Source organism: Somniosus microcephalus, unplaced genomic scaffold, assembly GCF_052327205.1.
Source record: "Somniosus microcephalus isolate GS21.2 unplaced genomic scaffold, FLI_Smic_1.0 unresolved_chr7, whole genome shotgun sequence".
NCBI lineage: Eukaryota > Metazoa > Chordata > Chondrichthyes > Squaliformes > Somniosidae > Somniosus > Somniosus microcephalus.
Window position 1 is genome coordinate 37,394,950 of NW_028225185.1, and position 142,141 is coordinate 37,537,090.

Below are 142,141 nucleotides of genomic sequence, written 5' to 3' on the forward strand. Positions count from 1 at the left end.
CATCGCGTGGAGCGCCTCATGGGTAGCCGGGTGATTGGGCCCATTGCATGTGGAGATGCCAACCCTGTTCTGGGCAGCAATGGTAAGGACATCACCTTTTGCACCTCTCTCGTCCCACTTGCGCATCAGATCTACATCCTTTGCCACTGTCCGACTAATGCACTGAATGCCACCACTCATGCATCCCGCACTGACGCCCTCTCCTCACTCTAAAGCTACTCTTGTGCCTTCCTGCTTTCAGATGGTCAAGAGGAGGTCCCTCAACTTGCCAGTGACAGACCCTCCGAGGAGGAGCAGGAGGAGGAGCAAGAGGAAGGCGGCCCATCAGGGGAACCCTCAGCCGCGGCCACCCAGGCCAATGTAGGGGACACGTCTTCCCTGGAGGGCAGCGTGGCGGAAGTGTCGAAGGGGAGGGGTGCTCCTGGGACCTGCGTGCTGCAGAAAGGCGGGAGTGGGGTGGAAGCTCGGCGGCCTTCTCCCCAGAGGGGGGATGCGTCGGAGGGGAGTCCAATTGCTGGGCCCAGCGGCCTCCAGCAACGCAGGAAGGGTCGGCCAGCTCGGCGGCCTTCTCCCCAGAGGGAGAGTCCGGCCTCCAGTCAGAAGATGCTCTTCGCCGAGGAGATGGAACGCCTCGAAGACTTGTCCGCGGACTCGGAGCGCCAGCACACGGAGCTCATGGCGGCAGTGGCACGGTTGCCTGAGTCCATTGATTCCCTCTCTCGGAGTGTGGCCGAGTTCGGGCCCTTAGAGGCCACCAGTCGGGCGGAATACCGGGCAGATCTGTCAGCGACTGGCCAGGTGATCAGTGGTGCCGTCCAGTCACTGGCTGCTCTGCTGCGGTCAGTGAACAGGTCAACACGGGCACTCACTGCTGCCACACTCGCTGTGTCAGCCAGGCATCGCCAGGGCATCCGGCGCACTGCAGCAGCACAGCGGTCTGTCCCTCGGCAGATTGGTGCGCATGCTGCAGTGCTGGCCCGGGCGCGTGCCAGTGTCTCAGGCGACCAGCGAGCGCCTGCCATCCGCCAGCTTGCCGCCATTCCTCCAGCCGCCACTGCCACTCCCCCAGTGGAGCTGCCAGGAGCTGCTGCAGCGACTGATGCTGGCCAGCCACAGCTGCAGCATTCAACAGCCGCCCGCTCGACGGCCAGACCTCGACTAGGCCGACCCCCAAGGGCATCTGCCGTCACGACATGTGCCCCTCAGGAGCCTGCCCCCAGCCTTGCAGCAGCCAATGGCCTTACTTTGAGGCGGAGCAGCAGGGCGGGCAGGGGCCACCCAAAGATGGCCAAGGCATCGCCCTAGCGGGCCAAATAGTCGAATGTGTGGCCATTTGTGTTTGTTTCTTGAGGCCGAGAATTGGATGTTTGTTTTTTGAAGGCCGATGATGTGATGTTTGTTTTTGACGAAGGCCGAGAATGACGGCCATTTTAGTTGCCCTATTTTGTTAATCCTCTCCAGGTTGTGGGAGCGAGTAATGTGTTTGAGTGTTTTTTGGGGGTTTCGTCTGTTTTTGGTTTTCATGTGGGAAGGGCCCAGAGTTTGTACAATAAAGCATTTTATTTATTCACATTGTCCATGTTTGATCTTTGAAGTGTTTGTTGCCTTAACCGGCTGAGGGCTTGCGGAGCGGCTGCAATCATGTTCTATCATTGGCACAAGCCATTCCCTGACAGGGGGCCTAGAAGTGACGTTCAATAAGCCGCCGACGGGCGGCCCTTGGACCTTGTGCGTCCCTCCTGGGCTGGTACTCCTCGTCCTCGTCGTCCTCATGCTCCTCCTGCTCCTCCTCCTGAGGTGGTGGTCCAACGTGAGGTGGCAGTGCCTGAGTCCTGCGGATAGCCAGGTTGTGCAGCATGCAGCAAACGACGACGAATTGGGAGACTCGATCCTGCGAATACTGGAGGGCTCCCCCGGAGCAATCGAGACAGCGGAACCGTTGCTTGAGCACGCCGATTGTTTGTTCTATGAGGTTCCTCGTCGCTTGATGGCTCTCGTTGTATGCCTCTTCAGCAGGGGTCGTGGGCGCGCGGAGCGGGGTCATGAGCCAGGTACACAAAGGATAGCCTTTGTCCCCAATAAGCCATCCTCTTGGGGGAGGCTGTGCCTGGAACATGTCAGCCACAGTTGTCTGTCGCAGGATAAAGGCATCGTGGCTGCTGCCTGGAAAGCGGGCATTGACAGCTAGGATGCGCTGCCTGTGGTCACACACCAGCTGTACATTGAGGGAATGGTAGCCCTTCCGGTTGCGGTAATCCTCGGCATGCTCAAGAGGTGCCCGCAAAGCCACATGCGTGCAGTCAATGGCGCCCTGCACCATGGGGAAGCCCGCTATTCTTGCAAACCCCACTGCACGCTGCTGCTGCTTGTCCAGGGTCATGGGGAAGGAGATGAATTGATGTCTCCTTCTGAAAAGGGCTTCGGTCACCTGGCGGATGCAGCAATGCACGGCGAACTGGGAGATGTTAGCGATGTCCCCAGTAGCGGATTGGAAGGAGCCGGAGGCATAGAAGTTGAGAGCCACCGTCACCTTCACTGCCACCGACAGAGACGTCCTGCGCATCAGCTGTGGCTGCAGATCTCTCTGAAGCAGCCGGCAGATGTCTGCAACCACCTCCCTTCGGAATCGCAGCCTCCTAACACACATCGCGGCAGACATGGTCAGATAGGAGGACTGCTGGCAGTATACCCTGCGTGGGTAAGGCCTCAGTTGGCGACGCCTGTTGCCCCCTCTGCGTCTAGCCAGGGCTGCCACTCTCTCACGGCGTCTGTAAGCCCTTCTGGCATAAGGCTGAAATTCAGCGTTGCCACCCAATGCAGCCCCCATTATATGCTGGCAAACACTGAGCTCTGAATGAAGGCAAAGATAATTGGTAAGCTCTGGCCTGAGCCAAAAATACCTGTCCAAGTGTTGGTCCAAACCAGTAAACTCTCCTCCTTGGTCTCTGTCCAAAAAACCGTTGCACAAGAGTGAATGCTGCAAAATGGCTGGCCTTTATACTGCTGGGTAAGTGCCCTTTAATTAGCGCTCCCCGCGGCCCGGCTGGCCTGTGTACCGTTCCACTTCACAGTCGCTCGGGCCGCCCGGCGCACAATGGGCCGGCGCGAATGAAGTTCCGGTTTGGGGCGCACAAAGGGCGTTGCACTATTAAATGACGTCATGATCTGCGCGCGCAGCAGGGCGCGCGCTAAGACTTTGCGCCGGCGCTACATGTGTCCTGAAGTTGGGGAGAGGTGCAGATCGCGCTGCGCCCGGGCGATAAGCGCCTAGCGCTCGAGATCTACTCCTCCTAAGGCGTTAACGGCTGGCGCGCCCAACTGAATTTCTAGGCCAAAGTGTGCAGACAGTGTGGAAAAGTAGGACACATAGCACGAGTTTGCAGGTCGGGAAAGAAAACCAGCAATAAGAAACCGACCAAAGGAAAGTACAAGAAGGTACATAAGATAATGGAGAATAGTTCAGATGAACAAAAGAGTGATAACGACTCCGAAAGCAGGGAACTGAGTTGTCTGAAACTACATAATGTGATCACAACAGAGGATCACCGAACCATTTGGGTCACTCTCAAGATAGCAGGAGTCCAGGTAAAGATGGAATTGGATACAGGATCAGCCCTAACAGTCATAAACCGACGGGACTACGAGCGGCTATTCTCACACATACCCTTGAGAGACACAAAAATTATTTTGAAGACGTACACGGGGCAAAAAGTCTACCCCAAAGGAAAAATAAGGGTGACCGTTATATATAACGGCAAGGAAACACCAAAACAAGACCTGTATGTATTGCAAGATGGAGGACCATCATTACTGGGATGTGAATGGATCCGGAAAATACAACTGGATTGGCATTCCATACAGGCACTGACTGTGGCTGACAAAAAGGATGACGACATCACACCTGGGCGACTGTCAAAGATCCTAACTGACGCGAAAGAAGTGTTCCAGCAAGGACTCGGAACACTAAAAGGCATGACAGCGACGATTAAAATTGAAGAAAACGCAAGTCCAAAATTTTTTAAGGCCAGACCGGTACCTTATGCGATCCGCCCAGCCGTCGAAGCAGAGCTGGAGAGTCTGGAACGTTCAGGTGTACTGTCCAAGGTAGACTGGAGCGAGTGGGCTACACCCATCGTCCCTGTGATGAAAAAGTCGTTGAGCAGCACACCTGGGGAACCAAGGAAGGTTCGCATCTGTGGGGACTTTAAGGTAACAGTGAACCCGATCCTTCACACCGTACAATATCTACTTCCGCGGATTGAAGATATTTTCGCCTCGCTATCTGGAGGGAAACGCTTCACTAAGATTGATCTGGCCCAGGCATATCTGCAAATGGAGGTAGAAGAAGCATCAAAAAAATACCTCACAATCAACACCCATAAAGGTCTCTACCAATACAACCGGCTGGTATTCGGGGTAGCATCAGCTCCGGCTATTTGGCAGAGGGCAATGGAACAAGTCCTGCAAGGGATCCCAGGGACCCAGTGTTATTTGGAAGATATCCTGGTCACAGGCGAAAATGACAGTGATCACCTTGCCAACCTGGAGCAGGTGGTCACTAGATTGCAGGAATATGGGCTCCGAGCTAACCGCCCCAAATGCGAGTTTTTTAGAAAACAGATCTCGTATTGTGGCCACGTTATCGATAAAGAGGGGTTACATAAGTCCCCAGAGAAGATTGAGGCAGTAGTCAAGGCTCCAGCACCGGAAAATGTGTCACAACTGAGGTCGTTCCTCGGGCTGGTAAACTACTACCATAAGTTCTTGCCAAATTTGTCTACAATACTGCACCCACTGAACACCCTACTGCAAACTGGGGTGCCATGGAAGTGGAGTGACGAATGTAGACGAGCTTTCCAGAAGAGCAAAACACTAATCACATCGAAAGAGGTATTGGCCCATTACAACCCGGCATTACCAATTCGGTTGGCATGTGATGCGTCACCCTACGGCATTGGAGCGGTGCTGTCGCACAAATTCTCGGACGGCTCAGAGAGGCCAGTAGCCTTTGCGTCACGATCACTAACCTCAGCCGAGCGTAACTATACCCAGATTGACAGGGAGGCCCTCAGCCTAGTGTGGGGAGTGAAAAAGTTCAATCACTATCTGCACGGGCAGAAATTCACCTTGCTGACTGATCACCAGCCTCTTGTCTCCATTTTTAATCCAAAGAAGGGCATTCCGGTGATGACTGCGCAACGACTACAAAGATGGTCACTTTTTCTAGGGGCGCACCACTATGAGATTAAATATAAGGGCACGAAACAGCATGGAAATGCTGATGGGCTATCACGCCTGCCACTGCCTACTGCGGAGGAAGCACCAGCAGTGGATCCTGTCGAAATATTCCATTCGACTATAGTTGAATACCTACCGGTAACTAACGCTTGTATCGAAAAGGAATCCCGAAATGACCCGACACTGTCTCGGGTATATGATTTGACAGTAAAGGGATAGCCAGCACATGGCGACTCACTGTTGCCAGCATTCTCGACAAGGAGAGAACAGCTGTCAGTGTGCCGGGGGACCTTGATGTGTGGATCCCGAGTGGTAATTCCACCCAAGTTAAGGGATAGAGTGCTCAATGAGCTTCATGAGGGTCATCTGGGAGGGGTAAAAATGAAAAGCCTAGCCAGGGCTTATGTGTGGTGGCCGGGAATCGATAAATAAATCGAGGACCTGACCAAGAGCTGCTCAGGATGCCAGAAAGTCCAAAATGCACCACCACAGGCCCCTCTACACCCATGGGAGTGGCCCCCATCTCCATGGCAACGGGTGCATATTGATTTTGCTGGTCCATTCATGGACTCAATGTTTTTAATAGCTGTGGATGCGCACTCGAAATGACCTGAGGTCATCAAAATGTCCTCCACCACCACGGAGAAAACTATTGCAGTCCTACGGACCGTTTTTGCCAGGAATGGCTTGCCAGAACAGATTTGCTCCGACAACGGACCACAGTTTGAGTCCGAAGAGTTCCGGAGGTTCTTGAAAAAGAATGGGGTAAGGCATTACGCATCCGCCCCGTATCATCCAGCCACAAACGGATTGGCTGAGAGGTTCGTACAAACCTTTAAGAAGGCAATAAAGGCTATGTACAATGACAACATTCCGCTGCAGCACAAGGTGGACAATTTCCTGTTCGCCTACCGGAATGCGACACATGCAGTCACCAACCAGGCCCCAGCCATGATGTTCTTTAACCGAAGGTTAAGATCTCGCCTGGATTTGCTCAGACCAAACGTACGAAGAGATGTTGAGAGTAAGCAATTCCAGCACATCCATGAGAAGCCAACAAGGAGCTTCAATGTAGGGCAACCAGTCTTGGCCCACGACTACCGAACAGAAAAATGGCAGCCAGGAACCATATGCACACGGCAGGGCCCCCTAATGTACACAGTGGACGTTGGGGAGAGCATCGTGAGACGCCATGCTGACCAGATCCTAGAGTCACAGAAACAAGTCAACCCCATGTCTCGCCCATACGTACCTGGTGAGGAACCCGACGTACAGGTAGCATCTACCCCAGAAACAGTAGCATCGGAAGCTGATGAACCAACCGACGACAGGGGGCCAGAATCGCCTCCGCACCAAGAGCAAGACACTCGGGAAAGGCACTATCCAGAAAGGATCAGGAAGCCTCCCCAAAGACTTAATTTATAAATAGACTATTTTCAGCTAATGTTGCATGTTAAAAGTGTTAATTGTAATTAGTTTGATATTTAATTGTTAAATGAGTGCTATGGTACTGTTAATCTAAAAGGGGAGGAATTGTAATGTATGTACCTTTAAGGGGGGGAACTACTTTTTACAGCTCATGTATACTGTAGTACCGGCAGCGACGTTGAGTAGTAACCTGTACAGATCAGTTGCAGTCTGAGCCACGTTGAGTAAACACCTGTTGTACCGTTCTCCGCAGTCTGTGTCTGATTATACACGGACGTAAGAGTACTGAGTCAAACTGAACAGGAAGAGAGAAAGACTCCCATTTCTCCAACGCCTTTCACCAGCCTCAGGATGTCCCAAAGCACTTCACAGCCAATGAGGTACTTTTGAAGTGTAGTCACGGTTTTAATGTGGGAAATGTGGCGCTCCCTCAGTACTGACCCTCCCACAGTGTGGCGCTCCCTCTGTACCGCCCATCCGACAGTGCGGCGCTCCCTCGCTCCTGACCCTCCGACAGTGTGGCGCTCCCTCAGTACTGCCCCTCCGACAGTGCAGCACTGCCTCAGTACCGCCCCTCTGACACTGCGGCACTCCCTCAGTACTGCCCCCTCCGACAGTGCGGCGCTCCCTCTGTACCGCCCCTCCGACAGTGCGGCGCTCCCTCAGTACTGCCCCTCCGACAGTGCGGCACTCCCTCAGTACTGCCCCCTCCGACAGTGCGGCACTCCATCAGTACTGACCCTCCGACAGTGCGGCGCTCCCTCAGTACTGCCCCCTCCGACAGTGCGGCACTCCATCAGTACTGACCCTCCGACAGTGCGGCGCTCCCTCATTAATGCCCACCTGACAGTCCGGTGCTCCCTCGGTACTGACCCTCCGACAGTGCGGCGCTCCCTCAGCACTGCCCCTCCGACAGTGCGGCGCTCCCTCAGTACCGCCCCTCTGACAGCGCGACGCTCCCTCAGTACTGTCCCTCTGACAGTGCGGCGCTCCCTCAGTACCGCCCCTCCGACAGTGAGGCGCTCCCTCAGTACCGCCCCTCCGACACTGCGGCGCTCCCTCAGTACCGTCCCTCCGACAGTGCGGCGCTCCCTCAGTACTGTCCCTCCGACAGTGCGGCGCTCCCTCAGTACTGCCCCTCCGACAGTGCGGCGCTCCCTCAGTACTGACCCTCCGACAGTGCGGCGCTCCCTCAGTACTGCCCCTCCGACAGTGCGGCGCTCCCTCAGTACTGCCCCTCCGACAGTGCGGCGCTCCCTCAGTACTGCCCCTCCGACAGTGTGGCGCTCCCTCTGTACTGACCCTCCGACAGTGCGGCGCTCTCTCAGTACCGCCCCTCCGACAGTGCGGCGCTAACTCAGTACTGTCCCTCCGACAGTGCGGCACTCACTCAGTACTGCCCCTCCGACAGTGCGGCACTCCCTCAGTACTGCCCCTCCGACAGTGCGGCGCTCCCTCAGTACTGCCCCTCCGACAGTGCGGCGCTCCCTCAGTACTGCCCCTCCGACAGTGCGGCGCTCCCTCAGTACTGCCCCTCCGACAGTGTGGCGCTCCCTCTGTACCGCCCATCCGACAGTGCGGCGCTCCCTCAGTACTGACCCTCCGACAGTGCAGCGCTCCCTCAGTACTGCCCCTCTGACAGTGCGGAGCTCCCTCAGTACCACCCCTCCGACAGTGCGGCGCTCCCTCAGTACTGTCCCTCCGACAGTGCGGCGCTCCCTCAGTACCACCCCTCCAACAGTGTGGCGCTCCCTCATTACTGCCCCTCTGACAGTGTGGCGCTCCCTCATTACTGCCCCTCTGACAGTGCGGCGCTCCATCAGTACCGCCCCCTCCGACAGTGCGGCACACCCTCAGTACTGCCCCTCCAACAGTACGGCGCTCCCTCAGTACTGCCCCTCCCACAGTGCGACGCTCCCTCAGTACCGCCCCTCCGACAGTGTGGCGCTCCCTCAGTACTGCCCCTCTGACAGTGCGGCGCTCCCTCAGTACTACCCCTCCGACAGTGCAGCGCTCCCTCTGTACGGCCCCTCCAACAGTGCGGCGCTCCCTCAGTACTGCCCCTCCGACAGTGCGGCGCTCCCTCAGTACTGCCCCTCCGACAGTACGGCGCTCCCTCAGTACTGCCCCTCCGACAGTGCAGCGCTCCCTCAGTACCGACCCTCCGACAGTGCGGCGCTCCCTCACTACTGCCCCTCCGACAGTGCGGCGCTCCCTCAGTACTGCCCCTCCGACAGTGCGGCTCTCCCTCAGTACCGACAGTGCGGCGCTCCCTCAGTACAGCCCCTCCGACAGTGCGGCGCTCCCTCAGTACCGCCCGTCCGACAGTGCGGCGCTCCCTCAGTACCGCCCCTCCGACAGTGCGGCGCTCCCTCAGTACTGCCCCTCCGACAGTGCGGCGCTCCCTCAGTACCGCCCCTCCGACAGTGCGGTTCTCCCTCAGTACCACCCCTCCGACAGTGCGGTGCTCCCTCAGTACCGCCCCTCCGACAGTGCGGCGCTCCCTCAGTACCGCCCCTCCGACAGTGCGGCACTCCCTCAGTACTGCCCCCCCGACAGTGCGGCGCTTCCTCAGTACCGCCCCTCCGACAGTGTGGCGCTCCCTCAGTACCGCCCCTCCGACAGTGCGCGCTCCCTCAGTACCGCCCCTCCGACAGTGCGCGCTCCCTCAGTACCGCCCCTCCGACAGTGCGGCGCGCCCTCAGTACTGCCCCTCCGACAGTGCGGTGCTCCCTCAGTACTACCCCTCCGACAGTGCAGCGCTCCCTCTGTACAGCCGCTCCGACAGTGCGGCGCTCCCTCAGTACTGCCCCTCCGACAGTGCGGCGCTCCCTCAGTACTGCCCCTCCGACAGTACGGTGCTCCCTCAGTACTGCCCCTCCGACAGTGCAGCGCTCCCTCAGTACCGCCCCTCCGACAGTGCGGCGCTCCCTCACTACTGCCCCTCCGACAGTGCGGCGCTCCCTCAGTACTGCCCCTCCGACAGTGCGGCGCTCCCTCAGTACCGACAGTGCGGCGCTCCCTCAGTACAGCCCCTCCGACAGTGCGGCGCTCCCTCAGTACCGCCCCTCCGACAGTGCGGCGCTCCCTCAGTACTGCCCCTCCGACAGTGCGGCGCTCCCTCAGTACCGCCCCTCCGACAGTGCGGTTCTCCCTCAGTACCACCCCTCCGACAGTGCGGTGCTCCCTCAGTACCGCCCCTCCGACAGTGCGGCGCTCCCTCAGTACCGCCCCTCCGACAGTGCGGCGCTCCCTCAGTACTGCCCCTCCGACAGTGCGGCGCTTCCTCAGTACCGCCCCTCCGACAGTGTGGCGCTCCCTCAGTACCGCCCCTCCGACAGTGCGCGCTCCCTCAGTACCGCTCCTCCGACAGTGCGCGCTCCCTCAGTACCGCCCCTCCGACAGTGCGGCGCTCCCTCAGTACTGCCCCTCCGACAGTGCGGCGCTTCCTCAGTACTGCCCCTCCGACAGTGCGGCGCTCCCTCAGTACCGCCCCTCCGACAGTGCGCGCTCCCTCAGTACTGCCCCTCCGAGAGTGCGGCGCTCCCTCAGTACCGCCCCTCCGACAGTGCGCGCTCCCTCAGTACTGCCCCTCCGACAGTGCGGCGCTCCCTCAGTACTGCCCCTCCGAAAGTACGGCGCTCCCTCAGTACCACCCCTCCGACAGTGCGGCGCTCCCTCACTACTGCCCCTCCGACACTGCGGCGCTCCCTCAGTACTGCCCCTCCGACAGTGCGGCGCTCCCTCAGTACCGACAGTGCGGCGCTCCCTCAGTACAGCCCCTCCGACAGTGCGGCGCTCCCTCAGTACCGCCCGTCCGACAGTGCAGCGCTCCCTCAGTACCGCCCCTCCGACAGTGCGACGCTCCCTCAGTACTGCCCCTCCGACAGTGCGGCGCTCCCTCAGTACCGCCCCTCCGACAGTGCGGTTCTCCCTCAGTACCACCCCTCCGGCAGTGCGGTGCTCCCTCAGTACCGCCCCTCCGACAGTGCGGCGCTCCCTCAGTACCGCCCCTCCGACAGTGCGGCGCTCCCTCAGTACTGCCCCTCCGACAGTGCGGCGCTCCCTCAGTACCGCCCCTCCGACAGTGCGCGCTCCCTCAGTACCGCCCCTCCGACAGTGCGGCGCTCCCTCAGTACCGCCCCTCTGACAGCGCGACCCTCCCTCAGTACTGTCCCTCTGACAGTGCGGCGCTCCCTCAGTACCGCCCCTCCGACAGTGAGGCGCTCCCTCAGTACCGCCCCTCCGACAGTGCGGCGCTCCCTCAGTACTGTCCCTCCGACAGTGCGGCGCTCCCTCAGTACTGTCCCTCCGACAGTGCGGCGCTCCCTCAGTACTGCCCCTCCGACAGTGCGGCGCTCCCTAAGTACTGACCCTCCGACAGTGCGGCGCTCCCTCAGTACTGCCCCTCCGACAGTGCGGCGCTCCCTCAGTACTGCCCCTCCGACAGTGCGGCGCTCCCTCAGTACTGCCCCTCCGACAGTGTGGCGCTCCCTCTGTACTGACCCTCCGACAGTGCGGCGCTCCCTCAGTACCGCCCCTCTGACAGTGCGGCGCTAACTCAGTACTGTCCCTGCGACAGTGCGGCGCTCCCTCAGTATCGACAGTGCGGCGCTCCCTCAGTACAGCCCCTCCGACAGTGCGGCGCTCCCTCAGTACCGCCCCTCCGACAGTGCGGCGCTCCCTCAGTACTGCCCCTCCGACAGTGCGGCGCTCCCTCAGTACCGCCCCTCCGACAGTGCGGCGCTCCCTCAGTACCGACAGTGCGGCGCTCCGTCAGTACAGCCCCTCCGACAGTGCGGCGCTCCCTCAGTACCGCCCCTCCGACAGTGCGGCGCTCCCTCAGTACTGCCCCTCCGACAGTGCAGCGCTCCCTCAGTACCGCCCCTCCGACAGTGCGGTTCTCCCTCAGTACTACCCCTCCGACAGTGCGGTGCTCCCTCAGTACCGCCCCTCCGACAGTGCGGCGCTCCCTCAGTACCGCCCCTCCGACAGTGCGGCGCTCCCTCAGTACTGCCCCTCCGACAGTGCGGCGCTTCCTCAGTACCGCCCCTCCGACAGTGTGGCGCTCCCTCAGTACAGCCCCTCCGACAGTGCGCGCTCCCTCAGTACCGCCCCTCCGACAGTGCGCGCTCCCTCAGTACCGCCCCTCCGACAGTGCGGCGCTCCCTCAGTACTGCCCCTCCGACAGTGCGGCGCTTCCTCAGTACTGCCCCTCCGACAGTGCGGCGCTCCCTCAGTACCGCCCCTCCGACAGTGCGCGCTCCCTCAGTACTGCCCCTCCGACAGTGCGGCGCTCCCTCAGTACCGCCCCTCCGACAGTGCGCGCTCCCTCAGTACTGCCCCTCCGACAGTGCGGCGCTCCCTCAGTACTGCCCCTCCGACAGTACGGCGCTCCCTCAGTACCGCCCCTCCGACAGTGCGGCGCTCCCTCACTACTGCCCCTCCGACAGTGCGGCGCTCCCTCAGTACTGCCCCTCCGACAGTGCGGCGCTCCCTCAGTACCGACAGTGCGGCGCTCCCTCAGTACAGCCCCTCCGACAGTGCGGCGCTCCCTCAGTACCGCCCGTCCGACAGTGCGGCGCTCCCTCAGTACCCGCCCCTCCGACAGTGCGGCGCTCCCTCAGTACTGCCCCTCCGACAGTGCGGCGCTCCCTCAGTACCGTCCCTCCGACAGTGCGGTTCTCCCTCAGTACCGCCCCTCCGACAGTGCGGCGCTCCCTCAGTGCCGCCCCTCCGACAGTGCGGCGCTCCCTCAGTACCGCCCCTCCGAAAGTGCGGCGCTCCCTCAGTACCGCCCCTCCGACAGTGCGCGCTCCCTCAGTACCCGCCCCTCCGACAGTGCGGCGCTCCCCTCAGTACCGTCCCACCGACAGTGCGGCGCTCCCTCAGTACCGCCCCTCCGACAGTGCGCGCTCCCTCAGTACCGCCCCTCCGACAGTGCGGAGCTCCCTCAGTACCGCCCCTCCGACAGTGCGCGCTCCCTCAATACCGCCCCTCTGACAGTGCGCGCTCCCTCAGTACCGCCCCCTCCGACAGTGCGGAGCTCCCTCAGTACCGGCCCTCCGACAGTGCGCGCTCCCTCAGTACCGCCCCTCCGACAGTGCGGCGCTCCCTCAGTACCGACAGTGCGGCGCTCCCTCAGTACTGCCCCTCCGACAGTGCGGCGCTCCCTCAGTACCGCCCCTCCGACAGTGTGGCGCTCCCTCAGTACTGCCCCTCCGACAGTGCGGCGCTCCCTCAGTACCGCCCCTCCGACAGTGCGGTTCTCCCTCAGTACCACCCCTCCGGCAGTGCGGTGCTCCCTCAGTACCGCCCCTCCGACAGTGCGGCGCTCCCTCAGTACCGCCCCTCCGACAGTGCGGCGCTCCCTCAGTACTGCCCCTCCGACAGTGCGGCGCTCCCTCAGTACCGCCCCTCCGACAGTGCGCGCTCCCTCAGTACCCGCCCCTCCGACAGTGCGGCGCTCCCTCAGTACCGCCCCTCTGACAGCGCGACCCTCCCTCAGTACTGTCCCTCTGACAGTGCGGCGCTCCCTCAGTACCGCCCCTCCGACAGTGAGGCGCTCCCTCAGTACCGCCCCTCCGACAGTGCGGCGCTCCCTCAGTACTGTCCCTCCGACAGTGCGGCGCTCCCTCAGTACTGTCCCTCCGACAGTGCGGCGCTCCCTCAGTACTGCCCCTCCGACAGTGCGGCGCTCCCTAAGTACTGACCCTCCGACAGTGCGGCGCTCCCTCAGTACTGCCCCTCCGACAGTGCGGCGCTCCCTCAGTACTGCCCCTCCGACAGTGCGGCGCTCCCTCAGTACCGCCCCTCTGACAGTGCGGCGCTAACTCAGTACTGTCCCTGCGACAGTGCGGCGCTCCCTCAGTACCGACAGTGCGGCGCTCCCTCAGTACAGCCCCTCCGACAGTGCGGCGCTCCCTCAGTACCGCCCCTCCGACAGTGCGGCGCTCCCTCAGTACTGCCCCTCCGACAGTGCGGCGCTCCCTCAGTACCGCCCCTCCGACAGTGCGGCGCTCCCTCAGTACCGACAGTGCGGCGCTCCGTCAGTACAGCCCCTCCGACAGTGCGGCGCTCCCTCAGTACCGCCCCTCCGACAGTGCGGCGCTCCCTCAGTACTGCCCCTCCGACAGTGCAGCGCTCCCTCAGTACCGCCCCTCCGACAGTGCGGTTCTCCCTCAGTACTACCCCTCCGACAGTGCGGTGCTCCCTCAGTACCGCCCCTCCGACAGTGCGGCGCTCCCTCAGTACCGCCCCTCCGACAGTGCGGCGCTTCCTCAGTACCGCCCCTCCGACAGTGTGGCGCTCCCTCAGTACAGCCCCTCCGACAGTGCGCGCTCCCTCAGTACCGCCCCTCCGACAGTGCGCGCTCCCTCAGTACCGCCCCTCCGACAGTCCGGCGCTCCCTCAGTACTGCCCCTCCGACAGTGCGGCGCTTCCTCAGTACTGCCCCTCCGACAGTGCGGCGCTCCCTCAGTACCGCCCCTCCGACAGTGCGCGCTCCCTCAGTACTGCCCCTCCGACAGTGCGGCGCTCCCTCAGTACCGCCCCTCCGACAGTGCGCGCTCCCTCAGTACTGCCCCTCCGACAGTGCGGCGCTCCCTCAGTACTGCCCCTCCGACAGTACGGCGCTCCCTCAGTACCGCCCCTCCGACAGTGCGGCGCTCCCTCACTACTGCCCCTCCGACAGTGCGGCGCTCCCTCAGTACTGCCCCTCCGACAGTGCGGCGCTCCCTCAGTACCGACAGTGCGGCGCTCCCTCAGTACAGCCCCTCCGACAGTGCGGCGCTCCCTCAGTACCGCCCGTCCGACAGTGCGGCGCTCCCTCAGTACCGCCCCTCCGACAGTGCGGCGCTCCCTCAGTACTGCCCCTCCGACAGTGCGGCGCTCCCTCAGTACCGTCCCTCCGACAGTGCGGTTCTCCCTCAGTACCGCCCCTCCGACAGTGCGGCGCTCCCTCAGTGCCGCCCCTCCGACAGTGCGGCGCTCCCTCAGTACCGCCCCTCCGAAAGTGCGGCGCTCCCTCAATACCGCCCCTCCGACAGTGCGCGCTCCCTCAGTACCGCCCCTCCGACAGTGCGGCGCTCCCTCAGTACCGCCCCTCCGACAGTGCGGCGCTCCCTCAGTACCGCCCCTCCGACAGTGCGCGCTCCCTCAGTACCGACAGTGCGGCGCTCCCTCAGTACTGCCCCTCCGACAGTGCGGCACTCCATCAGTACTGGCACCGTGGAGAGTTTCGGGGCTGGATTATGGGGCTCGAGTCTCTGGAGCGGGGACTTTAGGGCAAAAGTTATAATAGGACGAGGGAAGAGACAAATGCACCTTTAGAAACGGTTTGTTGCTTTGAAACATAAACAGGAAACAGGTTAACATTTGCAAAACCTCCCCCACGCTTGGTGCGTGTATTTGCACTGGTTTCCTGCTGTTCCCCTCTGACTCACTCTCTCCGTGCCATCGTCGTTGTCGAGAATTCTCCATCGCGGATCGCAACGATGTCGAATGACAAACCAGATGTGACCCCTCTGTCCTCACTGGCGGGGGACACCGCGACCAGGTTCATTGACTACTCCAAGGCAAGACTCGGCCGAACCCTGCTCCTCGAGATGGTAGGACACTGGGCGGGCAGTGGGGGAATCTCTCATAGAATTATAGAACAACACCGTGCAGAGGGAGGCCATTCGGCCCACCGTGCCTGTGAACGAGCCCTCCAATTAGTTCCACGCCCCCCTGCTTTCTCCCGATAAATAGAGAGATAGATAGAGGTAGAGAGATAGATAGAGATAGAGAGACAGAGAGAGATAGGGAGAGAGAGATAGAGAGATAGAGATAGATAGAGAGATAGATAGAGAGATAGATAGAGAGATAGAGAGAGAGATAGATAGAGAGAGAGAGATGGATAGATAGATAGAGGGATAGAGAGAGAAACAGATAGGTAGGTAGATAGATAGATAGATAGATAGATCGATCAACAAGAGCAGGTCAGAGGCTGGGTATTCTGCGGCGAGTGTCTCACCTCCCGACTCCCCAAAGCCTTTCCACCATCTACAAGGCACAAGTCAGGAGTGTGATGGAACGCTCTCCACTTGCCTGGATGAGTTGCAGCTCCGACAACACTCGAGAAGCTCGACACCATCCAAGACAAAGCAGCCCGCTTGATCGTCACCCTGTCCACCACCTTAAACATTCACTCCCTCCACCACCGGCGTACCGTGGCTGCAGTGTGGACCATCTACAAGATGCACTGCAGCAACTCGCCAAGGCTTCTTCGGCAGCACCTCCCAAACCCGCCACCTCTACCACCTAGAAGGACAAGGGCAGCAGGCGCACGGGAACACCACCACCTCCAAGTTCCCCTCCAAGTCACACACACCATCCTGACCTGGAAATATATCGGCCGTTCCTTCATCGTCGCTGGGTCAAAATCCTGGAACTCCCTCCCTAACAGCGCTGTGGGAGCACCTTCACCACACGGACTGCAGCGGTTCAAGAAGGCGGCTCACCACCACCTTCTCAAGGGGCGATTAGGGATGGGCAATAAATGCTGGGCCTTGCCAGCGACGCCCACATCTCGAGAATGAATCAAAAAATAATAACCCTTGGATTTATATAACGGCTTAACGCTTGAAGACAACCCACCCCATTTGACAGCTTTAGATAAGTACTAGGTGCCCTGTTTTTTGTGGTGTATATCAATGATTTAGACTGCAATGTAGGGGGCATGATTAAGAAGTTTGCAGATGATACTAAAATTGGCCGTGTGGTTGATACTGAAGAAGGAAGCTGTAGACCGCAGGAAGATATCAATGGACTGGTCAGGTGGGTAGAACAGTGGCAAATGGAATTCAATCCGGAGAAGTGTGAGGTAACGCATTTGGGGAGGGCTAACAAGGAAAGAGAATACATAATAAATGGTAGGACACTGAGTAGTGTAGAGGACCAGGGGGACCTTGGAGTGCATGTTCACAGATCCCTGATGGTAGCAGGCCAGGTAGATAAGGTGGTTAAGAACGCAGACGGAATACTTGCCTTTATTAGCCGTGGCACAGAATACAAGAGCAGGGAGGTTATGCTTCAACTGTATAAAACACTAGTTAGGCCGCAGCTAGAGCACGGCGTGCAGTTCTGGTCACCACATTACAGGAAGGATGTGATCGCTCTGGAGAGGGTGCGGAGGAGATTTACGAGGATGTTGCCTGGGCTGGGGAATTTTAGCGATGAGGAAGGATTGGAGAGGCTGGGGTTGTTTTCTTTGGAACAGAGGAGGCTATGGGGAGATTTAATTGAGGTGTATAAAATGATGAGGGGGCCCTGGATAGAGTGGATCCTTCCTGTGATGTGGTGACCAGACTGCACGCCGTGCTCTAGCTGCGGCCTAACTAGTGTTTTATACAGTTGAAGCATAACCTCCCTGCTCTTGTATTCTATGCCACGGCTAATAAAGGCCAGTATTCCGTATGCCTTCTTAACCACCTTATCTACCTGTCCTGCTACCTTCAGGGATCTGTGGACATGCACTCCAAGGTCCCTTTGTTCCTCTCCACTACTCAGTGTCCGACCATTTATTATGTATTCCCTTTCCTTGTTAGCCCTCCCCAAATATGTTACCTCACACTTCTCCGGATTGAATTCCATTTGCCACTGTTCTGCCCACCTGACCAGTCCACTGATATCTTCCTGCAGTCTGCAGCTTTCTTCCTCACTACCAACCTTAGCTGTCAAATGGGGTGGGTTGTCTTCAAGCGTTAAGCCGTTATATAAATCCAAGGGTTATTATTTTTTGATTCATTCTCGAGATGTGGGCGTCGCTGGCAAGGCCCAGCATTTATTGCCCATCCCGAATCGCCCCTTGAGAAGGTGGTGGTGAGCCGCCTTCTTGAACCGCTGCAGTCCGTGTGGTGAAGGTGCTCCCACAGCGCTGTTAGGGAGGGAGTTCCTGGATTTTGACCCAGCGACGAAGAAGGAACGGCCGATATATTTCCAAGTCGGGATGGTGTGTGTGACGTACATAGAAACATAGAAACATAGAAGATAGGAGCAGGAGTAGGCCATTCGGCCCCTCGAGCCTGCTCCGCCATTCAACGAGATCATGGCTGATCATCCAAACCCTAGCACCCGGTCCCTACACCGACAGCCATCCCACCCAAGCCCTATCCCCGTAACCCCACGTATTTAATCCCCCTAACACTAAGGGTCAATTTATCATGGCCAATCAACCTAACCCGCACATCTTTGGACTGTGGGAGGAAACCGGAGCACCCGGAGAAAACCCACGCAAACACGGGGAGAATGTGCAAACTCCACACAGACAGTCACCCGAGGCCGGATTCGAACCCGGGTCCCTGGCACTGTGAGGCAACAGTGCTAACCACTATGCCACCGTGCTGCCCACTGGAGGGGAACTTGGAGATGGTGGTGTTCCCGTGCGCCTGCTGCCCTTGTCCTTCTAGGCGGAAGAGGTGGCGGGTTTGGGAGGTGCTGCCGAAGAAGCCTTGGCGAGTTGCTGCAGTGCATCTTGTAGATGGTCCACACTGCAGCCACGGTGCGCCGGTGGTGGAGGGAGGGAATGTTTAAGGTGGTGGGATGGGGTGCCGATCAAGCGGGCTGCTTTGTCCTGGATGGTGTCGAGCTTCTCGAGTGTTGTCGGAGCTGCAACTCATCCAGGCAAGTGGAGAGTGTTCCATCTCACTCCTGACTTGTGCCTTGTAGATGGTGGAAAGGCTTTGGGGATACCAGGGCTGAAAGAGATCTCGCAGGGTCCTTGAATTGTTGGACTGCCCCTCCCATCCCCTTCACTCTCCCCTTCATTCCACAATCTGCAGCCTTTCAAAACCCAAGCAAGGTTCCACCTAACACCTACACCTTGACTTTCCATGTAGGTCAAATCCACTTCTCCCACCCTTTCTGGTGTCCAGCACTGTTGGCCTCGATCTTTCAACCTTCAATTTCAGCTCTTTCAAAACTGCCCCGTGTCCTAACTCGCACCGAGTCCCGTTCACCCTCTCCCCTGTGCTCGCTGACCTACATTGACTCCCGCTTCACCAACACCTCAATTTTAAAAACTCTCATCCTCGAGTTCCAATCCCTCCGTGGCCTCCTCGCCCCCCCCTCCCTATCTCTGTAACATCCTCCAGCCCCTACAACCCCTCCGAGATCAAGGTGCGCAAAATTATGAGGGGCGTAGATAGAAAGGAACTTTTCCCCTTACTGGAGGGGTCAATAACCAGGGAGGCATAGTTTCAAGGTAAGGGGCAGGAGGTTTAGAGGGGATTTGAGGAAAAACTTTTTCACCCAGAGGGTGGTTGGAATCTGGAACTCACTGCCTGAAAGGGTCGTAGAGGCAGGAACCCTCACAACATTCAAGAAGCATTTAGATGAGCACTTGAGATGCCATAGCATACAAGGCTACGGACCAAGTGCTGGAAAATGGGATTAGAATAGACAGGGCTTGATGGCCGGCGCGGACACGATGGGCCAAAGGGCCTCTTTCTGTGCTGTATAACTCAATGACTCTATCTCCGCGCTCCTCCAATTCTGGACTCTCGCGCATCCCCCGATTTCCATCACTCCGCCATTGGCGACCGCGCCAGGGCCCCCGAGCTCTGGAATTCCCTCCCTAAACCTCTCCGCCCCTCTCTCCCCCTTTAAGATGTTCCTTAAAACCGACCTCTTTGACCAAGCTTTTACACAGGATTACATCGGATATACGGCACAGAAAGAGGCCATTCGGCCCAAACTGTCCATGCCGATGTCCATGCTCCACTCGAGCCTCCTTCCGTCTTTCCTCCTCTAACTCTATCAGCGTAACCCTCTATTCCTTTCCCCCCCATGTGTTTATCCAGCCTCCCCTTAAAGGCATCGATACTATTCGCCTCGACCACTCCCTGTGGTAGCGAGTTCCACATTCTCACCACTCTCTGGGGAAAGAAGCTTTTTCTGAATTCCCTATTGGATTTCTTGGTGACTATCTTATATTGATGGCCTCTAGTTATGCTCTTCCCCACAAGTGGAAACACTCTCTCTGTATCCGCTCTATCAAAACCTTTCATCATTTTAAAGACCTCTATTAGGTCACCCATCAGTCTTCTGTTTTCAAGAGAAAAGAGACCCAGCCTGTTCATCCTTTCCTGATATGTATACCCTCGCATTTCTGGTATCATCCTTGTAAATCTCCTCTGCACCCTCTCCAGTGCCTCTATATCCTTTTTATAATATGGCGACCAGAACTGTCCGCAGTGCTCCAAGTGTGGTCTAACCAAGGTTCAATACAGGTTTAGCATAACTTCCCGACTTTTCAATTCTATCCCTCTAGAAATAATCCCTAGTGCTTGGTTTGCTTTTTTTATGGCCTTGCTAACCTGTGTCGCAACTTTTTAGTGATTTGTGTATTTGTACTCCGAGATCCCTTTGTTCCTCTACCCCACCCAGACTCGCACCCTCCAAGTGATAAGTGACCTCCCCATTCTTCACACCGAAATGTAACACCTCACATTTATCTGTGTTGAACTTCATTTGCCAATTATATGCCCGCAGCAGGCGGTTAAGAAGGCAAATGGTATGTTGGCCTTCATAGCGAGAGGATTCGAGTACAGGAACAAGGATGTCTTGCTGCAGTTGTACAGGGCTTTGGTGAGACCACACCTTGAGTATTGTGTGCAGTTTTGGTCGCCTTATCTGAGGAAGGATGTTCTTGCCATGGAGGGAGTGCAACGAAGATTCACCAGACTGATACCTGGGATGGCAGGAATGATGTATGAGGAGAGATTGGGTCGATTGGGCTTATACTCGGTGGAGTTTAGAAGAATAAGAGGGGATCTCATTGAAACTTATAGAATTCTAACAGGACTGGACAGACTAGATGCAGGAAGGATGTTCCCGATGGTCGGGGGAGTCCAGAACCAGGGGTCACAGTCTAAGGATAAGGGGTAAGCCATTTAGGACTGAGATGAGGAGGAATTTCTTCACCCAGAGAGTGGTGAACCTGTGGAATTCTCTACCACACAAGGCAGTTGAGGCCAATTCATTAAATATATTCAAGAAGGAGTTGGATATATTTCTTAAGGCTAAAGGGATCAAGGGATATGGGGAGAAAGCAGGGACAGGGTACTGAATTTGGATGATCAGCCATGATCTGATTAAATGGCGGAGCAGGCTCGAGGGGCCGAATGGCCTCCTCCTGCTCCTATCTTCTATGTTTGTATTTGGCAAGTTTATTAATGTCCTCCTGTAATTTGTTGCAGTACTCCTCAGCTTTTGATCACCTGTCCCTGATATCTCCTTATGTGGCTCGGGGTCAAATTTTGTTTGATAATCGCTCCTGTGAAGCACCTTGGGACGTTTTACAACGTTAAAGGCGCCAGATAAATGCAGGTTGTTGTTGTTGTCACCCGTGCTTGTAAATAAACACCAAGTGTTGTCTCCATAAAGCTAGGCTGACACTCCAGCGCAGTGCTGAGGGAACGCCGCACTGTCGGAGGGGCAGTACTGAGGGAGCGCCGCACTGTCGGAGGGGCAGTACTGAGGGAGCGCCGCACTGTCGGAGGGGCAGTACTGAGGGAGCGCGCGCTGTCGGAGGGGCAGTACTGAGGGAGCGCCGCACTGTCAGAGGGGCGGTACTGAGGGAACGTGACACTATCGGAGGGGCGGTACTGAGGGAGCGCCGCACTGTCGGAGGGGCGGTACTGAGAGAGCGCCGCACTGTCGGAGGGGCGGTACTGAGGGAGTGCCGCACTGTCGGAGGGGCAGTACTGAGGGGGCGCCGCACTGTCGGAGGGGCGGTGCTGAGGGAACGCCGCACTGTCGGAGGGGCGGTACTGAGGGAGCGCCGCACTGTCGGAGGTGCGGTATTGAGGGAGCGCCGCACTGTCGGAGGGGCGGTACTGAGGGAGCGCGGCACTGTCGGAGGGGCAGTACTGAGGGAGCACCGCACTGTCGGAGGGGCAGTACTGAGGGAGCGCCGCACTGTCGGAGGGGCGGTACTGAGGGAGCGCCGCACTGTCGGAGGTGCGGTACTGAGGGAACGCCGCACTGTCGGAGGGGCAGTACTGAGGGAGCGCCGCACTGTCGGAGGGGCGGTACTGAGGGAGCGCCGCACTGTCGGAGGGGCGGTACTGAGGGAGCGCCGCACTGTCGGAGGGGCGGTACTGAGGGAGCGCCGCACTGTCGGAGGGGTGGTACTGAGGGAGCGCCGCACTGTCGGAGGGGCGGTACTGAGGGATCGCCGCACTGTCGCAGGGGTGGTACTGTGGGAGCGCCGCACTGTCGGAGGGGTGGTACTGAGGGATCGCCGCACTGTCGGAGGGGCGGTACTGAGGGAGCGTCGCACTGTCGGAGAGGCGGTACTGAGGGAGCGCCGCACTGTCGGAGGGGCAGTACTGAGTGAGCGTCGCACTGTCGGAGGGGCGGTACTGAGGGAGCGCCGCACTGTCGGAGGGGCAGTACTGAGTGAGCGCCGCACTGTCGGAGGGGCGGTACTGAGGGAGCGCCGCACTGTCGGAGGGGCAGTACTGAGGGAGCGCCGCACTGTCGGAGGGGCAGTACTGAGGGAGCGCCGCACTGTCGGGTGGGCGGTACTGAGGGAGCGCCGCACTGTCGGAGGGGCGGTACTGAGCGAGCGCCGCACTGTCGGAGGGGCGGTACTGAGGGAGCGCCGCAATGTCGGAGGGGCGGTACTGAGGGAGCGCCGCAGTGTCGGAGGGGCGGTACTGAGGGAGCGCCGCAATGTCGGAGGGGCGGTACTGAGGGAGCGCCGCAATGTCGGAGGGGCGGTACTGAGGGAGCGCCGCACTGTCGGAGGGGCGGTGCTGAGGGAGCGCTGCACTGTCGGAGGGGCGGTACTGAGGGAGCGCCGCACTGTCGGAGGGGCGGTACTGAGGGAGCGCCACACTGTTGGAGGGGCGGTACTGAGGGAGCGCCGCACTGTCGGAGGGGCGGTACTGAGGGAGCGCCGCACTGTCGGAGGGGCGGTACTGAGGGAGCGCCGCACTGTCGGAGGGGCGGTACTGAGGGAGTGCCACACTGTCGGAGAGGCGGTACTGAGGGAGCGCCGCACTGTCGGAGGGGCAGTACAGAGGGAGCACCGCACTGTCGGAGGGGCGGTACTGAGGAAGCGCCGCACTGTCGGAGGGGCAGTACTGAGGGAGCGCCGCACTGTCGGAGGGGTGGTACTGAGGGAGCGCCGCACTGTCGGAGAGGCGGTACTGAGGGAGCACCGCACTGTCGGAGGGGCGGTACTGAGGGAGCGCCGCACTGTCGAAGGGGCGGTACTGAGGGAGCGCCGCACTGTCGGAGGGGCGGTACTGAGGGAGCGCCGCACTGTCGGAGGGGCGGTACTGAGGGAGCGCCGCACTGTCGGAGGGGCGGTACTGAGGGAGTGCCACACTGTCGGAGAGGCGGTACTGAGGGAGCGCCGCACTGTCGGAGGGGCAGTACTGAGGGAGCGTCGCACTGTCGGAGGGGCGGTACTGAGGAAGCGCCGCACTGTCGGAGGGGCGGTACTGAGGGAGCGCCGCACTGTCGGAGTGGCGGTACTAAAGGAGCGCCGCACTGTCGGAGGGGCAGTACTGACGGAGCGCCGCTCTGTCGGAGGGGCAGTACTGAGGGAGCGCCGCACTGTCGGAGGGGCAGTACTGAGGGAGCGCCGCACTGTCGGAGGGGCAGTACTGAGGGAGCGCCGCACTGTCGGAGGGGCGGTACTGAGGGAGCGCCGCACTGTCGGAGGGGCAGTACTGATGGAGTGCTGCACTGTCGGAGTGGCGGTACTAAAGGAGCGCCGCACTGTCGGAGGGGCAGTACTGACGGAGCGCCGCTCTGTCGGAGGGGCAGTACTGAGGGAGCGCCGCACTGTCGGAGGGGCAGTACTGAGGCAGCGCCGCACTGTCAGAGGGGCGGTACTGAGGGAGCGCCGCACTGTCGGAGCGGCGGTACTGAGGGAGCGCCGCACAGTCGGAGGGGCGGTACTGAGGGAGGGCCGCACTGTCGGAGGGACGGTACTGAGGGAGCGCCGCAATGTCGGAGGGGCAGTACTGAGGGAGTGTCGCACTGTCGGAGGGGCGGTACTGAGGGAGCGCCGCACTGTCGGAGGGGTGGTACTGAGGGAGCGCCGCACTGTCGGAGGGGCGGTACTGAGGGAGCGCCGCACTGTCGGAGGGGCGGTACTGAGGGAGCGCCGCACTGTCGGAGGGGGCTACTGAGGGAGTGCAGCACTGTCGGAGGGGCAGTACTGAGGGAGCGCCGCACTGTCGGAGGGGCAGTACTGAGGGAGCGCCGCACTGTCGGAGGGGCAGTACTGAGGGAGTGTCGCACTGTCGGAGGGGCAGTACTGAGGGAGCGCCGCACTGTCGGAGGGGTGGTACTGAGGGAGCGCCGCACTGTCGGTGGGGCGGTACTGAGGGAGCGCCGCACTGTCGGAGGGGCGGTACTGAGGGAGCGCCGCACTGTCGGAGGGGCAGTACTGAGGGAGCGCCGCACTGTCGGAGGTGCCGCCTTTCGGATGAGACGTTAAACCCGAGGCCCTCGTCTGCCCTCTCAGGTGGATGTAAAAGATCCCACGGCCACTATCGGAAGAAGAGCAGGGGGGAGTTCTCCCCGGTGTCCTGGGGCCAATATTTATCCCTCAACCAACATCACTAAAAAACAGATGATCTGGTCATTTATCACATTGTCTGTTTGTGGGAGCTTGCTGTGCACAAATTGGCTGCCGCATTTCCCACATTACAACAGTGACCACACTTCAAAAAAAGTCCTTCATTGGCTGTGAAGAGCTTTGGGACGTCCTGAGTTGGGGAAAGGCGCTGGAGAGATGGGAGTCCGTCTTTCCTTTCTCTGATTGGACTCTGTCTTGTTCCCTCTTCCTCCTCCATTGGCAGGTCCTCAGCCTCGTCGCTACCATCTGCTTGCTGTCCTCGAATTACGGCGGCTACGCGGCCTGCCCGCTGATCGAGATGGTGTTCGCGGGGATCTTCTACTGGGTCTACATGAACGGCTACGAGCGGACAATCACCTCTCTCAACTGGACCTGGACCGTGAGTCAAACCCACGGGACGGGGGGGGGGGGTGGCAGGGGCTCATAAGAACATTAGAACATACGAAACAGGAGCAGGAGTCGGCCATTCGGCCCCTCGAGCCTGCTCCGCCATTCAATAAGATCATTGGCTGATCATCGACCTCAACTCCACTTTCCCGCCCGATCTCCATATCCCTTGATTCCCTTAATATTCAAATCTCTCGATCTCAGCCTTGAATAGACTCAACGACTGAGCCTCCACAGCCCTCTGGGGCAGAGAATTCCAAAGATTCACCGCCCTCTGAGTGAAGAAATTCCTCCTCATCTCAGTCCTAAATGGCCGAGCCCTTATCCTGAGACTGTGACCCCTGGTTCTAGATGTTGTGTTTTGAGTTTTGCTTCAATGAAGTTTGTCCCAATGCCCGGGTGTTACCTGAAGTGGGTGCTGGGGGGCTCGGTTTTACTTTGTCTTTCACTTTCAGTTTCGGGCTCTGCCATGCAGACAATGTGCTGTAATGTCCACCCACTTACTCAGTAAATAGTAAAAGGTTCATTCCGTCTCCTCTATTCATTACTGTTCGGTCAAGATGCAATACTGGTGACGAGACGGCTGTTGAACCCTCTAGAAGGACGGAGATAGACATGCGAACCTACAGCCGTGATATTGGAAATTGCGACGAGCGGGCCACTCAGCTAGCAACATCAACGGCATTTTGATAGTTGGCTAGCTGTGACGTAGACGGCGGACAGAGTATTGTGCGGGCCAGGCAACTACCGTGAGTGTAGCTACCGTAACTCTGGCCGGAGGAGAAAAAGAATTTTTTTTAAAAGAAAAAAGTCCGTGGATCTTAAAGGGACAGTGCACATTAAAACTATGACGACCTTGGGACGTATTGAAGAGTTCTCTGGGGATAAGGACAGTTCATGGGAGGAATACGCAGAAAGACTGGGGTGTTTCTTATGCAATACTAGACTCCCCAGCCAGGGGGGAAACAGCCTCTCAGCATCTACCCTGTCAATCCCCCTCAGAATCTTATATGTTTCAATGAGATCACCTCTCATTCTTCTAAACTCTAGAGAATATCGGCCCAATCTACTCAATCTCTCCTCATAGGGCAATCCCCCCATCCCAGGGATCAGTCTGGTGAACCTTCGCTGCACTCCCTCTATGGCAAGTATATCCTTCCTTAGGTAAGGAGACCAGAACTGTGCACAATACTCCAGGTGTGGTCTCACCAAGGCCCTGTACAATTGTAGCAAGACTTCCTCACTCTTATACTCCAACCCCCTTTGCAATAAAGGCCAACAGGTCATTTGCCTTCCTTATTGCTTGCTCGACCTGTATGCTCGCTTTCTGTGTTTCTTGTACGAGGACACCCAAATCTCTCTGAACACCAACATTTGAAAGTTTCTCACCATTTAAAAAATATTCTGTTTTTCTATTCTTCCTACCAAAGTGAATAACCTCACATTTCCCTACATTATACTCCATCTGCCACCTTACTGCCCACTCACTTAGTCTATCTATATCCCTTTGCAGACTTTGTGTTCTCCTCACAGCTTACTGTCCCACCTAGCTTTGTATCATCAGCAGACTTGAATACATTACACTCAGTCCCTTCATCTAGGTCATTAATATAGATGGTAAATAGCTGAGGCCCCAACACTGATCCTTGGTGCACCCCACTAGTTACTGTGGTAAACCACTGTTTGTATTCCACTGTGTACATGCCTGGACATGCCTCGGCTGACTCCTCCCACAAGTCCTAGTATAAAGGTGACTGCTCCCCAGCCCCTTTGTATTCTGGACCGGTCGACCACTCGAGGCAGACCTTCATTCTTTTGTTAATAAAAGCCTTTAGTTACTCTCTTAACTCTCAGTCTTTTATGAGTAATTGATAGCGCATCAGTTACAGCCTGCCAACCTGAAAAAGACCCGTTTATCCAGCACGGTGGCATAGTGGTTAGCACTGTTGCCTCACAGCGCCAGGGACCCGGGTTCGAATCCGGCCTCGGGCGACTGTCTGTGTGGAGTTTGCACATTCTCCCCGTGTTTGCGTGGGTTTCCTCCGGGTGCTCCGGTTTCCTCCCACACTCCAAAGATGTGCGGGTTAGGTTGATTGGCTATGATAAATTGACCCTTAGTGTTAGGGGGATTAAATACGTGGGGTTACGGGGATAGGGTGGGATATGTGTTGGTGTAGGTGTTACGGGGATCGGGTGGGATATGTGTCGGTGCAGGTTCGATGGGCTGAAATGGCCTCTATCTGCACTGTGGGGTTTCTGTGTTTCTGTGTGTGACTCTCTGTTTTCTGTCTGTTAACTAATCCTCTATCCATGCTATTATATTACCCCCAACCCCTAATCTTGTGTAATAATCTTTTATGCAACACCTTATCGATTGCCTTTTGGAAATCCAAATATACTACATCCACTGGTTCCCCTTTATCTACCCTGCTAGGTACATCCTCAAAAAACTCTAATAAATTTGTCAAACACGATTTCCCTTTCATAAAACCCTGTTGACTCAGCCTAATCATGTTATGATTTTCTAAGTGACTTGATACCACTTCCTTAACAATGGATTCCAGCATTTTCCCAATGAACTGTACGCAGTGCGGTCTAGCCAAGGTTCGATACAGGTTTAGCATAACTTCCCTACTTTTCAACTCTATCCCTCTAGAAATAATCCCTAGTGCTTGGTTTGCTTTTTTTTATGGCCTTGCTAACCTGTGTCGCAACTTTTAGTGATTTGTGTATTTGTACTCGGAGATCCCTTTGTTCCTCTACCCCACCTAGACTCACACCCTTCTTCTTCTTCTTAGGCAGTCCCTTGGAACCGAGGATGACTTGCTTCCACACTAACAATGAGTTCTCAGGTGACTGATGAGTCCAATGCGGGACCTACAGTCTCTGTCACAGGTGGGGCAGACGGTGGTTGAAGGGGCGGGTGGGTGTGGGGTGCTTGGGTTGACGTGCGCTCCTTGCGCTGACTGCGCTTGGCTTCCGCTTGCTCCCGGCGAAGAGACTCGAGGTGTTCGGCGCCTTCCCGGATGCTTCTCCTCCACTTTGTGCGGTCTTGGGCCAGGGATTCCCAGGTGTCGGTGGTGGGGGATGTTGCATTTTTTCAAGGAGGCTTTGAGGGTGTCCTTGAAGCGTTTCCTTTGCCCACCTGGGGCTCCCTTGCCGTGCCGGAGCTCCGAGTAGAGCGTTTGTTTTGGGAGTCTCGTATTGGGCATGCGGACAATGTGACCCGTCCATCGGAGCTGATCGAGCGCGGTCAACGCTTCGATGCTGGGGATGTTGGCCTGAGCGAGAACACTGACGTTGGTGCGCCTATCCTGCCAATGGATTTGCAGGATCTTGCGGAGGCAGCGTTGGTGGTACCTCTCCAGTGCTTTGAGGCGCCTGCTGTACATGGTCCATGTCTCTGAGGCATACAGCAGGGCGGGTATCACTGCTGCTCTGTAGACCCACAGACTCGCACCCTCCCAGTGATATGTGACCTCCCCATTCCTTGTACCAAAATGTAACACCTCACATTTATCTGTGTTGAACTTCATTTGCCAATTGGCCTTCGTAGCGAGAGGGTTTGAGTACAGGAACAAGGATGTCTTGATGCAGTTGTACAGGGCCTTGGTGAGACCACATCTTGAGTATTGTGTGCAGTTTTGGTCACCTTATCTGAGGAAGGATGTTCTTGCCATGGAGGGAGTGCAGCGAAGATTCACCAGGCTGATACCTGGGATGGCAGGAACGACATATGAGGAGTGATTGGGTCGATTGGGCTTGTACTCGCTGGAGTTTAGAAGAATGAGAGGGGATATCATTGAAACTTATAAAATTCTGACAGGATTGGACAGGAAGGATATTCCCGATGGTCGGGGAGTCCAGAACCAGGGCTCACAGTCTAAGGATAAGGGGTAAGCCATTTTGGACAGAAATGAGGAGGAATTTCTTCACCCAGAGAGTGGTGAACCTGTGGAATTCTCTACCACAGAAGGCAGCAGAGGCCAATTCATTAAAAATATTCAAGAAGGAGTAGGATATATTTCTTAAGGCTAAAGGGATCAAGCGGTATGGGGAGAAAGCAGGGACAGGGTACTGAATTTGGATGATCAGCCATGATCTCATTAAATGGCGGAGCAGGCTCGAGGGGCCGAATGGCCTCCTCCTGCTCCTATCTTCTATGTTTCCATGATTCTATATTATATGCCCATTCTGTAAGTTTTTAATGTCCTCCTGAGGATTGGTTAACGGACTGAAGGGATGCCACCTCTGGCCGGGGCCTGTCCCTGCAGTTTACGTCACATGACCTCCATAAGCCAACCCCCGCCCCCCCCACCCTCCTGCCATTGCCCCATCCTCGCGGCCAATCGGAAAGCAGACAGCCCGATTCTCGACGTGTCAGTCAAACATCCTTCGCCCGCTCGCCCCGCCCCGCCGCGAACCCGTCTCTAATATGTGTGTGACGCGTAAACGAAAGAGTTCGACGGGAAATTTCAAAAGAAACACCATTCTGTCTCAAACTGCCCCCCACCAAATGGACTTTCTTCCCGCGGGGGCTATAGGACACCAATGAGGATCCAGTTTGGGAAAGAGTCAATGCAGCTCCTCCAGCCCAAATAAACCGGTCCTGCAAATTATAAGAGTTCCCATTGGTTGGCGAGATTTGTGGGCAATGAGAAAACACTGTCCTGATACAGTAGGTGTCCCTACTCTGAGGTTGAGGGTGAAATACGTGACTAGGACAGTGTAGAGGGAGCGCTACTCTGTATCTAACCCGTGCTGTACCTGCCCTGGGAGTGTTTCATGCAGACAGTGTAGAGGGAGCTTTACTCTGTATCTAACCCGTGCTGTACCTGCCCTGGGAGTGTTAGATGGGACAGTGAAGATGGAGCTTTACTCTGTATCTAACCCGTGCTGTACCTGCCCTGGGAGTGTTTGATGGGGACAGTGTAGAGGGAGCTTTACTCTGTATCTAACCCGTGCTGTACCTGCCCTGGGAGTGTTTGATGGGAGAGTGTAGAGGAAGCTTTACTCTGTATCTAACCCGTGCTGTACCTGCCCTGGGAGTGTTTGATGGGACAGTGTAGAGGAAGCTTTACTCTGTATCTAACCCGTGCTGTACCTGCCCTGGGAGTGTTTGATGGGGACAGTGTAGAGGGAGCTTTACTCTGTATCTAACCCGTGCTCTACCTGCCCTGGGAGTGTTTGATGGGACAGTGCAGAGGGAGCTTTACTCTGTATCTAACCCATGCTGTACCTGCCCTGGGAGTGTTTGATGGGACAGTGTAGAGGGAGCTTTACTCTGTATCTAACCCGTGCTGTACCTGCCCTGGGAGTGTTTGATGGGACAGTGTAGAGGGAGCTTTACTCTGTATCTAATGCCGTGCTGTACCTGCCCTGGGGGTGTTTGCTGGGGACAGTGTAGAGGGAGCTTTACTCTGTATCTAACCCCGTGCTCTACCTGCCCTGGGAGTGTTTGATGGGACAGTGTAGAGGGAGCTTTACTCTGTATCTAACCCGTGCTGTACCTCCCCTGGGAGTGTTTGATGGGACAGTGTAGAGGGGGCTTTACTCTGTATCTAACCCGTACTGTACCTGCCCTGGGAGTGTTTGATGGGACAGTGTAGAGGGAGCTTTACTCTGTATCTAACCCGTGCTGTACCTGCCCTGGGAGTGTTTGATGGGACAGTGTAGAGGGAGCTTTACTCTGTATCTAATGCCGTGCTGTACCTGCCCTGGGAGTGTTTGATGGGGACAGTGCAGAGGGAGCTTTACTCTGTATCTAACCCGTGCTGTACCTGCCCTGGGAGTGTTTGATGGGGACAGTGCAGAGGGAGCTTTACTCTGTATCTAACCCGTGCTGTACCTGCCCTGGGAGTGTTTGATGGGGACAGTGTAGAGGGAGCTTTACTCTGTATCTAACCCGTACTGCACCTGCCCTGGGAGTGTTTGATGGGGACAGTGTAGAGGGAGCTTTACTCTGTATCTAACCCATGCTGTACCTGCCCTGGGAGTGTTTGATGGGACAGTGTAGAGGGAGCTTTACTCTGTATCTAACCCGTGCTGTACCTGCCCTGGGAGTGTTTGATGTTAAGTCTGTGTGTTATATTGATAATTACTACACAGACCACAAGAGTAAAACTTAACAGGTCTTTACTGGTTGAAGGTCAGGGCGGAACTGCCCAATAAATCATTACACAGCACTTATATACCGGTGTGGTCACCGCTGGTATTACAGTATACAGCAGCCAAGATAAAGTAGTGCAACCCTTAAAATAGTTCTCTTAAAGGTGGAACGGTTACATACACTACAATCCTCCCTTTTTAGCTTAAACATATATATTCCCCATTAAACATAATATCATAACATATATACACGACTTCATGTAAAAACAGTTCACAGATTCAGTCTCTGAGGCTGCGCCTCCTGACTCAGTCCGGATAACGCCTCGGTGGTGTAGTAGTTTCTTGTTGCTGGGGTGACTCATCTAATAGTCCTTCACTGGACTTAACAGCTTGAACTTTCGTTACTGCAGAACCAGCATTGCTGACTTCTAAAGGCTCGAGTACCTTGGGAAGTTTTTCTACTTCCAGCCTGATTTGGCTCAGTTCGGAGGGACCACGTGCGTGACAGCTCAAAGTAGCAGAATGCTTCTCTTCCACTGTAATGTTCGGTAGTTCTTTGACTACCTTTGACGGAGGCTCTTTAATAGCCAGCCTCGCCTCAGATTTTGATTTCCCTGCGATAAACTGCAGCAAGCCGGTCATCTTACAAGTTGTTTGTTTCAGAGTGAGACGATGAATAGTGCCACGATGCTCAATGTCCACATCTTCAGAAGCATGAAGAATTTCACCATTTAGTATCCATTTTGGAGGCTTCACGTCCGCAACTGAAAGCTCACACTCAAGAATGGCGTCGCTTGGCTCTGTCACTTCCACATCACATATGGGTTTAATGATGGCAATTGATTGCTCTTCTACATATAACTTTGCTGTGCTTTGGTCATCTATGGCATCGCACATGTGGTTGCCTTCATCTTCAAAAGCGACATTATTAATAACGAGCTTCCTGTACACATCTTCACTCACAATCTCATATTTATTACTGGGATGAATCTCTTTGGCCTAGAAATTGAGTTTTGGCGCAGCCAGGGCTTTAGCGCCGGAAGTTAGTGCCGGAGCTAAGTCGCGCTGGTCGGGCCCAAAATTCAATAGTTCTGCGCCCAAACGGCTGCCGGCGCTGCTGAGAGCTGTTTGCGCCTGAAAACTGGCGCAACGCGCTGAATTTCGGCGCTATTCCGGCGCTGCGGCGCCCGCTGCGGTGCGGCAGGTTCGGGAAGTGCAGGCCTCCTCCTTCCCTTAAGGAGGAGCTGCCTGCACCCGGCCGCGGCCCGCGAAAATCTTTTTAAAAATGAGCCCGGCACCTCGGACAAGTGCCGGGCTTGCTTCTGTTCCGGGGGGGGGGGGGGGAAGTCCGGGGAGGGAGCTGCGGCCAGGCGGCCGGCGGGAAAGCGGCCGGCCGCCGCGGGGCCTTTAATGCACCGGCGCAAAGTCATGTAAGACTCTGTTGCCAGAGTCTTAGTTGCGGCTGCCACGGGCGAGGCGGCCGCAACTGAATTTCGGCGCTGGGACCCGTCGGCATGGCAACCGGGACGCTGCGCACACCGATGACGATGTATTAATCTGCATTTTAACTGTAACACTTAATGAACTTACATTATCATTATCATTATCATGATCAAGGTTTTTTAACCTTGCTTGGTGTGTTCACATGAAATATGTCAATACACTAGAACTTGAAGAAAGAATAAGATAACGTTACTTCCTTCTATAACAATAGTCCTTAAATTTGCTCAATGAGTCTCTCAGGAGGCTTCACGTGTCTTGAGGATTTTCTGATTGATTGTCCTTGAATCTGAGTTGTTGCCTCAGATGATTGGTTCTCAGCTGTGTGATCAGGTTGTTCAACAGTATCAGTCTCTTGACCTGCTGTGGCTGGTCCCATGAGAAGATCTCGACGATTTCTTCTCAGAACAGCACCCTCATCTGTCTGAATGGTGTATGATCTTGGTTGAACTTCACTCAGGACAGTTCCCTTCTGAGTCCATGTGTTTGTTTTGTCTTTGAACCTTACTTGGTCACCAGTGTGGAGTTCAGGTAGGTTTTGTGTTCCTCTGTCATAGTAGTACTTTTGCTTTTCTTTCTGTTGCTCTTTGAACTTCCTCACTTTCTCCCCTTCTTTTGTTTTCAGGAGGTTCTCCGGGATGGGTAGGTTTGACCTTAGCCGACGTCCCATCAGGAGTTGGGCTGGTGACATACCACACTCGAGCGGCGTTGTGCGGTATACAAGCATGCTTTGGTAGAAGTCAGTTCCACTGTCTTTTGCCTTGTACATCAGTCTTTTCACTGTCTGGACCGATTTTTCCACTAGACCATTGGACTGTGGAAAGTGAGGACTTGACGTTGTGTGGACAAAGTCCCACTCTTTGGCAAAGTGTCGGAAACTTGCATTGTAAAACTGGGGTCCGTTGTCTGTGAAGACCTCGCTTGCCACGCCATGTCTGGAGAATATGGCTTTCATACATGTTATCACAGCATCTGCAGTGGTGGTGTACAGTCTACAAACCTTTGGATACAGGGAGTAATAGTATGTGACTACAAGATAGTCCTTCCCTTGACATACGAATAGGTCAGCGCCTACCTTCTGGTAAGGTCTGTCTGGCGCTGGGTGTGGCTTTAGTGGTTCTACAGGATTGCTTGCTCGATATTTCAGGCATATTGTGCAGTTTGACACCTCATTTGTCACATCTTGGTTCATTCGTGGCCAGTACATCACCTCTCGTGCTCTTTTCTTACACTTTTCGATTCCCAGATGTCCTCCATGGATCTTTTTTAACATCTTTTTTCTCAGACTCTTTGGGATAACTATTTTACTTCCTTTGTAGATGATGTCTTCGACCACTGATAGTTCCGACCTGCAGTTCCAGTACTCTGCCATGTCAGGTGAGCAGTCTTGCTTCATGTTGGGCCATCCATCCAAGATGCTTTTTCTCAGTCGTCTCATTGTTTCATCTTTGTTTGTCTCAGTCTTTATGAGCTCCATTTTTGCATCTGCTATGGGCAGTGCACTTGTGATCATGTCCACGTAGGCGTTCACTTTTTCATCCATTGTGGTGTTTGCGGGCTCACTTGGGTCAACAGCTCTGGACAACGTGTCTGCTGTATACATCAGCTTGCCCGGTGTGTACGCAACATTCAGTGTATAGCGTTGCAGCCTGATTATCATTCTTTGTATTCTAAGCGGACAGCTATTTAGTGGCTTTTGGAACAATGCAATCAAGGGCTATGGTCAGTCTCTACACTGATTGCTTGTCCTGCCACAAACTGGTGAAATCTTTCACAGGCGTATGTGATGCTGAGCAGCTCCTTTTCTATTTGAGCATATCGTGTCTCCGCGTCTGTCATTGAGCGCGATGCATATGCAATAGGTTGCCAGTAGTCATACTGTTGCAGAAGAATGGCACCGAGCCCACTCTGTGATGCGTCTGATGATATCTTGATGGGTCTCGCTGGGTCATAAAACCTCAGAACTGGTTCCTCTGTGAGCAGTTTCTTTAGATTGCTCCATGACTTCTCATGCTCATGATTCCATTCCCATTCTATGTTCTTTTCAGTTAGTCTTCTCAGTGGCGCCATCTTTTCTGAGAGGTTGGATATGAATTTACCCATGTAGTTGATCATTCCATTAAACCTCTGCACGTCCTTTTTGCATTGTGGCCTTGGCATATTCTCAATGGCGGACACCTTTCTGGGATCTGGTCTGATGCCCTCACTGCTAAGGATATCTCCCACGAATGTCAGTTCTGTCACCCCGAGCTGGCATTTCTCTCTATTCAGCTTCAGGTTTGTTTTCCTTGTTGCTTCCAGCACTTTTTTCAGTCTCTCGTCATGCTCAGTTCTCGTGGTTCCCCATACTATGATGTCATCCATTGATGTATCAACTCCCTCCAGGTGCTCATAGATCATATGGATTGTTTTGTGATACACTTCAGGAGCTGAGGCAATGCCAAATGGTAACCTTAGGAATCTGTATCTGCCAAATGGACTGTTGAACGTGCACAGTCTTGAACTTGCTTCGTCCAGCTTCATCTGCCAAAATCCTGATGATGCATCTAACTTGCTGAAATATTTTGCATTTGCAAACTGTGCCATGATTTCCTCACGTGTAGGAAGCTTGAAGTGCTCTCTCTTTATTGCTCTGTTTAGATCTCTTGGATCCAGGCAAATTCTGAGCTTTCCATTCTTTTTGTCCACTATGACGAGGGAACTCACCCACTCAGTTGGCTCATCTATCTTCTGAATCACGTTCAGGCTTTCCATCCTGTCCAACTCTGCCTTCAGTTGCTTTTGAAGAGCAAACGGAACTTTTCTGCATGGATGTATGACCGGTGTCATACTTTTATCTACTCTGATCGTGTGTTCTCCTGGAATGCAGCCTAGACCCTTAAATAGGTCTTTGTACTCTTTCATGAGTTCATCATAGACTGTCTCTCCTTTGCTTTCCACAACGAGGACTCTCTTTACCAGGTTCAGTCTCTCACAGGCTTTTAAACCTAGTATGGCTTGCACCTCCTTTGGCACCACGATTAATGCTAGCGTGTACTCTCTGTCCTTGTGTGTCACTTTGACAATGCATCTTCCTTTCACTGGTATATCAGTACCTGAGTATCCTGTCACTTTCACTTTTATTCCATGTATCTTTGGTCTGGGTCTAATTTTCTTAAAATCAGTCTCTGATATCACGTTAACTTGTGCTCCAGTATCCAATTTAAATGGAATGTGTATGTCATTCACTTTTAGTGTCAACATCCAGTCTCTTTCTTCTTTTTTGTTTTCAGACACAACATTTACATAGAACTCCTCTATCTCGCTTTCATCTACTGTATGGACCTTGCTTTGTTGCGCTTGGTTCTTACAGCAACGGGCATAATGGTTGTTTTTGTTGCAACTATTGCATTTTTTACCATATGCTGGACACTTTCTTGGTGTATGCTGTGTACCGCATTGACTACATGTCTTTCGATTGTCCCTTTCATTTTCGTTCGCTGACCACGCCTCTTTTTTCACATTGGCGCTCTTTTTGTTAAACGGTTTATGTGCGTTCATTCTCACTGCATCCACGTTGCAGCTATTGTCACTGAACAGCTCCTTTGCCTGCAACTTCACAGTCTCTGTAGCCTTACACAGTGCTATGGCTTTTCCCAGGTCTAGATCTTGCTCTCTCAGCAGTCTTTCCCTTAGACCATTATCTGGAACACCACACACCAGTCTGTCTTTTATCAGCGAGTCTGTCAGTCCCCCAAATTCACACGATTTGCTTCTGTTTCTCAGTTCAGTCACATACTGATCAATAGTCTCACCCGTTTTCTGAACACATGTGAAAAATCTGTGCCTCTCAAACGTCACATTACGTTTAGGTATGCAGTAGGCCTCAAACTGTTCCATTATTTTATCTAGCTTCATTTTGTCTCCATCAACAGCGAATGTGAAATTATTATACACCTCCAGCGCGTCATCACCCACGACATGTAAGAACACTGACGATTTCTTATTATCACTTTTCTCGTCAGCTCCGATTGCTGATAAATACAACCCCACACGTTGTTTGAACCTTCTCCAATTTTCAGCCGCATTACCTGTCAACTGAAGCGTCGCTGGTGGGAGTAAACCTCACATTTTTCACTTCGTTAGCTATTCTCTAATGGTAAGTAACGATGTTCTCTTTTGGCTTGCTAATCTGTGGAGAGCTGATTTAACTTCAGATATTTTCTCTTCATTTCTTTCAGCCACTTCTGACACCATGTATTGATTTCTTTGTGGGTTCAATGACGAGACATTAATGAAAGAGAATGAGTTTTAACCTAAAGTCTGTTCAACTCTTTTATACAGCTTTTACAGGAGACACAATGCTGCGAAGCATCTAGAACGAAACTGAAACTAAACTAACAAAGAAATCAATACATGCAATTAAGGCATCATAATCGAACAGGCAAATACTATCTCTATTTGCTGATATCATTACACTTTACTCTGTATCTAACCCGTGCTCTACCTGCCCTGGGAGTGTTTGATGGGACAGTGTAGAGGGAGCTTTACTCTGTATCTAACCCGTGCTGTGCCTGCCCTGGGAGTGTTTGATGGGGACAGTGTAGAGAGAGCTTTACTCTGTATCTAACCCATGCTGTGCCTGCCCTGGGAGAGTTTGATGGGGACAGTGTAGAGGGAGCTTTACTCTGTATCTAATACGTGTTGTACCTGCCCTGGGAGTGTTTGATGGGACAGTGTAGAGGGAGCTTTACTCTGTATCTAACCCATGCTGTGCCTGCCCTGGGAGAGTTTGATGGGGACAGTGTAGAGGGAGCTTTACTCTGTATCTAATACGTGTTGTACCTGCCCTGGGAGTGTTTGACGGGACAGTGCTGAGGGAGCTGTACTCTGTCTCTAACCCGTGCTGTACCTGCCCTGAGAGTGTTTGATGGGGACAGTGTAGAGGGAGCTTTACTCTGTATCTAACCCGTGCTGTACCTGCCCTGAGAGTGTTTGATGGGGACAGTGTAGAGAGAGCTTTACCCTGTATCTAACCTGTACTGTACCTGCCCTGGGAGTGTTTGATGGGACAGTGTAGAGGGAGCTTTACTCTGTATCAAACCCGTGCTGTACCTGCCCTGGGAGTGTTTGATGGGATAATGTAGAGGGAGCTTTACTCTGTATCTAACCCGTGCTGTACCTGCCCTGGGAGTGTTTGATGGGACAGTGTAGAGGGAGATTTACTCTGTATCTAACCCGTGCTGTACCTGCCCTGGGGGTGTTTGATGGGGACAGTGTAGAGGGAGCTTTACTCTGTATCTAACCCGTGCTGTACCTGCCCTGGGAGTGTTTGATGGGACAGTGTAGAGGGAGCTTTACTCTGTATCTAACCCTGTGCTGTACCTGCCCTGGGAGTGTTTGATGGGGACAGTGTAGAGGGAGCTTTACTCTGTCTCTAAACTGTGCTGTACCTGCCCTGGGAGTGATTGATGGGACAGTGTAGAGGGAGATTTACTCTGTATCTAACCCGTGCTGTACCAGTCCTGGGATTGTTTGATGGGACAGTGTAGAGGGAGCTTTACTCTGTATCTAACCCGTGCTGTACCTGCCCTGGGAGTGTTTGATGGGACAGTGTAGAGGGAGCTTTACTCTGTATCTAACCCGTGCTGTACCTGCCCTGGAAGTGTTTGATGGGGACAGTGTAGAGGGAGCTTTACTCTATATCTAACCCGTGCTGTACCTGTCCTGGGAGTGTTTGACAGGACAGTGTAGAGGGAGCTTTACTCTGTATCTAACCCCGTGCTGTACCTGCCCTGGGAGTGTTTGATGGGGACAGTGTAGAGGGAGCTTTACTCTGTATCTCACCTGTGCTGTACCTGCCTGTGATGAAATAACTGTGTCCTGATATTTGTTCTTGTACTTGTAATGTCTGGAATTTTCCACCGGGGGGAAACCACTAATGCTCCTCCCTGGCCCCGCCCCTCTTCTGGTATGTTCTACCAAGTGCTCAGTCGATGATGAACTCTGTTAACTCTGCCATGATTCTTACTTAATAAAAGGCTTCAGTCTTAAGCTTTAACTTCACGGATTCGGGCAGTTATTTGGCACATCAATTTTATTAAGTAACAACTTTTGGAAGATGGATCGATTTTTGAAACCAGAGCGTCTGGATATCGATCCCCATTCGGCAGATGCGTCGAAGAAATTTACGCATTGGCTCCGATGTTTTGAACACTTCATCGCATCATCGACCGATCCGACGGTTAACAAGTTGGGTCTTCTAACCAACTTGGTAAGTCATCAAACTTACTCTATAATTGAAGATATTACTACATATGAAGAGGCCCTCACAGCTCTTAAAGCCCAGTACCTTAAGTCGGTTAACCAAGTATACGCCAGGTATCTCCTGTCTACTCGCAGGCAATTACCCGAGGAATCTCTGGACGATTTCCTGCAGGACCTTAAGGCTTTGGCTAAGGGTTGCAACTACAAGGCTGTCTCTGCCATAGTGTATCAGGAAGAAGCCATCCGCGATTCTTTCATATCTGGCCTTCCGATCTAATTATATTAGACAGAGACTCCTCGAGAACGACTCGTTAGTTTTAAAAACGGTCGTCGCTGCTGCTCGATCGTTAGATGTAGCCCAGAAGAATTCAGAAGTGTATGCATCAGCCCATGCATCTCTCTCAGCCTCGTGTGTTCCGAGTATGGAGGCATCCATAACACCAATGGAGCCCCCACTTAACCCTATTGTTGCGGCTGTGCCCCATGGGTCTAAGTGTTATTTTTGTGGCCAATCTAAACACCCCAGGCAAAGATGCCCAGCCAGAGAGGCTACCTGTTTTAAATGTAAGAAACGGGGACATTTTAGTAAAGTGTGTAAGGGTAATCCTGTACCCGATGTCTTCTCTGCTGCCGTCTATTGTTTTACTCTAGCCTCGGCTACGGTTGACCAGACCATACCGTGTTCCTTGTCAAAATCGATGATGGACATTAAGATTAATGGTCATCCTACTGGGTGTTTGATAGACTGTGGCAGTACTGAAAGTTTTATACACCCCAACCTTGTTAACTCCTGTTCATTGAAGGTGTATCCTACTCGAAGTGAAATTGTGATGGCGTCCAAATCCCTTACTTCGGAGGTAACTGGATATTGTAAAGTCACATTGACCGTTAAGGATACGGAGTATAAGGACTTTAAACTCCTCATATTACCTCAGTTGTGTGTGAACTTAATATTAGGCTTGGACTTCCAGTGTCAGCATGAGAGCGTTACCCTTAAGTATGGTGGATCTCAGCCTCCGCTCACAGTCTGCGGCCTTTCTACTTTAAACGTAAGTCCGCCTTCTTTGTTTGCGAACCTTGCTCCTAATTGTAGACCTATAGCGACTAAGAGTCGACGGTATAGTTCAGAAGATAAAACATTTCTAAAAGAGGAAGTGGAAAGGCTTCAGCGGGAGGGAATCATCGAACACAGTGGTAGCCCGTGGCGTGCCCAGGTGGTGGTGGTTAAAACTAATGAGAATAAAAGACTTGTGGTCGATTATAGCCAGACTATAAACTTGTATACCCAATTAGACGCCTATCCTTTGCCACGTATTTCTGAGATGGTGAACCAGATAGCTCAGTACCGCGTGTTCTCCACCATTGATTTAAAGTCTGCGTACCATCAACTCCCCATTAAAATAGAAGACCGACCTTATACGGCCTTCGAAGCTAATGGGCGCCTGTACCAATTCCTTCGGGTGCCCTTTGGAGTGACGAATGGGGTATCCGTCTTCCAACGGGAGATGGATCGTATGGTGGATGAATACGCGTTGGAAGCAACATTCCCGTACCTGGACAATGTTACCATCTGTGGGCGTGACCAACGGGAGCATGATCAAAATCTCGCGAAGTTCCTAGAGACTGCAAAGAGGTTAAACCTGACCTACAACGAAAACAAGTGTACCTTCAATACTACACGTTTGTGTATTCTTGGTTGCGTTGTGGAGAATGGGGTAATCGGGCCAGACCCTGAAAAATTACGCCCACTTAAGGAATTACCTTTACCTCACACTGTAAAAGCTTTAAGAAGGTGTCTGGGATTCTTCTCGTACTATGCCCAGTGGGTGGCTAGCTACTCAGATAAAGTCCGACTTCTTATTAAGTCGACGTCTTTTCCGCTATCGGCAGAAGCTCGGGAGGCTTTCCTTAATATCAAACGGGACATTGAGAAGGCAGTGGTATGTGCCGTGGATGAGAAGATCCCATTTCAAGTGGAAAGTGATGCATCTGATTTTGCGTTGGCAGCAACTCTTAACCAAGCTGGTAGACCAGTAGCTTTCTTCTCTCGTACATTGCAAGGACCAGAAGTTCGACATTCTTCAGTGGAAAAGGAGGCACAGGCAATTATTGAAGCAGTCAGGTATTGGAGACATTATCTCGCTGGCCAACGTTTTACGCTCATTACTGACCAGCGATCTGTGGCCTTTATGTTCAACACTAAGCAGAGAGGCAAGATCAAAAATGATAAGATTTTAAGATGGCGAATAGAACTGTCAACATATGACTATGATATTCAGTACAGGCCTGGAGTATTTAATGAGCCATCGGATGCTTTGTCACGAGGAGTATGTGCTAGTCTAGGTACAGATAAGCTTCAAAGTCTCCATGACGCACTCTGCCACCCTGGGGTTACCAGAATGAACCACTTCATTAAGTCCCACAATCTACCCTACTCTATTGAGGAGGTCCGGACAATGACCAGAACCTGTCATGTTTGTGCCGAATGCAAACCCCGCTTCTATAAGTCGTCCGAGCCAGCTCATCTTATTAAAGCAACTCGACCATTTGAGCGTTTGAGTCTCGATTTTAAAGGTCCCCTTCCATCGAGCGACCGTAATGTCTATTTTCTTAATATTATAGACGAGTACTCTCGGTTCCCTTTTGTTATCCCCTGTCCGGATGTGACTAGTGCTGTTGTAATTAAATGCCTCTGCCAACTGTTTTCCTTGTTCGGCATGCCTAACTATATACATAGTGATAGGGGTTCTTCCTTTATGAGCGAAGAATTACGACAGTTTTTGCTATCGAAGGGGATTGCAACGAGTAGAACTACCAGCTATAACCCTCGTGGTAATGGGCAGGTCGAGAAAGAAAACGCGACAGTGTGGAAGGCTATCGTACTGTCTCTGAAGTCACGAGGCCTGCCGACCTCTCGCGGGCAGGATGTCCTGCCAGACGTGCTGCATTCCATAAGGTCTCTTTTGTGTACAGCGACGAATGCCACCCCTCATGAAAGGATGTTTAGTTTTCCAAGAAAAGCTACTAATGGAGTATCGTTACCCACATGGTTGACGACCACGGGCCCTGTGTTGTTGCGCAGACATGTGAGAGGCCACAAGACTGATCCACTGGTGGAGGAAGTACAACTCCTCCATGCTAATCCCCAGTATGCGTATATTCAATATCCGGATGGGCGAGAGGATACGGTCTCTATTAAAGATCTTGCACCTGCTGGAGCTCGAAAAGAGTTCGACTCTGAGAGTAGAGTTTTCAATCGTGGTATTGGACCTTCAGAGACACAAACCCTCAGTGTGGAAAACACTGATGATTCTGGGAATTCGAATGAACCGGAGTTAGTACTCTGGGAGGAGCCTCAACAAGAGTTACGTCGTTCCCAGAGGATTATCAGACCTCCTGACAGACTGAATCTATAGCAGGGGGTGAATGTGATGAAATAACTGTGTTCTGATATTTGTACTTGTACTTGTAATGTCTGGAATGTTCCACCGGGGGGAACCACTAATGCTTCTCCCTGGCCCCGCCCCTCTTCTGGTATGTTCTACCAAGGGCTCGGTCGATGATGAACTCTGTTAACTCTGCAATGATTCTTACTTAATAAAAGGCTTCAGTCTTAAGCTTTAACTTCACGGATTCGGGCAGTTATTTGGCATATCACTGCCCTGGGAGTGTTTGATGGGGACAGTGTAGAGGGAGCTTTACTCTGTATCTAACCCGTGCTGTACCTGCCCTGGGAGTGTTTGATGGGGACAGTGTAGAGGGAGCTTTACTCTGTATCTAACCCGTGCTGTCCCTGCCCTGGGAGTGTTTGATGGGACAGTGTAGAGGGAGCTTTACTCTGTATCTAACCCGTGCTGTACCTGCCCTGGGAGTGTTTGATGGGACAGTGCAGAGGGAGCTTTACTCTGTATCTAACCCGTGCTGTACCTGCCCTGGGAGTGTTTGATGGGGACAGTGTAGAGGGAGCTTTACTCTGTATCTAACCCGTGCTGTACCTGCCCTGGGAGTGTTTGATGGGGACAGTGTAGAGGGAGCTTTACTCTGTATCTAACCCGTGCTGTACCTGCCCTGGGAGTGTTTGATGGGACAGTGTAGAGGGAGCTTTACTCTGTATCTAACCCGTGCTGTACCTGCCCTGGGAGTGTTTGATGGGACAATGTAGAGGGAGCTTTACTCTGTATCTAACCCGTGCTGTACCTGCCCTGGGAGTGTTTGCTGGGACAGTGTAGAGGGAGCTTTACTCTGTATCTAACCCGTGCTGTACCTGCCCTGGGAGTGTTTGATGGGGCAGTGTAGAGGGAGCTTTACTCTGTATCTAACCCGTGCTGTGCCTGCCCTGGGAGTGTTTGATGGGAGAGTGTAGAGGGAGCTTTACTCTGTATCTAACCCGTGCTGTACCTGCCCTGGGAGAGTTTGATGGGGACAGTGTAGAGGGTGCTTTACTCTGTATCTAACCTGTGCTGTACCTGCACTGGGAGTGTTTGATGGGGACAGTGTAGAGGGAGCTTTACTCTGTATCTAACCCGTGCTGTACCTGCCCTGGGAGTGTTTGATGGGACCATGTAGAGGGAGCTTTACTCTGTATCTAACCCGTGCTGTACCTGCCCTGGGAGTGCTTGATGGGACAGTGCAGAGGGAGATTTACTCTGTATCTAACCCGTGCTGTACCTGCCCTGGGAATGTTTGATGGGACAGTGTAGAGGGAGCTTTACTCTGTATCTAACCCATGCTGTACCTGCCCTGGGAGAGTTTGATGGGACAGTGCAGAGGGAGCTTTACTCTGTATCTAACTCGTGCTGTACCTGCCCTGGGAGTGTTTGATGGGGACAGTGTAGAGGGAGCTTTACTCTGTATCTAACCCGTGCTGTGCCTGCCCTGGGAGTGTTTGATGGGAGAGTGTAGAGGGAGCTTTACTCTGTATCTAACCCGTGCTGTACCTGCCCTGGGAGTGTTTGATGGGGACAGAGTAGCGGGAGCTTTACTCTGTATCTAACCCGTGCTGTACGTGCCCTGGGAGTGTTTGATGGGACAGTGTAAAGGGAGCTTTACTCTGTATCTAACCCGTGCTGTACCTGCCCCGGGAGTGTTTGATGGGACAGTGTAGAGGGAGCTTTACTCTGTATCTAACCCATGCTGTACCTGCCCTGGGAGTGTTTGATGGGACAGTGTAGAGGGAGCTTTACTCTGTATCTAACCCGTGCTGTACCTGCCCCGGGAGTGTTTGATGGGACAGTGTAGAGGGAGCTTTACTCTGTATCTAACCCGTGCTGTACCTGCCCTGGAGTGTTTGATTGGACAGTGTAGAGGGAGCTTTACTCTCTATCTAACCCGTGCTGTACCTGCCCTGGAAGTGTTTGATGGGGACAGTGTAGAGGGAGCTTTACTCTATATCTAACCCCGTGCTGTACCTGCCCTGGGAGTGTTTGATGGGGACAGTGTAGAGGGAGCTTTACTCTGTATTTAACCCATGCTGCACCTGCCGTGGGAGTGTTTGATGGGGACAGTGTAGAGGGAGCTTTACTCTGTATCTAACCCGTGCTGTACCTGCCCTGGGAGTGTTTGATGGGGCAGTGTAGAGGGAGCTTTACTCTGTATCTAACCCGTCCTGTACCTGCCCTGGGAGTGTTTGATGGGACAGTGTAGAGGGAGCTTTACTCTGTATCTAACCCCGTGCTGGTGCTGCCCTGGGAGTGTTTGATGGGGACAGTGTAGAGGGAGCTTTACTCTGTATCTAACCCGTGCTGTACCTGCCCTGGGAGTGTTTGATGGGACAGTGTAGAGGGGGCTTTACTCTGTATCTAACCTGTGCTGTACCTGCCCTGGGAGTGTTTGATGGGACAGTGTAGAGGGAGCTTTACTCTGTATCTAACCCCGTGCTGGAGCTGCCCTGGGAGTGTTTGATGGGGACAGTGTAGAGGGAGCTTTACTCTGTATCTAACCCGTGCTGTACCTGCCCTGAGAGTGTTTGATTGGACAGTGTAGAGGGAGCTTTACTCTGTATCTAACCCCGTACAGTACCAGCCCTGGGAGCGATTGATGGGGACAGTGTAGAGGGAGCTTTACTCTGTATCTAACCCGTGCTGTACCTGCCCTGGGAGTGTTTGATGGGACAGTGTAGAGGGAGCTTTACTCTGTATCTAACCTGTGCTGTACCGGCCCTGGGAGTGTTTGATGGGGACAGTGTAGAGGGAGCTTTACTCTGTATCTAACCCCTGCTGTACCTGCCCTGGGAGTGTTTGATGGGGACAGTGTAGAGGGAGCTTTACTCTGTATCTAACCTGTGCTGTACCTGCCCTGGGAGTGTTTGATGGGGACAGTGTAGAGGGAGCTTTACTCTGTATCTAACCTGTGCTGTACCTGCCCTGGGAGTGTTTGATGGGACAGTGTAGAGGGAGCTTTACTCTGTATCTAACCCGTGCTGTACCTGCCCTGGGAGTGTTTGATGGGACAGTGTTATGAAACAATCTGCCTTAATTTAAGTTATCCTCTCCCCGCAGGATCTCTTCCGCTGTGTGAGTGCGACTGTGATGCTTCTGATTATCTCACTGATGTCCATGACACGTAGGTATCCTGGGAATGTCGCTGGAGGGGTGAGTACACGTTTTTTCACTCGGTCCTTCGCTGCACGAGATCCTGTCTGGAAGCACTGCTTCACACTAAGGGTGGAGGAAATCTGGACCACTCTCCCCCAAAAAGCCGTCGATTGGGGCTTCCAAAACGGAGATTGATAATATTTTTGTTGGGTGAGGGTTTTATGGGTTACTGAACCAAGGCGGGTGGATGGAGTTAAGATACAGATCAGCCGTGATCTGATTGAATGGTGGAGCAGGCTCGAGAGGCTGAATGGCCTCCTCCTGTTCCTAATGTAAGAGACTCGAGGGGGCTGAACGGCCTCCTCCTGTTCCTAATGTAACAGGCTCGAGGGGGCTGAACGGCCTCCTCCTGTTCCTAATTGTAACAGGCTCGAGGGGACTGCATGGCCTCCTCCTGTTCCTAATGTAACAGGCTCGAGAGGCTGAATGGCCTCCTCCTGTTCCTAATGTAACAGGCTCGAGAGGCTGAATGGCCTCCTCCTGTTCCTTATGTAACAGGCTCGAGGGGGCTGAATGGCCTCCTCCTGCTCCTAATGTAAGAGGCTCGAGGGGGCGGAACGGCCTCCTCCTGTTCCTAATGTAACAGGCTCGAGGGGGCTGAATGGCCTCCTCCTGTTCCTAATGTAACAGGCTCGAGTGGCTGAATGGCCTCCTCCTGTTCCTAATGTAACAGGATCGAGGGGGCTGAACGGCCTCCTCCTGTTCCTAATTTAACAGGCTCGAGGGGGCTGAACGGCCTCCTCCTGTTCCTAATGTAACAGGCTCGAGGGGCTGAACGGCCTCCTCCTGTTCCTAATGTAACAGGCTCGAGGGGGCTGAACGGCCTCCTCCTGTTCCTAATGTAACAGGCTCGAGGGGCTGAATGGCCTCCTCCTGTTCCTAATGTAACAGGCTCGAGGGGGCTGAATGGCCTCCTCCTGTTCCTAATGTAACAGGCTCGAGGGGGCTGAACGGCCTCCTCCTGTTCCTAATGTAACAGGCTCGAGGGGCTGAACGGCCTCCTCCTGTTCCTAATGTAACAGGCTCGAGTGGCTGAATGGCCTCCTCCTGTTCCTAATGTAACAGGATCGAGGGGGCTGAATGGCCTCCTCCTGTTCCTAATGTAACAGGCCCGAGGGGCTGAATGGCCTCCTCCTGTTCCTATGTTGCAAGGGACCTCAGGAGGAGCCTGGGACTAGTTAGGCTTTGGGTACAGGATGGGGGGCGGGAGTGGAAGAGATAGAATCAGCATAAAACAGCACAGGAGGAGGCCATTCGGAGGTGCCCTATTTCGGGATGGGATGTTTAACCCGAGGCCCCCATCTGTCCACTCAGGCGTTTCCTACATTACAACAGTGACCACACTTCAAAAAAAAGTCCTTCATTGGCTGTGAAGCGCTTTGGGACGTCCTGAGGTGGGGAAAGGCGACGGAGAAATGCAGAAATAATCGAAGGCTTCGGGCCTTCTCTCTCGCTCCTTCTCCCTTTCCCCTTTTCTCTCTTCTTTCTCTTGCTTTCTCGTCCTCTCCTTCCCTTTTTCTCTCTCTCTTTTACTTTCTGTCTGTCTCACCCGCTTCGTCTTGTTCGTTGCAGGTCTTCGGGTTGGCAGCGAGTGCCGCTTTCATCTACAACATCTACCTGCTTAAGTCCGTGTGGCAACCCACGGTTCCATTGCCAGGTGGGTGCGCGTCGACGGCCCAATGGGATTCCTTTACGGTCGCGAGGCCCCGCCTTCAGTAATGGGCGTCAGGCTCTCCGCTCTCGGAGGGGCAGTACTGAGGAAGCTCCGCACTGTCGGAGGGGCGGTACTGAGGGAGCGCCGCACTGTCGGAGGGGCGGTACTGAGGGAGCGCCGCACTGTCGGAGGGGCAGTACTGAGGGAGCGCCGCACTGTCGGAGGGGCGGTACTGAGGGAGCGCCGCACTGTCGGAGGGGCGGTACTGAGGGAGCTCCGCACTGTCGGAGGGGCGGTACTGAGGGAGCGCCCCACTGTCGGAGGGGCGGTACTAAGGGAGCGCCGCACTGTCGGAGGGGCAGTACTGAGGGAGCACCGCACTGTCGGAGGGGCAGTACTGAGGGAGCGCCGCACTGTCAGAGGGGCAGTACTGAGGGAGCACCGCACTGTCGGAGGGGCAGTACTGAGGGAGCACCGCACTGTCGGAGGGGCAGTACTGAGGGAGCGCCGCACTGTCAGGGGGCGGTACTGAGGGAGCGCCGCACTGTCAGAGGGGCAGTACTGAGGGAGCACCGCACTGTCGGAGGGGCAGTACTGAGGGAGCGCCGCACTGTCAGAGGGGCGGTCCTGAGGGAGCGCCGCACTGTCGGAGGGGCGGTCCTGAGGGAGAGCTGCACTGTCGGAGGGCCGGTACTGAGAGAGCGCCCCACTGAGGGAGCGTCACACTGTCGGAGGGGCAGTACTGAGGGAGCGCCGCACTGTCGGAGGGGCGGTACTGAGGGAGCACCGCACTGTCGGAGGGGCGGTACTGAGGGAGCGCCGCACTGTCAGAGGGGCGGTACTGAGGGAGCGCCGCACGGTCGGAGGGGCGGTACTGAGGGAGCGCTGCGCTGTCGGAGGGGCTGTACTGAGGGAGCGCCGCACTGTCGGAGGGGCGGTACTGAGGGAGCGCCGCAATGTCGGAGGGGCGGTACTGAGGGAGCACCGCACTGTTGGAGGGGCGGTACTGAGGGAGCGCCGCACTGTCGGAGGGTGCTGTCTTTCGGGATGAGACGTTAAACCCGAGGCCCCCGTTGCCCTCCTATGTATTATGGGGACCCCTCATTCTCTCAACTCAGGATCCTCCGGCAGTTGGGAGACAGAAAACCCCCCTATCCTCCCCGCAAGTTGATCGTCTGGGAGAGTTGACACAGAAGAACTGAGGCTTAGGGACGGAGTGAGTGCAGAGTTAACGAGTGACTTGTTTTTTCTCTTCCTCCCTAGATGACCCTCCTGCCTACACCCCCTAAAGTCAGATGAGCGAGACCAGGAACCTTGGGGAACACAGGAGCAGGAGGAGGCCATTCAGCCCCTCGAGCCTGCTCCGCCATTCAATTAGATCGTGGCTGATCCGTAACCCTTAATGCCATCGCCCAACTAAAATCTATCAATCTCAGTATTGAAAGCTCCAATTGACCCCCAGCCTCGACAGCTCTTTCGGGGGGAGAGTCCCTGATTTCCACCAGCCTTTGTGTGGAGAAGTGCTTCCTGACATCACCCCTGAACGGCCTGGCTCTAATTTGAAGGTTCTGCCCCCTTGTTCTGGACTCCCCCCACCAGAGGAAATAGTTTCTCTTTCGATCGACCCGATCGAATCCTTTAATCATCTTAGACTATTCCAACACACTCCTGGCTGGCCTCCCACATTCTACCCTACGTAAACTTGAGGTCATCCAAAACTCGGCTGCCCCGTGTCCTAACTCGCACCAAGTCCCGTTCGCCCATCTCCCCCTGTGCTCGCTGACCTGCACTGGCTCCCGGTTAAGCAACGCCTCGATTTTAATATTCTCATCCTTGTTTTCAAATCCCTCCATGGTCCTCGCCCCCCCTACAACCCTCCCTATCTCTGTAACCTCCTCCAGCCCCCACAACCCTCCCTATCTCTGTAACCTCCTCCAGCCCCTACAACCCTCCCTATCTCTGTAACCTCCTCCAGCCCCTACAACCCTCCCTATCTCTGTAACCTCCTCCAGCCCCCTACAACCCTCCCTATCTCTGTAACCTCCTCCAGCCCCCTACAACCCTCCCTATCTCTGTAACCTCCTCCAGCCCCTACAACCCTCCCTATCTCTGTAACCTCCTCCAGCCTCTACAACCCTCCCTATCTCTGTAACCTCCTCCAGCCCCCTACAACCCTCCCTATCTCTGTAACCTCCTCCAGCCCCTACAACCCTCCCTATCTCTGTAACCTCCTCCAGCCCCGACAACCCTCCCTATCTCTGTAACCTCCTCCAGCCCCTACAACCCTCCCTATCTCTGTAACCACCTCCAGCCCCTACAACCCTCCCTATCTCTGTAACCTCCTCCGGCCCCTACAATCCTCCCTATCTCTGTAACCTCCTCCAGCCCCCACAACCCTCCCTATCTCTGTAACCTCCTCCAGCCCCTACAACCCTCCCTATCTCTGTAACCACCTCCAGCCCCTACACCCCTCCCTATCTCTGTAACCTCCTCCAGCCCCCACAACCCTCCCTATCTCTGTAACCTCCTCCAGCCCCTACACCCCTCCCTATCTCTGTAACCTCCTCCAGCCCCCTACAACCCTCCCTATCTCTGTAACCACCTCCAGCCCCTACAACCCTCCCTATCTCTGTAACATCCTCCAGCCCCTACAACCCTCCCTATCTCTGTAACCTCCTCCAGTCCCTACAACCCTCCCTATCTCTGTAACCTCCTCCGGCCCCTACAACCCTCCCTATCTCTGTAACCTCCTCCAGCCCCCACAACCCTCCCTATCTCTGTAACCTCCTCCAGCCCCCTACAACCCTCCCTATCTCTGTAACCTCCTCCAGCCCCAAATCCCCCCGAGATATCTGCGCTCCTCTAATTCTATCCTCTTGAGCATCCCTGATTATAATCGCTCCACCATTGACGGCCGTGCCTTCTGTTGCCTGGGTCCCTAAGCTCTGGAATTCCCTCCCTAAACCTCTCCGCCTCTCTCTCTCCTCCTTTAAGATGCTCCTTAAAACCTACTTGCATTGGGGGCAGTTCAGAGAAGGTTCACGAGGTTGATTCCGGAGATGAAGGGGTTGTCTTATGAGGAAAGGTTGAGCAGGTTGGGCCTATACTCATTGGAGTTTAGAAGAATGAGAGGAGATCTTATTGAAACATATAAGATTCTGAGGGGGCTCGACAGGGTAGATGCAGAGAGGATGTTTCCCCTCATGGGTGAATCTAGAACGAGGGGGCATAGTTTCAGAATAAGGGGGCGCCCTTTTAAATCGGAAATGAGGAGGAATTTCTTCTCTCAGAGGGTCGAGAATCTTTGGAATTCTCTTCCCCAAAGAGCCGTGGAGGCTGGGTCACTGAAGGTGGAGATAGACAGATTGTTGAACGCTAAGGGAGTCGAGGGTTATGGGGAGCGGGCAGGGAAGTGGAGTTGAGGCCAGGATCAGATCAGCGGAGCAGGCTCGAGGGCCTGAATGGCCGACTCCTGCTCCTATGTCTTATGGTCTTATGTAGCTCTTTCACCCAAGCTTTTGGTCACCTGCCCTAATTTATCCTTATGTGGCTCGGTGTCAAATTTTTTGATTATGATGGAGCTGTACAAAACGCTAGTTAGGCCACAGCTGGAATACTGTGTGCAGTTCTGGTCACCACACTATAGGAAGGATGTGATTGCATTGGAGAGGGTGCAGAGGAGATTCCCCAGGATGTTACCTGGGCTGGAGCGCTTCAGCTATGAAGAGAGACTGGACAGGCTGGGGTTGTTTTCCTTGGAGCAGAGAAGGCTGAGGGGGGACCTGATTGAGGTGTACAAAATTATGAGGGGCATAGATAGGGTAGATAGAAAAGAACTTTTCCCCCTTAGTAGAGGAGTCAATAACCAGGGGGCATAGTTTCAAGGTAAGGGGTAGGAGGTTTAGAGGGGATTTGAGGAAGAACTTTTTCACCCAGAGGGTGGTTGGAATCTGGAACTCACTGCCTGAAAGGGTGGTAGAGGCAGGAACCCTCACAACATTCAAGAAGCATTTAGATGGGCACTTGAAACGCCACAGCATACAAGGCTACGGACCAAGTGCTGGGAAATGGGATTAGAATAGACTGGGCTTGATGGCCGGCGCGGACACGACGGGCCGAAGGGCCTCTTTCTGTGTGCGGTATAACTCTATGACTATTTTTGTCTTCTAACACTCCTGTGCAGCGCCTTGGGGCGTTTTACTACGTTAAAGGCGCTATATAAATACAAGTTGTTGTTAAATACCTCGATCAGATCGCCCCCTTAATCTTCTAGACTCGAGGGAACACAAGCCCCAGTCTTTGCGACCTGTCCTCGGGATTTAACCCTTTTAGCCCCGGGTATCGTTCTGGTGAATTTGCTCGCCAATCAGAACCTGTCCCTCGCCACCGCGGCAAGCGAGTGTTGCCAAATCCGGTTGGACGTGTTCCTGGCGAGCTTAAATAAGCCAATTCCAAAATCCGGGCCTAGCGCGCCTTGAAGCCTGGGACTCGCCTACTCATCCGACGGCGAGAACTGACTCTGCGTTGCCAGTTGCCCCCGTTCCCGTGGTCCGGTCATCCTCCTCTCAGCTCCTGCTGCGGCAGGCTGGGAATCCTCGCATCGTACAAGGAGGCCATTCGGCCCATCCTGTCTGGGCCGGCTGGGAATCATTTCGAACCGTTTCCTCGACCGGCCCTGCTGCAAAACGTTGAAGGTGGCCGGGGCGGGTTCGAGAAGGTGGTTAGAAAAGCTCACGGGATCCTGGGCTTCATGAATAGAGGCATAGAGAACAAAAGCAAGGAAGTTATGATGAACCTTTATAAAACACTGGTTTGGCCTCAACTGGAGTATTGTGTCCAATTCTGGGCCCCGCACTTTAGGAAGGATGTGAAGGCCTTAGAGAGGGTGCAGAAAAGATTGACCAGAATGGTTCCAGGGATGAGGGACTTCAGTGATGTGGAGAGACTGGAGAAGCTGGGATTGTTCTCCTTAGAGCAGAGAAGGTTAAGGGGAGATTGACCAGAATGGTACCAGGGATGAGGGACTTCAGTGATGTGGAGAGACTGGAGAAGCTGGGGTTGTTCTCCTTAGAGCAGAGAAGGTTAAGAGATTGACCAGAATGGTACCAGGGATGAGGGACTTCAGTGTTGTGGAGAGACTGGAGAAGCTGGGGTTGTTCTCCTTAGAGCAGAGAAGGTTAAGGGGAGATTGACCAGAATGGTACCAGGGATGAAGGACTTCAGTGATGTGGAGAGACTGGAGAAGCTGGGATTGTTCTCCTTGGAGCAGAGAAGGTTAAGGGGAGATTGACCAGAATGGTACCAGGGATGAAGGACTTCAGTGATGTGGAGAGACTGGAGAAGCTGGGGTTGTTCTCCTTGGAGCAGAGAAGGTTAAGGGGAGATTGACCAGAATGGTACCAGGGATGAGGGACTTCAGTGATGTGGAGAGACTGGAGAAGCTGGGGTTGTTCTCCTTAGAGCAGAGAAGGTTAAGGGGAGATTGACCAGAATGGTACCAGGGATGAAGGACTTCAGTGATGTGGAGAGACTGGAGAAGCTGGGATTGTTCTCCTTGGAGCAGAGAAGGTTAAGGGGAGATTGACCAGAATGGTACCAGGGATGAGGGACTTCAGTGATGTGGAGAGACTGGAGAAGCTGGGGTTGTTCTCCTTAGAGCAGAGAAGGTTAAGGGGAGATTGACCAGAATGGTACCAGGGATGAGGGACTTCAGTGATGTGGAGAGACTGGAGAACATGGATTTGGCCTGAATTACCCTTTCCCGACAAGGAGCCAAATATGTGGATTGGACCCAGGAGTCCGTGCCTGGGCTAGCTGGACCACCTCCACACATTACCGAGAAGGTCCAGCCCAGAAACAGGCCATTCGGCCCCTCTGCTCCGTGCCGGTGTTCCTGCTCCACACCAGCCTCCTCCCGCCCCCTCTTCATCTCACCCCATCACCATATCCTTCTATTCCTTTCTCCCTCGTGTGTTTATCCAGCTTCCCCCTTAAATACATCGACGCTATTCGCCTCGACCACTCCCTGTGGGAGCGAGTTCCACATTCTCACCACTCTCTGGGGAAAGAAGTTTCTCCTGAATTCCCGATTGGATTTATTAGTGACTCTCTTACATAGAAACATAGAAGATAGGAGCAGGACTAGGCCATTCGGCCCCTCCAGTCTGCTCCGCCATTCAATGCGATCATGGCTGATCATCCAAATTCAGTGCCCTGTCCCTGCTTTCTCCCCATATCCCTTGATCCCTTTAGCCTTAAGAAATATATCCAACTCCTTCTTGAATATATTTAATGAATTGGCCTCAACTGCCTTCTGTGGTAGAGAATTCCACAGGTTCACCACTCTCTGGGTGAAGAAATTCCTTCTCATCTCTGTCCTAAATGGCTTACCCCTTATCCTTAGACTGTGACCCCTGGTTCTGGACTCCCCCGACCATCGGGAACATCCTTCCTGCATCTAGTCTGTCCAGTCCTGTCAGAATTTTATAGGTTTCAATGAGATCCCCTCTCATTCTTCTAAACTCCAGCAAGTATAAGCCCAATCGACCCAATCTCTCCTCATACGTCATTCCTACCATCCCAGGTATCAGCCTGGTGAATCTTCGCTGCACTCCCTCCATGGCAAGAACGTCCTTCCTCAGATAAGGCGACCAAAACTGCACACAATACTCAAGGTGTGGTCTCACCAAGGCCCTGTACAACTGCAGCAAGACATCCTTGTTCCTGTACTCGAACCCTCTCGCTACAAAATCCAACATACCATTTGCCTTCCTAATCGATTGATTGTGATGGACTAAGCAAGATATATATATTTTTTAATTACTGTCATGAATAAAGCTTTCTCTGTAAACTCTGGCTGCTGTCTCACTCCATCCCGCTCTCACGTGCACACAACAATGGTACGTCCCTCGCAGGGGACTGCAACCGTAGTAGGGAGTGACGCGAAAAATAATCCATCCCGGACTCGGGACATCTTCAAACTCACGAAAATATCAGTTCAGTCCTTCTCTCATTGAAAGGACACTCACGAAAGTGCCCCATTTTGCACACCCCCCCCCGCCCACCGCCGCCCCGCTGGGCACTGGGCGCCTGCGGGCTGTTCGACCACACGAGGCGTCGCTTTCCCAAAGGGATTGGCGGGGGTGAGTGGCGGGGTGTGCTGGGGGGGTGGCTGCAGTTCCAACGTCGCATCCTCTGGATTGTTCGTCCAGTCGCGTGACCGCCACACCACCCGTACGACGTCTTATTTAGACAAGCGGGCGCCCACCACCCCCCCCCCCCCCCCGGGGGCTGAGGGCTCCCCAACGCGGGAGAAATTCCTCTCTCTCTCTCTCTTGGCGTTTGTCCGGCAGGGAATGGGGAGTGGGGTGGAGGGGTTAGTTTGGAGTCGGGGTGGGGGGGTGGTGGGATAGAGTCGCGTGGCGGAGCGCACGCTACCATGGATTTCGGAGGGTGGCAACCATTTTGTCCTCTTGCGACGGAGGACGGCCGCCATTTTGTCCACCAGAAAAAAATTGGGGAAATGTGAGAGAGTTACGTTTGGAAGGGGGCCCGGGAGATTAAGGCCTGGCTTAGAGTCAAAGCAAGTTTGGGGGGGGGGGGTTGGTGGGGGGGAAGCAGGTGAACCCCACCAAGCCGTTGGGTGGCGGGGGGTAGGGGGGTAAGGTGAGCGGGGCCTCGCATCGCCAGCTTGTCTGCCGTATTTGCCTGCTGATGTGGATATTTACCCGTTCGGCCTGGTGGCTTATTTCACCCATGATCCGCACCCGTAAAGTGCACAAAATGGCCGCCATCTCCATCCGAAGGGGCACAAAAAGGCCGCACATGCCAAGTGAACAAAATGGCTGCCCATTCCAGGTGAACAAAATGGCCGTCCATTCCAAGTGAACAAAATGGCCGCCCATTCCAAGTGAACAAAATGGCCACCCATTCCAAGTGAACAAAATGGCCGCCCATTCCAAGTGAACAAAATGGCCACCCATTCCAAGTGAACAAAATGGCCACCCATTCCAAGTGAACAAAATGGCCACCCATTCCCAGTGAACAAAATGGCCACCCATTCCAAGTGAACTAAATGGCCGCCCCCACCCCATCCGAACTACGACCTTTAAGACGCGGGCCCGCACGAATTAAGACACCCGGCAGTTTTTGTCCTTTCGGCCTTTCCCCCGGCCTGCCTCGCCTGGACCCAGTGCCGGGCCCTCAGAGTCCGGAGGGCAGGAGTCGGGTGCGCCCGGTGTCCGGAGGTAACAGGGCAGCGGGATCGGCTCCCCCATGAAGAATCCCTCCTCATCTGACTCGGAGGACGAGGAGCAGGTCGAGCACCGCCCGTCCATGTGGTGCGTCCCCTCGCGGCGTCGCCGGGACCCCCCGCGCCCCTCCGCCGTGCAAGCTGCTGGTGGGCGCCGGCGTCTCCCGCGCCGCGCACCCGGCGGGGGATGGCGCTCCTCGGCCGACGACGACCCTTGCTCTTCGGCAGCGGCTGAAGGAAGCCGCTCGCCGAGCGACGACCCCAGCACCGGCTCCCTCGCTGGAAGGCGGCACGACCGCTGGCGCTCGATTCCAGGCACCTTCTCCGCGCCCTCGCCACGTATGGTCCCGGTCAGCTCGGGCATCGAGAGACGGCGAATCCTCACTCCCGTTCTGCAATCTTCGAGAAGACCTAATGTGAGCGAGAGAGAGAGAAAGAGGGAGAGAGAGAGAGAGAGAGAGAGAAGCAGACAGAGCGAGAGAAAGAGAGAGAGAGAGAGAGAGAAGCAGACAGAGAGAGAGAGAGAGAGAGAGGGAGAGAGACAGAGAGAGAGAGAGAGACAGAGACAGAGAGAGACAGAGAGAGAGAGACAGAGAGAGAGACAGAGAGAGAGACAGAGAGAGAGGGAGACAGAGAGAGAGAGAGAGAGAGAGACAGAGAGGGAGACAGAGAGAGAGAGAGACAGAGTGAGAGACAAAGAGAGAGAGACAGAGAGAGAGGGAGACAGAGAGAGAGAGAGAGAGACAGAGAGAGAGAGAGAGAGAGAGAGATAGAAAGAGAGACAGAGAGAGAGAGAGAGAGACAGAGAGAGAGAGAGAGAGACAGAGAGAGAGGGAGACAGAGAGAGAGAGAGACAGAGTGAGAGACAGAGAGAGAGACAGAGAGAGAGAGACAGAGAGAGAGGGAGACAGAGAGAGAGAGAGACAGAGCGAGAGACAGAGAGAGAGAGACAGAGAGAGAGAGACAGAGAGAGAGAGAGACAGAGCGAGAGACAGAGAGACAGAAGAAAGAGGCAGAGAGAGAGGCAGAGAGAGAGACAGAGAGAGACACAGAGAGAGAGAGACAGAGAGAGAGACAGAGAGAGAGAGACAGAGAGAGAGACAGAGAGAGAGAGGCAGAGAGAGAGAGAAAGAGACAGAGAGAGAGAGAGAGAGAGAGAGAGAGGGGGAAAGAAGCAAAAAGATATGAATAAAAAGCGAGCATCAATATGTGCCGGGCTATGGGGAAAGGGCTGGGATGTGGAGACTGACCGGGCGTCTCCTTCAGGCACGAGGGGCCGAATGGCCGCCTCCTGCTCCTGTGGTAGGGGAGAAGAAAGACTCCCATTTCTCCAGCGCCTTTCCCCACCTCCGGACGTCCCAAAGCTCTTCACAGCCAATGAAGGACTTTTTTTGAAGTGTGGTCACTGTTGTAATGTGGGAAACGCGGCAGCCAATTTGCGCACAGCAAGCTCCCACAAACAGTCAATGTGATAAATGACCAGATCATCTGTTTTTAGTGATGTTGGTTGAGGGATAAATATCGGCCCCAGGACACCAGGGAGAACTCCCCCCTGCTCTTCTTCCGATAGTGGCCGTGGGATCTTTTACCATCCACCTGAGAGGGCAGAGACGAGAGAGTATGACCCACTGAGGCACAAAACTTTGGGATTATTTTGTAGACAGCCAGGTGATGTAATGGGGATTGGACAGGATTGGCTGAAGGGTCTGGCTCACGGTTAGTTTGCTCAATGCTCCAGACCTCAAACTTCAGTGCCCATCGTGCCCACAAGAGGGAGCGAGAGGCACACAAACAAATCTCCCTCTACACTCTCCCATCAAACACTCCCAGGGCAGGTACAGCACGGGTTAGATACACAGTAAATCTCCCTCTACACTCTCCCATCAAACACTCCCAGGGCAGGTACAGCACGGGTTAGATACAGAGTAAAGCTCCCTCTACACTCTCCCATCAAACACTCCCAGGGCAGGTACAGCACGGGTTAGATACAGAGTAAATCTCCCTCTACACTGTCCCATCAAACACTCCCAGGGCAGGTACAGCACGGGTTAGATACAGAGTAAAGCTCCCTCTACACTGTCCCATCAAACACTCCCAGGGCAGGTACAGCACGGGTTAGATACAGAGTAAAGCTCCCTCTACACTGTCCCATCAAACACTCCCAGGGCAGGTACAGCACGGGATAGATACAGAGTAAAGCTCCCTCTACACTGTCCCATCAAAAATTCCCAGGGCACGTACAGCACGGGTTAGATACCGAGTAAAGCACCCTCTACACTGTCCCATCAAACACTCCCAGGGCAGGTACAGCATGGGTTAGATACAGAGTAAATCGCCCTCTACACTGTCCCATCAAATACTCCCAGGGCAGGTACAGCACGGGTTAGATACAGAGTAAAGCTCCCTCTACACTGTCCCCATCAAACACTCCCAGGGCAGGTACAGCACGGGTTAGATACAGAGTAAAGCTCCCTCTACACTGCCCCATCAACACTCCCAGGGCAGGTACAGCACGGGTTAGATACAGAGTAAAGCTCCCTCTACACTGTCCCATCAAACACTCCCAGGGCAGGTACAGCACGGGTTAGATACAGAGTAAAGCTCCCTCTACACTGTCCCCATCAAACACTCCCAGGGCTGGTACAGCACGGGTTAGATACAGACTAAAGCTCTCTCTACACTGTCCCATCAAACACTCCCAGGGCAGGTACAGCACGGGTTAGATACAGAGTAAAGCTCCCTCTACACTGTCCCCATCAAACACTCCCAGGGCAGCTACAGCACGGGTGAAATACAGAGTAAAGCTCCCTCTACACTGTCCCATCAAACATTCCCAGGGCAGGTACAGCACGGGGTTAGATACAGAGTAAAGCTCCCTTTACACTGTCCCATCAAACACTCCCAGGGCCGGTACAGCACGGGTTAGATACAGAGTAAAGCTCCCTCTACACTGCCCCATCAAACACTCCCAGGGCAGGTACAGCACGGGTTAGATACAGAGTAAAGCTCCCTCTACACTGCCCCATCAAACACTCCCAGGGCAGGTACAGCACAGGTTAGATACAGAGTAAAGCTCCCTCTACACTGTCCCATCAAACACTCCCAGGGCAGGTACAGCACGGGTTAGATACAGAGTAAAGCTCCCTCTACACTGTCCCATCAAACACTCCCAGGGCAGGTACAGCACGGGTTAGATACAGAGTAAAGCTCCCTCTACACTGTCCCATCAAACACTCCCAGGGCAGGTACAGCACGGGTTAGATACAGAGTAAAGCTCCCTCTACACTGCCCCATCAAACACTCCCAGGGCAGGTACAGCACGGGTTAGATACAGAGTAAAGCACCCTCTACACTGTCCCCATCAAACACTCCCAGGGCAGGTACTGCACGGGTTAGATACAGAGTAAAGCTCCCTCTACACTGTCCCATCAATGACTCCCCCCCTTGATGCTGCTAGGTTGAAAGTTCGTTGTCAGGTCAACATTTGACCTGGAAGTTCTCCCAATCTTTCCCCCCCTCCCCTACCCCCGGTGGCCACGGTACCTGTGGGCGTTGTTCGTCCATCGAGAAGGACGGCTGGTTCTGCACGAGGCGCTGCAGCCGCCTCGACGGGGTCCGGAGCCCGCCCGGCCTCCGAGCTCCTGCCCTCAAGATCACCCGCCCTGGCCCGGCGAGGGGGAGCGGGCCCCGGGCCTCCCGCCAGCCACCAGGCTTCGCCCCCTGCTGCTGCGCCGCCGCGCCAGCCTGGGCCGCCCGCCCTGGAAGGCCGAGTCGCCGGAGTCCGTGGCCTCTGGGTGGCGGCCCTGGCCGCAGTCCTTGGAGCAGAAGATCTGGGCCCTGTTTGGGCAGGAAGGGAAGACCCAACAGGGACTGGCCGCAGTGGGCACAGTGAAAGCAGACCTGGGTCGCATGCCAGTTGCTGACCTTCGTACGCCATTTGGCTTTTGCTCAATGCCTGGAGACAAAATGAGAGACAGAGAGAGAGACCAAATTAATCACTTGTCAGCCAAATAACTCAAGCAATGCACTGTTAGATCGAGCATCCAACCAAGCGTCCCTTTAATATCCCACCCAGTCTAATCCCACTCTCCCCCCTCACTCCCCGCACCCTTTAATATCCCACCCAGTCTAATCCCACTCTCCCCCTCACTCCCCGCACCCTTTAATATCCCACCCAGTCTAATCCCACTCTCCCCCTCACTCCCCGCACCCTTTAATATCCCAACCAGTCTAATCCCACTCTCCGCCTCACTCCCCGCACCCTTTAATATCCCACCCAGTCTAATCACACTCTCCCCCTCACTCCCCGCACCCTTTAATATCCCACCCAGTCTAATCCCACTCTCCCCTCACTCCCCGCACCCTTTAATATCCCACCCAGTCTAATCCCACTCTCCCCCTCACTCCCCGTACCCTTTAATATCCCACCCAGTCTAATCCACTCTCCCCCTCACTCCCCACACCCTTTAATATCCCACCCAGTCTAATCCCACTCTCCCCCTCACTCCCCGCACCCTTTAATATCCCACCCAGTCTAATCCCACTCTCCCCTCACTCCCCGCACCCTTTAATATCCCACCCAGTCAAATCCCACTCTCCTCCTCACTCCCCGCACCCTTTAATATCCCACCCAGTCTAATCCCACTCTCCCCCTCACTCCCCGTACCCTTTAATATCCCACCCAGTCTAATCCCACTCTCCCCTCACTCCCCATACCCTTTAATATCCCACCCAGTCTAATCCCACTCTCCCCCTCACTCCCCGCACCCTTTAATACCCCACCCAGTCTAATCCCACTCTCCCCCTCACTCCCCGCACCCTTTAATATCCCACCCAGTCTAAACCACTCTCCCCCCTCACTCCCCGTACCCTTTAATACCCCACCCAGTCTAATCCCACTCTCCCCCTCACTCCCCGCACCCTTTAATATCCCACCCAGTCTAACCCCACTCTCCACCTCACTCCCCGTACCCTTTAATATCCCACCCAGTCTAATCCACTCTCCCCCTCACTCCCCACACCCTTTAATATCCCACCCAGTCTAATCCCACTCTCCCCCTCACTCCCCGCACCCTTTAATATCCCACCCAGTCTAATCCCACTCACCTCACTCCCCGCACCCTTTAATATCCCACCCAGTCTAATCCCACTCTCCCCTCACTCCCCGCACCCTTTAATATCCCACCCAGTCAAATCCCACTCTCCTCCTCACTCCCCGTACCCTTTAATATCCCACCCAGTCTAATCCCACTCTCCCCCTCACTCCCCGCACCCTTTAATATCCCACCCAGTCTAATCCCACGCTCCCCCTCACTCCCCGCACCCTTTAATATCCCACCCAGTCTAATCCCACTCTCCCCCTCACTCCCCACACCCTTTAATATCCCACCCAGTCTAATCCCACTCTCCCCTCACTCCCCGCACCCTTAATATCCCACCCAGTCAAATCCCACTCTCCTCCTCACTCCCCGTACCCTTTAATATCCCACCCAGTCTAATCCCACTCTCCCCCCTCACTCCCCGCACCCTTTAATATCCCACCAGTCTAATCCCACTCTCCCCCTCACTCCCCGCACCCTTTAATATCCCACCCAGTCTAATCCCACTCACCCCCTCACTCCCCGCACCCTTTAATATCCCACCCAGTCTAATCCCACTCTCCCCTCACTCCCCGCACCCTTTAATATCCCAACCAGTCTAATCCCACTCTCCGCCTCACTCCCCGCACCGTTTAATATCCCACCCAGTCTAATCCCACTCTCCCCTCACTCCCCGCACCCTTTAATATCCCAACCAGTCTAATCCCACTCTCCGCCTCACTCCCCGCACCCTTTAATATCCCATCCAGTCTAATCCCACTCTCCCTCTCACTCCCCGCACCCTTTAATATCCCACCCAGTCTAATCCCACTCTCCCTCTCACTCCCCGCACCCTTTAATATCCCACCCAGTCTAATCCCACTCTCCCCCTCACTCCCCGCACCCTTTAATATCCCACCCAGTCTAATCCCACTCTCATGCTGTCCCTGCCCTGGGAGTGTTTGATGGGACAGTGTAGAGGGAGCTTTACTCTGTATCTAACCCGTGCTGTACCTGCCCTGGGAGTGTTTGATGGGACAGTGTAGAGGGAGCTTTACTCTGTATCTAACCCGTGCTGTACCTGCCCTGGGAGTGTTTGATGGGACAGTGTAGAGGGAGCTTTACTCTGTATCGAACCCTGTGCTGCACCTGCCCTGGGAGTGTTTGATGGGGACAGAGTAGAGGGAGCTTTACCCTGTATCTAACCCGTGCTGTACCTGCCCTGGGCGTGTTTGATGGGACAGTGTAGAGCGAGCTTTACTCTGTATCTAACGCACGCTGTACCTGCCCTGGGAGTGTTTGATGGGACAGTGTAGAGGGAGCTTTACTCTGTATCTAACCCGTGCTGTACCTGCCCTGGGAGTGTTTGATGGGACAGTGTAGAGGGAGCTTTACTCTGTATCTAACCCGTACTGTACCTGCCCTGGGAGTGTTTGATGGGACAGTGTAGAGGGAGCTTTACTCTGTATCTAACCCGTGCTGTACCTGCCCTGGGAGTGTTTGATGGGACAGTGTAGAGGGAGCTTTACTCTGTATCTAACCCGTGCTGTACCTGCCCTGTGAGTGTTCTGATGGGGACAGTGTAGTGGGAGCTTTACTCTGTATCTAACCCCGTGCTGTACCTGCCCTGGGAGTGTTTGATCGGGACAGTGTAGAGGGAGCATTACTCTGTATCTAACCCGTGCTGTACCTGCCCTGGGAGTGTTTGATGGGGACAGTGTAGAGGAAGCTTTACTGTGTATCTAACCCGTGCTGTACCTGCCCTGGGAGTGTTTGATGGGACAGTGTAGAGGGAGCTTTACTCTGTATCTAACCCATGCTGTACCTGCCCTGGGAGTGTTTGATGGGACAGTGTAGAGGGAGCTTTACTCTTTATCTAACCTGTGCTGCACCTGCCCTGGGAGTGTTTGATGGGACAGTGTAGAGGGAGCTTTACTCTGTATCTAACCCGTGCTGTACCTGCCCTGGGAGTGTTTGATGGGGACAGTGTAGAGGGAGCTTTACTCTGTACCTAACCCGTGCTGTACCTGCCCTGGGAGTGTTTGATGGGACAGTGTAGAGGGAGCTTTACTCTGTATCTAACCCATGCTGTACCTGCCCTGGGAGTGTTTGATGGGACAGTGCAGAGGGAGCTTTACTCTGTATCTAACCCATGCTGTACCTGCCCTGGGAGTGTTTGATGGGACAGTGCAGGGGGTGCTTTACCCTGTATCTAATCCTGTGCTGTACCTGCCCTGGGAATGTATGGTGGGACAGTGTAGAGGGAGCTTTACTCTGTATCTAACCCGTGCTGTACCTGCCCTGGGCGTGTTTGATGGGACAGTGCAGGGGGAGCTTTACTCTGTATCCAACCCGTGCTGTACCTGCCCTGGGAGTGTTTGATGGGACAGTGCAGGGGGTGCTTTACCCTGTATCTAACCCCGTGCTGTACCGGCCCCTGGCAGTGCTAAGGGACAGGCCCGAGATTCCCCTGAGGTGGGGAGGGGAGACTTACCAATGTGTTCCCCACAGGTGTCGCAGTACTCTGCGTACAAGGCCTCGAAGCAGGCAAAGCAAAATGGCTGGCTCTCCTTCATGACATATCGTTGCCCTGCCAATGCCGCCTCGCACTCAAAGCAGCAGAAATGCGTCATGTGCCAGTGTCTGCCCTCTGCCTCCGTGCACTCATCCGCGAAGATTATCTGCGTGGGGTCGGGGGGCGAGGAAGAGGAAGGGGGAGCAGTTCACACGAAGAAAAGGAGCAAAAAATTGAAGAAATGCGGCCCATCGCGACCGCCATCTTTGGGTCAAAGTCCGCAGGCGTCTTGTTGGGGTGGAAGTTTGGTCACGGTTGGCGCAAAGATGGCGAAGGATTGTCCAGACACCCTGGGAGTTTGGCCACGTTTGGCCTGTAGATGGTGATGGACAATGCAGGCCTTGGGAGCTTGCTCATGTTTGGCCTGTAGATATTGCTAGATAATTCAGGCCTTGGGAGTTTGGTCATGTTAGGCCTGTAGATGGTGATGGACAATCCAGGCCCAGGGAGTTTGCTCATGTTTGGCCTGTAGATGGTGATGGACACTCCAGGCCCTGGGAGTTTGGAAATGTTTGGCCTGTAGATGGTGATAGACAATCTAGGCCCTGGGAGTTTGGAAATGTTTGGCCTGTAGATGGTGATGGACAATCCAGGCCCTGGGAGTTTGGAAATGTTTGGCCTGTAGATGGTGATGGACCACCCAGGCCCTGGGAGTTTGGTCATGTTTGGACTGTAGATGCTTTGGACAATCCAGGCCTTGGGAGTTGGTCATGTTTGGCCTGTAGATGGTGATGGACAATCCCGGACCTGGGAGTTTGGTCATGTTTGGCCTGTAGATGGTGATGGACAACCCAGGCCCTGGGAGTTTGGTCATGTTAGGCCTGTAGATGGTGATGGACAACCCAGGCCCTGGGAGTTTGGTCATGTTAGGCCTGTAGATGGTGATGGACAACCCAGGCCCTGGGAGTTTGGTCATGTTTGGCCTGTAGATGGTGATAGACAACCCAGGCCCTGGGAGTTTGGTCATGTTAGGCCTGTAGATGGTGATGGACAACCCAGGCCCTGGGAGTTTGGTCATGTTAGGCCTGTAGATGGTGATGGACAACCCAGGCCCTGGGAGTTTGGTCATGTTTGGCCTGTAGATGGTGATGGACAACCCAGGCCCTGGGAGTTTGGTCATGTTTGGCCTGTAGATGGTGATGGACAACCCAAACCCTGGGAGTTTGGTCATGTTTGGCCTGTAGAGGGTGATGGACAATTCAGGCCTTGGGAGTTCCAATAGTTTGCGCTGTGGGCTGATAACTTGGACAGGGCGGTGTGGGGGTGGGAGGGACACCCCAGGAGGAGGGTCTGCCCCCGTCTACCCACTGTTGGGGCGAACACCGGCGGAAGTGGAGACCAATTTAAGTGCAGGCCTGGCCTCGGGCCCTCGAGACAGGGGCGGGGCCTTGTGGCTGCGGGTCCTGGCGGGTTTTGGGAGGTGGAGGATGCACACGTGAGCCTTCCCTCTAAAACCCCCACCCCACCCCCCCACCAACCGCGTGTTTGTCCTGGTCCCCACCCACCCCCCTGAAGTGTGCTGGGGTTAGGGTTCGCCCTGCGCCTGTCGGGCTATTCGACCGCGGGGGGGGGGGGGGGCGTCGCGCAAACCTTCTTCTTCACTCCCACGCGTCACTCACCTCGTCGCAGGCCTGGCACCGGGGCTTGAGCCGCTCGGCGTGATGCCGCCCGCAGTAGACCTTCCCGTCCTGGTAGAAGTAGATGAGGTCCAGCAGCAGCTCGCCGCAGACGGCGCAGGTGAAGCACTCCGGGTGCCAGCAGACCCCGTGGCCCGCCCGGCCGGCGAAGACGGCGATGTCGCCGCCGCGGATCCGCAGGCCACACTGTTCGTTGGGGGGGGGAGGTGGGTGAGGGAGAAAGTGGAGAGAACATACGTAACAAGATAAGAAACAGGAGGAGGTCATTCGGCCCCTCGAGCCTGCTCCGCCATTCAATAAGATCACGGCTGATCTGATCTTGGCCTGAACTCCACTTCCCTGCCCGCTCCCCATAACCCTCGACTCCCTTATCGTTCAACAATCTGTCTATCTCTACCTTCAGTGACCCAGCCTCCACCGCTCTCTGGGGAAGAGAATTCCAAAGATTCTCGACCCTCTGAGAGAAGAAATTCCTCCTCATTTCCGATTTAAAAGGGTGCCCCCTTATTCTGAAACTATGCCCCCTAGTTCTAGATTCCCCCACGAGGGGAAACATCCTCCCTGCATCCACCCTGTCAAGCCCCTTCAGAATCTTATATGTTTCAATAAGATCCCCTCTCATTCTTCTAAACTCTGGTTAGCACTGTTGCCTCACAGCGCCAGGGACCCGGGTTCGAATCCGGCCTCGGGCGACTGTCTGTGTGGAGTTTGCACATTCTCCCCGTGTTTGCGTGGGTTTTCTCCGGGTGCTCCGGTTTCCTCCCACAGTCCAAAGATGTGCGGGTTAGGTTGATTGGCTATGATAAATTGACCCTTAGTGTTAGGGGGATTAAATACGTGGGGTTACGGGGATAGGGTGGGATATGTGTCGGTGCAGGCTCGATGGGCCGAAATGGCCTCTATCTGCACTGTGGGGTTTCTGTGATTCTGTGATTCTGAGTATAGGCCCAACCTGCTCAACCTTTCCTCATAAGTCAACCCCTTCATCTCAGGAATCAACCTCGTGAACCTTCTCTGAACCGCCTCCAATGCAAGTATATCCTTCCTTAAATAAGGAGACCAAAACTGTACGCAGTACTCCAGGTGTGGTCTCACCCACGCCCTGTACAGTTGTAGCAGGACTTCCCTACTTTTATACTTTGCAATAAAGGCCAACATTCCATTTGCCTTTTTGATTACTTGCTGTACCTGCATGCTAACTTTTTGTGTTTCATGCACAAGGACCCCCAGGTCCCTCTGTACACCAGCATTCTGTAACCTCTCCCCATTTAAATAATAATTGGCTTTTTTATTTTTCTTACCAAACTGGATAACCTGGCGTTTTCCCACATTAAGCTCCATCTGCCAAACCTTTGCCCACTCACTTAGCCTGTCATAGAAACATAATGGAAACATAGAAGATAGGAGCAGGAGTAGGCCATTCGGCCCTTCGAGCCTGCTCCGCCATTCAACGAGATCATGGCTGATCATCCAAACCCTAGCACCCGGTCCCTACACCGACAGCCATCCCACCCAAGCCCTATCCCCGTAACCCCACATATTTAATCCCCCCTAACACTAAGGGTCAATTTTTATCATAGCCAATCAACCTAACCCGCACATCTTTGGACTGTGGGAGGAAACCGGAGCACCCGGAGGAAACCCACGCAAACACGGGGAGAATGTGCAAACTCCACACAGACAGTCACCCGAGGCCGGATGTTGAACCCGGGTCCCTGGCGCTGTGAGGCAACAGTGCTAACCACTATGCCACCGTGCTGTCCATATCCCTTTGCAGGTTCTTTGTGTCCTCTTCCGAGGGGGGTGGAAGGTCAGAGGGCGGAAGGTCAGAGGGTGGAAGGTCAGAGGGTGGAAGGGGAGGGGAGGGTTGCAAGGGTGTAGGGCGGGGTCATAGAGTCATAGGGGCAGAAATTGGGTGGGGCCCCAAATGGGGCGCCAAGCTCGCCTGGGCACCAGATTTTGCGCAGCGTTCGGAGCAGCAGCGATCGCCGGAAATTCACCTTGAGCGCCCCAAAAGGGAGACGGGGCGAGGCTCAAGGCGCTCCGCGACCCTCTTAGGGCGCTGAAACTGAATATCGCAGCGCAACGTGCCGCAGCGCCACACGCCGCGGCACGGCGCGCTGCGGTACTGCAGGCCTTCCTCCCGTTGTTAAGGGGGAGGGGCCTGCACCAGCGCGATGAGCGATCGCGAGTGCCGGCAAAAGAGCCCGGCACCGAGGAGAAGTGCCGGGCTCTCGGAAAACAGCCGGCGCTGCCCGGGGGGGGGGGGGGGGGATCAGGAGGCCGGGGACAGAGGTGCTGGCAGGCGGCCATCAAAAGAACGGCCGCCCCGCACCTCCACCTTAACTTGCGCCACTGCCGCCACAGGTAGGCCCCGTGAACCGGGCGTGATTAGCGAGCAGCGCTACAGAGGCGGTCGCTGCCAAATATCGTGATCGGGGGCGGTAGCGGGGCGCTGCGCACACCGATGACATCATCGGAAGCGGCGCAGCGTAACAGGCTAACGCCGCCATTAGCGCACCAGCTAAATATCGCGGGAGGCGCGGCCAGTGGCGCTAAAGCCACTGAGTGCCCTCTTTAGGCGCTAACTGGTGGCACAGCCCACCGAATTTCTCCCCCTGTAGTTATACAGCACAGAAAGAGGCCTTTCGGCCCATCGTGTCCGCGCCGGCCATCAAGCCCTGTCTATTCTAATCCCATTTTCCAGCACTTGGTCCGTAGCCTTGTATGCTGTGACGTTTCAAGTGCTCATCTAAATGCTTCTTGAATGTTGTGAGGGTTCCTGCCTCTACCACCCTTTCAGGCAGTGAGTTCCAGATTCCAACCACCCTCTGGGTGAAAACGTTTTTCCTCAAATCCCCTCTAAACCTCCTGCCCCTTACCTTGAAACTATGCCCCCTGGTTATTGACCCCTCTACTAAGGGGAAAAGTTCCTTTCTATCTACCCTATCTATGCCCCTCATAATTTTGCACACCTCAATCAGGTCCCCCCTCAGCCTTCGCTGCTCTAAGGAAAACAACCCCAGCCTGTCCAGTCTCTCTTCATAGCTGAAGTGCTCCAGCCCAGGTAACATCCTGGTGAATCTCCTCTGCACCCTCTCCAATGCAATCACATAGAAGATAGGAGCAGGAGGAGGCCATTCGGCCCCTCGAGCCTGCTCTGCCATTTAATGAGATCATGGCTGATCATCCAAATTCAGTACCCGGTCCCTGCCTTCTCCCCATATCGCTTGATCCCTTTAGCCTTAAGAAATATATCCAACTCCTTCTTGAATATATTTAATGAACTGGCCTCAAGTGCCTTGTGTGGTAGAGAATTCCACAGGTTCACCACTCTCTGGGTGAAGAAATTCCTCCTCATCTCAGTCCTAAATGGCTTACCCCTTATCCTTAGACTGTGATCCCTGGTTCTGGACTCCCCGCCATCGGGAACATCCTTCCTGCATCTAGTCTGTCCAGTCCTGTTAGAATTTTACAAGTTTCAATGAGATCCCCTCTCATTCTTCTAAACTCCATTAAATATATTCAAGAAGGAGTTGGATATATTTCTTAAGGCTAAAGGGATCAAGGGATATGGGGAGAAGGCAGGGACCGGGTACTGAATTTGGATGATCAGCCGTGATCTTATTGAATGGCGGAGGAGGCTCGAGGGGCCAAATGGCCTACTCCTGCTCCTATCTTCTATGTTTCTATGCATCATTACCTCCCTGCTCTTATATTCTATGCCTCGGCTAATGAAGGCAAGTATCCCAGGGATTGGTTGGGGGGAGGGCGGGGGGAATGGGAGAGATTGGGAGAGAGGGAGGAACGATTGGAGATAGATACCTGCTCACAGATCGCCCCCGTTATGATCACAGGGAACGGACGAACCGTGCCTCGACCCAGGTTCTCCCGCTTGCGTTGCTGGCTGAACAACCTCAGCTCCTTCTTCTCCTCTCCGTCCAGGGCATTGCAGTACTGAGGCTACGGGAGACACACAGGCCACGAGGCGGATTATTCCCATTAGATTCCAGCCTGTAACTCACTCCCGGGTATCTGTTATTCTATATATAACCCCCCCGAACCCCTCGATTAGATTCCAGCCTGTAACTCACTCCCGGGTATCCGTTATTCTATATATAAACCCCCCGAACCCCTCGATTAGATTCCAGCCTGTAACTCACTCCCGGGTATCTGTTATTCTATATATAAACCCCCCGAACCCCTCAATTAGATTCCAGCCTGTAACTCACTCCCGGGTATCTGTTATTCTATATATAAACCCCCCGAACCCCGCGATTAGATTCCAGCCTGTAACTCACTCCCGGGTATCTGTTATTCTATATATAAACCCCACCGAACCCCTCGAATAGATTCCAGCCTGTAACTCACTCCCGGGTATCCGTTATTCTATATATAAACGCCCCGAACCCCTCGATTAGATTCCAGCCTGTAACTCACTCCCGGGTATCTGTTATTCTATATATAAACCCACCGAACCCCTCGATTAGATTCCAGCCTGTAACTCACTCCCGGGTATCCGTTATTCCATATATAAACCCCCCCGAACCCCTCGATTAGATTCCAGCCTGTAACTCACTCCCGGGTATCCGTTATTCTATATATAAACCCCACCGAACCCCTCGATTAGATTCCAGCCTGTAACTCACTCCCGGGTATCTGTTATTCTATATATAAACTCCCCAGAACCCCTCGATTAGATTCCAGCCTGTAACTCACTCCCGGGTATCCGTTATTCTATATATAAACCCCACCGAACCCCTCGATTAGATTCCAGCCTGTAACTCACTCCCGGGTATCTGTTATTCTATATATAAACCCCCCCGAACCCCTCGATTAGATTCCAGCCTGTAACTCACTCCCGGGTGTCCGTTATTCTATATATAAACCCCACGGAACCCCTCGATTAGATTCCAGCCTGTAACTCATTCCCGGGTATCCGTATTCTATATATAAACCCCCCGAACCCCTCGATTAGATTCCAGTCTGTAACTCACTCCCGGGTATCCGTTATTCTATATATAAACCCCCCGAACCCCTCGATTAGATTCCAGCCTGTAACTCACTCCTGGGTATCTGTTATTCTATATATAAACCCCCCGATCCCTCGATTAGATTCCAGCCTGTAACTCACTCCCGGGTATCCGTTATTCTATATATAAACCCCCCGAACCCCTCGACTAGGTTCCAGCCTGTAACTCACTCCTGGGTATCCGTTATTCTATATATAAACCCCCCGAACCCCTCGATTAGATTCCAGCCTGTAACTCACTCCTGGGCAACTGTTATTCTGTATATAAGCCCCTCCGAACCCCTCGATTAGATTCCAGCCTGTAACTCACTCCCGGGTATCCGTTATTCTATATTTAATCCCCCAGAACCCCTCGATTAGATTCCAGATTGTAACTCACTCCTGGGTATCTGTGATTCTATATATAAACCCCCCGAACCCCTCGATTAGATTCCAGTCTGTAACTCACTCCCGGGTATCCGTTATTCTATATATAAACCCCCCGAACCCCTCGATTAGATTCCAGCCTGTAACTCACTCCCGGGTATCCGTTATTCTATATATAAATCCCCCGAACCCCTCGATTAGATTCCAGCCTGTAACTCACTCCCGGGTATCTGTTATTCTATATATAACCCCCCCGAACCCCTCGATTAGATTCCAGCCTGTAACTCACTCCCGGGTATCTGTTATTCTATATATAAAACCCCTGAACCCCTCGATTAGATTCCCACCTGTAACTCACTCCCGGGTATCTGTTATTCTATATATAAACCCACCCGAACCCCTCGATTAGATTCCAGCTTGTAACTCACTCCCGGGTATCCGTTATTCTATATATAAACCCCCCGAACCCCTCGATTAGATTCCAGCCTGTAACTCACTCCCGGGTATCTGTTATTCTATATATAACCCCCCCGAACCCCTCGATTAGATTCCAGCCTGTAACACACTCCTGGGTATCCGTTATTCTATATATAAACCCCCCGAACCCCGCAATTAGATTCCAGCCTGTAACTCACTCCCGGGTATCTGTTATTCTATATATAAACCCCCCGAACCCCTCGATTAGATTCCAGCTTGTAACTCACTCCCGGGTACCTGTTATTCTATATATAAACCCCCCGAACCCCGCAATTAGATTCCAGCCTGTAACTCACTCCCGGGTATCTGCTATTCTATATATAAACCCTCCGAACCCCACGATTAGATTCCAGCCTGTAACTCACTCCCGGGTATCTGTTATTCTATATATAAACTCCCCCGAACCCCTCGATTAGATTCCAGCTTGTAACTCACTCCCGGGTATCTGTTATTCTATATATAAACCTCCCGAACCCCTCGATTAGATTCCAGCCTGTAACTCACTCCCGGGTATCTATTATTCTATATATAAACCCCCCCCCGAACCCCTCGATTAGATTCCAGTCTGTAACTCACTCCCGGGTATCTGTTATTCTATATATAAACCCACCGAAACCCTCGATTAGATTCCAGCCTGTAACTCACTCCCGGGTATCTGTTATTTCTATATATAAACCCCCCAAACCCCTCGATTAGATTCCAGCCTGTAACTCACTCCTGGGTATCTGTTATTCTATATATAAACCCCCCAAACCCCTCGATTAGATTCCAGCCCGTAACTCACTCCTGGGTATCTGTTATTCTATATATAAACCCCCCCGGAACCCCTCGATTAGATCCCAGCCTGTGACTCACTCCCGGGTATCTGTTATTCTATATATAAACCCCCCCAAACCCCTTAATTAGATTCCAGCCTGTAACTCACTCCTGGGTATCTGTTATTCTGCATGTAACCCCCTCGAACCCCTCGATTAGATTCCAGCCTGTAATTCACTCCCGGGTATCTGTTATTCGACATAAAAAAACCCCGAACCCCTCGATTAGATTCCAGCCTGTAACTCACTCCCAGGTATCTGTTATTCTATATATAAACCCCCCAAACCCCTCGATTAGATTGCAGCCCATAACTCACTCCTGGGTATCTGTTATTCTAGATATAAACCCCCCCAAACCCCTCGATTAGATTCCAGCCTGTAACTCACTCCCGGGTATCTGTTATTCTATATATAAAACCCCTGAACCCCTCGATTAGATTCCAGCCTGTAACTCACTCCCGGGTATCTGTTATTCTATATATAAACCCCCCGAACCCCTCGATTAGATTCCAGCCTGTAACTCACTCCTGGGTATCCATTATTCTATATATAAACCCCCCAAACCCCTCGATTAGATTCCCACCTGTAACTCACTCCCGGGTATCTGTTATTCTATATATAAACCCCCCGAACCCCTCGATTAGATTCCAGCCTGTTACTCACTCCCAGGTATCTGTTATTCTATATATAAACCCCCCGAACCCCTCGATTAGTTTCCAGCCTGTAACTCACTCCCGGGTATCTGTTATTCTATATATAAACCCCCCGAACCCCTCGATTAGATTCCAGCCTGTAACTCACACCCAGGTATCTGTTATTCTGTATATAAACCACCCGAACCCCTCGATTAGATTCCAGCCTGTAACTCACTCCCGGGTATCTGTTATTCTATATATAAACCCCCCGAACCCCTCGATTAGATTCCAGCCTGTAACTCACTCCCGGGTATCTGTCATTCTATATATAAACCCCCCCAAACCCCTCGATTAGAATACAGCTTGTAACTCACTCCCGGGTATCTGTTATTCTATATATAAACCCCCCGAACCCCTCGATTAGATTCCAGCCTGTAACTCACTCCCAGGTATCTGTTATTCTATATATAAACCCCCCGAACCCCTCGATTAGATTCCAGCCTGTAACTCACTCCCAGGTATCTGTTATTCTGTATATAAACCCCCCGAACTCTGGATAATTCACAGGTGGAGATCTGGTAACTGACCTCACTGTCGTGTGCAGGTAGCTGATGCAGAAGTTGCTTGATTCTGTATCTCTCCCCTGGACTGTTAACGTAAGGCACCTTATCCTCTGGTAGACAGCTGAAGTATTGGTAAACCTAAGACACAAGGATCGGTCAATAACATATCGACCGACTCGGAAAACTCTGGCTCTCTCATCTCACCCCCTCTCCCAACACTCAACGCAATCCCATGCAAGCCAATCTACCCGCTCCACCATCCAATCCCACCAGGGCTATCTACATCCCAACCACTGTTAGCAGTCCATGCCCGCACGCAGCAAGACCTGGACGACGTTCAGACCTGGGTTGATAAGAGGCAGGTAACATTCGCGCCACACAAGTGCCGGGCAATGACTATCTCCAACAAGCGAGAGTCTAACCACCGCCCCTTGACATTCAACGGCATTACCATCGCCGAATCCCCCACCATCAACATCCTGGGGGTTACCATTGACCAGAAACTGAACTGGACCAGCCATATAAATACTGTGGCTACAAGAGCAGGTCAGAGGCTGGGTATTCTGCAGCGAGTGACTCACCACCTGACTCCCCAAAGCCTTTCCACCATCTACAAGGCACAAGTCAGGAGTGTGATGGAACACTCTCCACTTGCCTGGATGAGTTGCAGCTCCAACAACACTCGAGAAGCTCGACACCATCCAGGACAAAGCAGCCCGCTTGATCGGCATCCCGTCCACCACCTTAAACATTCACTCCCTCCACCACCGGCGCACCATGGCTGCAGTGTGTACCATCTACAAGATGCACTGCAGCAACTCGCCAAGGCTTCTTCGGCAGCACCTCCCAAACCCGCCACCTCTTCCACCTAGAAGGACAAGGGCAGCAGGCGCACGGGAACACCACCACCTCCAAGTTCCCCTCCAAGTCACACACACCATCCTGACTTGGAAATATCTCGGCCGTTCCTTCATCGTCGCTGGGTCAAAATCCCGGAACTCCCTCCCTAACAGCGCTGTGGGAGCACCTTCACCACACGGGACTGCAGCGGTTCAAGTAGGATTTGAGTACAGGAGCAAGGATGTCTTACTGCAGTTGTACAGGGCCTTGGTGAGACCACACCTGGAGTACTGTGTGCAGTTTTGGTCTCCTTACCTAAGAAAGGATATACTTGCCATAGAGGGAGTGCAGCGAAGGTTCACCAGACTGATTCCTGGGATGGCAGGACTGTCGTATGAGGAGAGATTGGGTCGACTAGGCCTGTATTCACTAGAGTTTAGAAGAATGAGAGGGGATCTCATTGAAACGTATAAATTTCTGACCGGGCTAGACAGACTGGATGCAGGGAGGATGTTTCCCCGGGCTGGGGGGGTCGAGAACGAGGGGTCACAGTCTCAGGATACGGGGTAGGACATTTAGGACTGAGATGAGGAGAAATTTCTTCACTCAGAGGATGGGTGAACCTGTGGAATTCTCTACCACAGAAGGCTGTGGAGACCAAGTCACTGAATCTATTTAAGAAGGAGATCGATAGATTTCTAGACACAAAAGGCATCAAGGGGTATGGGGAGAGAGCGGGAATATGGTATTCAGATAGAGGATCAGCCATGATCATATTGAATGGCGGAGCAGGCTCGAAGGGCCGACTCCTGCTGCTAATTTAACAGGCTCGAGGGGCTGAATGGCCTCCTCCTGCTCCTAATGTAACAGGCTCGAGGGGCTGAATGACCTCCTCCTGTTCCTAATGTAACAGGCTCGAGGGGTTGAACGACCTCCTCCTGTTCCTAATGTAACAGGCTCGAGCGGCTGAACGGCCTCCTCCTGTTCCTAATGTAACAGGCTCGAGGGGGCTGAATGGCCTCCTCCTCTTCCTAATGTAACAGGACCGAGGGGGGCTGAATGGCCTACTCCTGTTCCTAATGTAACAGGCTCGAGGGGGGCTGAATGGCCTACTCCTGTTCCTAATGTAACAGACTCGAGGGGGCTGAATGGCCTCCTCCTCTACCTAATGTAACAGGACCGAGGGGGCTGAATGGCCTCCTCCTGCTCCTAATGTAACAGGTTCGAGGGGGCTGAACGGCCTCCTCCTGTTCTTAATGTAACAGGCTCGAGGTGGCTGAACGACCTCTTCCTGTTCCCAATGTAACAGGCTCGAGGGGGCTGAATGGCCTCCTCCTATTCCTAATGTAATAGGCTCGAGGGGGCTGAATGGCCTCCTCCTGTTCCTAATGTAACAGGCTCAAGGGGGCTGAATGGCCTCCTCCTGTTCCTAATGTAACAGGCTCGAGGGGGCTGAACGGCCTCCTCCTGTTCCTAATGTAATAGGCTCGAGGGGCTGAATGGCCTCCTCCTGTTCCTAATGTAACAGGCTCAAGGGGCTGAATGGCCTCCTCCTGTTCCTAATGTAACAGGCTCGAGGGGGCTGAACGGCCTCCTCCTGCTCCTAATGTAACAGGCTCGAGGGGGCTGAATGGCCTCCTCCTGTTCCTAATGTAACAGGCTCAAGAGGCTGAATGGCCTCCTCCTGTTCCTAATGTAACAGGCTCGAGGGGCTGAATGACCTCCTCCTGTTCCTAATGTAACAGGCTCGAGGGGTTGAACGACCTCCTCCTGTTCCTAATGTAACAGGCTCGAGGGTCTGAATGGCCTCCTCCTGTTCCTAATGTAACAGGCTCGAGGGGGCTGAACGGCCTCCTCCTGCTCCTAATGTAACAGGCTCGAGGGGGCTGAATGGCCTCCTCCTATTCCTAATGTAATAGGCTCGAGGGGCTGAATGGCCTCCTCCTGTTCCTAATGTAATAGGCTCGAGGGGGCTGAATGGCCTCCTCCTGTTCCTAATGTAACAGGACCGAGGGGGCTGAATGGCCTCCTCCTGTTCCTAATGTAACAGGCTCGAGGGGGCTGAACGACCTCCTCCTGTTCCTAATGTAACAGGCTCGAGGGGGCTGAATGGCCTCCTCCTGTTCCTAATGTAATAGGCTCGAGGGGGCTGAATGGCCTCCTCCTGTTCCTAATGTAACAGGCTCGAAGGGGCTGAACGGCCTCCTCCTGTTCCTAATGTAACACACTCGAGGGGCTGAACGGCCTCCTCCTGTTCCTAATGTAACAGGCTCGAGGGGGCTGAATGGCCTCCTCCTGTTCCTAATGTAACAGGCTCGAGGGGGCTGAATGGCCTCCTCCTGTGCTCCTAACAGCCTGGTTCTATGCAGTCCTGGAGGAAATAAATACTGAAAAAACACAACATTATTTGATGGCTTTTGGGGTAGGTCCCTTTAAGGAGAGAATCCAGCAGCAAACACATCAAAGAGGAGGCCGCTTGCGTAATTAATTCCTGCCCTCGTGCCTTACATTCCTCACCGACATGTGCCAGAACCCACCTGGGTGGTAACCACAACACATCGACACCAGTGACTACGGATGCAAGCCCAGCTCGGCTCAGCAGACCAGCACGTGCCCCACGGGTACAGCAGTTAGATCAAACGCTTCTCGTAATGTCCCCCTCTCCACGTGCCCCAATACTTCAAGTGTATCTCCATGAGGGAGAGGGGACTGAGAGACACCAGTCAGTGTACAGATATCTCCCTGAGGGAGAGGGGCCTGAGAGACACCAGTCAGTGTACAGATATCTCCCTGAGGGAGAGGGGACTGAGAGACACCAGTCAGTGTACAGATATCTCCCTGAGAGAGAGGGGACTGAGAGACACCAGTCAGTGTACAGATATCTCCCTGAGAGAGAGCTGACTGAGAGACACCAGTCAGTGTACAGATATCTCCCTGAGGGAGAGGGGACTGAGAGACACCAGTCAGTGTACAGATATCTCCCTGAGGGAGAGGGACTGAGAGACACCAGTCAGTGTACAGATATCTCCCTGAGAGAGAGGGACTGAGAGACACCAGTCAGTGTACAGATATCTCCCTGAGAGAGAGGGACTGAGAGACACCAGTCAGTGTACAGATATCTCCCTGAGAGAGAGGGGACTGAGAGACACCAGTCAGTGTACAGATATCTCCCTGAGGGAGAGGGACTGAGAGACACCAGTCAGTGTACAGATATCTCCCTGAGAGGGGACTGAGAGACACCAGTCAGTGTACAGATATCTCCCTGAGAGGGGACTGAGAGACACCAGACAGTGTACAGATATCTCCCTGAGAGAGGGGACTGTGACACACCAGTCAGTGTACAGATATCTCCCTGAGAGGGGACTGAGAGACACCAGTCTGTGTGCAGATATCTCCCTGAGGGAGAGGGACTGAGAGACATCAGTCAGTGTACAGATATCTCCCTGAGAGAGAGGGGACTGAGAGACACCAGTCAGTGTACAGATATCTCCCTGAGGGAGAGGGACAGAGAGACACCAGTCAGTGTACAGATATCTCACTGAGAGAGAGGGGACTGAGAGACACCAGTCAGTGTACAGATATCTCCCTGAGGGAGAGGGGACTGAGAGACACCAGTCAGTGTACAGATATCTCCCTGAGGGAGAGGGGACTGAGAGACACCAGTCAGTGTACAGATACCTCCCTGAGGGAGAGGGGACTGAGAGGCACCAGTCAGTGTACAGATATCTCCCTGAGAGAGAGGGGACTGAGAGACACCAGTCAGTGTACAGATATCTCCCTGAGAGAGAGGGACTGAGACACCAGTCAGTGTACAGATATCTCCCTGAGAGAGAGGGACAGAGTGACACCAGTCAGTGTACAGATATCTCCCTGAGGGAGAGGGGACTGAGAGACACCAGTCAGTGTACAGATATCTCCCTGAGAGAGAGGGACTGAGAGACACCAGTCAGTGTACAGATATCTCCCTGAGAGAGAGGGACTGAGAGACACCAGTCAGTGTACAGATATCTCCCTGAGAGAGAGGGACTGAGAGACACCAGTCAGTGTACAGATATCTCCCAGAGGGAGAGTTACTGAGTGACACCAGTCAGTGTACAGATATCTCCCTGAGAGAGACGGGATTGAGAGACACCAGTCAGTGTACAGATATCTCCCTGAGGGAGAGGGGACTGAGAGACACCAGTCAGTGTACAGATACCTCCCTGAGAGAGAGGGAGTGAGAGACACCAGTCAGTGTACGGTTAAAATTCAGGCATTTGTTTGCAGAGGAGATGATTAATTGCCTGTTTAAACATTGATAGGTGGCTTTTGTATTGAATTCCATGGCCTATACTCCTAAAACTTTTTGGGACATTAAACAGGAGTTCCTTGCGGGAAAATGCGAGTGATCTTGCAGTTACCACCTTCTGAACCAACCCTCCCTCAACCCTCGCCCCTCACGGCCGCTCGCTCCCGGCCTGGCCCTCAGATTCGGCCTGCCTCAAATTTAGGCCATCGCCATGGAGACGGGCTTGTTGGCTTCAGCGAGCAGATAGACTGGTTGTTCGAGCGTGGTGCCTGGCCCGGAGCCAGCCCTTCCCTGGCAGTGGGCCAGAGGAGGTTTAAGCTGGAATGCTTCACGCAGGCGGAGCGGGTTGCTGAGCGAGGGCCTGGTTTGGGGCCTAGTTTTTGTAGCCTGGCACCTCCTCCCTTTCCAGCCACCGCAAAGCCCTTAATTGCGGGGTTACAATCCCAGGCAGCCCTCCCATTTACACCAAAAGACACAATCCGCCTGGTACACTTAATAACGGGTCTCCATTTCACTGGGAGCGTCAGATTCCTTGGCTACAAGGTGAAGAAGCCAGCAAAGAGTTATGGCCATCCCCTCCCCTGCACACATCACAGGGACGGTAGATCAAGAGTAAAGCTCCCTCTACAGTGTCCCCATCAAACACTTCCAGGTCAGGTACAGCACGGTTAGATACAGAGTAAAGCTCCCTCTACACTGTCCCATCAAACACTCCTAGGGCAGGTACAGCACGGGTTAGATACAGAGTAAAGCTCCCTCTACACTGTCCCATCAAACACTCCCAGGGCAGGTACAGCGCGGGTTAGATACAGAGTAAAGCTCCCTCTACACTTTCCCCATCAAACACTCCCAGGGCAGGTACAGCGCGGGTTAGATACAGAGTAAAGCTCCCTCTACACTGTCCCCATCAAACACTCCCAGGGCAGGTACAGAAAGACTTACATTTACATTATATTTATATTACACCTTTTACGACCACCGGACGTCTCAAAGCTCTTCACAGCCAATGAAGGACTTTTTTTGAAGAGTGGTCACTGTTGTAATGTGGGAAACGCGGCAGCCAATTTGCGCACAGCAAGCTCCCACAAACAGCAATGTGATAAATGACCGGATCATCTGTTTTTAGTGATGTTGGTTGAGGGATAAATATTGGCCCCAGGACACCGGGGAGAACTCCCCCCTGCTCTTCTTCCAATGGTGGCCGTGGGATCTTTTACATCCACCGGAGAGGGCAGACAGGGCCCCGGGTTTAACGTCTCATCCCGAAAGTCGCCCCCCCCGACAGTGCGGTGCTCCCTCAGCACTGCCCCTCCGACAGTGCGGCGCTCCCTCAGTACTGCCCCTCCGACAGTGCGGCGCTCCCTCAGTACTGCCCCTCCGACAGTGCGGCGCTCCCTCAGTACTGTCCCTCCGACAGTGCGGCGCTCCCTCAGCACTGCCCCTCCGACAGTGCGGCGCTCCCTCAGTACCGCCCCTCCGACAGTGCGGCGCTCCCTCAGTACCGCCCCTCCGACAGTGCGGCGCTCCCTCGGTACCGCCCCTCCGACAGTGCGGCGCTCCCTCAGTACCGCCCCTCCGACAGTGCGGCCCTCCCTCAGTACCGCCCCTCCGACAGTGCGGCGCTCCCTCAGCACTGCCCCTCCGACAGTGCGGCGCTCCCTCAGTACCGCCCCTCCGACAGTGCGGCGCTCCCTCAGTACCGCCCCTCCGACAGTGCGGGCCTCCCTCAGTACCGCCCCTCCGACAGTGCGGCGCTCCCTCAGTACTGCCCCTCCGACAGTGCGGCGCTCCCTCTGCACCGCCCCTCCGACAGTGCAGCTTTCCCTCAGTACCGCCCCTCCGACAGTGCGGTGTTCCCTCTGCACCGCCCCTCCGACAGTGCGGCGCTCCCTCAGTACCACCCCTCCGACAGTGCGCCGCTCCCTCAGTACCGCCCCTCCGACAGTGCGGCGCTCCCTCAATACTGCCCCTCCGACAGTGCGCCACTCCCTCTGCACCGCCCCTCCGACAGTGCGGCATTCCCTCAGTACCGCCCCTCCGACAGTGCGGCGCTCCCTCAGTATTGCCCCTCCGACCGTGCGCCGCTCCCTCAGCACCGCCCCTCCGACAGTGCGCCGCTCCCTCAGTACCGCCCCTCCGACAGTGCGGCGCTCCCTCAGTACCGCCCCTCCGACAGTGCGGCGCTCCCTCAGTACCGCCCCTCCGACAGTGCGGCGCTCCCTCAGTACCGCCCCTCCGACAGTGCGCCGCTCCCTCAGTACTGCCCCTCCGACAGTGCGCCGCTCCCTCAGTACCGCCCCTCCGACAGTGCGGTGCTCCCTCAGTACCGCCCCTCCGACAGTGCGGCGCTCCCTCAGTATTGCACTGGAGTTTCAGCCTAGATTTTTGTGCTCAAGTCCCTGGAGTGGGACTTGAACCCACAAACTTCTGATTCAGAGGCGAGTGTGCTGCCCACTGAGCCACAGCTGACACAGAGTAAAGTTCCCTCGCACTGTCCCGCGGTGCTTCACAGGAGCGTAAATCGGACAAAATTTGACCCCGAGCTACATAAGGAGATATTAGGGACAGGTGGCCAAAAGCTGGGTCAAAGAGGTCGGTTTTAAGTGGCGGCTTAAAGGAGGAGAGAGAGGCGGAGAGATTTAGGGAGGGAATTCCAGAGCTCGGGGCCCTGGCGCGGTCGCCAATGGTGGAGCGATGGAAATCGGGGCGGGGGGGGGAATGCGCGAGAGGCCGGAATTGGAGGAGCGCAGAGATCTTGGAGGGTTGTAGGGGCTGGAGGAGGTTACAGAGATAGGGAGGGGGGTGCGAGGAGGCCATGGAGGTATTTGGATACAAGGATGGCGAATTTTGAAAATCTGAGCCAATGGGGGAACCGTGAGCCAGTGTAGGTCAGCGAGCACAGCGGGGAGATGATGGGTGTACGGGACCCGGCGTGAGTTAGGTTCAGAAACACGAATGGAGCGGAGGAAAGACGAGGTCATTGCACGGCGCAACCAACCAAGAAAGTCAACCGGCCAATCGCCTCGCGGCTGTTTGTGGGGAGCTTCGCTGTGCTGAAAAACGGCCGCCGTGCCCGGGACTTGGACGCCAGTCGTCGGAGGTGGAGCTCGCTGGGGAGGGGGGGGTGGCGGGAGGGACGTTTGCCCGAGGGACGGCGCGAGGGGACCCGCGCGGGGGCCCTACTGACCTGGTCGGGCTTGAGGCCCGGCGGGACCCAGGCGTACTCCTCCGAGGCGCAGCCGGAGTCGTCGTCCGAGATGGAGTGGCGTTGGAAGGCGCTGACCATCTTGTAGACCATCTTCTCCATCTCCGTGGGCAGGGCCTGGATGGCGTGGTCTTCCCGCGGGCACCTGCAGCGAAGGCAGATCTTCCTGGAGAGAGGGACGGGTTGGTGGGGGAGGGGGGGTGAGGGAAGAGCCGTCAGTCATCGTCCGCACGTTCTCCGCCAAATTTCTTTCACATAGAAGCACAGAAGCAGGGGTAGGCCATTCGGCCTGAAGTGGGGCTCTCGAGCTCTCCTATTATTAAAGGGTTAAGAAGGGGTCTCGGGGACCGAATGAGCCAATCGGCCTCTTGCTGTCATCAGCTTTTTCTAAGTTGCTTAACTGGCAGTTGAGCTAACAAGAATAACATGTTGATTTTTGCAGCGGCGTTAGGATGATTAACAACTGCAAGCTGTGTAACTTGGAGACAATCGCAAATAGCAGAACAGTGAGTCGGAAGTAAGGAGGCCTAGAAGGGGCAGGAAAAGCAGAACAATGAGTCCGGAGTACAATGTTGGTGAAACTCCATCTGGCATAAACAAAGGACATAGTTGCACCAACAGCTTACGGTAATAACAGGAAACAGAGCGTAGGCATAAATGGGTCATTTTCTGATCGGCAAGATGTAACGAGTGGTGTGCCACAGGCATCAGTGTTGGGGCCTCAACTTTTTACAATTTATATAAATGACTTGGATGAAGGGACCGAAGGTATGGTGGCTAAATTTGCTGATGACACAAAGATAGGTAGGAAAGTAAATGGTGAAGAGGACATAAGGAGGCTACAAAGGGATATAGATAGGCTAAGTGAGTGGGCAAAGATCTGGCAAATGGAGTATAATGTGGGAAAATGTGAAGTTGTCCATTTTGGCAGGAAGAATATTATCTAAATGGTGAGAGATTGCAGGGCTCTGAGGTGCAGAGGGATCTGGGTGTCCTAGTGCATGAATCGCAAAAGGTTAGTATGCAGGTACAGCAAGTAATTAGGAAAGCTAATAGAATGTTGTCGTTTATTGCGAGGAGGATTGAATACAAAAGTCGGGAGGTTATGCTTCAGTTATACAGGGCATTGGGGAGACCACATCTGGAGTATTGTACAACTGTACATCCTTGCTCCTGTACTCAAATCCAGCAGGTACAGCAAGTAATTAGGAAAGCAAATGGTATGTTGGCCTTTATTACAAGAGGATTTGAGGATAAGAGTAAAGACGTCTTACTGCAATTCTATAGGGCCCTGGTGAGACCACACCTGGAGTATTGTGGACAGTTTTGGTCTCCTTACCTAAGGAAGGATAGACTTGCCATAGAGGGAGTGCAACGAAGGTTCACCAGATTGATTCCTGGGATGGGGAGATTGCCCTATGAGGAGAGATTGAGTAGACTGGGCCGATACTCTCTGGAGTTTAGAAGAATGAGAGGTGATCTCATTGAAACGTATAAGATTCTGAGGGGGGATTGACAGGGTAGATGCTGAGAGGCTGTTTTCCCCCTGGCTGGAGAGTCTAGAACCAGGGGTCACAGTCTCAGGATAAGGGGTCGGCCATTTTGGACTGAGATAAGGAGGAATTTCTTCACTCAGAGGGCGGTGAATCTTTGGAATTCTCTGCCCCAGAGGGCTGTGGAGGCTCAGTCGTTGAGTCTATTCAAGGCTGAGATCGAGAGATTTTTGAATATTAAGGGAATCAAGGGATATGGAGATTGGGCGGGAAAGTGGAGTTGAGGTCGATGATCAGCCATGATCTTATTGAATGGTGGAGCAGGCTCGAGGGGCTGAATGGCCGACTCCTGCTCCTATTTCTTATGTTCTTATATTCTAAGATCAATCACAACAACAACCTGCCTTGAAGTGGCGCCATAGTCAAAAACGGTGGTTCATGGAGCGTCAAACAAACATAAGGAGATATTGGGACAGGTGACCAAGAGCTGGGTCAAAGAGGTTGGTTTTAAGGAGCGTCTTAAAGGAGGAGAGAGAGAGGCGGAGAGGTTTAGGGAGGGAATTCCAGAGCTCGGGGGCCCTGGCGCGGTCGCCAATGGTGGAGTGATGGAAATCGGGGGATGCGCAAGAGGCCAGAATTGGAGGAGCGCAGAGATCTGGGAGGGTTGTGGGGGCTGGAGGAGGTTACAGAGATAGGGAGAGGGGGGCAAGGAGGCCGTGGAGGGATTTGAAAACAAGGATGGAGAATTTTTAAATCGAGGCGTTGCCGGACCGGGAGCCAGTGTAGGTCAGCGAGCACAGTGGGGGTGATGGGTGAACGGGACTGGGTGCGAGTTAGGACACGGGGGCAGCAGAGTTTTAGATGAGCTGATGGTTACGGAGGGTGGAAGGTTGGAGGTCGGGCGGGAGAGCGTTGGAATAGTCGAGTTGATACATAGAAGGTAAAATACGTCGCATTTTACAGCCCAGAAACAGGCCATTCGGCCCCTCTGCTCCGTGCCGGTGTTTCTGCTCCACACCAGCCTCCTCCCACCCCCTCTTCATCTCACCCCATCACCATCTCCTTCTATTCCTTTCTCCCCCATATGTTTATCCAGCTTCCCCCTTAAATGCATCGACGCCATTCGCCTCAACCACTCCCTGTGGTAGCGAGTTCCACATTCTCACCACTCTCTGGGGAAAGAAGTTTCTCCTGAATTCCTGATTGGATTTATTAGTGACTCTCTTATATTGACGGCCCCTAGTTCTGGTCTCCCCCACAAGTGGAGACATCTTCTCTACGTCTACCCTATCGAAACCCCTTCATAATCTTACAGACCTCTATCAGGTCACCCCTCGGCCTTCTCTTTTCTAGAGAAACGAGTCCCAGCCTGTTCAATCTTTTCTGGTAGTTATAACCTCTCGGTTCTGGGATCATCCTTATGAATCATTTTTGCACCTTCTCCAGTGACTCTATAACCCGTTTTGTAATATGAAGGGGACACATCAAGCTAAGGTTCTTTATTAACCTTACTCTGGTTCAAGGTCCTCTGAAATCTCCTCTCTCCTTCCTCCGAAGCTCCCAACACCAATCCGCCCGCTTCCGACATCCTGCTGAACCCAGGCTGATTCCCATTGCCCGGCTCGACCCCTCTCCCTCCCCATTTCCCCCATCTGTTCCATCCCTCTCTCTCTCTCTCTCACACTCTGTCTCTCTCTGTCTCTCTCTCTCTCTCACACACTCTGTCTCTCTCTGTCTCTCAATTCAATTCAATTCAAATCGCTTTACTGGCATGACAAGTTACATCTTATGTTGCCAAAGCATCGGAAAACATTCATGTTTGTTCACAAAAATACAGATCTATCCATACAGTGTATAAACAGATATATCCCTGAGTGTATAAATATATACTTTCATATAATTTATATATACTCTTTTCTTATATTTACTGGTTGTCCCTCTGTTTATGGCAAGCTGTAAGATAGTGCGCCGCTAGTGTTATACAATTTATCTCTTCCCCTAGTAGGTATGGGAGTTTTTGGTCGTCATTCAATTTTCTGAATTCCGGGCATATTTTTGTAAATTTTGGGTAGAAATTCTCCCTTATGCCCTGATATTTTCTACAAGCTGTGAGGAAGTGCATCTCTGTCTCCACCATTCCCTGACTGCAGTGAGAGCATATCCTGTCCTCTCTTGGTAGCCGGGTCTGCCTGTGTCTACCTTTTTCGATCGCCAGGCTATGTTCACTAAGTCTGTACATTGTCAAGATTTTTCTCAGTTTGCTGTCCTTTACCATGGTCAGGTAATCAGCTATGTTGTATTGTCTGTTTAGGGCCAAGTAGCAATTGAGTTTGCTTTGGGTTTTTGTTGTTTCTGCCCAATATGTCAGATATTTTTCCTTTTGCTTAGCGACGATTGTGTTGGGTCGAATTCTTTGTGTTACGCTGTCACTGTCCTGGGGCTGGTTATTGTTAGTAGTGTTAGTAGTTACTTCACTGAGTCCCAGGACTAGTTGACTGAGGGTATTCTTCTTTATGGTCAGCTCTTGGCATTTCAGGGCGTCGTAGTGATAGCATTGGGGGTTGCTCATTTGTAGGTGATTCCAAAATTTGGTGGCTCTTTTTTGGATAGTGATTATTAATGGATATTGGCCTAGTTCCGCCCTGCATGCATTGTTTACTGTTTTCCTTTGAGTCCGGAGGATACTTTTACAGAATTCTGCATGTAGGATCTCAATTGGGTGTTTGTCCCATTTTGCAAATTCTTGTTGTGTTAGCGGTCCCCATACCTCACTGCCATAGAGTGCAATTGGTTCAATTACTGATTTGAAAATTTTGAGCCAAATGCTAATTGGGATTTCTATTTGGATTGATCTTTTAATGGCATAGAAAGCCCTTCTTGCTTTCTCTTTCAGTTCATTCACAGCCAGTTTGAAGTTTCCCGTAGAACTGATTTTTAAGCCCAAGTATGTGTAGTTAGTGGTTTGTTCAATTTTGGTTGTTCCTAGTGTGAAATTTATTTTGGGCCCCTGATGTCTGGATCTTTGCTGGAACACAAGGACTTTGGTTTTTTGGGGATTTATTGTCAGGGCCCAAGTCTGGCAGTACGACTCCAGCAGATCCAGGTTCTGCTGTAGACCCTCCTTAGTTGGTGACAGCAGAACCAGGTCGTCTGCATAGAGGAGGAATTTAACCTTGGATTCATATAGGGTGAGGCCGGGTGCTGTAGATTGTTCAACTCTCTCTCTCTCTCTGTTTCTCTCTCTCTGTCTCTCTCTCTCTGTCTCTCTGTCTCTCTCTCTGTCTCTCTCTCTCTCTCTCTCTCTCACACTCTGTCTCTCTCTGTCTCTCTCTCTGTCTCTCTCTCTGTCTCTCTCTGTCTCTCTCTCTCTCTCTGTCTCTCTCTCTCACTCTCTCTCTCTGTCTCTCTCTCTCTCTCTCTGTCTCTCTCTCTCTCTCTCTCTCTCTCTCTGTCTCTCTCTCTGTCTCTCTCTCTCTGTCTCTCTCTCTGTCTCTCTCCCTCTCTGTCTCTCTCTCTCACTCTCTCTCTCTGTCTCTCTCTCTCTCTCTGTTTCTCTCTGTCTCTCTCTCTCTCTCAGTCTCTCTCTCTCTGTCTCTCTCTCTGTCTCTCTCTCTCTGTCTCTCTCTCTCACTCTCTCTCTGTCTCTCTCTCTCTGTCTCTCTCTCTCACTCTGTCTCTCTCTCTCTGTCTCTCTCTCAGTCTCTCTCTCTCTGTCTCTCTCTCTCACTCTGTCTCTCTCTCTCTGTCTCTCTCTCTCTGTCTCTCTCTCTCTCTGTCTCTCTCTCTCTCTCTGTCTCTCTCTCACTCTCTCTCTGTCTCTCTCTGTCTCTCTCTCTCTGTCTCTCTCTCTCTCTGTCTCTCTCTCTCACTCTCTCTCTCTCCTCCCTCAATATGTGGTGGAGTCTCAGATCAGTTTGGATAACGTGAAAAGGGGGAAGAGAGTGGGGAGAGGAAATGGGGAGAGAAAAGGAGCGAGAAAGAGGTCAAGAGAGTGAGAGTGAGGCAGAGAGAGAGTGAGAGAGGAAGAGAGACAGAGAGACAGAGACAGAGAGAGAGAGACAGAGAGAGAGAAGAACAGAGAGAGGAGAGAGAGAGAGAGAGACAGAGAGAGAGGGAGAGAGAATGAGGGAGGGAGAGAGAGAGCGACAGACAGAGAGAGGGGGAGAGAGAGAGAGTGAGAGAGAGAGAGAGAGGGAGAGCAACAGAGAGAGTGAGAGAGAGAGAGGGAGAGGGAGAGAGAGGGAGAGAGAGAAAGGGAGAGGAGACAGAGAGAGAGAGAGAGAGAGAGGGAGAGGGAGAGAGAGAGAGAGAGAGAAAGGGAGAGGAGACAGAGAGAGAGAGAGACAGAGAGAGAGGGAGAGAGAGGGAGAGAGAGAAAGGGAGAGGAGACAGAGAGAGGAGACAGAGAGAGAGAGAGAGTGGGCGAGGGGACGACACAGGTGAGGAGTGCTGGGGTTGAGAGCTCCCGAGGTGAGCTGGAGCAGGAGTTGGGAGGTCTCATGCCCAGTGCAGGGAGGAGGCAGGGAGTTCCCGGGACTGGGACTGATGAAGCGGATCGACAGGGCGTGAAGAGGAAGCCAGTTGCTGGATCAGGGCTGGGATCTGGAGCGGAGCAAGGCTGGCTCTGGAATGTGGTGCAGAATGCGCAGTGCGTGCTCGAGGGGAGGGTGTGGATTCGCAAAGGCCCAGCAGACCGCAGTGACATTAATAGCCATGAAATTATTCCATTCCTAACTCACAGCAAAATATCATGGGCTGGGTCGATGGGAAATGCTCTGACTAACCGGACTGCACATTATAGAGCATAGCACATAGAGGCAGGGAGAGAGAGGAGGGAGAGAGAGGGAGAAAGAAGGGGTGCTGCCCTGGGAACGTTCGAGTCGAGGGAGCTTTACTCTGTATCTAACCCCGTGCTGTACCTGCCCTGGGAGTGTTTGATGGGGACAGTGTAGAGGCAGCTTTACTCTGTATCTAACCCCGTGCTGTACCTGCCCTGGGAGTGTTTGATGGGGACAGTGTAGAGGGAGCTTTACTCTGTATCTAACCGGTGCTGTACCTGCCCTGGGAGAGTTTGATGGGACAGTGTAGAGGGAGCTTTACTCTGTATCTAACCCTGTGCTGTACCTGCCCTGGGTGTGTTTGATGGGACAGTGTAGAGGGAGCTTTACTCTGTATCTAACGCGTGCTGTACCTGCCCTGGGAGTGTTTGATGGGACACTGTAGAGGGAGGTTTACTCTGTATCTAACCCGTGCTGTACCTGCCCTGGGAGTGTTTGATGGGGACAGTGTAGAGGCAGCTTTACTCTGTATCTAACCCGTGCTGTACCTGCCCTGGGAGTATTTGATGGGGACAGTGTAGAGGGAGCTTTACTCTGTATCTAACCCGTGCTGTACCTGCCCTGGAGTGTTTGATGGGGACAGTGTAGAGGGAGCTTTACTCTGTATCTAACCCGTGCTGTACCTGCCCTGGGAGTGTTTGATGGGGACAGTGTAGAGGCAGCTTTACTCTGTGTCTAACCCGTGCTGTACCTGCCCTGGGAGTGTTTGATGGGGACAGTGTAGAGGGAGCTTTACTCTGTATCTAACCCGTGCTGTACCTGCCCTGGGAGTGTTTGATGGGGACAGTGTAGAGGGAGCTTTACTCTGTATCTAACCCGTGCTGTACCTGCCCTGGGAGTGTTTGATGGGACAGTGCAGAGGGAGATTTACTCTGTATCTAACCCGTGCTGTACCTACCCTGGGAGTGTTTGATGGGGACAGTGTAGAGGGAGCTTTACTCTGTATCTAACCCGTGCTGTACCTGCCCTGGGAGTGTTTGATGGGGACAGTGTAGAGGGAGCTTTACTCTGTATCTAACCCGTGCTGTACCTGCCCTGGGACTGTTTGATGGGACAGTGTAGAGGGAGCTTTACTCTGTATCTAACCCGTGCTGTACCTGCCCTGGGAGTGTTTGATGGGACAGTGTAGAGGGAGCTTTACTCTGTATCTAACCCGTGCTGTACCTACCCTGGGAGTGTTTGATGGGGACAGTATAGAGGGAGCTTTACTCTGTATCTAACCTGTGCTGTACCTGCCCTGGGAGTGTTTGATGGGACAGTGTAGAGGGAGCTTTACTCTGTATCTAACCCGTGCTGTACCTGCCCTGGGAGTGTTTGATGGGACAGTGTAGGGGGAGCTTTACTCTGTATCTAACCCGTGCTGTACCTACCCTGGGAGTGTTTGATGGGGACAGTATAGAGGGAGCTTTACTCTGTATCTAACCCGTGCTGTACCTGCCCTGGGAGTGTTTGATGGGGACAGTGTAGAGGGAGCTTTACTCTGTATCTAACCCGTGCTGTACCTGCCCTGGGAGTGTTTGATGGGAGACTGTAGAGGGAGCTTTACTCTGTATCTAACCCATGCTGTACCTGCCCTGGGAGTGTTTGATGGGGACAGTGTAGAGGGAGCTTTACTCTGTATCTAACCCGTGCTGTACCTACCCTGGGAGTGTTTGATGGGGACAGTATAGAGGGAGCTTTACTCTGTATCTAACCTGTGCTGTACCTGCCCTGGGAGTGTTTGATGGGACAGTGTAGAGGGAGCTTTACTCTGTATCTAACCCGTGCTGTACCTGCCCTGGGAGTGTTTGATGGGACAGTGTAGAGGGAGCTTTACTCTGTATCTAACCCGTGCTGTACCTACCCTGGGAGTGTTTGATGGGGACAGTATAGAGGGAGCTTTACTCTGTATCTAACCCGTGCTGTACCTGCCCTGGGAGTGTTTGATGGGGACAGTGTAGAGGGAGCTTTACTCTGTATCTAACCCGTGCTGTACCTGCCCTGGGAGTGTTTGATGGGAGACTGTAGAGGGAGCTTTACTCTGTATCTAACCCATGCTGTACCTGCCCTGGGAGTGTTTGATGGGACAGTGTAGAGGGAGCTTTACTCTGTATCTAACCCGTGCTGTACCTGCCCTGGGAGTGTTTGATGGGGACAGTGTAGAGGGAGCTTTACTCTGTATCTAACCCATGCTGTACCTGCCCTGGGAGTGTTTGATGGGGACAGTGTAGAGGGAGCTTTACTCTGTATCTAACCCATGCTGTACTTGCCCTTAGGAGTGTTTGATGGGATAAGCTGCCGAATTTTCTTAAACAGTGGTGCTGCCCAGGATAAGTAACTTTATTAAATCAGTCAGACTCTCTCGCACATAAATTGTCCGCCTGGGAATGGCTCCCAGGAGAGAAAGCCACTTCCTGTAGGGCGGGAATGAGATATCCGAACTGTTCAGGAATGTCGGGTTGGCACTGAATGTAGAGGTAGCTTCCAAAAGCTTCTGCGGAGAGATGGAAAGCCTGATGTTCGGTGCTTAGAAGTTACATCGAGCGTACAGCCCAGAAACAGGCCATTCGGCCCCTCCGCTCCGTGCCGGTGTTTCTGCTCCACACCAGCCTCCTCCCGCCCCCTCTTCATCTCACCCCATCACCGTATCCTTCCATTCCTTTCTCCCTCGTGTGTTTATCCAGCTTCCCCTTAAATACATCGACGCTATTCGCCTCGACCACTCCCTGTGGGAGCGAGTTCCACATTCTCACCACTCTCTGGGGAAAGAAGTTTCTCCTGAATTCCCGATTGGATTTATTAGTGACTCTCTTATATTGACGGCCCCTGACATGAATCTTACCAGTCACGTGGCAATGACTTATGAAATGGTACTGGGCGGCCTGCTGGTGGCGCTTTCCAGGGAGAGTATAAATACTCGGGCATGGGCCCAGCTTCCTCAGGACATTCTTTAACAGGAACTAGTGAAGGACACAACTAGACCTCCATGTTGTAAAAGAGTTGATTAAAACCTTGTTTAATACTCAGCCCCTAGTTCTGGTCTTCCCCACAAGTAGAAAGAGCTTCTCTAGGCCTATCCCATCGAAACCATTTCATAATCTGAATGACCGATCCCAGGTCACCCCCCCTCGGCCTTCTCGTTTCTCTCCATGTCAGTCGGGCTGGGCCTAGAATGCATAGGTTGACCGCTGATTCCCCGCACACGTGCTACCATTCCATTCAGACCCCACCCCCCTTTGCCCGATCCAGCGGTGTTGGCGGGGTGACAGGTCCGATTAGAAGATGCTCGAGTGAGGCAGAAGGGTTTAGCCCAGAGACTGGTGTCTCTCAGGGAGATATCTGTACACTGACTGGTGTCTCTCAGTCCCTCTCTCTCAGGGAGATATCTGCACACTGACTGGTGTCACTCAGTACCTCTCTCTCAGGGAGATATCTGTACACTGACTGGTGTCTCTCAGTCCCTCTCTCTCAGGGAGATATCTGTACACTGACTGGTGTCTCTCAGTCCCCTCTCCCTCAGGGAGATATCTGAACACTGACTGGTGTCTCTCAGTCCCTCTCTCTCAGGGAGATATCTGTACACTGACTGGTGTCTCGCAGTCCCTCTCTCTCAGGGAGATATCTGTACACTGACTGGTGTCTCTCAGTCCCTCTCTCGCATGGAGATATCTGTACACTGACTGGTGTCTCTCAGTCCCCTCTCCCTCAGGGAGATATCTGTACACTGACTGGTGTCTCTCAGTCCTCTCTCTCTCAGGGAGATATCTGTACACTGACTGGTGTCACTCAGTCGCCTCTCCCTCTGGGAGATATCTGTACACTGTCTGGTGTCTCTCAGTCGCCTCTCCCTCAGGGAGATATCTGTACACTGACTGGTGTCTCTCAGTCCCTCTCCCTCAGGGAGATACCTGTACACTGACTGGTGTCTCTCAGTCCCCTCTCTCTCGGGGAGATATCTGTACACTGACTGGTGTCTCTCAGTCCCTCTCTCTCAGGGAGATATCTGTACACTGACTGGTGTCTCTCAGTCCCTCTCTCTCGGGGAGATATCTGTACACTGACTGGTGTCTCTCAGTCCCCTCTCTCTCAGGGAGATATCTGTACACTGACTGGTGTCACTCAGTCCCTCTCTCTCAGGGAGATATCTGTACACTGACTGGTGTCTCTCAGTCCCCTCCCTCAGGGAGATATCTGTACACTGACTGGTGTCTCTCAGTCCCTCTCTCTCTCAGGGAGATATCTGTACACTGACTGGTGTCTCTCAGTCCCTCTCTCTCAGGGAGATATCTGTACACTGACTGGTGTCTCTCAGTCCCTCTCTCTCAGGGAGATATCTGTACACTGACTGGTGTCTCTCAGTCCCTCTCTCTCAGGGAGATATCTGTACACTGACTGGTGTCTCTCAGTCCCTCTCTCTCAGGGAGATATCTGTACACTGACTGGTGTCACTCAGTCCCTCTCCCTCAGGGAGATATCTGTACACTGACTGGTGTCTCTCAGCCCCTCTCTCTCAGGGAGATATCTGTACACTGACTGGTGTCTCTCAGTACCTCTCTCTCAGGGAGATATCTGTACACTGACTGGTGTCTCTCAGTCCCCTCTCCCTCAGGGAGATATCTGTACACTGACTGGTGTCTCTCAGTCCCCTCTCTCTCAGGGAGATATCTGTACACTGACTGGTGTCTCTCAGTCCCTCTCTCTCTCAGGGAGATATCTGTACACTGACTGGTGTCTCTCAGTCCCCTCTCCCTCAGGGAGATATCTGTACACTGACTGGTGTCTCTCAGTCCCCTCTCTCTCGGGGAGATATCTGTACACTGACTGGTGTCTCTCAGTCCCCTCTCCCTCAGGGAGATATCTGTACACAGACTGGTGTCGCTCAGTCCCCTCTCCCTCAGGGAGATATCTGTACGGACTGGTGTCTCTCAGTCCCCTATCCCTCAGGGAGATATCTGTACACTGACTGGTGTCTCTCAGTCCCCTCTCCCTCAGGGAGATATCTGTACACTGACTGGTGTCTCTCAGTCCCTCTCTCTCTGGGAAATATCTGTACACTGACTGGTGTCTCTCAGTCCCCTCTCTCTCAGGGAGATATCTGTACACTGACTGGTGTCTCTCAGTCCCTCTCTCTCAGGGAGATATCTGTACACTGACTGGTGTCTCTCAGTCCCTCTCTCTCAGGGAGATATCTGTACACTAACTGGTGTCTCTCAGTCCCCTCTCTCTCAGAGAGATATCTGTACACTGACTGGTGTCACTCAGTCCCTCTCCCTCAGGGAGATATCTGTACACTGACTGGTGTCTCTCAGTCCCTCTCTCTCTGGGAGATATCTGTACACTGACTGGTGTCACTGAGTCCCTCTCTCTCAGGGAGATATCTGTACACTGACTGGTGTCTCTCAGTCCCTCTCTCTCTGGGAGATATCTGTACACTGACTGGTGTCTCTCAGTCCCTCTCTCTCTGGGAGATATCTGTACACTGACCGGTGTCTCTCAGCCCCTCTCTCTCTCGGGGAGATATCTACAGATTTGTAGTGCTGTGGTGGAAGCGTTGGGATGTTCAATGGTCGAGGGGTGACCTACCTCCAACCGTGCGCCACGAACCCGGGGCACTGGTCTCCACACACGTGACATGGTTGCCCTCTGTCGATCTCCTCCAGATCAGGCAGCTAGAAACAAACGGGAGACGGATTTCAGACTTCACAGCCGGACCATCACAAATTACTCCCCTCCCAAAGCTCGTGCTCAGCTGGCCAAATCAGCGAGCCTCAGCACCCCTGACTGCCACCAGGGATCGCATGGGCATCCAGAGACCCTGGGTGCACTGGTTTGGACATGTGATGCCCACTACAGGCGAATAGCCCTGATTGACACTCACTGCCTGGACTCTCAGATGGATAATTACCCCTTGGGACATGTACCTGAGAATGGCTAGGTTGCGAATCATATGAGCATGACCCATATCCCAGGAGAGACACTGTCCCGTCTACAGTACAGATTGACCAGAATGGTAACAGGGGATGAGGGACTTCAGTGATGTGGAGAGACTGGAGAAGCTGGGGTTGTTCTCCTTAGAGCAGAGAAGGTTCAGGGGAGATTGACCAGAATGGTACCGGGGATGAGGGACTTCAGTGATGTGGAGAGACTGGAGAAGCTGGGGTTGTTCTCCTTAGAGCAGAGGAGGTTAAGGGGAGATTGATCAGAATGGTACCAGGGATGAGGGACTTCAATGATGTGGAGAGACTGGAGAAGCTGGGATTGTTCTCCTTGGAGCAGAGAAGGTTAAGGGGAGATTAAATGGAAGCGCTCAAAATTGCGAAGTGATTTTGATAAGAGTAGATCGGGAGAAACTGTTTCCAGTGTCAGGAGGGTCGGTAACCAGAGGACACAGATTGAAGATAATCGGTAAAAGAACCAGAGGGGAGATGAGGCGAATGTTTTTTACGCAGCGAGTTGTTGTGATCTGGAACGCGCTGCCTGAAAGGGCGGTGGGAGCAGATTCAATAGTAACTTTCAAAAGGGGGAATTGGAGAAATACTTGAAGGGGAGAAATGTGCCGGGCTGTGGGGAAAGAGCAGGGGGGAGTGGGACTGATTGGAGAGCTCGTTCACAGAGCTGGCACAGGCACGATGGGCCGAATGGCCTCCTCCTGCGCTGTGCGATTCTAAGAAGTATATTATCCCCTTAACTCCTGACAACTAACGTGCGTGTCTCCACTAATTATGATGATTCACCCTGATCAACGATTCTCATCTACGCCGCTGCCCTCAGACACTCAAGTGTTGACAGAAAGTAATGAATAAATCAGGCAAACCTCAGCCCATCCCTTTAGCTGCAGGCCGCAGGCGTGTTCAGGTGAATTACTTTCTTAATTGTTTTGAGAAATATATAAAATTCATGCATTAATAAGGAGGAAAGCAAGATCCCACAAACAGAAATGAGGCCAAACTGGTTTCATTTGTGGTGCTGTTGGTTTGAGGGATAAATGTTGGGCCCCAGGACACTGGGGAGAACTCCCCCCTGCCCTTCTTCCAGTGCGGCACTCCCTCAGTACTGCCCCTCCGACAGTGCGGCGCTCCCTCAGTACCGCCCCTCCGACAGTGCGGCGCTCCCTCAGTACTGCCCCTCCGACAGTGCGGCGCTCCCTCAGTACCGCCCCTCCGACAGTGCGGCGCTCCCTCAGTACCGCCCCTCCGACAGTGCGGCGCTCCCTCAGTACTGCCCCTCCGACAGTGCGGTGCTCCCTCAGTACTGCCCCTCCGACAGTGCGGCGCTCCCTCAGTACCGCCCCTCCGACAGTGCGGCGCTCCCTCAGTACTGCCCGTCCGACAGTGCGGCGCTCCCTCAGTGCCTCCCCTCTGACAGTGCGGCGCTCCCTCAGTGCCGCCCCTCCGACAGTGCGGCGCTCCCTCAGTACCGCCCCTCCGACAGTGCGGCGCTCCCTCAGTACCGCCCCTCCGACAGTGCGGCGCTCCCTCAGTACCGCCCCTCCGACAGTGCGGCGCTCCCTCAGTACCGCCCCTCCGACAGTGCGGCGCTCCCTCAGTACCGCCCCTCCGACAGTGCGGCGCTCCCTCAGTACCGCCCCTCCGACAGTGCAGCGCTCCCTCAGTACCACCCCTCCGACAGTGCGGCGCTCCCTCAGTACCGTCCCTCCGACAGTGCGGTGCTCCCTCAGTACCGCCCCTCCGACAGTGCGGCGCTCCCTCAGTACTGCCCCTCCGACAGTGCGACACTCCCTCAGTACTGCCCCTCCGACAGTGCGGCGCTCCCTCAGTACTGCCCCTCCGACAGTGCGACACTCCCTCAGTACCGCCCCTCCGACAGTGCGACACTCCCTCAGTACCACCCCTCCGACAGTGCGACACTCCCTCAGTACCGCCCCTCCGACAGTGCGACACTCCCTCAGTACCGCCCCTCCGACAGTGCGACACTCCCTCAGTACCACCCCTCCGACAGTGCGACACTCCCTCAGTACTGCCCCTCCGACAGTGCGGCGCTCCCTCAGTACTGGCACCGGGGGGCGGGGGGGCGTGCCAGGCCTGGATAAGAGGCTCGTGTCTCTGAATTCGGGGGCTCGAACCCACAACCTTCTGACTCAGCGACGGGGGCGGGAGGGGAGACAGACTGAACCCAGGGGAGAACCGACTCGTGAAGTTCTCCGAACGGCCTTTTTACTATGTGCTTGGCTGGGTGGGTCAGAGCCAGACAAACACAAGGGCCTCAAACTATGAATACAGAACCTGCCAAAAAGTGCCTGCCCCAGCGAGTCCCCTGACGTCAACTACCAAAAGTTCAAAAGACAGGAGATTACATTTTTCTCCAAAAATACCTCGTGGCGCCTCGCGTTCCTGTCAACGCTTATCATTCCCGGAAATCCCACAATCGCGTGCGACAGCCACACCAGCAGCCCTCGCTCAACCTTCTTGAATCGAAGCCATCCCCCGTTGAGACACAATCAGGGACTCTTACCGAGAACACACCGGGCAGAACCAGGCCATTCGGCCCCTCTGCTCCGTGCCGGTGTTTCTGCTCCACGCGAGCCTCTTCCCGCCCCTCTTCATCTCACCCCATCATAGACAGAAAGGAACTTTTCCCCCTTAGTAAAGGGGTCAATAACCAGGGGGGCATAGTTTGAAGGTAAGGGGCAGGAGGTTTAGAGGGGATTTGAGGAAAAACGTTTTCACCCAGAGGGTGGTGGGAATCTGGAACTCACTGCCTGAAAGGGTGGTCGAGGCAGGAACCCTCACAACATTCAAGAAGCATTTAGATGAGCACTTGAAACGCCATAGCATACAAGGCTACGGACCAAGTGCTGGAAAATGGGATTAGAATAGACAGGGCTTGATGGCCGGCGCGGACACGATGGGCCGAAGGGCCTCTTTCTGTGTGGCTGTTCATGGTTCCAACACCATCATCAAGTTTGCGGATGACACCACGGTGTTAGGCCAGATCACCAACAACGATGAGTCAGCCTACAGGGAGGAGGTCCAGCATCTCGTGAAGTGGTGCGCCGATAACAACCTGGCCCTTAACATCAAGAAAACCAAAGAAATCATTGTAGACTTCAGGAAGTCTAAAGGCGGAAGTCACACCCCCATCCACATCAATGGGGCTGTGGAGGAAAGGCTGGACAGCTTTAATTCCTCGGAGTCCACATCACGGAAGACCTCTCCTGGTCCCTCAACACCTCCTCTCTGGTGAAGAAGGCCCAGCAGCGCCTATATTTCCTAAGGAGGCTGAAGGGATGTAACCTGTCACCCCTGATCCTCTCTAACTTTTACCGCTGCACTATAGAGAGCATCCTGACAAACTGTATCACAGTATGGTATGGCAGCTGTAGCTACTATGACCGGAAAGCCCTGCAGTGGGTAGTCAAAACTGCCCAACGCATTACCGGCACCCGGCTACCGACCATAGAGCACATATACCAGAAACGCTGTCTACGGAGGTCACGGTCCATCATCAAAGACCCTACCCACCCCAGCCACAGTCTGTTCGCCCTCCTGCCATCTGGGAGACGCTACAGATGCATTCGCACCCGAACGACCAGATTTAGGAACAGCTTCTTTCCCAGGGCTGTCATCCTACTGAACTCCACAAATAAACTCTAAAGCCTGCACATCTGCCAATGCACTTTATTAGGGTTATGTTTATGTTAATGTATTACAAGCCAAATGTATGTTGAATGTTTAAATGTCTTAATCTAAATGTACACTCTCGGGAGCCACAAGCCTACATTTCGTTGTACTGCACTTGTGCACTAACAATGACAATAAAATTGATTATGATATGATTATGATTCTGTGCTGTATAACTCTATGACTCTATCACCATATCCTTCTATTCCTTTCTCCCTCGTGTGTTTATCCAGCTTCCTCCTTAAATACATCGACGCTATTCGCCTCGACCACTCCCTGTGGGAGCGAGTTCCACATTCTCACCACTCTCTGGGGAAAGAAGTTTCTCCTGAATTCCCGATTGGATTTATTAGTGACTCTCTTATATTGATGGCCCCTAGTCTGGCTTTAATTTCTAGCCTGTGTCCCCTCGTCCTAGAATCCCCATCCAGCAGAAATAGTTTCTCTCTCTCTACCCTATCAGCTCCCCTTAATATTGTGAAAGCTTCGATCAGAGCACACCTTAACCGTCTAGATTCCAGGGAATACAACCCGAGTTTGTGTAATCTCTCCTCGTAACTTAACCCTTGGGGTCCGGGTATCATTCTGGTAAACCTACGCTGCTCTCCCTCCAAGGCCAATATATCCTTCCTAAGGTGTGGGGTCTCAGCATTCAGCCCCTCGAGCCTGTTACATTAGGAACAGGAGGAGGCCATTCAGCCCCCTCGAGCCTGTTGCATTAGGAACAGGAGGAGGCCGTTCAGCAACCTCGAGCCTGTTACATTAGGAACAGGAGGAGGCCGTTCAGCCCCCTCGAGCCTGTTACATTAGGAACAGGAGGAGGCCATTCAGCCCCCTCGAGCCTGTTGCATTAGGAACAGGAGGAGGCCGTTCAGCAACCTCGAGCCTGTTACATTAGGAACAGGAGGAGGCCATTCAGCCCCCTCGAGCCTGTTACATTAGGAACAGGAGGAGGCCATTCAGCCCCCTCGAGCCTGTTGCATTAGGAACAGGAGGAGGCAGTTCAGCAACCTCGAGCCTGTTACATTAGGAACAGGAGGAGGCCATTCAGCCCCTCGAGCCTGTTACATTAGGAACAGGAGGCGTCTGTTCAGCCCCCTCGAGCCTGTTACATTAGGAACAGGAGGAGGCCATTCAGCCCCCTCGAGCCTGTTACATTAGGAACAGGAGGAGGCCATTCAGCCCCCTCGAGCCTGTTACATTAGGAACAGGAGGAGGCCATTCAGCCCCCTCGAGCCTGTTGCATTAGGAACAGGAGGAGGCCATTCAGCCCCCTCGAGCCTGTTGCATTAGGAACAGGAGGAGGCCATTCAGCCCCCTCGGGCCTGTTACATTAGGAACAGGAGGAGGCCGTTCAGCCCCTCGAGCCTGTTACATTAGGAACAGGAGGAGGCCGTTCAGCCCCCCTCGAGCCTGTTATATTAGGAACAGGAGGAGGCCGTTCAGCTCCCTCGAGACTGTTACATTAGGAACAGGAGGAGGCCATTCAGCCCCCTCGAGCCTGTTACATTAGGAACAGGAGGAGGCCATTCAGCCCCCTCGAGCCTGTTACATTAGGAACAGGAGGAGGCAGTTCAGCAACCTCGAGCCTGTTACATTAGGAACAGGAGGAGGCCATTCAGCCCCTGGAGCCTGTTACATTAGGAACAGGAGGAGGCCATTCAGCCCCCTCGAGCCTGTTACATTAGGAAGAGGAGGAGGCAGTTCAGCAACCTCGAGCCTGTTACATTAGGAACAGGAGGAGGCCATTCAGCCCCTGGAGCCTGTTACATTAGGAACAGGAGGAGGCCATTCAGCCCCTCGAGCCTGTTACATTAGGAACAGGAGGAGGCCATTCAGCTCCCAAAGCCTGTTCCACCATTCAATGAGATCACGGCTGAGCTGCGATCTCACTCCATCGACCTGCCTTGGTTCCATAACCCTTAACACCCTCGCCGAACAATAATCTGCCGATAATGTATATCACGTTATACTCACATTTTTAGGTGACCCCTTTCTTTCATCGGTAAATGTTTCAGGGCAGATTAAGCGTGCAACATAGAGATGCTCCCTTGACTTGGTGCCATACCCACAAACCCAGCCCTGTGCAAGCTCGGAGTTCAGCCAGTGTACCTCAAGCATGTTTTAAACCTTAAACAATCTCGGGTTGGCAAGAAGGCAAGTTTAAAGCGGGATTTTATGGCCAACGGTGGGGGCGGCGGGGGGGGGGGGGGGGAGACCAAATGCAGATTGGGCGACCGCTTTGCGGAACACCTCCGTTCAGTCCCTAAGGGTGAACCTAAGGAGATGATCGTGGACTACAGGAAGCGGCAGGGGGAGGGACACACCCCAATCTACATCGAAGGGGCTGAGGTGGAGAGGGTCAGCAGCTTCAAATTCCTGGGTGTACTCTTTTTGGAGGACTTAACGTGGTCCCATCACATCGACGTCGTAACCAAGAAGGCATGCCAACGCCTGTTCTTCCTCAGGAGACTGAAGAAATTTGGAATGGCCCCCCAGATTCTCACCAACTTCTACCGGTGCACCATCGAGAGTATCCTGTCCGGCTGCATCACTACCTGGTATGGCAACTGCACCGCCACAGACCGCAAGGCTCTACAGATGGTGGGGAAAGCTGCACAACATACTATAGGAATTAAACTACCTGCTGTCCAGGATATCTACCCCGAGAGGTGCCGGGGGAAGGCCCTGAGAATCATTAAAGACGCAAGCCACCCCAGCCACAACCTCTTCGCCCTGCTCCCGTCCGGTAAGAGATACCGAAGCATACGGTCTCGTACCAGCAGGTTTCGAAACAGCTTCTACCCCCCAGGCCGTAAGACTCATGAGCGAATAATTTATTATTATTTATTACTGTTGTTTTATTTATTATTACTGTATTTCTATTAGTATTTTTATCATTGTTATGCCATATTTATTCCAATGTTGGGAGGACTCGTAAAAATCAACATTTCATTGCGCAGTACACACGTCTGCTGCATATATATGACAAATAAATAAAATTGAATTGAAATTGAAATTGAATCCGAGCTTCCGGTCGCCTGTCACTTTAATTCTCCGCTCCACTCCCACTCTGACCTCTCTGTCCTCGGCCTCTTACACTGTTCCAACGAAGCTCAATGTAAGCTCGAGGAACAGCACCTCATCTTTCGATTGGGCACTTTACAGCCTTCTGGACTCAACACCAAGTTAAACAATTTCAGACCATAACCTCGGCCCCGATCTTTTTTCCCATTTATTTATTTATTTATTTCTCTCTCTCACATGGCCGCTGTCGATCATTCAGCCATCGCCATTTACACCTCATCTAGAGCCATCTTTTGTTTCTTAACTTGTCCCATTACCATCTCCTTTGGCCTCGCACCATCTCTTAATGTCTCTTAATCTCTCCTGCCCTCCATCCTATCACTGACCTTCCCTTTTGTTCTTTCCTCCCCTCCCCCCTTTCCCCGCCCCTGCACTCGCTTAAAAATCTGTTCCATCTCCTGCTTTCTCCTGTTCTGACGAAGGGTCATCGACCTGAACCATTGACTCTGTTTCTCTCTCCATGGATGCTGCCCGACCGGCTGAGTGTTTCCAGCATTTTCAGTTTTTATTTCAGGTTTCCAAGCATCCGCGGTATTTTGCTTTTGGAAAAGTGGCAAACATCAGTTTGGAACTTGCATTCTCCAGGTCCTTCAGCATTGATTCTGGTCCCCAGAGTAACAGGCCTCAGGCTTGGCTATAGGCCCACACTGGTTGCTGCTGAGATCGCCATAGCAACAGGCCTCAGGCTTGGATATAGGCCCACACTGGTTGCTGCTGAGATCGCCATAGCAACAGGCCTTAGGCTTGGATATAGGCCCACACTGGTTGCTACTGAGATCGCCATAGCAACAGGCCTCAGGCTTGGATATAGGCCCACAGTGGTTGCTACTGAGATCGCCATAGCAACAGGCCTTAGGCTTGGCTATAGGCCCACAGTGGTTGCTACTGAGATCGCCATAGCAACAGGCCTCAGGCTTAGATATAGGTCCACAGTGGTTGCTACTGAGATCGCCATAGCAACAGGCCTTTTTGGATATAGGTCCACACTGGTTGCTACTGAGATCGCCATAGCAACAGGCCTTAGGCTTGGATATCGGCCCACACTGGTTGCTACTGAGATCGCCATAGCAACAGGCCTCAGGCTTGGATATAGGCCCACACTGGTTGCTACTGAGATCGCCATGGCAACAGGCCTTAGGCTTGGATATAGGCCCACACTGGTTGTTACTGAGATCGCCACAGCAACAGGCCTCCCTGCATATGTCAGCCTACTACTGGGGCATGGGGGCCTGCAGTGTTTCTAAAAGTATCCATAACAACGGGCCTAGGCCGGGAATGCAGCCTGCACGATCCTTAATGTGCACCGGTAGCCGTGGCAACCGGCCCGGCCTAGGCTCAGATTGCAGGCCTGCCAGGAAGGCTAGATTCCCCAAGCCTGCGTTGAGTTAACACCTCGCAGCTGGGGCGGCTTCGGGCCTCCTAAGGGTTTGCCTCAGCATCCCTGGGCTTGGCCTGGCTGGGGGGGGCGGTGGAGGAGATTGTGGGCTGGGGGGTGGGAGGGAGGGGAAACGATCCAGAATCCCGACCCTGGCGTATAATCAGTGGCCCGGTCAGAAAAAGGGCGCGTGCGGACGGGATCTGGCTTGGCTGTGAAGGCCTCCTCGGTCGAAGAGCCTTCTCATATCCAACGTCCATGGTGAGTCTACGAAGATTGGCTGAAGCACAGGAGCGAGGCAGCTGGGAGGGGGAGCAGGAAGAAACAAAAGGCACTCCGTATAATCCCTCAGTCAACACCTTGCACCACCTCAGGACGTCCCAAAGCGCCTCATAGCTAATCAATTCCTTTGGAAGTGCAGTCAACTGGTACGTGGGGCAAACGCGCCTGCCATTTTGTGCACAGCAAGATCCCACAGGCAGCAAACTGTCAGACTGACTATTCAGTGCCTGACGGCATCGGCCACGGGTCAGCCCATCTCGCTCGCGCTACCTCCGAGCCGGAATGTCGTGGGTTCGAGCCCACCACTCCAGGCACTCGAGCCCTGTAATCCAGGCCCGACAATCCTCCCCCCGGTGACAGTACTGAGGGAGCACCGCACTGTCGGAGGGGCGGTACTGAGGGAGCACCGCACTGTCGGAGGGGCAGTACTGAGGGAGCGCCGCACTGTCGGAGGGGCGGTACTGAGGGAGCGCCGCATTGTCGGAGGGGCGGTACTGAGGGAGCGCCGCACTGTCGGAGGGGCGGTACTGAGGGAGCGCCGCACAGTCGGAGGGGCGGTACTGAGGGAGCGCCGCACTGTCGGAGGGGCGGTACTGAGGGAGCGCCGCACTGTCGGAGGGGCGGTACTGAGGGAGCGCCGCACTGTCGGAGGGGCGGTACTGAGGGAGCGCCGCACTGTCGGAGGGGCGGTACTGAGGGAGCACCGCACTGTCGGAGGGGCGGTACTGAGAGAGCGCCGCACTGTCGGAGGGGCGGTACTGAAGGAGCGCCGCCCTGTCGGAGGGGCAGTACTGAGGGAGCGCCGCACTGTCGGAGGGGCGGTACTGAGGGAGCGCCGCACTGTCGGAGGGGCGGTACTGAGGGAGCGCCGCACTGTCGGAGGGGCGGTACTGAAGGAGCGCCGCCCTGTCGGAGGGGCAGTACTGAGGGAGCGCCGCACTGTCGGAGGGGCGGTACTGAGGGAGCACCGCACTGTCGGAGGGGCGGTACTGAGGGAGCGCCGCACTGTCGGAGGGGCGGTACTGAAGGAGCGCCGCCCTGTCGGAGGGGCAGTACTGAGGGAGCGCCGCACTGTCGGAGGGGCGGTACTGAGGGAGCGCCGCACTGTCGGAGGGGCGGCACTGAAGGAGCGCCGCCCTGTCGGAGGGGCGGTACTGAGGGAGCGCCGCACTGTCGGAGGGGCGGTACTGAGGGAGCGCCGCATTGTCGGAGGGGCAGTACTGAGGGAGCGCCGCACTGTCGGAGGGGCGGTACTGAGGGAGCGCCGCACTGTCGGAGGGGCAGTACTGAGGGAGCGCTGCACTGTCAGAGGGGCCGTCTTTCGGGATGAGACGTTAAACCCAAGGCCCCCGTCTACCCTCTCAGGTAGATGTAAAAGATCCCACGCCCACTATTGGAAGAAGGGCAGGGGGGAGTTCTCCCCGGTGTCCTGGGGCCAATATTGATCCCTCAACCAACATCACTAAAACAGATGATCTGGCCATTCATCAGAATGCTGTTTGTGGGATCTTGCTGTGCACGAATTGGCTGCCGCAGTTCCCACATTACAACAGTGAACTGCACTTGGAAAAAAAAAATGTCCTTCATTGGGTGTGACGAGCTTTGGGACGTCCTGAAGTGGGGAAAGGCCCTTCACTTGCCTTCCGTTCTCTAAGAGTGTCAGCACCAGTTCCCTCCACCCACCCCGCCCGCCGAGGCCCCAAGTGAGCGAGCCAATCTAATGAGTCACGCCAGATAACGCAAGTAACGTGAGACCGTCCGGTCCCATCCCATCCCCCCCGCAACCATCGGTGCCAAGTCTCCATCTCCTGACTCTCCTGAATAGTGTCCGATAACAGACAGCACAATGGTGGCCAACAGACAGCACAATGGTGGCCATTCAAGGCCCGAGGTGTAGGGTGTCTTAAAGGCTCCTTTCATGCAGGCCCGATCTCCACAACCCGGCGGGGGCAAGGAGAAGGGAGCCGAGAAGTCGACTCCCCCTTGCCCTTCAATCAACTTCACTGAGGTAGAGGGGAAAGCGGCCAGGGTTGCATGACCCTCGTTCCCAACCTTTGACCCTCGGAGGGACGGTACTGAGGGAGCGCCGCACTGACGGAGGGGCGGTACTGAGGGAGCGCCGCACTGACGGAGGGGCGGTACTGAGGGAGGGCCGTACTGTCGGAGGGGCGGTACTGAGGGAGCGCCGCACTGTCGGAGGGGCGGTACTGAGGGAGCGGGTTAGGGTTAGGGATTAGGGATAAGGTTAGGGTTAGGGCGGCACTCCCTCAGTACTGCCCCTCCGACAGTGCGGCGCTCCCTCAGTACCCGCCCCTCCGACAGTGCGGCGCTCCCTCAGTACTGCCCCTCCGACAGTGCGGCGCTCCCTCAGTACTGCCCCTCCGAAAGTGTGGCGCTCCCTCAGCACTGCCCCTCCGACAGTGCAGTGCTCCCTCAGTACCACCCCTCCGACAGTGCGGCGCTCCCTCAGTACCGCCCCTCCGACTGCGGCGCTCCCTCAGTACTGCCCCTCCGACAGTGCGGCGCTCCCTCAGTACTGCCCCTCCGACAGTGCAGCGCTCCGTCAATACTGCCCCTCCGACTGTGCGGCGCTCCCCCAGTACTGCCTCTCCGACAGTGCGGCGCTCCCTCAGTACCGCCCCTCCGACAGTGCGGCGCTCCCTCAGTACCGCCCCTCCGACAGTACGGCGCTCCCTCAGTACCGCCCCTCCGACAGTGCGGTGCTCCCTCAGTACCGCCCCTCCGACAGTGCGGTGCTCCCTCAGTACCGCCCCTCCGACAGTGCGGCGCTCCCTCAGCACTGCCTCTCTGACATTGCGGCGTTCCCTCAGTACCGCCCTTCCGACAGTGCGGCGTTCCCTCAGTACTGCCCCTCCGACAGTGCGGCGCTCCCTCAGTACTGCCCCTCCGACAGTGCGGCGCTCCCTCAGTACCGCCCCTCCGACAGTGCGGCGCTCCCTCAGTACTGGCACCGGGGGAGTGTCGGGCCTGGATTACGGGGCTCGAGTCTCTGGAGTGGGGACTCGAACCCACGTCCATTTGACTCCGATGCGAGAGTGAGACCCACTGGGCCACGGGTGACACACAGGAAGCCTTCCGACGTACAGTCGGCTTAATTCTGCTACCAGGCGTTTGAAAGTACTCCAGTCTCCAACGCTAAGATCCCTCTCCTTTTGTAAAGTCTAATCTCTTCTGCGGGATGTCAAGTTTGGTGTCAGTGCTTTGCATTTAGGTCAGAAACAGGGGAGCATTCCCTCGGTCTCGTACCTTCAGATATTAAGGTGGTCAACCCCCTTTAACATAAACAAAGATATGAATGGGGTACAAGGTGGGACATCTGGACCTCAGAGCAGACAGGATGAGCGCCATCCATTGACTCTTCTCCTAGAATCGCACAGCACAGGAAGAGGCCGTTCGGCCCATCGTGCCTGTGCCGGCTCTGTGAACGAGCTCTCCAATTAGTCCCACTCCCCCCTGCTCTTTCCCCACAGCCCGGCACATTTTTCCCCGTCAAGTATTTCTCCAATTCCCCCTTTTGAAAGTTACTCTTGAATCTGCTCCCATCGCCCTTTCAGGCAGCGCGTTACAGATCACAACAACTCGCTGCATAAAAAACATTCTCCTCATCTCCCCTCTGGTTGAGGATGTAGCTGGTAGAATAGATAAGGGAGAACCAGTAGATGTGGTGTATCTGGACTTTCAGAAGGCTTTCGATAAGGTTCCGCATAAGAGATTAGCGTGTTAAGTTAAAGGACATGGGATTGGGGGTAAGGTACTGACTTGGATAGAGCAATGGTTGGCGGACAGAAAGCAAAGAGTTGGAATAAACGGGTCTTTTTCCGAGTGGCAGGCAGTGACTAGTGGGGGTACCGCAGGGATCGGTGCTTGGACCCCAGCTATTCACAATATATATTAATGATCTAGACAAGGGAACTAGATGTAATATCTCCAAATTTGCAGACGACACAAAGCTGGGTGGGCGTGTGTGCTGTGAGGAGGATGCCGAGAAACTCCAGGATGATTTGGACAGGTTGGGTGATTGGGCAGAAGCATGGCAGATGCAATATAACGTGGATAAATGTGAGGTTATCCACTTTGGTGGCAAAAACAGGAAGGCAGGTTATTATCTGAACGGCAATAGATTGGGAAAAGGGGAAGTGCAACGAGACCTGGGCGTCCTTGTGCACCAGTCGCTGAAGGTAAGCATGCAGGTGCAGCAGGCGGTTAAGAAGGCAAATGGTATGTTGGCCTTCGTAGCGAGAGGGTTTGAGTACAGGAACAAGGATGTCTTGCTGCAGTTATACAGGGCCTTGGTGAGACCACACCTTGAGTATTGTGTGCAGTTTTGGTCGCCTTATCTAAGGAAGGATGTTCTTGCCATGGAGGGAGTTCAGCGAAGATTCACCAGGCTGATACCTGGGATGGCAGGAATGACGTATGAGGAGAGATTGGGTCGATTGGGCTTGTACTCGCTGGAGTTTAGAAGAATGAGAGGGGGATCTCATTGAAACTTATAAAATTCTAACAGGACTGGACAGACTAGATGCAGGAAGGATGTTCCCGATGACGGGGGAGTCCAGAACCAGGGGTTACAGTCTAAAGATAAGGGGTAAGCCATTTAGGACAGAGATGAGGAGGAATTTCTTCACCCAGAGAGTGGTGAACCTGTGGAATTCTCTACCACAGAAGGCAGTAGAGGCCAATTCATTAAATATATTCAAGAAAGAGTTGGATATATTTCTTAAGGCTAAAGGGATCAAGGGATATGGGGAGAAGGCAGGGACTGGGTACTGAATTTGGATGATCAGCCATGATCTCATTAAATGGCGGAGCAGGCTCGAGGGGCCGAATGGCCGACTCCTGCTCCTATCTTCTATGTTTCTATGTTTCAATGGTTCTTTTACCGATTATCTTCAATCTGTGTCCTCTGGTTACCGACCCTCCTGCCACTGGAAACAGTTTCTCCTTATTTACTCTATCAAAACCCCTCATGATTTTGAACACCTCTATTAAATCTCCCCTTAACCTTCTCTGCTCCAAGGAGAACAACCCCAGCTTCTCCAGTCTCTCCACATCACTGAAGTCCCTCATCCCTGGTACCATTCTGGTCAATCTCCCCTTAACCTTCTCTGCTCTAAGGAGAACAATCCCAGCTTCTCCAGTCTCTCCACATCACTGAAGTCCCTCATCCCTGGTACCATTCTGGTCAATCTCCCCTTAACCTTCTCTGCTCTAAGGAGAACAATCCCAGCTTCTCCAGTCTCTCCACATCACTGAAGTCCCTCATCCCTGGGACCATTCTGGTCAATCTCCCCTTAACCTTCTCTGCTCTAAGAAGAACAATCCCAGCTTCTCCAGTCTCTCCACGTCACTGAAGTCCCTCATCCCTGGTACCATTCTGGTCAATCTCCCCTTAACCTTCTCTGCTCTAAGGAGAACAATCCCAGCTTCTCCAGTCTCTCCACATCACTGAAGTCCCTCATCCCTGGTACCATTCTGGTCAATCTCCCCTTAACCTTCTCTGCTCTAAGGAGAACAACCCCAGCTTCTCCAGTCCTCTCACATCACTGAAGTCCCTCATCCCTGGCACCATTCTGGTCAATCTCCCCTTAACCTTCTCTGCTCTAAGAAGAACAATCCCAGCTTCTCCAGTCTCTCCACATCACTGAAGTCCCCTCATCCCTGGTACCATTCTGGTCAATCTCCTCTTAACCTTCTCTGCTCTAAGGAGAACAATCCCAGCTTCTCCAGTCTCTCCACGTCACTGAAGTCCCTCATCCCTGGTACCATTCTGGTCAATCTCCTCTTAACCTTCTCTGCTCTAAGGAGAACAATCCCAGCTTCTCCAGTCTCTCCACGTCACTGAAGTCCCTCATCCCTGGTACCATTCTGGTTAATCTCCTCTTAACCTTCTCTGCTCTAAGGAGAACAACCCCAGCTTCTCCAGGCTCTCCACATCACTGAAGTCCCTCATCCCAGGGACCATTCTGGTCAATCTCCTCTGCGCCCTCTGCAAGGACTCTCCTCTATTCCTCTCTCTCCTTTTTTATTTTCTTTTGTCTTTCCATTCTCGCTCTCTTTCACCTCCCACCATGCAACTGGCTATCCCAGAATGCAGTGCAGCACTGGACACACATCAGATCCACTTCCTCCCTACAAAGCATTGCTTCCCGTGGTCACGTCTTGGCCCCACTTTTGTCCCGACCCTTTTTCCCCGTTGCGAATTCCGACCTCCCCATTCGGAATGGGATCTCCCTATGTAAACCAGTCACGCTGTAATTACAGGCTCCCGCCAGTGACGGCGCTGTAGTGCATCGGTATTGCGTCTCCCACCTCCTCAGCCTCTGCTGCAGAGAGACCGGTGGGACTCCTCCCCCACCCTCGGTCCTACCCTCCCTCCACCCTCCCCTTCCTCGTCAGCCCTCCCTCTCCCCCAGTCCTCCCTCAATCTCTCCCCTCCCTCAGCCCTTCCTCAATGATGTCTCCTGCCCTCCGCCCTCTCCCCCTCCCTCAATACTCCCTCAATCTCTCCACTCCCTCAGCCCTCCCTCCGCCCTCACCCCGTCCCATTGTCCTCCCTCAATCCTCTCCCCCTCATTCAGACTTCCCTCCTCCCGCTCCCCCTCCCTCAGCCCCCCTACCCTATCCCCCTCTCTCAGCTCTCTCCCCTCTCTTCTCCCTCCCTCAGCCAGTTCCCCCTCCTTCAGTCTTCCCTGAACCCTCCCTCCCTCAGCCCTCGCTCAGCCCTCTCCCACTCCCTCAGCCCTCCCTCCACCCCCTCCCTCAGCTCTCTCCCACTCCCTCAGTCCCCCTCAGCCCTCGCTCAGACCTATCCCCTTCCTCAGCCCTCTCCCACTCCCTCAGCAACCCTCAGCCCTCACTCCACCCTTTCCCCCTCCCTCCATCCTCTCCCCTCCCCCCACCACTCCCTCCCTCCACCCTCTCCCCTCCACCCCACCCCTCCCTCAGTCTACAGGCCTTAGCCAGGCCAAACTTGGCACCAAAACTGACCGACGCTTTGCAGGCCCCTGGCTACGTCTGACACTGTGGGACTCGAACCCTCACCTGAGTGTTGCGACTAATAAAAACAATTTCACTTCCAAGGGGGTGGGGGGGGTGATGGGCTCAGGCAGCTTAGAGAGACGGGACTGTCCCTTTAAACGCAGGACAATCACAGAGCAGGAAACCGTGCCCCTTCCCCCACCCCTCCCCACCCCGCCCCGAGGGACTCTGTCGAAATGGTTGGCATTGTGCCAGTATGTTATGTGTGCTGCACAGGGCGGGGGAGCGTGGGATTATTTGAACAATCGGATCTGCCAATGGAACAGTCTTAAAGGGACCTTCCTTCCCCCAAGGAAGCTCACTTCACGTGCATAGCAGGGAGCTTAACGCTGAAAAACCCGCACTGTCGGAGGGGCAGTACTGAGGGAGCGTCGCACTGTCGGAGGGGCGCTACTGAGGGAGTGCTGCACTGTCGGAGGGGCGGTACTGAGGGAGCGCCGCACTGTCGGAGGGGCGGTACTGAGGGAGCGCCGCACTGTTGGAGGGGCGGTACTGAGGGAGCGCCGCACTGTCGGAGGGGCGCTACTGAGGGAGTGCTGCACTGTCGGAGGGGCGGTACTGAGGGAGCGCCGCACTGTCGGAGGGGCGGTACTGAGGGAGCGCTGCACTGTCGGAGGGGCAGTACTGAGGGAGCGCCGCACTGTCGGAGGGGCGGTACTGAGGGAGCGCCGCACTGTCGGAGGGGCGGTACTGAGGGAGCGCCGCACTGTCGGAGGGGCGGTGCTGAGGGAGCGCCGCACTGTCGGAGGGGCGGTACTGAGGGAGCGCCGCACTGTCGGAGGGGCGGTGCTGAGGGTGCGCCGCACTGTCGGAGGGGCGGTACTGAGGGAGCGCCGCACTGTCGGAGGGGCGGTACTGAGGGAGCGCTGCACTGTCGTAGGGGCGGTACTGAGGGAGCACCGCACTGTCGGAGGGGCGGTACTGAGGGAGCGCCGCACTGTCGGAGGGGCGGTACTGAGGGAGCGCCGCACTGTCGGAGGGGCGGTACTGAGGGAGCGCCGCACTGTCGGAGGGGCGGTACTGAGGGAGCGCCGCACTGTCGGAGGGGCGGTACTGAGGGAGCGCCGCACTGTCGGAGGAGCGGTACTGAGGGAGCGCCGCACTGTAGGAGGGGCAGTACTGAGGGAGCGCCGCACTGTCGGAGGGGCGGTACTGAGGGAGCGCCGCACTGTCGGAGGGGCGGTACTGAGGGAGCGCCGCACTGTCGGAGGGGCGGTACTGAGGGAGCGCCGCACTGTCGGAGGGGCGGTACTGAGGGAGCGCCGCACTGTCGGAGGGGCAGTACTGAGGGAGCGCCGCACTGTCAGAGGGGCAATTCTGAGGGAGCACCGCACTGTCGGAGGGGCGGTACTGAGGGAGCGCCGCACTGTCGGAGGGGCGGTACTGAGGGAGCGCCGCACTGTCGGAGGGGCGGTACTGAGGGAGCGCCGCACTGTCGGAGGGGCAGTACTGAGGGAGCGCCGCACTGTCAGAGGGGCAATTCTGAGGGAGCACCGCACTGTCGGAGGGGCGGTACTGAGGGAGCGCCGCACTGTCGGAGGGGCGGTACTGAGGGAGCGCCGCACTGTCGGAGGGGCGGTACTGAGGGAGCGCCGCACTGTCGGAGGTGCCGTCTTTCGGATGAGACGTTAAACCCGAGGCCCCGTCTGCTCTCTCAGGTGGATGTAAAAGATCCCACGGCCACTATTGGAAGAAGAGCAGGGGGGAGTTCTCCCCGGTGTCCTGGGGCCAATATTTATCCCTCAACCAGCATCACTAAAAACAGATGATCTGGTCATTTATCACATTGCTGTTTGTGGGAGCTTGCTGTGCACAAATTGCCTGCCGCGTTTCCCACATTACAACAGTGACCACACTTCAAAAAAAGTCCTTCATTGGCTGTGAAGAGCTTCGGGACGTCCCGAGGTGGGGAAAGGCGCTGGAGAAAGGGGAGTCTATTCTATTCCCACCAAGAGAGAGAGAGAAAGAGGGATACATAGGGAAAGAGAGAGAGATGGAGAGAGAGGAAGAGATAGAGAAGGAGAGAAAGGTGGGGAGAAAGAGACATAGGGAAGGAAAGAGAGACAGACAGAGAGAGTGATATAGGGAAGGATAGAGAGAAAGATGGAGAGAAGGAGACATAAGGAAAGAGAGAGAGAAAGCATTGTAGGGAAGGAGAGCGAGATGGAGAGAGGGAGAGAAGGAGAGAGAGAGAGAAACAGAGGGAGGTAGAGGAGAGAGGGAGAGAGAGACAGAGAGAGAGATAGATAGAGAGAGAGAGAGAGAGACAGAGAGACAGAGAGAGAGACTCAATTGCTACTTGGCCCTAAACAGACAATACAACATGGCTGATTACCTGACCATGGTAAAGGATAGCAAACTGAGAAAAACCTTGACAAGGTACAGACTTAGTGAACATAGCCTGGCCATCGAAAAAGGCAGACACAGGCAGACCCGGCTGCCTAGAGAGGACAGGATATGCTCTCACTGCAGTCAGGGAGTGGTGGAGACAGAGATGCACTTCCTCACAGCTTGTAGAAAATATCAGGGCATCAGGGAGAATTTCTACCAAAAATTCACACAAATATGCCCTGAATTCAGAAATTTGAATGACGACCAAAAACTCCCATACCTACTAGGGGAAGAGAGAAACTGTGTAACCTTAGCGGCACACTATGTTACAGCTTGCCATAAACAGAGGGACAACCAGTAAACCTAAGAAAAGAGTATATACAAATTATACGAATGTATATTTATACACTCAGGGATATACCTGTTTATACACTGTATGAATAGATCTGTGTTTATGTGTTCAACCATAAATGTATTTTGATGCTTTGGCAACATAAGATGTACCTTATCATGCCAATAAAGCGATTTGAATTGAATTGAATTGAAAATTGAGAGGTAGAGGAGGAGAGAGACAGAGACAGAGAGAGAGAGAGTCAGTCCTGAATGAGCAGGGATCTCACAGCCAACTTGCAGAGTGAATTGTATCTGAGCAGACGGGGGTTAAATTAAACATTGATGAACTTTGGAACAAATAACACAGACAATTCAACTCGACCAGAGACACAGGACAGAAACCGGGGCAACCCTTCAAACTCGACAAATGGTTAACTATCAGCAGGGAGATCAATAAAAAAAACACAGCAACAGGTTCAAAGAGGAAACGACATTAAACTGGGATTCGTGAATTTACTGATGTTTTGAGTAAAAGTTTTAAGCAGTGTGAGCCCCCGAGTCACTTTCACACTCTGCCTGAAACTGAAATCAACACGCAACCCACACACTCCAAAAACTTCAAAGTTTTTGAAAACTTTTTTTCTGTCCCCTCTGCCTGGGGGAAACTCACCGAGCGATCGGAGCGTCGCTTCCTGGACCCTCTGGTAAACATGCTGTTCTGAAGCGGGATTCCCCTTGCTCACACTGGAAAGCTTTTAGGGGGCGTTGATTTAGAAAAATATATCTCAAACACCCAGGCAGAGAGCAGGTGATCCGCAAGCTTTGTGGCGCATCGCTTCCAGTTTGAGGAGTCTCTCTCTCTCTCTGTCTCACACACAGTCAAAAACTAGACAGGGAGGGAGCTGGGCTGGTCAAAACTGAGTCACCAAGGGAGACAGAGAGAGAGAGAGACACACTGAACAGGTAAAAGGAGAGAGCGATAGTGCTGTGGAGAGGAGAGAGAGTGGGGGGAGAGAGAGAGAGAGAGAGAGAGACGGAGAGAGAGAGAGAGACAGAGGGAGAGAGAGAGAGAGAGAGAGAGACAGAGAGAGAGAGAGAGAGAGAGACCGAGAGAGAGACAGAGAGAGAGAGAGAGAGAGCATTTCCTCCTAAAATGCGAAAAATTCAACACATCAAGAAACATATTATTCAACAAGCTAAGCCAAACAACCCCAGATTTCAAGGAATTGGATGACCTGTCAAAATTGAGATTAGTCCTAGGAGAAGGAGACAGACCATACCTTGGGGCCAAATATGTAACAACATGTCACAACCTGAGGACTGTTTAAAATTAAGACTGTTTAAAATTAATATTGAACGTACCAAATGAAGTACAAAGACTGTTTAAAATTAATATTGTTTAAAAGTAATATTGTATGTACCCAACAAATGTCAAATCGATTGACACCTACAGAATGTTGGAAAACTGTACCTTTTTGCTATGTAAGCTTTGGCAATATGGTTCTCTGTAAACTTTCATGCCAATAAAGCATTTGAACTGAACTGAACTGAACTGAGAGAGAGACAGAGAGACAGAAAGAGAGACAGAGAGAGAGAGAGAAACAGAGAGAGAGAGAGAGAGAGAGAGAGAGACAGACAGAGAGAGACAGAGAGAGAGAGACAGAGAGAGAGAGAGAGACAGAGAGAGAGAGAGACAGAGAGAGAGAGAGAGCGAGAGAGAGAGAGAGAGACAGAGAGAGAGAGACAGAGAGAGACAGAGAGAGAGAGAGAGACAGAGAGAGAGAGAGAGAGACAGAGAGAGAGACAGAGAGAGAGAGACAATGGGGTAGAGAGATTTTAGGGTAATTTACTAGCTTTAGAATCATAGAAATTTATGGCACAGAGGAGGAGGCCATTCAGCCCATCCTGTCCGTGCCAGCCGAGAAAGAGCCATCCAGCCTAATCCCCCTTTCCAGTTCTCGGTCCGTAGCCCTGCAGGTTACGACGCTTCGAGTGCATATCCAAGTACTTTTTAAATGTGATGAGGGTCTCTGCCTCGACCACCCTTTCAGGCAGTGAGTTCCAGACCCCCACCGCCCTCTGGGTGAAGAAAGTTCTCCTCAACTCCCCTCTAATCCTTCTCCCAATGACTTTAAATCTCTGCCCCCCTGGTTATTGACCCCTCGCTCAGGGAAATAGGTCCTTCCTATCCACTCTATCCAGGGCCCCTCATCATTTTATACACCTCGATTAAACCTCCTCTCAGCCTCCTCTGTTCCAGAGAAAACAACCCCAGCCTCTCCAATCTTTCCTCATCGCTAAACACTCCCAGGGCAGGTACAGCACGGGTTAGATACAGAGTAAAGCTCCCTCTACACTGCCCCATCAAACACTCCCAGGGCAGGTACAGCATGGGTTAGATACAGAGTAAAGCTCCCTCTACACTGTCCCCATCAAACACTCCCAGGGCAGGTACAGCATGGGTTAGATACAGACTAAAGCTCCCTCTACACTGTCCCATCAAACACTCCCAGGGCAGGTACAGAACGGGTTAGATAGAGAGTAAATCTCCCTCTACACTGTCCCATCAAACACTCCCAGGGCCGATACAGCACGGGTTAGATACAGAGTAAAGCTCCCTCTACACTGTCCCCATCAAACACTCCCAGGGCAGGTACAGCACGGGTTAGATACAGAGTAAAGCTCCCTCTACACTGTCCCATCAAGCACTCCCAGGGCAGGTACAGCACGGGTTAGATACAGAGTAAAGCTCCCTCTACACTGTCCCATCAAACACTCCCAGGGCAGGTACAGCACAGGTTAGATACAGAGTAAATCTCCCTCTACACTGTCCCCATCAAACACTCCCAGGGCAGGTACAGCACGGGTTAGATACAGAGTAAAGCTCCCTCTACACTGTCCCATCAAACACTCCCAGGGCAGGCACAGCACGGGTTAGATACAGAGTAAAGCTCCCTCTACACTGTCCCATCAAACACTCCCAGGGCAGGTAGAGCACGGGTTACATGCAGAGTAAAGCTCCCTCTACACTGTCCCATCAAACACTCCCACGGCAGGTACAGCACGGGTTAGATACAGAGTAAATCTCCCTCTACACTGTCCCCATCAAACACTCCCAGGGCAGGTACAGCACGGGTTACATGCAGAGTAAAGCTCCCTCTACACTGTCCCATCAAACACTCCCAGGGCAGGTACAGCACGGGTTAGATACAGAGTAAAGCACCCTCTACACTGTCCCATCAAACACTCCCAGGGCAGGTACAGCACGGGTTAGATACAGAGTAAAGCTTCCTCTACACTGTCCCCATCAAACACTCCCAGGGCAGGTACAGCACGGGTTAGATACAGAGTAAAGCTCCCTCTACACTGTCCCCATCAAACACTCCCAGGGCAGGTACAGCACGGGTTAGATACAGAGTAAAGCTCCCTCTACACTGTCCCATCAAACACTCCCAGGGCAGGTACAGCACGGGTTAGATACAGAGAAAAGCTCCCTCTACACTGTCCCCATCAAACATTCCCAGGGCAGGTACAGCACGGGTTAGATACAGAGTAAAGCTCCCTCTACACTGTCCCATCAAACACTCCCAGGGCAGGTACAGCACGGGTTAGATACAGAGTAAAGCTCCCTCTACACTGTCCCATCAAACACTCCCAGGGCAGATACAGCACGGGTTAGATACAGAGTAAAGCTCCCTCTACACTGTCCCATCAAACACTCCCAGGGCAGGTACAGCACGGGTTAGATACAGAGTAAATCTCCCTCTACACTGTCCCACCAAACACTCCCAGGGCAGGTACAGCATGGGTTAGATACAGAGTAAAGCTCCCTCTACACTGTCCCATCAAACACTCCCAGGGCCGATACAGCACGGGTTAGATACAGAGTAAAGCTCCATCTACACTGTCCCCATCAAACACTCCCAGGGCAGTTACAGCACGGGTTAGATACAGAGTAAAGCTCCCTCTACACTGTCCCATCAAACACTCCCAGGGCAGGTACAGCACGGGTTAGCTCCAGAGTAAATCTCCCTCTACACTGTCCCCATCAAACACTCCCAGGGCAGGTACAGCACGGGGTTAGATACAGAGTAAAGCTCCCTCTACACTGTCCCCATCAAACACTCCCAGGGCAGGTACAGCACGGGTTAGATACAGAGTAAAGCACCCTCTCCACTGTCCCATCAAACACTCCCAGGGCAGGTACAGCACGGGTTAGATACAGAGTAAAGCTCCCTCTACACTGTCCCATCAAACACTCCCAGGGCAGGTACAGCACAGGTTAGATACAGAGTAAAGCTCCCTCTACACTGTCCCATCAAACACTCCCAGGGCAGGTACAGCACGGGTTAGATACAGAGTAAAGCTCCCTCTACACTGTCCCATCAAACACTCCCAGGGCAGGTACAGCACAGGTTAGATAGAGAGTAAATCTCCCTCCACACTGTCCCATCAAACACTCCCAGGGCAGGTACAGCACGGGTTAGATAGAGAGTAAATCTGCCTCCACACTGTCCCATCAAACACTCCCAGGGCAGGTACAGCACGGGTTAGATACAGAGTAAAGTTCCCTCTACACTGTCCCCATCAAACACTCCCAGGGCAGGTACAGCACGGGTTAGATACAGAGTAAAGCTCCCTCTACACTGTCCCATCAAACACTCCCAGGGCAGGTACAGCACGGGTTAGATACAGAGTAAAGCTCCCTCTACACTGACCCATCAAACACTCCCAGGGCAGGTACAGCACGGGTTAGATACAGAGTAAAGCTCCCTCTACACTGTCCCCATCAAACACTCCCAGGGCAGGTACAGCACGGGTTAGATACAGAGTAAAGCTCCCTCTACACTGTCCCCATCAAACACTCCCAGGGCAGGTACAGCACGGGTTAGATACAGAGTAAATCTCCCTCTACAATGTCCCCATCAAACACTCCCAGGGCAGGTACAGCACGGGTTAGATACAGAGTAAATCTCCCTCTACAATGTCCCCATCAAACACTCCCAGGGCAGGTACAGCACGGGTGACATGCAGAGTAAAGCTCCCTCTGCACTGTCCCATCAAACACTCCCAGGGCAGGTACAGCACGGGTTAGATACAGAGTAAATCTCCCTCTACAATGTCCCCATCAAACACTCCCAGGGCAGGTACAGCACGGGTGACATGCAGAGTAAAGCTCCCTCTACACTGTCCCATCAAACACTCCCAGGGCCGATACAGCACGGGTTAGATACAGAGTAAAGCTCCATCTACACTGTCCCCATCAAACACTCCCAGGGCAGGTACAGCACGGGTTAGATACAGGGTAAAGCTCCCTCTACACTGTCTCATCAAACACTCCCAGGGCCGATACAGCACGGGTTACATGCAGAGTAAAGCTCCCTATACACTGTCCCATCAAACACTCCCAGGGCAGGTACAGCACGGGTTAGATACAGAGTAAATCTCCCTCTACACTGTCCCCATCAAACACTCCCAGGGCAGGTACAGCACGGGTTAGATACAGAGTAAAGCACCCTCTCCACTGTCCCATCAAACACTCCCAGGGCAGGTACAGCACGGGTTAGATACAGAGTGAAGCTCCCTCTACACTGTCCCATCAAACACTCCCAGGGCAGGTACAGCACGGGTTAGATACAGAGTAAATCTCCCTCTACACTGTCCCATCAAACACTCCCAGGGCAGGTACAGCACGGGTTAGATACAGAGTAAATCTCCCTCTACACTGTCCCATCAAACACTCCCAGGGCAGGTACAGCACGGGTTAGATACAGAGTAAAGCTCCCTCTACACTGTCCCATCAAACACTCCCAGGGCAGGTACAGCACGGGTTAGATACAGAGTAAAGCTCCCCCTACACTGTCCCATCAAACACTCCCAGGGCAGGTACAGCACGGGTTAGATACAGAGTAAAGCTCCCTCTACACTGTCCCATCAAACACTCCCAGGGCAGGTACAGCACGGGTTAGATACAGAGTAAAGCTCCCTCTACACTGTCCCATCAAACACTCCCAGGGCAGGTACAGCACGGGTTAGAAACAGAGTAAAGCTCCCTCTACACTGTCCCATCGAACACTCCCAGGGCAGGTACAGCACGGGTTAGATACAGAGTAAAGCTGCCTCTACACTGTCCCATCAAACACTCCCAGGGCAGGTACAGCACGGGTTAGATACAGAGTAAAGCTCCCTCTACACTGTCCCATCAAACACTCCCAGGGCAGGTACAGCACGGGTTAGATACAGAGTAAAGCTCCCTCTACACTGTCCCATCAAACACTCCCAGGGCAGGGACAGCACGGGTTAGATACAGAGTAAAGCTCCCTCTACACTGTCCCATCAAACACTCCCAGGGCAGGTACAGCACGGGTTAGATACAGAGTAAAGCTCCCTCTACACTGTCCCATCAAACACTCCCAGGGCAGGTACAGCACGGGTTAGATACAGAGTAAAGCTCCCTCTACACTGTCCCATCAAACACTCCCAGGGCAGGTACAGCACGGGTTAGATACAGAGTAAAGCTCCCTCTACACTGTCCCATCAAACACTCCCAGGGCAGGTACAGCACGGGTTAGATACAGAGTAAAGCTCCCTCTACACTGTCCCATCAAACACTCCCAGGGCAGGTACAGCACGGGTTAGATACAGAGTAAAGCTCCCTGTACACTGTCCCATCAAACACTCCCAGGGCAGGTACAGCACGGGTTAGATACAGAGTAAAGCTCCCTCTACACTGTCCCATCAAACACTCCCAGGGCAGGTACAGCACGGGTTAGATACAGAGTAAAGCTCCCTCTACACTGTCCCATCAAACACTCCCAGGGCAGGTACAGCACGGGTTAGATACAGAGTAAAGCTCCCTCTACACTGTCCCATCAAACACTCCCAGGGCAGGTACAGCACGGGTTAGATACAGAGTAAAGCTCCCTCTACACTGTCCCCATCAAACACTCCCAGGGCAGGGACAGCACGGGTTAGATACAGAGTAAAGTTCCCTCTACACTGTCCCATCAAACACTCCCAGGGCAGGTACAGCACGGGTTAGATACAGAGTAAAGCTCCCTCTACACTGTCCCATCAAACACTCCCAGGGCAGGTACAGCACGGGGTTAGATACAGAGTAAAGCTGCCTCTACACTGTCCCCATCAAACACTCCCAGGGCAGATACAGCACGGGTTAGATACAGAGTAAAGCTCCCTCTACACTGTCCCCATCAAACACTCCCAGGGCAGGTACAGCACGGGTTAGATACAGAGTAAAGCTCCCTCCACACTGTCCCATCAAACACTCCCAGGGCAGGGACAGCACGGGTTAGATACAGAGTAAAGCTCCCTCTACACTGTCCCATCAAACACTCCCAGGGCAGGTACAGCACGGGTTAGATACAGAGTAAAGCTCCCTCTACACTGTCCCATCAAACACTCCCAGGGCAGGTACAGCACGGGTTAGATACAGAGTAAAGCTCCCTCTACACTGTCCCATCAAACACTCGCAGGGCAGGTACAGCACGGGTTAGATACAGAGTAAAGCTCCCTCTACACTGTCCCCATCAAACACTCCCAGGGCAGGTACAGCACGGGTTAGATACAGAGTAAAGCTTCCTCTACACAGCTAATCTAGGGGTGCGTGATGGTGACACTGGGCGCCTGTACTGGAGATTGATGTATTGGGAATTCTTTGAAAGGAACAGTGACATTGAGAATGTCTTATGATCCTTTAACTCCTCAGTACCGCCCCTCCGACAGTGCGGCGCTCCCTCAGTACTGCCCCTCCGACAGTGCGGCGCTCCCTCAGTACCGCCCCTCCGACAGTGCGGCGCTCTCTCAGTACCGCCCCTCCGACAGTGCGGCGCTCCCTCAGTACCGCCCCTTCGACAGTGCGGCGCTCCCTCAGTACCGCCCTTCCGACAGTGCAGTGCTACCTCAGTACCGCCCCTCCGACAGTGCGGCGCTCCCTCAGTACCGCCCCTCCGACAGTGCGGGGATCCCTCAGTACCGCCCCTCCGACAGTGCGGCGCTCCCTCAGTACTGCCCCTCCGACTGTGCGGCGCTCTCTCAGTACCGCCCCTCCGACAGTGCGGCGATCCCATAGTACCGCCCCTCCGACAGTGCGGCGCTCCCTCAGTACCGCCCCTCCGACAGTGCGGCGCTCCCTCAGTACTGCTCCTCCGACAGTGCGGCGATCGCTCAGTACCGCCCCTCCGACTGTGCGGCGCTCCCTCAGTACCGCCCCTCCGACAGTGCGGCGATCCCTTAGTACCGCCCCTCCGACAGTGCGGCGCTCCCTCAGTACCGCCCCTCCGACAGTGCGGCGCTCCCTCAGTACCGCCCCTCTGACAGTGCGGCGCTCCCTCAGTACCGCACCTCCGACAGTGCGGCGCTCCCTCAGTACCGCCCCTCCGACAGTGCGGCGCTCCCTCAGTACCGCCCCTTCGACAGTGCGGCGCTCCCTCAGTACCGCCCCTCTGACAATACTGCGCTACCTCAGTACCGCCCCTCCGACAGTGCGGCGCTCCCTCAGTACCGCCCCTCCGACATTGCGGGGATCCCTCAGTACCGCCCCTCCGACAGTGCGGCGCTCCCTCAGTACTGCCCCTCCGACTGTGCGGCGCTCCCTCAGTACCGCCCCTCCGACAGTGCGGCGATCCCTCAGTACCGCCCCTCCGACAGTGCGGCGCTCCCTCAGTACCGCCCCTCCGACAGTGCGGCGCTCCCTCAGTACTGCTCCTCCGACAGTGCGGCGATCCCTCAGTACCGCCCCTCCGACTGTGCGGCGCTCCCTCAGTACCGCCCCACCGACAGTGCGGCGATCCCTCAGTACCGCCCCTCCGACAGTGCGGCGCTCCCTCAGTACCGCCCCTCCGACAGTGCGGCGCTCCCTCAGTACCGCCCCTCCGACAGTGCGGCGCTCCCTCAGTACCGCCCCTCCGACAGTGCGGCGCTCCCTCAGTACCGCCCCTCCGACAGTGCGGCGCTCCCTCAGTACCGCCCCTCTGACAATACTGCACTACCTCAGTACCGCCCCTCCGACAGTGCGGCGCTCCCTCAGTACCGCCCCTCCGACAGTGCGGGGATCCCTCAGTAAGGCCCCTCCGACAGTGCGGCGCTCCCTCAGTACTGCCCCTCCGACTGTGCGGCGCTCCCTCAGTACCGCCCCTCCGACAGTGCGGCGATCCCTCAGTACCGCCCCTCCGACAGTGCGGCGCTCCCTCAGTACCGCCCCTCCGACAGTGCGGCGCTCCCTCAGTACTGCTCCTCCGACAGTGCGGCGCTCCCACAGTCCCGCCCCTCCGACAGTGCGGCGCTCCCTCAATACTGCATCTCCGACAGTGCGGCGTCCCTCAGTACCGCCCCTCCAACAGTGCGGCGCTCCCTCAGTACCGCCCCTCCGACAGTGCGGCGCTCCCTCAGTACCGCCCCTCCCACAGTGCGGCGGTGCCTCAGTACTGCCACTCCGACAGTGCGGCGCTCCCTCAGTACCGCCCCTCCGACAGTGCGGCGCTCCCTCAGTACTGCCCCTCCGACAGTGCGGCGCTCCCTCAGTACCGCCCCTCCGACAGTGCGGCGCTCTCTCAGTACCGCCCCTCCGACAGTGCGGCGCTCCCTCAGTACCGCCCGTTCGACAGTGCGGCGCTCCCTCAGTACCGCCCCTCCGACAGTGCGGGGATCCCTCAGTACCGCCCCTCCGACAGTGCGGCGCTCCCTCAGTACTGCCCCTCCGACTGTGCGGCGCTCCCTCAGTACCGCCCCTCCGACAGTGCGGCGATCCCTCAGTACCGCTCCTCCGACAGTGCGGCGCTCCCTCAGTACCGCCCCTCCGACAGTGCGGCGCTCTCTCAGTACTTCCCCTCCGACAGTGCGGCGCTCCCTCAGTACCGCCCCTTCGACAGTGCGGCGCTCCCTCAGTACCGCCCCTCCGACAGTGCATTGCTACCTCAGTACCGCCCCTCCGACAGTGCGGCGCTCCCTCAGTACCGCCCCTCCGACAGTGCGGGGATCACTCAGTACCGCCCCTCCGACAGTGCGGCGCTCCCTCAGTACTGCCCCTCCGACTGTGCGGCGCTCCCTCAGTACCGCCCCTCCGACAGTGCGGCGATCCCCTCAGTACCGCCCCTCCGACAGTGCGGCGCTCCCTCAGTACCGCCCCTCCGACAGTGCGGCGCTCCCTCAGTACCGCTCCTCCGACAGTGCGGCGATCCCTCAGTACCGCCCCTCCGACTGTGCGGCGCTCCCTCAGTACCGCCCCTCCGACAGTGCGGCGCTCCCTCAGTACCGCCCCTCCGACAGTGCGGCGCTCCCTCAGTACCGCCCCTCCGACAGTGCGGCGCTCCCTCAGTACCGCCCCTCCGACAGTGCGGCGCTCCCTCAGTACCGCCCCTCTGACAATACTGCACTACCTCAGTACCGCCCCTCCGACAGTGCGGCGCTTCCTCAGTACCGCCCCTCCGACAGTGCGGGGACCCCTCAGTAAGGCCCCTCCGACAGTGCGGCGCTCCCTCAGTACTGCCCCTCCGACTGTGCGGCGCTCCCTCAGTACCGCCCCTCCGACAGTGCGGCGATCACTCAGTATCGCCCCTCCGACAGTGCGGCGCTCCCTCAGTACCGCCCCTCCGACAGTGCGGCGCTCCCTCAGTACCGCTCCTCCGACAGTGCGGCGCTCCCTCAGTACCGCCCCTCCGACAGTGCGGCGCTCCCTCAGTACCGCCCCTCCGACAGTGCGGCGCTCCCTCAGTACCGCCCCTCCGACAGTGCGGCGCTCCCTCAGTACCGCCCCTCTGACAATACTGCACTACCTCAGTACCGCCCCTCCGACAGTGCGGCGCTCCCTCAGTACCGCCCCTCCGACAGTGCGGGGATCCCTCAGTAAGGCCCCTCCGACAGTGCGGCGCTCCCTCAGTACTGCCCCTCCGACTGTGCGGCGCTCCCTCAGTACCGCCCCTCCGACAGTGCGGCGATCCCTCAGTACCGCCCCTCCGACAGTGCGGCGCTCCCTCAGTACCGCCCCTCCGACAGTGCGGCGCTCCCTCAGTACTGCTCCTCCGACAGTGCGGCGCTCCTACAGTCCCGCCCCTCCGACAGTGCGGCGCTCCCTCAATACTGCATCTCCGACAGTGTGGCGTCCCTCAGTACCGCCCCTCCAACAGTGCGGCGCTCCCTCAGTACCGCCCCTCCGACAGTGCGGCGCTCCCTCAGTACCGCCCCTCCCACAGTGCGGCGGTGCCTCAGTACTGCCACTCCGACAGTGCGGCGCTCCCTCAGTACCGCCCCTCCGACAGTGCGGCGCTCCCTCAGTACTGCCCCTCCGACAGTGCGGCGCTCCCTCAGTACCGCCCCTCCGACAGTGCGGCGCTCTCTCAGTACCGCCCCTCCGACAGTGCGGCGCTCCCTCAGTACCGCCCCTTCGACAGTGCGGCGCTCCCTCAGTACCGCCCCTCCGACAGTGCAGCGCTACCTCAGTACCGCCCCTCCGACAGTGCGGCGCTCCCTCAGTACCGCCCCTCCGACAGTGCGGGGATCCCTCAGTACCGCCCCTCCGACAGTGCGGCGCTCCCTCAGTAATGCCCCTCCGACTGTGCGGCGCTCCCTCAGTACCGCCCCTCCGACAGTGCGGCGATCCCTCAGTACCGCCCCTCCGACAGTGCGGCGCTCCCTCAGTACCGCCCCTCCGACAGTGCGGCGCTCCCTCAGTACTGCTCCTCCGACAGTGCGGCGATCCCTCAGTACCGCCCCTCCGACTGTGCGGCGCACCCTCAGTACCGCCCCTCTGACAGTGCGGCGATCCCTCAGTACCGCCCCTCCGACAGTGCGGCGCTCCCTCAGTACCGCCCCTCCGACAGTGCGGCGCTCCCTCAGTACCGCCCCTCCGACAGTGCGGCGCTCCCTCAGTACCGCCCCTCCGACAGTGCGGCGCTCCCTCAGTACCGCCCCTCCGACAGAGCGGCGCTCCCTCAGTACCGCCCCTTCGACAGTGCGGCGCTCCCTCAGTACCGCCCCTCTGACAATACTGCGCTACCTCAGTACCGCCCCTCCGACAGTGCGGCGCTCCCTCAGTACCGCCCCTCCGACAGTGCGGGGATCCCTCAGTACCGCCCCTCCGACAGTGCGGCGCTCCCTCAGTACTGCCCCTCCGACTGTGCGGCGCTCCCCCAGTACCGCCCCTCCGACAGTGCGGCGATCCCTCAGTACCGCCCCTCCGACAGTGCGGCGCTCCCTCAGTACCGCCCCTCCGACAGTGCGGCGCTCCCTCAGTACTGCTCCTCCGACAGTGCGGCGATCCCTCAGTACCGCCCCTCCGACTGTGCGGCGCTCCCTCAGTACCGCCCCTCCGACAGTGCGGCGCTCCCTCAGTACCGCCCCTCCGACAGTGCGGCGCTCCCTCAGTACCGCCCCTCCGACAGTGCGGCGCTCCCTCAGTACCGCCCCTCCGACAGTGCGGCGCTCCCTCAGTACCGCCCCTCTGACAATACTGCACTACCTCAGTACCGCCCCTCCGACAGTGCGGCGCTTCCTCAGTACCGCCCCTCCGACAGTGCGGGGATCCCTCAGTAAGGCCCCTCCGACAGTGCGGCGCTCCCTCAGTACTGCCCCTCCGACTGTGCGGCGCTCCCTCAGTACCGCCCCTCCGACAGTGCGGCGATCCCTCAGTATCGCCCCTCCGACAGTGCGGCGCTCCCTCAGTACCGCCCCTCCGACAGTGCGGCGCTCCCTCAGTACTGCTCCTCCGACAGTGCGGCGCTCCCACAGTCCCGCCCCTCCGACAGTGCGGCGCTCCCTCAATACTGCATCTCCGACAGTGCGGCATCCCTCAGTACCGCCCCTCCAACAGTGCGGCGCTCCCTCAGTACCGCCCCTCCGACAGTGCGGCGCTCCCTCAGTACCGCCCCTCCCACAGTGCGGCGGTGCCTCAGTACTGCCACTCCGACAGTGCGGCGCTCCCTCAGTACCGCCCCTCCGACAGTGCGGCGCTCCCTCAGTACCGCACCTCCGATAGTGCGGAGCTCCCTCAGTACCACCCCTCCGACAGTGCGGCGCTCCCTCAGTACCGCCACTCCGAAAGTGCGGAGTTCCCTCAGTACCGCCCCTCCGACAGTGCGGCGCTCCCTCAGTACTGCCCCTCCGACAGTGCGGCGCCCCCTCAGTACCGCCCCTCCGACAGTGCGGTGCTCCCTCAGTACTGCCCCTCCGACAGTGCGGCGCTCCCTCAGTACCGCCCCTCCGACAGTGTGGCACTGCCTCAGTACTGCCCCTCCGACAGTGCGGCGCTCCCTCAGTACCGCCCCTCCGACAATGCGGCGCTCCCTCAGTCACGCCCCTCCGACAGTGCGGCGCTCCCTCAGTACCGCCTCTCCGACAGTGTGGCGGTGCCTCAGCACTGCCCCTCCCACAGTGCGGCGCTCCCTCAGTACCGCCCCTCCGACAGTGCGGCGCTCCCTCAGTGCCGTCCCTCCGACAGAGCGGCGCTCCCTCAGTACTGCCCCTCCGACAGTGCGGCGCTCCCTCAGTACTGCCCCTCCGACAGTGCGGCGCTCCCTCAGTACTGCCCCTCCGACAGTGCGGCGCTCCCTCAGTACCGCCCCTCCGACAGTGCGGCGCTCCCTCAGTACCGCCCCTCCGACAGTGCGGCGCTCCCTCAGTACTGCCCCTCCGACAGTGCGTCGCTCCCTCAGTACCGCCCCTCCGACAGTGCGGCGCTCCCTCAGTACCACCTCTCCGACAGTGTGGCGGTGCCTCAGTACTGCCCCTCCCACAGTGCGGCGCTCCCTCAGTACCGCCCCTCCGACAGTGCGGCGCTCCCTCAGTACCGCCCCTCTGACAGTGCGGCGCTCCCTCAGTACTGCCCCTCCGACAGTGCGGCGCTCCCTCAGTACCGCCCCTCCGACAGTGCGGCGCTCTCTCAGTACCGCCCCTCCGACAGTGCGGCGCTCCCTCAGTACCGCCCCTTCGACAGTGCGGCGCTCCCTCAGTACCGCCCCTCCGACAGTGCGGTGCTACCTCAGTACCGCCCCTCCGACAGTGCGGCGCTCCCTCAGTACCGCCCCTCCGACAGTGCGGGGATCCCTCAGTACCGCCCCTCCGACAGTGCGGCGCTCCCTCAGTACTGCCCCTCCGACTGTGCGGCGCTCCCTCAGCACCGCCCCTCCGACAGTGCGGCGATCCCTCAGTACCGCCCCTCCGACAGTGCGGCGCTCCCTCAGTACCGCCCCTCCGACAGTGCGGCGCTCCCTCAGTACTGCTCCTCCGACAGTGCGGCGATCCCTCAGTACCGCCCCTCCGACTGTGCGGCGCTCCCTCAGTACCGCCCCTCCGACAGTGCGGCGATCCCTCAGTACCGCCCCTCCGACAGTGCGGCGCTCCCTCAGTACCGCCCCTCCGACAGTGCGGCGCTCCCTCAGTACCTCCCCTCCGACAGTGCGGCGCTCCCTCAGTACCGCCCCTCCGACAGTGCGGCGCTCCCTCAGTACCGCCCCTCCGACAGTGCGGCGCTCCCTCAGTACCGCCCCTTCGACTGTGCGGCGCTCCCTCAGTACCGCCCCTCTGACAATACTGCGCTACCTCAGTACCGCCCCTCCGACAGTGCGGCGCTCCCTCAGTACCGCACCTCCGACAGTGCGGGGATACCTCAGTACCGCCCCTCCGACAGTGCGGCGCTCCCTCAGTACTGCCCCTCCGACTGTACGGCGCTCCCTCAGTACCGCCCCTCCGACAGTGCGGCGATCCCTCAGTACCGCCCCTCCGACAGTGCGGCGCTCCCTCAGTACCGCCCCTCCGACAGTGCGGCGCTCCCTCAGTACTGCTCCTCCGACAGTGCGGCGATCCCTCAGTACCGCCCCTCCGACTGTGCGGCGCTCCCTCAGTACCGCCCCTCCGACAGTGCGGCGATCCCTCAGTACCGCCCCTCCGACAGTGCGGCGCTCCCTCAGTACCGCCCCTCCGACAGTGCGGCGCTCCCTCAGTACCGCCCCTCCGACAGTGCGGCGCTCCCTCAGTACCGCCCCTCCGACAGTGCGGCGCTCCCTCAGTACCGCCCCTCCGACAGTGCGGCGCTCCCTCCGTACCGCCCCTCCGACAGTGCGGCGCTCCCTCAGTACAGCTCCTCCGACAGTGCGGCGCTCCCTCAGTACCGCCCCTCCGACAGTGCGGCGCTCCCTCAGTACCGCCCCTCCGACAGTGCGGCGCTCCCTCAGTACCGCCCCTCCGACAGTGCGGCGATCCCTCAGTACCGCCCCTCCGACAGTGCGGCGATCCCTCAGTACCGCCCCTCCGACAGTGAGGCGCTCCCTCAGTACCGCCCCTCCGACAGTGCGGCGCTCCCTCAGTACTGCTCCTCCGACAGTGCGGCGATCCCTCAGTACCGCCCCTCCGACTGTGCGGCGCTCCCTCAGTACCGCCCCTCCGACAGTGCGGCGATCCCTCAGTACCGCTCCTCCGACAGTGCGGCGCTCCCTCAGTACCGCCCCTCCGACAGTGCGGCGCTCCCTCAGTACCGCCCCTCCGACAGTGCGGCGCTCCCTCAGTACCGCCCCTCCGACAGTGCGGCGCTCCCTCAGTACCGCCCCTCCGACAGTGCGGCGCTCCCTCAGTACCGCCCCTTCGACAGTGCGGCGCTCCCTCAGTACCGCCCCTCTGACAATACTGCGCTACCTCAGTACCGCCCCTCCGACAGTGCGGCGCTCCCTCAGTACCGCCCCTCCGACAGTGCGGGGATCCCTCAGTACCGCCCCTCCGACAGTGCGGCGCTCCCTCAGTACTGCCCCTCCGACTGTGCGGCGCTCCCTCAGTACCGCCCCTCCGACAGTGCGGCGATCCCTCAGTACCGCCCCTCCGACAGTGCGGCGCTCCCTCAGTACCGCCCCTCCGACAGTGCGGCGCTCCCTCAGTACTGCTCCTCCGACAGTGCGGCGATCCCTCAGTACCGCCCCTCCGACTGTGCGGCGCTCCCTCAGTACCGCCCCTCCGACAGTGCGGCGATCCCTCAGTACCGCCCCTCCGACAGTGCGGCGCTCCCTCAGTACCGCTCCTCCGACAGTGCGGCGCTCCCTCAGTACCGCCCCTCCGACAGTGCGGCGCTCCCTCAGTACCGCCCCTCCGACAGTGCGGCGCTCCCTCAGTACCGCCCCTCCGACAGTGCGGCGCTCCCTCAGTACCGCCCCTCTGACAATACTGCACTACCTCAGTACCGCCCCTCCGACAGTGCGGCGCTCCCTCAGTACCGCCCCTCCGACAGTGCGGGGATCCCTCAGTAAGGCCCCTCCGACAGTGCGGCGCTCCCTCAGTACTGCCCCTCCGACTGTGCGGCGCTCCCTCAGTACCGCCCCTCCGACAGTGCGGCGATCCCTCAGTACCGCCCCTCCGACAGTGCGGCGCTCCCTCAGTACCGCCCCTCCGACAGTGCGGCGCTCCCTCAGTACTGCTCCTCCGACAGTGCGGCGCTCCCACAGTCCCGCCCCTCCGACAGTGCGGCGCTCCCTCAATACTGCATCTCCGACAGTGCGGCGTCCCTCAGTACCGCCCCTCCAACAGTGCGGCGCTCCCTCAGTACCGCCCCTCCGACAGTGCGGCGCTCCCTCAGTACCGCCCCTCCCACAGTGCGGCGGTGCCTCAGTACTGCCACTCCGACAGTGCGGCGCTCCCTCAGTACCGCCCCTCCGACAGTGCGGCGCTCCCTCAGTACTGCCCCTCCGACAGTGCGGCGCTCCCTCAGTACCGCCCCTCCGACAGTGCGGCGCTCTCTCAGTACCGCCCCTCCGACAGTGCGGCGCTCCCTCAGTACCGCCCCTTCGACAGTGCGGCGTTCCCTCAGTACCGCCCCTCCGACAGTGCAGTGCTACCTCAGTACCGCCCCTCCGACAGTGCGGCGCTCCCTCAGTACCGCCCCTCCGACAGTGCGGGGATCCCTCAGTACCGCCCCTCCGACTGTGCGGCGCTCCCTCAGTACTGCCCCTCCGACTGTGCGGCGCTCCCTCAGTACCGCCCCTCCGACAGTGCGGCGATCCCTCAGTACCGCCCCTCCGACAGTGCGGCGCTCCCTCAGTACCGCCCCTCCGACAGTGCGGCGCTCCCTCAGTACTGCTCCTCCGACAGTGCGGCGATCCCCCAGTACCGCCCCTCCGACTGTGCGGCGCACCCTCAGTACCGCCTCTCTGACAGTGCGGCGATCCCTCAGTACCGCCCCTCCGACAGTGCGGCGCTCCCTCAGTACCGCCCCTCCGACAGTGCGGCGCTCCCTCAGTACCGCCCCTCCGACAGTGCGGCGCTCCCTCAGTACCGCCCCTCCGACAGTGCGGCGCTCCCTCAGTACCGCCCCTCCGACAGTGCGGCGCTCCCTCAGTACCGCCCCTTCGACAGTGCGGCGCTCCCTCAGTACCGCCCCTCTGACAATACTGCGCTACCTCAGTACCGCCCCTCCGACAGTGCGGCGCTCCCTCAGTACTGCTCCTCCGACAGTGCGGCGATCCCTCAGTACCGCCCCTCCGACTGTGCGGCGCTCCCTCAGTACCGCCCCTCCGACAGTGCGGCGCTCCCTCAGTACCGCCCCTCCGACAGTGCGGCGCTCCCTCAGTACCGCCCCTCCGACAGTGCGGCGCTCCCTCAGTACCGCCCCTCCGACAGTGCGGCGCTCCCTCAGTACCGCCCCTCTGACAGTGCGGGGATCCCTCAGTAAGGCCCCTCCGACAGTGCGGCGCTCCCTCAGTACTGCCCCTCCGACTGTGCGGCGCTCCCTCAGTACCGCCCCTCCGACAGTGCGGCGATCCCTCAGTATCGCCCCTCCGACAGTGCGGCGCTCCCTCAGTACCGCCCCTCCGACAGTGCGGCGCTCCCTCAGTACTGCTCCTCCGACAGTGCGGCGCTCCCACAGTCCCGCCCCTCCGACAGTGCGGCGCTCCCTCAATACTGCATCTCCGACAGTGCGGCGTCCCTCAGTACCGCCCCTCCAACAGTGCGGCGCTCCCTCAGTACCGCCCCTCCGACAGTGCGGCGCTCCCTCAGTACCGCACCTCCGATAGTGCGGAGCTCCCTCAGTACCACCCCTCCGACAGTGCGGCGCTCCCTCAGTACCGCCACTCCGAAAGTGCGGAGTTCCCTCAGTACTGCCCCTCCGACAGTGCGGCGCCCCCTCAGTACCGCCCCTCCGACAGTGCGGTGCTCCCTCAGTACTGCCCCTCCGACAGTGCGGCGCTCCCTCAGTACCGCCCCTCCGACAGTGTGGCACTCCCTCAGTACTGCCCCTCCGACAGTGCGGCGCTCCCTCAGTACCGCCCCTCCGACAATGCGGCGCTCCCTCAGTCACGCCCCTCCGACAGTGCGGCGCTCCCTCAGTACCGCCTCTCCGACAGTGTGGCGGTGCCTCAGCACTGCCCCTCCCACAGTGCGGCGCTCCCTCAGTACCGCCCCTCCGACAGTGCGGCGCTCCCTCAGTGCCGTCCCTCCGACAGTGCGGCGCTCCCTCAGTACTGCCCCTCCGACAGTGCGGCGCTCCCTCAGTACCGCCCCTCCGACAGTGCGGCGCTCCCTCAGTACCGCCCCTCCGACAGTGCGGCGCTCCCTCAGTACTGCCCCTCCGACAGTGCGGCGCTCCCTCAGTACCTCCCCTCCGACAGTGCGGCGCTCCCTCAGTACCGCCCCTCCGACAGTGCGGCGCTCCCTCAGTACCGCCCCTCCGACAGTGCGGCGCTCCCTCAGTACCGCCCCTTCGACTGTGCGGCGCTCCCTCAGTACCGCCCCTCTGACAATACTGCGCTACCTCAGTACCGCCCCTCCGACAGTGCGGCGCTCCCTCAGTACCGCACCTCCGACAGTGCGGGGATACCTCAGTACCGCCCCTCCGACAGTGCGGCGCTCCCTCAGTACTGCCCCTCCGACTGTACGGCGCTCCCTCAGTACCGCCCCTCCGACAGTGCGGCGATCCCTCAGTACCGCCCCTCCGACAGTGCGGCGCTCCCTCAGTACCGCCCCTCCGACAGTGCGGCGCTCCCTCAGTACTGCTCCTCCGACAGTGCGGCGATCCCTCAGTACCGCCCCTCCGACTGTGCGGCGCTCCCTCAGTACCGCCCCTCCGACAGTGCGGCGATCCCTCAGTACCGCCCCTCCGACAGTGCGGCGCTCCCTCAGTACCGCCCCTCCGACAGTGCGGCGCTCCCTCAGTACCGCCCCTCCGACAGTGCGGCGCTCCCTCAGTACCGCCCCTCCGACAGTGCGGCGCTCCCTCAGTACCGCCCCTCCGACAGTGCGGCGCTCCCTCCGTACCGCCCCTCCGACAGTGCGGCGCTCCCTCAGTACAGCTCCTCCGACAGTGCGGCGCTCCCTCAGTACCGCCCCTCCGACAGTGCGGCGCTCCCTCAGTACCGCCCCTCCGACAGTGCGGCGCTCCCTCAGTACCGCCCCTCCGACAGTGCGGCGATCCCTCAGTACCGCCCCTCCGACAGTGCGGCGATCCCTCAGTACCGCCCCTCCGACAGTGCGGCGCTCCCTCAGTACCGCCCCTCCGACAGTGCGGGGATCCCTCAGTACCGCTCCTCCGACAGTGCGGCGCTCCCTCAGTACTGCCCCTCCGACTGTGCGGCGCTCCCTCAGTACCGGCTCTCCGACAGTGCGGCGATCCCTCAGTACCGCCCCTCCGACAGTGCGGCGCTCCCTCAGTACCGCCCCTCCGACAGTGCGGCGCTCCCTCAGTACTGCTCCTCCGACAGTGCGGCGATCCCTCAGTACCGCCCCTCCGACTGTGCGGCGCTCCCTCAGTACCGCCCCTCCGACAGTGCGGCGATCCCTCAGTACCGCCCCTACGACAGTGCGGCGCTCCCTCAGTACCGCCCCTCCGACAGTGCGGCGCTCCCTCAGTACCGCCCCTCCGACAGTGCGGCGCTCCCTCAGTACCGCCCCTCCGACAGTGCGGCGCTCCCTCAGTACCGCCCCTCCGACAGTGCGGCGCTCTCTCAGTACCGCCCCTCCGACAGTGCGGCGCTCCCTCAGTACCGCCCCTTCGACAGTGCGGCGCTCCCTCAGTACCGCCCCTCCGACAGTGCAGTGCTACCTCAGTACCGCCCCTCCGACAGTGCGGCGCTCCCTCAGTACCGCCCCTCCGACAGTGCGGGGATCCCTCAGTACCGCCCCTCCGACAGTGCGGCGCTCCCTCAGTACTGCCCCTCCGACTGTGCGGCGCTCCCTCAGTACCGCCCCTCCGACAGTGCGGCGATTCCTCAGTACCGCCCCTCCGACAGTGCGGCGCTCCCTCAGTACCGCCCCTCCGACAGTGCGGCGCTCCCTCAGTACTGCTCCTCCGACAGTGCGGCGATCCCTCAGTACCGCCCCTCCGACTGTGCGGCGCTCCCTCAGTACCGCCCCTCCGACAGTGCGGCGATCCCTCAGTACCGCCCCTCCGACAGTGCGGCGCTCCCTCAGTACCGCCCCTCCGACAGTGCGGCGCTCCCTCAGTACCGCCCCTCCGACAGTGCGGCGCTCCCTCAGTACCGCCCCTCCGACAGTGCGGCGCTCCCTCAGTACCGCCCCTCCGACAGTGCGGCGCTCCCTCAGTACCGCCCCTTCGACAGTGCGGCGCTCCCTCAGTACCGCCCCTCTGACAATACTGCGCTACCTCAGTACCGCCCCTCCGACAGTGCGGCGCTCCCTCAGTACCGCCCCTCCGACAGTGCGGGGATCCCTCAGTACCGCCCCTCCGACAGTGCGGCGCTCCCTCAGTACTGCCCCTCCGACTGTGCGGCGCTCCCTCAGTACCGCCCCTCCGACAGTGCGGCGATCCCTCAGTACCCGCCCCTCCGACAGTCCGGCGCTCCCTCAGTACCGCCCCTCCGACAGTGCGGCGCTCCCTCAGTACCGCCCCTCCGACAGTGCGGCGCTCCCTCAGTACCGCCCCTCCGACAGTGCAGTGCTACCTCAGTACCGCCCCTCCGACAGTGCGGCGCTCCCTCAGTACCGCCCCTCCGACAGTGCGGGGATCCCTCAGTACCGCCCCTCCGACAGTGCGGCGCTCCCTCAGTACCGCCCCTCCGACTGTGCGGCGCTCCCTCAGCACCGCCCCTCCGACAGTGCGGCGCTCCCTCAGTACCGCCCCTCCGACAGTGCGGCGATCCCTCAGTACCGCCCCTCCGACAGTGCGGCGCTCCCTCAGTACCGCCCCTCCGACAGTGCGGCGCTCCCTCAGTACTGCTCCTCCGACAGTGCGGCGATCCCTCAGTACCGCCCCTCCGACTGTGCGGCGCTCCCTCAGTACCGCCCCTCCGACAGTGCGGCGCTCCCTCAGTACCGCCCCTCCGACAGTGCGGCGCTCCCTCAGTACCGCCCCTCCGACAGTGCGGCGCTCCCTCAGTACCGCCCCTCCGACAGTGCGGCGCTCCCTCAGTACCGCCTCTCTGACAATACTGCACTACCTCAGTACCGCCCCTCCGACAGTGCGGCGCTTCCTCAGTACCGCCCCTCCGACAGTGCGGGGATCCCTCAGTAAGGCCCCTCCGACAGTGCGGCGCTCCCTCAGTACTGCCCCTCCGACTGTGCGGCGCTCCCTCAGTACCGCCCCTCCGACAGTGCGGCGATCACTCAGTATCGCCCCTCCGACAGTGCGGCGCTCCCTCAGTACCGCCCCTCCGACAGTGCGGCGCTCCCTCAGTACTGCTCCTCCGACAGTGCGGCGCTCCCACAGTCCCGCCCCTCCGACAGTGCGGCGCTCCCTCAATACTGCATCTCCGACAGTGCGGCGTCCCTCAGTACCGCCCCTCCAACAGTGCGGCGCTCCCTCAGTACCGCCCCTCCGACAGTGCGGCGCTCCCTCAGTACCGCCCCTCCCACAGTGCGGCGGTGCCTCAGTACTGCCACTCCGACAGTGCGGCGCTCCCTCAGTACCGCCCCTCCGACAGTGCGGCGCTCCCTCAGTACCGCACCTCCGATAGTGCGGAGCTCCCTCAGTACCACCCCTCCGACAGTGCGGCGCTCCCTCAGTACCGCCACTCCGAAAGTGCGGAGTTCCCTCAGTACCGCCCCTCCGACAGTGCGGCGCTCCCTCAGTACTGCCCCTCCGACAGTGCGGCGCCCCCTCAGTACCGCCCCTCCGACAGTGCGGTGCTCCCTCAGTACTGCCCCTCCGACAGTGCGGCGCTCCCTCAGTACCGCCCCTCCGACAGTGTGGCACTCCCTCAGTACTGCCCCTCCGACAGTGCGGCGCTCCCTCAGTACCGCCCCTCCGACAATGCGGCGCTCCCTCAGTCACGCCCCTCCGACAATGCGGCGCTCCCTCAGTACCGCCCCTCCGACAGTGCGGCGCTCCCTCAGTGCTGTCCCTCCGACAGAGCGGCGCTCCCTCAGTACTGCCCCTCCGACAGTGCGGCGCTCCCTCAGTGCTGCCCCTCCGACAGTGCGGCGCTCCCTCAGTACTGCCCCTCCGACAGTGCGGCGCTCCCTCAGTACCGCCCCTCCGACAGTGCGGCGCTCCCTCAGTACCGCCCCTCCGACAGTGCGGCGCTCCCTCAGTACTGCCCCTCCGACAGTGCGTCGCTCCCTCAGTGCCGCCCCTCCGACAGTGCGGCGCTCCCTCAGTACCACCTCTCCGACAGTGTGGCGGTGCCTCAGTACTGCCCCTCCCACAGTGCGGCGCTCCCTCAGTACCGCCCCTCCGACAGTGCGGCGCTCCCTCAGTACCGCCCCTCCGACAGTGCGGCGCTCCCTCAGTACTGCCCCTCCGACAGTGCGGCGCTCCCTCAGTACCGCCCCTCCGACAGTGCGGCGCTCCCTCAGTACCGGCCCTCCGACAGTGCGGCGCTCCCTCAGTACCGCCCCTCCGACAGTGCGGCGCTCCCTCAGTACCGCCCCTCCGACAGTGCGGCGCTCCCTCAGTACCGCCCCTCCGACACTGCGGCGCTCCCTCAGTACCGCCCCTCCGACAGTGCGGCGCTCCCTCAGTACTGCCCCTCCGACAGTGCGTCGCTCCCTCAGTACCGCCCCTCCGACATTGCGACGGTCCCTCAGTACCGCCCCTCCCACAGTGCGGCGCTCCCTCAGTACCGCCCCCCCGACAGTGAGGCGCTCCCGCAGTACCGCCCCTCCGACAGTGCGGCGCTCCCTCAGTACCGCCTCTCCGACAGTGCGGCGCTGCCTCATTACCGCCCCTCCGACAGTGCGGCACTCCCTCCGTACCGCCCCTCCGACAGTGCGGCGCTCCCTCAGTACAGCCCCTCCGACAGTGCGGCGCTCCCTCAGTACCGCCCCTCCGACAGTGCGGCGCTCCCTCAGTACCGCCCCTCCGACAGTGCGGCGCTCCCTCAGTACCGCCCCTCCGACAGTGCGGCGATCCCTCAGTACCGCCCCTCCGACAGTGCGGCGATCCCTCAGTACCGCCCCTCCGACAGTGCGGCGCTCCCTCAGTACCGCCCCTCCGACAGTGCGGCGCTCCCTCAGTACCGCCCCTCCGACAGTGCGGGGATCCCTCAGTACCGCCCCTCCGACAGTGCGGCGCTCCCTCAGTACTGCCCCTCCGACTGTGCGGCGCTCCCTCAGTACCGCCCCTCCGACAGTGCGGCGATCCCTCAGTACCGCCCCTCCGACAGTGCGGCGCTCCCTCAGTACCGCCCCTCCGACAGTGCGGCGCTCCCTCAGTACTGCTCCTCCGACAGTGCAGCGATCCCTCAGTACCGCCCCTCCGACTGTGCGGCGCTCCCTCAGTACCGCCCCTCCGACAGTGCGGCGATCCCTCAGTACCGCCCCTCCGACAGTGCGGCGCTCCCTCAGTACCGCCCCTCCGACAGTGCGGCGCTCCCTCAGTACCGCCCCTCCGACAGTGCGGCGCTCCCTCAGTACTGCCCCTCCGACAGTGCGGCGCTCCCTCAGTACCGCCCCTCCGACAGTGCGGCGCTCTCTCAGTACCGCCCCTCCGACAGTGCGGCGCTCCCTCAGTACCGCCCCTTCGACAGTGCGGCGCTCCCTCAGTACCGCCCCTCCGACAGTGCGGGGATCCCTCAGTACCGCCCCTCCGACAGTGCGGCGCTCCCTCAGTACTGCCCCTCCGACTGTGCGGCGCTCCCTCAGCACCGCCCCTCCGACAGTGCGGCGATCCCTCAGTACCGCCCCTCCGACAGTGCGGCGCTCCCTCGGTACCGCCCCTCCGACAGTGCGGCGCTCCCTCAGTACTGCTCCTCCGACAGTGCGGCGATCCCTCAGTACCGCCCCTCCGACTGTGCGGCGCTCCCTCAGTACCGCCCCTCCGACAGTGCGGCGATCCCTCAGTACCGCCCCTCCGACAGTGCGGCGCTCCCTCAGTACCGCCCCTCCGACAGTGCGGCGCTCCCTCAGTACCTCCCCTCCGACAGTGCGGCGCTCCCTCAGTACCGCCCCTCCGACAGTGCGGCGCTCCCTCAGTACCGCCCCTCCGACAGTGCGGTGCTCCCTCAGTACCGACCCTTCGACAGTGCGGCGCTCCCTCAGTACCGCCCCTCTGACAATACTGCGCTACCTCAGTACCGCCCCTCCGACAGTGCGGCGCTCCCTCAGTACCGCCCCTCCGACAGTGCGGGGATCCCTCAGTACCGCCCCTCCGACAGTGCGGCGCTCCCTCAGTACTGCCCCTCCGACTGTGCGGCGCTCCCTCAGTACCGCCCCTCCGACAGTGCGGCGATCCCTCAGTACCGCCCCTCCGACAGTGCGGCGCTCCCTCAGTACCGCCCCTCCGACAGTGCGGCGCTCCCTCAGTACTGCTCCTCCGACAGTGCGGCGATCCCTCAGTACCGCCCCTCCGACTGTGCGGCGCTCCCTCAGTACCGCCCCTCCGACAGTGCGGCGATCCCTCAGTACCGCCCCTCCGACAGTGCGGCGCTCCCTCAGTACCGCCCCTCCGACAGTGCGGCGCTCCCTCAGTACCGCCCCTCCGACAGTGCGGCGCTCCCTCAGTACCGCCCCTCCGACAGTGCGGCGCTCCCTCAGTACCGCCCCTCCGACAGTGCGGCGCTCCCTCCGTACCGCCCCTCCGACAGTGCGGCGCTCCCTCAGTACAGCTCCTCCGACAGTGCGGCGCTCCCTCAGTACCGCCCCTCCGACAGTGCGGCGCTCCCTCAGTACCGCCCCTCCGACAGTGCGGCGCTCCCTCAGTACCGCCCCTCCGACAGTGCGGCGATCCCTCAGTACCGCCCCTCCGACAGTGCGGCGATCCCTCAGTACCGCCCCTCCGACAGTGCGGCGCTCCCTCAGTACCGCCCCTCCGACAGTGCGGGGATCCCTCAGTACCGCTCCTCCGACAGTGCGGCGCTCCCTCAGTACTGCCCCTCCGACTGTGCGGCGCTCCCTCAGTACCGCCCCTCCGACAGTGCGGCGTTCCCTCAGTACCGCCCCTCCGACAGTGCGGCGCTCCCTCAGTACCGCCCCTCCGACAGTGCGGCGCTCCCTCAGTACTGCTCCTCCGACAGTGCGGCGATCCCTCAGTACCGCCCCTCCGACTGTGCGGCGCTCCCTCAGTACCGCCCCTCCGACAGTGCGGCGATCCCTCAGTACCGCCCCTACGACAGTGCGGCGCTCCCTCAGTACCGCCCCTCCGACAGTGCGGCGCTCCTTCAGTACCGCCCCTCCGACAGTGCGGCGCTCCCTCAGTACCGCCCCTCCGACAGTGCGGCGCTCCCTCAGTACTGCCCCTCCGACAGTGCGGCGCTCTCTCAGTACCGCCCCTCCGACAGTGCGGCGCTCCCTCAGTACCGCCCCTTCGACAGTGCGGCGCTCCCTCAGTACCGCCCCTCCGACAGTGCAGTGCTACCTCAGTACCGCCCCTCCGACAGTGCGGCGCTCCCTCAGTACCGCCCCTCCGACAGTGCGGGGATCCCTCAGTACCGCCCCTCCGACAGTGCGGCGCTCCCTCAGTCCTGCCCCTCCGACTGTGCGGCGCTCCCTCAGTACCGCCCCTCCGACAGTGTGGCGATCCCTCAGTACCGCCCCTCCGACAGTGCGGCGCTCCCTCAGTACCGCCCCTCCGACAGTGCGGCGCTCCCTCAGTACTGCTCCTCCGACAGTGCGGCGATCCCTCAGTACCGCCCCTCCGACTGTGCGGCGCTCCCTCAGTACCGCCCCTCCGACAGTGCGGCGATCCCTCAGTACCGCCCCTCCGACAGTGCGGCGCTCCCTCAGTACCGCTCCTCCGACAGTGCGGCGCTCCCTCAGTACCGCCCCTCCGACAGTGCGGCGCTCCCTCAGTACCGCCCCTCCGACAGTGCGGCGCTCCCTCAGTACCGCCCCTTCGACAGTGCGGCGCTCCCTCAGTACCGCCCCTCTGACAATACTGCGCTACCTCAGTACCGCCCCTCCGACAGTGCGGCGCTCCCTCAGTACCGCCCCTCCGACAGTGCGGGGATCCCTCAGTACCGCCCCTCCGACAGTGCGGCGCTCCCTCAGTACTGCCCCTCCGACTGTGCGGCGCTCCCTCAGTACCACCCCTCCGACAGTGCGGCGATCCCTCAGTACCGCCCCTCCGACAGTCCGGCGCTCCCTCAGTACCGCCCCTCCGACAGTGCGGCGCTCCCTCAGTACCGCCCCTCCGACAGTGCGGCGCTCCCTCACTACCGCCCCTCCGACAGTGCGGCGCTCCCTCAGTACCGCCCCTCCGACAGTGCGGCGCTCCCTCAGTGCCGCCCCTCCGACAGTGCGGCGCTCCCTCAGTACCGCCCCTCTGAAAATAGTGCACTACCTCAGTACCGCCCCTCCGACAGTGCGGCGCTCCCTCAGTACCGCCCCTCCGACAGTGCGGGGATCCCTCAGTAAGGCCCCTCCGACAGTGCGGCGCTCCCTCAGTACTGCCCCTCCGACTGTGCGGCGCTCCCTCAGTACCGCCCCTCCGACAGTGCGGCGATCCCTCAGTACCGCCCCTCCGACTGTGCGGCGCTCCCTCAGTACCGCCCCTCCGACAGTGCGGCGCTCCCTCAGTACTGCTCCTCCGACAGTGCGGCGCTCCCACAGTCCCGCCCCTCCGACAGTGCGGCGCTCCCTCAATACTGCATCTCCGACAGTGCGGCGTCCCTCAGTACCGCCCCTCCAACAGTGCGGCGCTCCCTCAGTACCGCCCCTCCCACAGTGCGGCGGTGCCTCAGTACTGCCCCTCCGACAGTGCGGCGCCCCCTCAGTACCGCCCCTCCGACAGTGCGGTGCTCCCTCAGTACCGCCCCTCCGACAGTGCGGTGCTCCCTCAGTACTGCCCCTCCGACAGTGCGGCGCTCCCTCAGTCACGCCCCTCCGACAGTGCGGCGCTCCCTCAGTACCGCCCCTCCGACAGTGCGGCGCTCCCTCAGTACCGCCCCTCCGACAGTGCGGCGCTCCCTCAGTACCGCCCCTCCGACAGTGCGGCGCTCCCTCAGTACTGCCCCTCCGACAGTGCGGCGCTCCCTCAGTACCGCTCCTCCCACAGTGTGGCGGTGCCTCAGTACTGCCCCTCCCACAGTGCGGCGCTCCCTCAGTACCGCCCCTCCGACAGTGCGGCGCTCCCTCAGTACTGCCTCTCCGACAGTGCGGCGCTCCCTCAGTACCGCCCCTCCCACAGTGTGGCGGTGCCTCAGTACCGCCCCTCCGACAGTGCGGCGCTCCCTCAGTACCGCCCCTCCGACAGTGCGGCGCTCCCTCAGTACTGCCCCTCCGACAGTGCGTCGCTCCCTCAGTACCGCCCCTCCGACAGTGCGGCGCTCCCTCAGTACCACCTCTCCGACAGTGTGGCGGTGCCTCAGTACTGCCCCTCCCACAGTGCGGCGCTCCCTCAGTACCGCCCCTCCGACAATGCGGCGCTCCCTCAGTACCGCCCCTCCGACAGTGCGGCGCTCCCTCAGTACTGCCCCTCCGACAGTGCGGCGCTCCCTCAGTACCGCCCCTCCGACAGTGCGGCGCTCCCTCAGTACCGGCCCTCCGACAGTGCGGCGCTCCCTCAGTACCGCCCCTCCGACAGTGCGGCGCTCCCTCAGTAATGCCCCTCCGACAGTGCGGCGCTCCCTCAGTACCGCCCCTCCGACAGTGCGGCGCTCCCTCAGTACCGCCCCTCCGACAGTGCGGCGCTCCCTCAGTACCGCCCCTCCGACAGTGCGGGGATCCCTCAGTACCGCCCTTCCGACAGTGCGGCGCTCCCTCAGTACTGCCCCTGCGACTGTGCGGCGCTCCCTCAGTACCGCCCCTCCGACAGTGCGGCGATCCCTCAGTACCGCCCCTCCGAAAGTGCGGCGCTCCCTCAGTACCGCCCCTCCGACAGTGCGGCGCTCCCTCAGTACCGCTCCTCCGACAGTGCGGCGATCCCTCAGTACCGCCCCTCCGACTGTGCGGCGCTCCCTCAGTACCGCCCCTCCGACAGTGCGGCGATCCCTCAGTACCGCCCCTCCGACAGTGCGGCGCTCCCTCAGTACCGCCCCTCCGACAGTGCGGCGCTCCCTCAGTACCGCCCCTCCGACAGTGCGGCGCTCCCTCAGTACCGCCCCTCCGACAGTGCGGCGCTCCCTCAGTACTGCCCCTCCGACTGTGCGGCGCTCCCTCAGTACCGCCCCTCCGACAGTGCGGCGATCCCTCAGTACCGCCCCTCCGACAGTGCGGCGCTCCCTCAGTACCGCCCCTCCGACAGTGCGGCGCTCCCTCAGTACTGCTCCTCCGACAGTGCGGCGATCCCTCAGTACCGCCCCTCCGACTGTGCGGCGCTCCCTCAGTACCGCCCCTCCGACAGTGCGGCGATCCCTCAGTACCGCCCCTCCGACAGTGCGGCGCTCCCTCAGTACCGCCCCTCCGACAGTGCGGCGCTCCCTCAGTACCGCCCCTCCGACAGCGCGGCGCTCCCTCAGTACCGCCCCTTAGACAGTGCGGCGCTCCCTCAGTACCGCCCCTCCGACAGTGCGGCGCTCCCTCAGAACCGCCCCTCTGACAATACTGCGCTACCTCAGTACCGCCCCTCCGACAGTGCGGCGCTCCCACAGTACCGCCCCTCCGACAGTGCGGGGATCCCTCAGTACCGCCCCTCCGACAGTGCGGCGCTCCCTCAGTACTGCCCCTCCGACTGTGCGGCGCTCCCTCAGTACCGCCCCTCCGCCAGTGCGGCGATCCCTCAGTACCGCCCCTCCGACAGTGCGGCGCTCCCTCAGTACCGCCCCTCCGACAGTGCGGCGCTCCCTCAGTACTGCTCCTCCGACAGTGCGGCGCTCCCACAGTCCCGCCCCTCCGACAGTGCGGCGCTCCCTCAATACTGCATCACCGACAGTGCGGCGTCCCTCAGTACCGCCCCTCCAACAGTGCGGCGCTCCCTCAGTACCGCCCCTCCGACAGTGCGGCGCTCCCTCAGTACCGCCCCTCCCACAGTGCGGCGGTGCCTCAGTACTGCCACTCCGACAGTGCGGCGCTCCCTCAGTACCGCCCCTCCGACAGTGCGGCGCTCCCTCAGTACCGCACCTCCGATAGTGCGGAGCTCCCTCAGTACCGCCCCTCCGACAGTGCGGCGCTCCCTCAGTACCGCCACTCCGAAAGTGCGGAGTTCCCTCAGTACCGCCCCTCCGACAGTGCGGCGCTCCCTCAGTACCGCCCCTCCGACAGTGCGGCGCCCCCTCAGTACCGCCCCTCCGACAGTGCGGTGCTCCCTCAGTACTGCCCCTCCGACAGTGCGGCGCTCCCTCAGTACCGCCCCTCCGACAGTGTGGCGCTCCCTCAGTACTGCCCCTCCGACAGTGCGGCGCTCCCTCAGTACCGCCCCTCCGACAATGCGGCGCTCCCTCAGTCACGCCCCTCCGACAGTGCGGCGCTCCCTCAGTACCGCCTCTCCGACAGTGTGGCGGTGCCTCAGCACTGCCCCTCCCACAGTGCGGCGCTCCCTCAGTACCGCCCCTCCGACAGTGCGGCGCTCCCTCAGTACTGCCCCTCCGACAGTGCGGCGCTCCCTCAGTACCGCCCCTCCGACAGTGCGGCGCTCCCTCAGTACTGCCCCTCCGACAGTGCGGCGCTCCCTCAGTACCGCCCCTCCGACAGTGCGGCGCTCCCTCAGTACCGCCCCTCCGACAGTGCGGCGCTCCCTCAGTACTGCCCCTCCGACAGTGCGTCGCTCCCTCAGTACCGCCCCTCCGACAGTGCGGCGCTCCCTCAGTACCACCTCTCCGACAGTGTGGCGGTGCCTCAGTACTGCCCCTCCCACAGTGCGGCGCTCCCTTAGTACCGCCCCTCCGACAGTGCGGCGCTCCCTCAGTAGCGCCCCTCCGACAGTGCGGCGCTCCCTCAGTACTGCCCCTCCGACAGTGCGGCGCTCCCTCAGTACCGCACCTCCGACAGTGCGGCGCTCCCTCAGTACCGGCCCTCCGACAGTGCGGCGCTCCCTCAGTACCGCCCCTCCGACAGTGCGGCGCTCCCTCAGTACTGCCCCTCCGACAGTGCGGCGCTCCCTCAGTACCGCCCCTCCGACAGTGCGGCGCTCCCTCAGTACCGCCCCTCCGACAGTGCGGCACTCCCTCAGTACTGCCCCTCCGACAGTGCGTCGCTCCCTCAGTACCGCCCCTCCGTCATTGCGACGGTCCCTCAGTACCGCCCCTCCCACAGTGCGGCGCTCCCTCAGTACCGCCCCCCCGACAGTGCGGCGCTCCCGCAGTACCGCCCCTCCGACAGTGCGGCGCTCCCTCAGTACCGCCTCTCCGACAGTGCGGCGCTGCCTCAGTACCGCCCCTCCGACAGTGCGGCACTCACTCCGTACCGCCCCTCCGACAGTGCGGCGCTCCCTCAGTACAGCCCCTCCGACAGAGCGGCGCTCCCTCAGTACCGCCCCTCCGACAGTGCGGCGCTCCCTCAGTACCGCCCCTCCGACAGTGCAGCGCTCCCTCAGTACCGCCCCTCCGACAGTGCGGCGATCCCTCAGTACCGCCCCTCCGACAGTGCGGCGATCTCTCAGTACCGCCCCTCCGACAGTGCGGCGCTCCCTCAGTACCGCCCCTCCGACAGTGCGGCGCTCCCTCAGTACCGCCCCTCCGACAGTGCGGCGCTCTCTCAGTACCGCCCCTCCGACAGTGCGGCGCTCCCTCAGTACCGCCCCTTCGACAGTGCGGCGCTCCCTCAGTACCGCCCCTCCGACAGTGCAGTGCTACCTCAGTACCGCCCCTCCGACAGTGCGGCGCTCCCTCAGTACCGCCCCTCCGACAGTGCGGGGATCCCTCAGTACCGCCCCTCCGACAGTGCGGCGCTCCCTCAGTACTGCCCCT

The 142,141-nt window shown here is 56.6% G+C and overlaps 2 protein-coding genes across 3 annotated transcripts; one reads left to right on the forward strand and one right to left on the reverse strand.

The window, feature by feature from the left end:
• Nucleotides 1–15,105: 15,105 nt before the first annotated feature.
• LOC147086805 (proteolipid protein 2-like) lies at nucleotides 15,106–52,805 on the forward strand. Of its 2 annotated transcripts, XM_085978982.1 has the most exons (5): nucleotides 15,106–15,275; nucleotides 24,534–24,689; nucleotides 45,049–45,141; nucleotides 46,717–46,801; nucleotides 48,062–52,805. In XM_085978982.1, exons 1-5 carry the CDS (start codon nucleotides 15,162–15,164, stop codon nucleotides 48,085–48,087), a joined length of 474 nt encoding a protein of 157 aa, XP_085835108.1. In that variant the 5' UTR covers nucleotides 15,106–15,161; the 3' UTR covers nucleotides 48,088–52,805. The 2 variants fall into 2 exon arrangements, with proteins under 2 accessions (XP_085835108.1, XP_085835107.1); XM_085978981.1 differs by lacking the exons at nucleotides 46,717–46,801; nucleotides 48,062–52,805 and having other exon boundaries at nucleotides 45,049–45,573.
• Nucleotides 52,806–54,561: 1,756 nt separating this feature from the next.
• LOC147086806 (prickle planar cell polarity protein 3-like) lies at nucleotides 54,562–111,983 on the reverse strand. The gene is given in 13 exon segments (XM_085978983.1): nucleotides 54,562–55,460; nucleotides 58,593–58,713; nucleotides 58,715–58,882; nucleotides 58,884–58,967; nucleotides 58,969–58,996; nucleotides 62,132–62,138; nucleotides 62,622–62,808; nucleotides 64,322–64,525; nucleotides 68,165–68,302; nucleotides 72,252–72,365; nucleotides 80,543–80,726; nucleotides 92,454–92,539; nucleotides 111,652–111,983. Coding segments are annotated over 13 exon segments (1,896 nt in total). The 5' UTR covers nucleotides 111,694–111,983; the 3' UTR covers nucleotides 54,562–54,927.
• Between the last annotated feature and the right edge of the window lie 30,158 nt (nucleotides 111,984–142,141).

Excerpts from the sequence above, each read along its gene's own strand:
- LOC147086805 (XM_085978981.1), top strand. The coding sequence starts at position 15,162 with ATGTCGAATGACAAACCAGATGTGACCCCTCTGTCCTCACTGGCGGGG. Across the intron at positions 15,276-24,533 it reads GAACCCTGCTCCTCGAGATG|GTCCTCAGCCTCGTCGCTAC; the intron begins GTAGGACACTGG and ends CTCCATTGGCAG. Across the intron at positions 24,690-45,048 it reads CTCTCAACTGGACCTGGACC|GATCTCTTCCGCTGTGTGAG; the intron begins GTGAGTCAAACC and ends CTCTCCCCGCAG.